The sequence below is a fragment of the Juglans microcarpa x Juglans regia genome, chromosome 2D (assembly GCF_004785595.1).
Source record: "Juglans microcarpa x Juglans regia isolate MS1-56 chromosome 2D, Jm3101_v1.0, whole genome shotgun sequence".
Classification (NCBI taxonomy): Eukaryota; Viridiplantae; Streptophyta; class Magnoliopsida; order Fagales; family Juglandaceae; genus Juglans; species Juglans microcarpa x Juglans regia.
In genome coordinates, this window is record NC_054596.1 from 38162887 (window position 1) to 38292979 (window position 130093).

The 130093-nt window shown below is 36.3% G+C and overlaps 10 protein-coding genes across 17 annotated transcripts; 5 read left to right on the forward strand and 5 right to left on the reverse strand.

Annotated features, from left to right (window-relative positions):
- The first annotated feature begins 1487 nt into the window (after positions 1 to 1487).
- Positions 1488 to 4922, forward strand: LOC121250198 (probable inactive receptor kinase At2g26730). Its single transcript, XM_041149218.1, has 2 exons — positions 1488 to 3145; positions 3941 to 4922. The coding sequence occupies exons 1-2, from the start codon at positions 1777 to 1779 to the stop codon at positions 4603 to 4605; spliced, it is 2034 nt and encodes a 677-aa protein (XP_041005152.1). The 5' UTR covers positions 1488 to 1776; the 3' UTR covers positions 4606 to 4922.
- Positions 4923 to 20024: 15102 nt separating this feature from the next.
- On the forward strand, positions 20025 to 22366 carry LOC121250199 (trimethyltridecatetraene synthase-like). The gene is made up of 2 exons (XM_041149219.1): positions 20025 to 21012; positions 21383 to 22366. Exons 1-2 carry the CDS (start codon positions 20089 to 20091, stop codon positions 22004 to 22006), a joined length of 1548 nt encoding a protein of 515 aa, XP_041005153.1. The 5' UTR covers positions 20025 to 20088; the 3' UTR covers positions 22007 to 22366.
- Positions 22367 to 39355: 16989 nt separating this feature from the next.
- LOC121250842 (pentatricopeptide repeat-containing protein At5g55740, chloroplastic) lies at positions 39356 to 42370 on the reverse strand. The gene has a single exon (XM_041150072.1). The coding sequence runs from the start codon at positions 42321 to 42323 to the stop codon at positions 39768 to 39770; it is 2556 nt and encodes an 851-aa protein (XP_041006006.1). The 5' UTR covers positions 42324 to 42370; the 3' UTR covers positions 39356 to 39767.
- A 410-nt stretch (positions 42371 to 42780) lies between these two features.
- Positions 42781 to 43974, reverse strand: LOC121249495 (uncharacterized mitochondrial protein AtMg00810-like). The gene has a single exon (XM_041148199.1). The coding sequence runs from the start codon at positions 43972 to 43974 to the stop codon at positions 42781 to 42783; it is 1194 nt and encodes a 397-aa protein (XP_041004133.1).
- An 18599-nt stretch (positions 43975 to 62573) lies between these two features.
- LOC121250770 (myb family transcription factor EFM-like) lies at positions 62574 to 65352 on the forward strand. 4 transcript variants are annotated; one of them, XM_041149981.1, is made up of 4 exons: positions 62574 to 63026; positions 63523 to 64164; positions 64392 to 64465; positions 64659 to 65154. In XM_041149981.1, exons 1-4 carry the CDS (start codon positions 62837 to 62839, stop codon positions 65010 to 65012), a joined length of 1260 nt encoding a protein of 419 aa, XP_041005915.1. In that variant the 5' UTR covers positions 62574 to 62836; the 3' UTR covers positions 65013 to 65154. The 4 variants fall into 4 exon arrangements, with proteins under 4 accessions (XP_041005915.1, XP_041005913.1, XP_041005912.1 ...); XM_041149979.1 differs by having other exon boundaries at positions 62576 to 63026; positions 64389 to 64465; XM_041149978.1 differs by having other exon boundaries at positions 62578 to 63026; positions 64651 to 65352.
- Positions 65353 to 66588: 1236 nt separating this feature from the next.
- LOC121250506 (zinc finger CCCH domain-containing protein 25) lies at positions 66589 to 72084 on the reverse strand. Its single transcript, XM_041149637.1, has 9 exons — positions 71874 to 72084; positions 70796 to 70894; positions 70214 to 70668; positions 68526 to 68592; positions 68383 to 68436; positions 68025 to 68093; positions 67827 to 67892; positions 67670 to 67738; positions 66589 to 67042 (listed from the first exon to the last, which is right to left on the reverse strand). The coding sequence occupies exons 1-9, from the start codon at positions 71982 to 71984 to the stop codon at positions 66974 to 66976; spliced, it is 1059 nt and encodes a 352-aa protein (XP_041005571.1). The 5' UTR covers positions 71985 to 72084; the 3' UTR covers positions 66589 to 66973.
- Positions 72085 to 76123: 4039 nt separating this feature from the next.
- Positions 76124 to 76737, reverse strand: LOC121249496 (TMV resistance protein N-like). Its single transcript, XM_041148201.1, has 2 exons — positions 76692 to 76737; positions 76124 to 76608 (listed from the first exon to the last, which is right to left on the reverse strand). Exons 1-2 carry the CDS (start codon positions 76735 to 76737, stop codon positions 76124 to 76126), a joined length of 531 nt encoding a protein of 176 aa, XP_041004135.1.
- Positions 76738 to 79286: 2549 nt separating this feature from the next.
- LOC121249101 lies at positions 79287 to 88023 on the forward strand. Its single transcript, XM_041147772.1, has 4 exons — positions 79287 to 79442; positions 85859 to 85999; positions 87237 to 87595; positions 87739 to 88023. Exons 3-4 carry the CDS (start codon positions 87255 to 87257, stop codon positions 87806 to 87808), a joined length of 411 nt encoding a protein of 136 aa, XP_041003706.1. The 5' UTR covers positions 79287 to 79442; positions 85859 to 85999; positions 87237 to 87254; the 3' UTR covers positions 87809 to 88023.
- A 5433-nt stretch (positions 88024 to 93456) lies between these two features.
- Positions 93457 to 106543, forward strand: LOC121249099 (protein argonaute PNH1-like). 5 transcript variants are annotated; one of them, XM_041147769.1, is made up of 25 exons: positions 93457 to 93906; positions 94409 to 94496; positions 95067 to 95151; positions 97232 to 97905; positions 98001 to 98209; positions 98297 to 98443; positions 98548 to 98681; positions 98829 to 98938; positions 100039 to 100145; positions 100221 to 100359; positions 101042 to 101158; positions 101406 to 101513; positions 101608 to 101679; positions 101750 to 101872; positions 102316 to 102475; positions 102906 to 103027; positions 103143 to 103280; positions 103358 to 103500; positions 104773 to 104835; positions 104987 to 105050; positions 105127 to 105262; positions 105509 to 105582; positions 105699 to 105793; positions 105872 to 105903; positions 106194 to 106543. In XM_041147769.1, exons 4-25 carry the CDS (start codon positions 97546 to 97548, stop codon positions 106361 to 106363), a joined length of 2823 nt encoding a protein of 940 aa, XP_041003703.1. In that variant the 5' UTR covers positions 93457 to 93906; positions 94409 to 94496; positions 95067 to 95151; positions 97232 to 97545; the 3' UTR covers positions 106364 to 106543. The 5 variants fall into 5 exon arrangements, with proteins under 5 accessions (XP_041003703.1, XP_041003704.1, XP_041003700.1 ...); XM_041147770.1 differs by having other exon boundaries at positions 97520 to 97905; XM_041147766.1 differs by lacking the exon at positions 94409 to 94496.
- A 4856-nt stretch (positions 106544 to 111399) lies between these two features.
- LOC121249102 (DELLA protein SLN1-like) lies at positions 111400 to 113426 on the reverse strand. The gene has a single exon (XM_041147773.1). It carries the CDS (start codon positions 113172 to 113174, stop codon positions 111492 to 111494), a length of 1683 nt encoding a protein of 560 aa, XP_041003707.1. The 5' UTR covers positions 113175 to 113426; the 3' UTR covers positions 111400 to 111491.
- Positions 113427 to 130093: the final 16667 nt, after the last annotated feature.

Here is a 130093-nt window from a genome sequence, read left to right on the forward strand (position 1 = left end):
GTCTGAATTTACTCAAATTTCCAAATTTCGAACTGGACTGAAAAAAAAAAATCAGTTGCACATCGTATTCACCTACTCAAAGACATTCGCTTATACCTTTATAATATACATCCCAAAGATAACCAAGAACCGCATTTTGGCTTTCGACCCTTCTTTTCATTTGCCGTCACAAATTCATCTTTATAAACGTTACCATGCGCTTATATGAAGCATGCATGGAGGCACTAAAGAATTATATTTACTAATTCTGCACAAATTATTTTTCAAATTGTACAGAGACGGATTCATGTTGTGTGGAGTCGATTTTTATATGGTTTTCTAAATAAGAGATTTGAATTCTTTAATTTGAGTTAGTTAAAGCGCCTCCTTCCTTCTTTTTCTCTCATAAAAAATAAAGATTATAGATCTGATTTTCGTCGAACGGGAGGAAGTTTTGACTTCTTCCTCCTTCTCTCTCTCCTTCTCCCATTTCTCCATTCACCAATCTTGTCTATCAAGAATCTTTTACTTAGTTTTATTTTACTTTTTTCAAAAAATAAAAAAAAAATCTAGAACTTTTCGGCAACTTTCATGAGACAAGTCGGGTACAAGCAAATTCATAGCTCAAAAATATTTCCAAGAAAAGTAATGGTTTTGCAAAAATCATTGTGCGTGGTTCTCACGCACCACCCCTTATGGCAGCTCTTCTCGACACATATGCCAGATCACCAAACTTGCCACCACCAGACCTTTCGAATCTGAGCTTTATGGTTGAAAAGAAATAAGTGTATTGCCTTCACGAGCTGTCACAAATTTTAAAGTCTACTGGAGTTGGTTTATACTGTAATCCGTTCTTTTTTCATCTATTTTATTGTTTTCTTTTTTGGTTTTCATATTGTTAATTAAAATAAAAAAGATTACGTCTCTTAGACGTTTATTTATAGAAGTTGAGTCTTCTCTTTCTATGAAAGTTGATATTGAGTTTTTGTTGAGGTAGAGAATGTTGTCTTTTGGACGTTTATTTGTAGAGAGTTTCAACAATAGTGAGAATTAGACCTGTCACAAAAATATGATGTTATGTTTGATATCAGGACATCCCGAAATATATTCGATTATAGATATAATTTTCTCTGATGAGTGAATGATGATAGTTTTTCTCTAAAAAAAAATTGAATTAGTTAATTTCAAGTTAGATTCAGATGAAATTCAAAAATTATAATTACTTTTGATTGTATAATGTTCAGTTCAGATTGTATTAAACCTAATTGAATTGTATGCGATTCAGATCATATTTTGAAATGTTTAATCAGAATGTTTAATTACAGTGCATTAATTTTGTGTTAAAAATTCGTATCTAATTAGTCAATCTTATAGAAAAAGAAAAATCGATGCATCTACAGCGACGGATGACACGAGCTAAAGTGGCGCGTTGAGAGCGTCGACCATGCGCTGGTTAAGAATTTACGGCAACAATAAATAAATAAATAAAGAAAAATAGAAGAACGTTTCCATGACTTTCAGCCAGCCAGCAGGCACTCCTGCTGCTTCTGTTTCCTTCCTCTCTCTCCTATCAGCTTTATTTTTCGCCTTTTCCCTTTGTGCCTCGTGATTCCTAATACTCTCTCTCTCTGGTTATTTTTTTTATCTCGCTCTTTTTAATCCACGAATTTCTCCTACACTGTAGTCTCTCAATCACTCTCCACTCTCTCTCTCCCTCTCTCGGATGGCTTTTCGTCGGAAAACAGCTTTTGGGTTTGCCCAAAACCGCCATTACCGACCACCATTCGGCACCGACGTATGAAAGTGAAACAGAAACAAGAGCTAAATCCATTGTTTTTATTCTTTGTTGTTTGGCTCAAGAATTACCCAATGGCTGCTGTTTTTGAGTTTGGGTCTCTGGTATTTTGGTTCATGTCGCTTCTACTCATGTTCAGTGGAAGAGTCAACTCGGAGCCGACCCAGGACAAACAAGCCCTCCTTGCTTTCCTCAACCAGACCCCACACAAGAACCGCGTGCAATGGAACTCGTCCGGGTCAGCGTGCGACTGGGTCGGAGTTGAGTGTGACGCGAACCGTTCCTATGTATACCATCTCCGGCTTCCTGGTGTCGGTCTTGTGGGCCCGATTCCGCCGAACACACTTGGTAGGCTGAGTGGGCTTCGAATCCTGAGTCTTCGCTCAAACCGCCTCTCCGGTGAGATCCCCTCCGATTTCTCTAATCTAACACTCCTCCGCAGCCTTTACCTCCAAAACAACGAGCTCTCCGGCCAGTTCCCACCCAGCTTGACCCGCTTATCTCGATTGACTCGTCTCGATCTCTCATTCAACAACTTCACGGGTCCAATCCCGTCCTCGATCAACAAACTCACCCACTTGACTGGTCTTCTTTTGGAAAACAACAGTTTCTCGAGTACATTGCCGAGCATTACAGCGAATTTGGATACATTTAACGTCTCTAACAACCGCCTCAACGGTTCGATCCCGGAAACGTTAGAGAAATTCCCTGAATCAGCATTTACCGGAAACTTGGATCTCTGTGGGGGACCACTACGGCCATGCAGCTCATTCTTTCCATCCCCAGCTCCGTCTCCATCGGAAAACCCAAGCCAGAACCCTGTCCGTAAAAAGTCCAAGAAGCTCTCCACAGCCGCAATAGTGTTAATCGTACTTGGTTCAGTGGTGATAGCCTTCCTTCTACTGATATTCCTCTTGTTCTGTCTCAAGAAACGAAAGCGTCGGCAGACAGATAAGTCGCCAAAGCCGCCAGTTACGACGCGTTCAGTGGTGGCAGAGGCAGGGACATCGTCGTCGAAGGACGACATCACGGGTGGGTCTACCGAGGCGGAGAGGAACAAGTTGGTGTTCTTTGAAGGTGGGGTTTATAGCTTTGACTTGGAGGACCTGCTGAGGGCGTCGGCCGAAGTTTTGGGGAAAGGAAGCGTGGGGACCTCGTACAAGGCGGTGTTGGAGGAAGGAACTACGGTGGTGGTGAAGAGGCTCAAAGATGTGGCGGTCACGAAGAGAGAGTTCGAGATGCAAATGGAGGTGCTAGGGAAGATCAAGCATGAGAATGTGCTTCCTCTCAGAGCGTTTTACTATTCCAAGGACGAGAAATTGCTTGTCTATGATTTCATGACTGCCGGGAGCTTGTCTGCGCTTCTCCACGGTATGATTTCAACAACTTTTCCTGATACAAAAATTTCTTTTTGGGCCAATTTGTCGTATGAATCAAAGTTTTAAGATTTTTTGCAGTAACGGTAATGGAAATTTTAGTACTATATTCTTGTTATTTTTCAAATGCAAATGCATGCCCAGAAGAAAGGGATTTTTCGTTTGAATAAAACTATTATGTTGTATTAAGTTAGTGAAACAGAACCAACATTCATCTGTCTTTGGTCGAATCTTGACCGTAGTGAAGGTCGAGCTGTTAGTCATGGAGAGTATGTTTATTTATTGAATTAACTAATAAAATTATAGACAACACAAGTCACTTCTCTGCAGCATTTTGCCCATTATAGAAATGAGAGAGGTTTCTGAGTCTAGGCAGCATCTGCAGATGCCCTGATCGATTCCTGCTACAGTGCAAACATTCCAAGTGTAATTGCTACGTTTCTGCCACCACAACATGCCAACACAACACGCCCTCATGATTTTCCATGGAGTCTCCGACATCATTTCTGCAACTTTGTGCTTTTTCCTAGTTCTGTGGTGAACTTTTGCTTCTTTTCAAAGCACTTTTAAAAGCTCAATCCATGAACAAAAAATCCATTAATTAGTATAACCAACCCCATTCTGGGTTTCTCCTGAGTTGTAATGAACAAAATTCCAACAATTTGGTCATCTTCTTATCAGCACCCTACAGTTTATTGAGAAATAGTGGTGTATTTTTATTTTATTTTTTTAGCAAAAGTGACATCATGGACGACCAAGTGACCTGATCTTCCGGTGATCTTTCTTGCAGGGAGTAGAGGGTCGGGCCGTACGCCACTGGACTGGGACAACAGAATGAAAATAGCATTGGGCACCGCAAGAGGTCTTGCCCACCTACACGTGTCGGGAAAGGTTGTCCACGGCAACGTTAAGTCCTCCAACATCCTCCTCCGACCGGACCAAGACGCGGCCATCTCGGACTTTGGACTCAACCCACTTTTCGGCACCTCGACCCCGCCCAACCGCATCACCGGTTATCGTGCGCCAGAGGTGGTGGAAACCCGAAAGGTGACCTTCAAATCCGACGTGTACAGTTTCGGGGTGCTACTGTTGGAGCTGTTGACGGGTAAAGCACCGAACCAGGCGTCGTTGGGGGAGGAGGGAATCGATCTTCCCCGGTGGGTGCAGTCGGTGGTCCGGGAAGAATGGACGGCGGAGGTGTTCGACGTTGAACTAATGAGGTACCACAACATCGAAGAGGAGATGGTGCAGTTGCTGCAAATAGCAATGGCGTGCGTTTCGACGGTACCGGATCAGAGACCGGCGATGCAAGAGGTGGTACGAATGATGGAGGATATGAATCGGGGAGAGACGGATGATGGGCTACGACAGTCGTCGGATGATCCGTCAAAAGGATCGGACGGTCATACGCCACCACCGGAGTCAAGGACCCCACCAAGAGTGGTCACACCTTAGGAATTCTTGGAAAGAGAGTAAAAGCAACAAGAGACAACGTGGGTGGGTCTCATTAAAAGAATGTGCACAGTGATTGGAGCGTTTGGGTGGTTCTATATGTGTTTTTTATTTTTTTTGGAGTTTTTATTTTTATTTTTTTAAAATATTTTAATTTGAATGATTTTTACAGGTGGGGGAGAAGTTTGGGGGATGGTTTCCATGTACTCTGATTTGATGGAATTAGTTGGGTTTTTCTTTTGTCAATTTTAATATTTTATTTTGTTGGTATTCAAGTCAGGTGCGAGTGCAGCCAAATGGGAAATGAAGAAAAAATCCTTTAAAAAATCCAATTGTCGGGTCGGATATGCCTAAACGTCAATCGATTAAAGTTGCATTAAAGAGATATTAAAGTGAGTTGAGTTGAGATGATAAAATATTATTAAAATATTATTTTTTAATATTATTATTATTTAAAATTTAAAAAAATTAAATTATTTATTATATTTTATATTAAAATTTAAAATAATAATATTTTATTTAAATTTTTAATTTTATTTCACTTCATCTTATCTCAAAAAATAAATAGATCCTAAATTATGTGGCCAATGTTATAGTAGGTCGTTTTCGCTGACAAATGACAACGTCTGACTCAGATGCATACATATCGACGCCTCCCTCCCCGTGCAAGTCTAACTAAACTATGTCAAGAGTGCTGCAGTTTTTTATTAAAAATTAATAATAAATTATAAATTATTAAATAATTTTTTATTAATTTATATATAATTAATAAATATAAAATAATTTTATTATGTACATATATTATGCATATTTACTTACAATTTAGGTATCAAATAATTTTATACATTATTAATGATTAATGATTTATTATTAATTGATAGTATATATTATTTTATATTTTATATGATTAATGATAATAAATTAGATAAAAATTATATTTTATAATAAATTTTTGTTAGATTTAACGTGGTAGATGAAAGAGGATTAAGAAATTCTAAAAATTTAAGAATTCACTTTGATACAATTATTAGTTTCAAAAATACGTTATGAATTAAATGAAAGTTGGAAATGATAAAGGATAATTAATCCTAATTTGTAATATTCAAATTTTCTTTTTAAGCTTGGTGTGTGGTGTAAATTTTTTTAATAAAATTATTCATAGAATAATACTAGTATGCTCTCTCATTTTATCTTTTTATTTTGACCATTCATGTATTTAATTTTTTTTACTTATTAAGTTACTATTAGTGTATTGATATATTTTTTTATTTTTTAAAAATATTTAAAGATGTTTAAAAAAATGTGAAAAAAATGAAAAAAAAAAAAAAAAGAAATTATGTAGACGGCATGTCCAGCGATCACTGCAGGGCAGCCTAGCATCACTCGCAGAGGATATGAGTCATATGACTGATTGTGGTGGTGGGACCACGTGAGCCACGTGGTGTAAAATAAACCCAAGGCATGAAATGATGGGAATTACCCAGCACTAGTAGAGGGAGGTGGACACGCTGGCCAGCCCTTCCTATCTGATACTGTTTTTGAGTCTTTGACCAGCGACGGTGTTGTCGGCCGTTTGATCCACTGAGGACCCTGCCCTTGTCTTTGATTATTCATTATACAATCCAAACTGCGGATTACTATAAAAGCTCGTGAAGCATCGAAATTTATGCCAAAAAATATTTTTTTTGGGACATCTCTTCAAACATTCTTTTTTGTTTTTTTTGTTAGCATTTATTTGGTAAGAGTCAACGGTTTTTTTTAGATGAATATTGGGCTTGAATTAAAGCTTTCTCAGAAGCACTTTTACATGACTTGTCACAAGCTTATGTGTGAACTATTAATATATTAAAAATTATAAAATTATAAATATATATATAACACTACTCAAAAAAAAAATATACATTGAATGTGAAAAAAAAAATATTTGCAGATGGATCCCTAAATAGTGTACTTAAGAGTGCGTTTGGATGTTAAAATGAGTTGATAAAATATTATTAGAATATTATTTATTATTATTATTATTATTTTGAGATTTGAAAAAATTGAATTATTTGTTATATTTTATGTTGAAATTTGAAAAAATTGAAATGATGAGTTGAGATAAGTTATACATCCAAACGAAGCCAATGTGCAACTACCAATTTTGTTGAGGTAAAAACTAAGGGCTGGTTTGTTTACAAATCATTTCATCTCATATAATCATTATAATTTTTTTAAATTTTCACACAAAATATAATAAATAATTCAAAATTTTCAAATCTCAAAATAAAAATAATGTTAAAAATTTATATTATGATAATATTTTATTCAACTTTCAATAAAATATCTCATCTCTTTTTATGTGAATTGTGTAACCAAACTAGGCCTAAATTATTACATTGGTTTTCAAAATTATCTTTCAGATTATTTCGTTCTTTATTTAAATCCTTGTATACTTCTGTTGTGGGTAAAAAAAAAAAATAAAGATTACAAAATGAAATAAAATATTTCTAAGAGAAATGGGTTACACAGATAATTATAAAATAAAAATAAATATAAATGCTTATGTGCCTTGACAGAATACATTGAATTTAACGATATAATAGATTGGACAAATCTAATTAAACTACAACAGTTTATACTTTTCATTTTTAAATTTTGTTTTCAGGTCTAACATTCTTCTATTTTTAAATTTGATTAATGATATCTGAGTTGTATAAGTGATGTACACTTATTTTAAAATAAAGGAAGATTTATTATTAAAAAATTATTATTATTTATTTAAATTAATATTTAATGCTGAATTTATAATGAAAAAAAATATTTGAATAAAAAAGCTTTGAAGAAAAGAAATTATTTATTCTCTGATCTCTATCTACTCCTTGTGTTAGAGACGGGACCCAAAAGGTTCGATTCGAAAGTAAAAATGGGGCCGCACCTCCGCTAACATTTTGCACCCTATTTAATCATTGCGTCATGAGACGCCACGTGGAGATAACTTGACTCTTAAATGACGGAGTTGCCCCCACTTACATGTAAATGTATATCGAGTTTTTTTGTTTTTGGCTGCACCGAAAGTGGAATTTCAAGCAAATAGCGATGCTTCTGGTCAGACAAAAAAATTGACTGCTTTTGTCATTTTATCAAGCTAAGTACAGTCGTCGGTGCAAGTTTCGCCCAATTATTAAGTAAAGAGTGTGATTTTTTATTAAAAAATTAATTTTTTATATAAATTTTATATTTATTTACTTTTTTTTTTAAAAGAATTATGTAATATTTAGGTTATATATTATTTTTTCTATTTTATGTTATTTCCTTTTATTCTTTCTCCTCTCGGCTTTGGCTGTTTGCATTTGGGGGCAAAATATGCCCATTTCTTATCCCGGTTTTAACTTTTTTGCCATAATATTTACGATAAATACTTGCTTTATAAACAAATTTTATAATGTAAATTTATAAATTAGTATGAAAATTATAAAGTTTATTTTATTATAAAATAAATTTAAACTTGTCACAATAAGTCGCCCTCATTTATAAATCTTTTTTAAGAAAATTTGTATATTTTTCTAAGGTTTGAAATGATTGAATCGTCTCCCAAAAGAAAAAAAGAGAGTAAGGCAAAAAACGACGACTTGGTTATTCCATATTATTGAAAAATAAAAGACAACGACAATTGCTAACAATATGTGGCCTGATAGCACAAAATTCACATTTTCAAAATAGAGACCTTGGAATCGATCCACTCCCACAAAATATAAAAAAAAAGACGACGACAATTAAGTTATCAGAATTGCAACTTAAGTTTTGGATTGAAAAATCAAATACCCAAATTATGAATTTCACATCAAGTATATATAATTTCTTGTGTTAGATGTGGCCCAACCTTGTCAAGAAAAAAAGAAAGTGATAGACTATTCAATGTGGGTGGTGCGTGTGAAGTATCCCATCAATACTCATCTACCTATATATAGGACCACATCCAGGCTGACCCATAACTTTAATTTTGCACCTTGGTTTAACCACTTTTTATCTTTTCTTTTTCTCTTTGGGTCGAGACTTTCAACTCTCCACATCTTGTGTGTGCGCGCGCGCACGCGAATTAATTTTGAGGTTTTTTTTTTTTTAAGACTTGACAGAGTGTGCATGAGAAACTGAGAGATGTTAATGATTAATTATAAAGCTTGATCATAGAGGGAAGGTTGTCCAGAAAGGATTGAGATGACCCTACAGAATTAATGAATATGTGGAGTGTGCCATTCACATCCAGCCTTTGGATGCGAGAGGGAGACAAGAGAAATAGAGTTATCATGAACTTGTTTGACACCACTGGAAAGCTAGAGTATAGAAAATGATTAGTCACACTGGAAAGAGCCAAGCAGCTGCTTGGATATATATTGCAAACAAGAAAATGTGAGAGCATCATGCACTTTTAATTTCCTCCTTTTGCTGGCAGATCACTTAAATATATTTGCTGCCCATGCAAGATCGAGGTATAGGGGATTCTGTTGCTTACAAGTCAGCCTATACATGTACTATTTATTGTAGAACTTGTTAACTTAATAAAACTCTCTCTCTCTCGCTCTCTCTCTCTCTCTCTCTCTCCTGCATATCCATATCAAAGTTGGTTCAACTGCACAGATTTATTTGTCATTAGACTTCAATAATCAAGTCCGTCCAATGAGTTCATGGCTTCAACAAGATGCCTGCCTTGTGAGTTGTGTCCAAAGAGTGATATTTAAGCAAAAATCTGGTGCAATAACGTCCTTCCCTTAAATTCGTCACAGCTTGCTCATCTGCCATGCATAGAGAAAAAAAAAAAGCATCAAATAGAGCCAAATAAGAAGTGACCTGATGATGTATCATTTGCCAACAGATGGAGTAGCTTTCTTGCCTTCTAAGTTCATACAAACTTGACATGAATATATAAACTTATTATATACATGGTTGGAACAACATTACAAACGTTAATCATCTTCAGATTTGAATTTATTAAAGCTCATGAAGAGGTCTGGTGGCTGTTTGTTGGATCAATCATGCATATATGACAGCTAAAACCTTTGCAAGTTACCACGTCAAGTCTTTAAATAGATCGATTAGATGTGTGGTATTGTTAAGGCCATGGTGCTAAGTACGGCCGACAGCATTTGCTGTTGGGCATACGTGTAATTTTTTTTCAAACATTTTTTTAACATTCTTAATTATTAAGAAAAAAATATACAATTTTATTAATAGTCGCTTTCTTAACAATTAAATTATATTTAAAGTTATATATAAATTATAAATGAATTGTTTGCCTGTCACCGTTTTTATTACGTTTGCTAAGATTTGGTTTTGATTTTTTATTGGGTTTGTTAGGAGTTGGTTAGGATGGAATGAGAGAGAGAGAGATCTAGCAGGAGTTTTGTTTAATAAAAAGAGGGAGATGAACCGAGCCAACTACATGCTTAATATATGCAAGTAACTAAAGTAGCTTGTCTCACTCGAGTGGGGAAGAGCTGAACTAGTAAGGTAGTAGAAAAATTTCGGAAGAGCGGTGAAATACCCAGAACATTATTTTGCTGGAGCGGTGTTGATACTTGGAGACGAAAGCTAGTGGAGTAAACGGGATTAACCATCAATACTCGGACAATGCATAGAACCCAATAAGATAAGAATAAATATAGATAGCAGTTACTGTTAGGAGTAATCATTTTATATACATGATGTGATATCATCTAGATTATATTTTTTCAAATTTAAAAAAAAAAATAAAGAATTAAAAATAATCATATAGTGAGTATAAAATATACACTACTTCAATAACTTCTCTCTAATATTACTCATAGGATAAAGATCAAATGTCAGAGTAAATAAAGGATTACGAGTTAGAATGACCATACTTTACGGCCCGATAACTGGGTTTTTGTAGCCTAGTGTACCTGGTTATGGGTTCCGGATTTAAACCCAGGACCTGGTTTAATTTTTTAATTTTTTTTTAAAAAGAAGACACAAAACGATGTGGTTTGAAGTTTACATTAACCTTTCCTCGTTTCATTGTTTTTAATATTAGTCCCACCAAAAGTTCACTCCTTTGCTTCCACTGCCCACACACTCGGTTTCTGTCTCTCTCTGGTGTTGGAAGTTATAACTTATAACCTCGATTTGGATTCTAGACAACGTGCTGAATTTTCATACGGGTCATGGCAAGTTGGATGAGTTCGGGTCTGTGGAAATGGATCCTCCACTGAAAAACAAATCTTCGTTCTTGGCGGCCAACCTGTCTGCTTACAGCTTGGCTGAATAGGTACGGATCTGGTAGGTGGGGGACTGGGGCTCCGGATTGGTAACTTGGGTCAGACCCCTCTAGGGTTCCACAAGAGCTCCGCGAATCGTGACGGTTCGGCCGAGGAATCTATGGTGATTGAGCAGAGCCGCGGTGGCAGTGGTAATAGGAAGAAGACGAAAGAAGTGAGCTCGGAGGACGAGTCGTCGATGATGGTTTCTTCTGGTATTGCCAACGACTTGGTCGATCTCTCGCTTTTACTTGTTTGCTTTGATTTTCTTTACCTCAATTCTCTGTTTGGCTGTCGGGAAAATAAGAAAAGTAAAGGAAAGAAAAGCAGAAAAATTGATAAGATTCTGACTCAAATGTTTTTTGTTGTTCTCTTTTTTGTTTGGATAGATGAAAAGCTTGAATGGTCGGTTCAAGCTAATTTGAGTGGGTGTCTTTTCCTGGATCTTTACCATCCAAATTAGCAGGCAAGAATAAAGAAGATCAATGAGAGGATGATCTGGGTACAACCCGGTTTAAAAAACCCGGATTATTTCGGATACCGATCCAGATTTGACACCCGGATCCGTGGGTATACCCCAAATACAATCCAGATGAAAAGTCTTTTTAGCGACAAAAGTTACAATTTTAGTAGTAATACATTACATACTTTAAATAGAAAAATTCTTATCTTCACTTTTTCACACACATCTCCGCTTTCTCCCTTCTGCATCGAGAGCAAAGCTTCTTTAGTAAATGGTTTTCTTTTGATTGTTTTAGCAAATGATCAACAAGAGAAGGGATTAGTTAGCTTCTTGTTTATGATATTAATTAGCTAGAGCATGGGATGGAATAGAAACCAAAAAGCTGTGATATTATATATATATATATGTATGTATGTATGTATGATCTTGAGTCACAACAATCTTTCTAGCTAAGGGTATGCTAATTCAAGATTCTCTGAGTTTGAAATTTGGTATTCATACTCTTTAAGATTTTTTGAATCAGAAGAAATCCTCCTTAAATTATGGTAGAAACACTCGCTGGAAATTCTTTATTGAAATTATTCGAGATTTTGTTTCCTATTACAATTACAAAAATATAAAAATTGCCATGAGTTGCTGCACCATTAGCCTGAGATAGTAGATCAATCCGTAAAATCGCCTTCTGTACTTTTATTGTTTTTTTTTTTTTTTCACCCCCTCAAAAGAGTGGGGAGGGGTGGCAAGTATAGCTTTTCCGTCTGGGTGTGACCATAAGAGCCCTCACTTGCTGTAGCATGTTCGGTTTGAGTCATAGCTACTAACCCCCAGTGGAGCAGCCTGTCACCGCAACCCCACCAAGGTACCAGCATGCAAAGGCCCTCAAGACTTTGCTTCACAAGTTTTACTAGGGCAAGTCATTTCGAACCTGTGACCCCGGGAAAGGGAGGGAAGAACGATCCCCTAGCCTTTGCCAACTGGGCTATCACCTTGGTGGTAGGCCTGTGCAAGAAGCCCGATGGGCCGATCAACCCGCGTGACCCGATTGGACCCAATCCGATAAATTTGGGTTGACATAAAAATTCCGTTTTGACACCATCGGACTTGATGAATGTCGGGCCGTCATTTGGAACCCAGCTATTAAAACTCATTTTTAAGCTTCTCTTTCACTTCTACATCAAACCCTAGCCCCTGCCTCCTTCTTCTCCTTGCTGTTTATGCTCCGTTCCCCTTCCGTATGACTTGGTTTTGGATCTACGGAGCAAGCTAAAGACCGATGGTACAAGAGCGAGATGGCGTAGATGAGGATGGCGGTGATCATCGGCATGCGATTCCTTCCAAATGTGGCGGGACTCGAAGCGGGTGGAGGAGAGGAAGGCAATGACCTCGAGGTGGTAGACGCGGGATTTGATGGGCTGGATGTAGAGGGAGAGGGAGAAAAGGAGGAAATAGAGGGGGAGGGTGGAGAGGGCAAAGATGGAAAGGAAAAGTTGTTTGTTTTGAAGGAAAATCTTGAGGGAAATGAGGAGGGTGGAGAGGGAGGAGAGAAACACCGGGGGCTGAGGTTCTGGAAGAGAACATCGTCCCTTTCCAACATAGTTTCTGTTTCATCGGCCCTCGTATGCGAGTCACAGGTTGACTAGATCATGCTCATTCCGAGTTTTTGATGGGTTGGAGCTCTGTTCTTGGACTTTGACTCTGCTTTGGACATCTTTGACTCTGTTCTTGGATTTATTGATGTTAATATGCCATACATTTGAGATATGCAGGAAGCTGTTGTCATACTACCGCATGTTGCCTTTGCCAAAAGACCAAATCCTGGATTTTCAGAATTCATCCGTTGAGGCCATCACTGCTCCAGACTTTTTAAAGCTTAAAGAAATGATCTATGATGAAGAATGGTATGCCCTTTCTCTTCTTCTGGTTCTAATTGCTTGCTTGATGTAAGCACAAACTGAATTCTATGCTAACAAAAATATTTTAAACAAGTTGGTTGAGATTTATTCTTCTCTTCATAAATCATAATGCCACAAGCTGAATTTTTGATTGAGTTTGCAAAACCAAATGCAAGGAGTTTGTTATTCATCCCCATAATCTTGTTGATCTATATAACATACGTTTTTCTGACTTAACCAGTATTGTATCTCAGATTGTGGCTCAAAGTTTGTATCATAACTTTGTTTTTCATTGCAGGGCAAAGGATGAAAATGCTCTGGAACTAGATTTTGCAGCACTTGACTTCACTATTTTTCACTTAACCCTGTCTTCTTCTATTGGAAATGGGCTCAATTTTGTTGCAAAGTTCACGACTTCAAAGCTTAGCGGAAGAGTGGAGAATGCACAACCTCTTGTGGACTATTGGAAATGGACTCAATTTTGTTGCTAAGTTCTCGTATTTTATCGGTCTCACTTTTATGGGTTCTCAATGCTACCGATTTTTTTTTTTATTATTATTATTATTATTATTATTATTATATAACAAAGGGGTTCGACTCGACCTGAATGTTCCGGTTCAGTTCGGTTCGAGTTGGTGCATTTCTGGTGATCGGACGGGTCGGGTCAGATTGAAACCCGACTTGTTCTGGTCGGGTTGCAGGCCTACTTGGTGAGTTGGTGGTATGCACTTCTATTATTCACTATTAAATAATAACAATTAAAACATAAATTACTTTCCTTTCTAACTTTCTTCATCTTTGTTTGAATAATGCTAGGGACCGAAAATTGTGCCCCCAATATACAGATAGGTGCAATGACTTTTTTTTTTTTTTTTTTTCCTTTACACAAATGCTTTGGAAAAATGAAAAAACTAATACCTGTCGGTACATTTGGGGGCATCATTTTCGGTCCTCCTAGCAGCACCCTTTTTGTTTTCATGTCAATTGCGATTACTGTAAAAAAAAAAAAAAAAAAAAAAAAATGGAGAAAAAATTTGGGGCTACAAAGCAAAAAAAGTGAATTTCTCGATCTCCCTATATTCATGTGCTATCCCACCAATTAAAAATGTAATGTACTCTCCCTTATGGTGAAAAGTTGGTGGTTACATTATTGAGACTTTGAGAGCTTTATTAATTTTGGTTGGTGCAAAATAAATGTCTAGTTAGGTATTATTTATTTAATTATGTCTCGTTTGATATGCTTTTTTACTTAAATAATATTTAATATTTTCAACTGTTCTTCATGATGATTTCATCAAAGTGCTTGTCATGACCTAGTGTTGTAGGATAGGGTAACGATCCACGCGACATGAATGTTGAAATTCTTTTTCTTTTTATTGATTTTGTGCAAATTTCGTGTAATCCATCTGTGTACAAAATATTTTCTTTACTATATATATATTTTTACTCTTTTTGTGTAAATACTGTACTGTAATCATCCTGTCGTTTATGATTTCATTATTCTATTTTATGCTCTACACTCTCATTTTTGTTAATTCTGGTTTGGATGAGAATTACGATCTTGAGGCATCATTTTTTTTTTTTTTTTTTGAGAGAAATACAGGCCAGAGCATTTTATTGACATGGTAGGAAATACAAAGTTTGTCTTCCATTACAGAGCTCGTAATAAAGGGTGGAGCTTCTTCTATCCAGTGATAATCCAAACTTGGCAAGTTTGTCAGCCACTTGATTGCCTTCTCTATAAGTGAAAGAGATACACCATTCTGGTCTTCCTTGTAGGACCTCTTTGATGTCTTCAATGAGATGACCACCAAGTCCAGCAATCTTACCAAAATGATGTGTTGATTATTTTTTGTGATCTGATTGATTGATTGCTTGATTGATCGATTGCTTAGTTAAATATTTCAATAAAATCAAAAAATACCAATTCACCACTCTCTAAGTGTATTTGGGATTTGAACTACTGATTTTTCAGACGAAGTAAAAGACGGACGAGAGAAGAGAAGAATAAGAAGAAAAAGAAAAGTAATGAAGATGAGAAGAAGCGGTTGTGAGTGGGAGGAGAAGAATAATCGTCTGGTTTATAGCCTTTGATAATGGTCTGGGCATCACCTTCAAAATTGACATTTCTGAAGCCCAATTCACCACTAAGTTCTAAAGCTCTCACAGAGATAAACACTTGATCAGCCACAATAGGATGGGAACTGAAGCTTTTTGATGTGCTAATGATACCCCCCCCCCCCCCCCCCCCCCCCGCCCCCCCCCCCCCCCCCCCCCTCCCCCCGCCGCCCCCCCCCCCCCCCCCCCCCCCCCCCCCCCCCCCCCCCCCCCCCCCCCCCCCCCTTTTGCTTTGACAGTGTTCATTTATGATTTTTCCATCTTCTTGTAGCTCTAGAGTCATCCCTTGTTAACGCGGCTGGGAAGTTACTGCCTGCTGGTATTCTTCTAGATCTATTCTTGCAGGCCACCACAATTGGACTAGAAAAAGGGTCATTGAAGATATAGTCATTTCTTCTCAGCCATATCCTCCCGCTGCATTGTTCTGATCATTTGTGGGAAGATGCATAAAGTTCTTTTTTGTGCTAGGCCATATATGTACTTAGGCATCCTATTTAGGGTAAGATATATATGGGCTAAATATAACCTGCCTCTTATCTAAATTAAAATAAATTAATTTTTTAGTTGAAATTGAAACTTACATTTATATTGATAACTAGAGATTAGGGGTAGCAACCTACATGGGCGAGCAACCACCCCTCCTGCATCTCGCCCCCGCTTGGGTGGAGAGTTAGCTTTTCCCCCCCACACCTTGTTCCTTCCCCCATATACTCCTTGGCCTCGTTCGTTCAACGGACAAACGGAACTTGCCCGTAGAGCCAACGTTAATCTAGATCTATGCATGGAGCCATGTGTGAAAACTGGCAAATCTGTGGCTTGACTGTTCCTCTATTCTCAAACTCGAACGAAAATCGAATCAACTAACCAACGAAAATCCAACAAACCAACCAACAAAAATTGAACTAAACTTAGCCAATCTTGCGGCCATGGGTCTTTGATGAAGAAGAAGAGGAAGAACAAGAAGAAGGAGATATAGAAGAAGAAGACAAAGAAGGCAAAGAAGACGAATATCTAACTCAATTATCTACAAATTCATGTTTTACAAGGATCTTCAAATTATTATGTTTACGAGGTCAAAAGTTGGACATATATTTCTCTCGATATTTGCTTGACAGTTTGCTAGGGTGGAAATACCGAGAATCACTTTTTCATCAGGGTTTGGATGCTCGAAGTTGTTTGCTCAAACCCTAATTATATATAGAACTATATTCACACTCCTAGGGTGTAGAGAGATGCTAGAGCTGCCATATTAATTGCATTCTAGAGAGAACTTTAAGGAGATTTATTGAGTAATCAATATTGATTCTCCCTTGATAAACAGTCATCCATCAGATTGTGCTCGTGTTCAAGTACTGCTGAGTTTGTTGGTGTGGATGTATTATCTGGTTGGAAAGATTTCCGGAGCTGCCGTTGATGCAGAGATCGAGTTGGTGCTTGTGGTGAAATTATAGAAATGCCAGTTGTCTGAAGCTGCTAGGAAGAAAAGATTGAGTGGGACACTCGTGGTGTTGCAAACTAAAATTATTTACTTTAGTGGTCTTGTAAGTGTTTCTAAATTGGTTATAACAAACTTAAATTCTATAATGGATTTTAGGTGGTGACTTACACTCGTAGTAGTTTTAGATTTTGAAGACGTTTTTCAAATGAGTTTTCATTTTGTTACCAAAATGATGTGTTGATTATTTTTTGTGATCTGATTGATTGATTGCTTGATTGATCGATTGCTTAGTTAAATATTTCAATAAAATCAAAAAATACCAATTCACCACTCTCTAAGTGTATTTGGGATTTGAACTACTGATTTTTCAGACGAAGTAAAAGACGATGACGAAGAAGAAGAAGAAGATATAAAGAAGAAAAAGAAAAGTAGATGAAGATGAGAAGAAAAAGCGGTTGTGAGTGGGAGGAGAAGAATAATCGGGAGGAGAAGAAGAAGAAGCGGAAGGAGAGGATTCAAGAGTGGCTGAAGAAGAGGAGAGGAGAAGATGAACTGTGAATCAATTAGAATTTTTTCTTTTTGTATTTATAGGTGGGGCGGACGAATATCCTACCTGGATCCCATCCTGTTCTTTTTTTAAGAAAACTACCTGCCTTGCTCTTCCAGTACCATGCGGGTTGGGCGGGACACACAAACGAGCCCCTATCACCTCATCCTACTAGCGATCGATTTAAATAATATGATATATATCGACTTAACCTTTTAAAATAAGTCTTGATAATTATTGGTGATTAACAAAAGCCTTTAGGATCTGATATATATTATATTGTTAGTTAGGTATTGCCTATGCAATTAAGCTCATCTTTCATGTTTGAATTATCTCTAAATAACTTAATCCTTCTACATGTCCATTGTAATCATGTTAATTGCATCAAACAAATACTCCAATAAAGATTTACCTTTTGGATGCCAAAAGCCTGATGACATATGACCTTGTTCTCTAAATAGAAAACTAGGGTTTAAACCCCCCCACCCCTTGTATAAAAGAAGAGATTTACATTTTGGATAATTTTCGGATATAAAACTTGCACTCAGATCTAATATCTAGAATCTAAAAAAGGCATTGATATAAAATAAGAGCTTTTTCCACATGCTAGATCACCCTTTCCAAACAATACAACCAATAAAATAACTATTCGATTGTACGTTGGAAAATTACGACAGCTTTCCTAATTTACACTATGCATGTGTATATATATAAGCATTTGATGGAATTTTCTCGTTAAATTATCCAATATATTTGCTGAAGATTTCTTATTAGAACTTGTGCATTCTCAAGATTAGAAGAGACATTTGTCCGGACACCCCAAGCCAATAATAAAAACAAAAACAAAAATGTGGAGTCGGATGTTTTTGGAATGTTTCGTTGGATTCCTCTACTCGTAGTGCCTTTTGCTATTCTTGTGCTAAATTATTTTATTTTTTTTACTTTAACATGCTAGTGCCCTTTTGTTATTCTTCTTCTCAACTCATTATTCTTTTGACTTTAACAACATGGTAGTGCTACTAGTCGTTTTGCTATTTTTCCATTTCTCGACTTGTAGTACTGGAAGTTTATTGTATTGTATTGTAGCAATATTCTCTGGTATTGAAATCTTCAGCACACCGGGGGTGGAATTTATCACGAAATGACACTGCATTGATCATGAAACTTCTTTTATTGATAACCATCTCTTATGATGAAAGAATACATTTTACAGACGGGAGATAGGATTAGTACATATCTCTTTCACGTTTAGAGACTTCAGTACTAACGCTCTCGATCCCATTATTCCTAGTGGAAAATTGATATATGATCTGCACATGATTCATTCCTAGCTGGTTTTTCAAAACTAAATCATGTGGGGATATAATTTCTGAAATGAAAATGAAATTACGATCCATGCATCCAACAATACTAGAAGAAAAATAAATATTTATGATTATTTTTTTATAATAAAAAAAATTATTTACGATGAAAACAGATTTATTTTAACTGAAAATAATTATTTCGTTAAAAATAATTAGTTACAAATAAATATTTTTTTTATTGTGTAATATACATCGGTAAATAGGGCTTTATCATGAACGTTTATAGCAAGTGATTTTACTGTTTTTAATTATTGAATGAATGCAAGCTGTGCCCCAATATAATTATTGATTTTACTGTTTTGAACTTTAATGCAAGTGGTGATAAATAAAGAAGCAGGTGGTTCCACTTTTCAAAAAAATCTCCTCTTATAGTAAAATAAATTTCCCATCATATCTTTCTTTTTACGATCGAGGAGTACTGCATGTGATGTGATATTCAACTAATTAATTTTTTAAGTGCCTAAATTTCTATTTCATATAAAAGCACCTTCACTTTAATGTTTTTTAATATAAGATCAATCCTTTTACTGTATGGGATTTGGTAAATATATATGTAAATATATAATTCAATTCACTGCCACATGCATTATGCATGTATAAATGTTGTAATTAAAAAAATTTACAGGCCTAATTCATTTCATAAAATCAATTCTATAAAAGAGAATTGTTTATTCTTTATAAATACTACAAGAGATGATTGATTATTCTTTATGAACATGCCTAAGACCTTGTCTACAGACAATATAAGATTATTCATCAACACTCTTTCTGACGTGCAGGCTAATATTTTTCTTGGTCCTTGTCATGGAGTAAGTAGTGTTGGCCTCTATTCATTTTGTGGCAGACTCTGATACCATGGAGAAATTTACGGGCCTAACTGATCTCATAAAACCGATTTTACAAGAGATAATTTTTCATTTTTTATAAACATGTCCAAGATCTTGTCCACAGACAATATGAGATTATTCCTCAATAATAATTACATGCATCATTCCTTTAAAACTATATATCTATATGCGGCCATATCATATAGGTAAATAATGTTTTAATTTCTAAGCCCATGTGAACCTACGACAGGTTTGGAGGTGGGATGAGACACAAAATTTTCATTTCATCTCATATAATCATTACACCTTTTTTAAATCCTTATACAAAATATAATAAATAATTTAAAATTTTTAAATCCCAACACAATAATAATATTAAAACATAATATTTTAAAATTTCAGACAAAACACAAAATTCTCATCTCACCCTCCAATCAAATCATATAATATAATCATTTGAATGATTTATCTCTAGGCGAACAGGAGATCATCATTGTTAAATTAAACTAGATAAACCTGCATCCACTACCACTCGAACGCTCACAAGTACTACTGCAACATGCCAATAAACCCTAGCTAGCTAGCAATGGAGGTCACTACTTGGGTTGCTGTTTTGGCCATAGCAATAATATTGCTAGCTGCTCTACTCCTTTCTTTCTCAAAAAATCCCTCCTTTCGATCCCACAAGTTATTAAAACCTCCACCAGGTCCCAAGCCATGGCCTATTATAGGCAATCTAAACCTTATTGGTCCACTCCCTCACCAATCCCTTCACAGGTTATCACAACAATATGGACCAATCATGCAGCTCAAGTTTGGTTCCTTCCCGGTTGTGGTTGCCTCATCTCCCACAATGGCAAAGGAGTTTCTGAAAACACATGATCACACCTTTGCCTCTAGACCCCAATCTGCTGCTGGGAAGTACACCACTTACAACCATACCGATCTCACATGGGCACCTTATGGACCATACTTGCGACAAGGGCGGAAGATATTTCAATCTGAGCTATTTAGCTCAAAACGGCTGGACTCCTTTGAGTACATACGTGTTGAAGAAAGGTGTGCTCTTGTTTCACGCCTATGCACATTTTCTGGGAAGCCAATCAAGGTGATAGAGCATCTCTCGCACCTCACGCTAAGTGTCATTAGTAGGATTACATTGGGTAAGAAGTATTTCAAAGAATCCGAATCCGGAACTTCGACAGGGTCGACGACGCTCGAAGAATTCCAAGAGATGTTGGATGAGTTGCTTTTGCTTAATGGGGTTTTAAACATTGGAGACTGGATACCATGGCTTGATTTTTTGGACTTGCAGGGATATGTGAAACGAATGAAGGCTGTGATGGAAAAACTTGATCTAGTTTATGACCATGTTCTTGATGAACACAAGGCAAGGATGGGAGGAAAAGGCTTTGTGCCAAAGGACATGGTAGATTTATTGTTGCAGATGGCTGATAATCCTAGCATTGATGTTAAGCTCAGTTGTGACAACGTCAAGAGGCTCATACAGGTAGACCTTAGACTCTTTCTTTCTTTTAATGTTGAGTAATGCTATTCATTATCATTTTCATATATATTTCATGATTGGAGAACTATTTATTTTTTCTTTTATCTATCAATTATGTCGTGCAACATTTGAGGGATAATAGAAACATGATCATGCGTACCATTAATACTTATTAATGTTATTCCTTGCTTGGCTAAAATTTTGGTGAAATCCCTTAACAAAGTGAACAAAAATGTTGTACTAGCTAGCGTATCAGAGCATCATTGCATTTACAAGTGTATTCTTATTTTCACTATGAAGTCTGCAGAACTGTTGGTCTCCTTGGTTTCAAATTAGATTGATGAAAAATCTTGATTCTGATCATTAATATCAGGATCTCATAGCAGGAGGCACGGATACCTCTGCCAGCATAGTGGAATGGGCAATGTCTGAACTGTTGAAGCAACCACACCTTATCAAAATAGCTAATGAAGAGCTGGATAGAATCATTGGGAAACAAAAATGGGTAGAAGAGAAAGATATCCCACAACTTCCCTTTATTGATGCCATTATGAAAGAAACCATGAGGAAACACCCAGCTGCTGTATTGCTTGCACCACACTTAGCTCAAGAAGACTGTAAAGTTGCTGGTTACGATATTCGTAAAGGAACTAGGATCTTCATAAACGTATGGAGTATGGGAAGAGACTCTTCAGTTTGGGATGCACCTAGAGAGTTCCGCCCAGAGAGATTCTTGGGAAAGGCTATTGATGTTAAGGGACATGACTTTGAGCTATTGCCATTTGGATCGGGGAGGAGGAGGTGCCCTGGGTATAGCTTGGGACTAAAGATGATCAGCTCTACTTTGGCTAACATGCTGCATGGATTTGAATGGACATTACCAGACAATATGAAGCCAGAAGATCTGAGCATGGAAGAGGTTTATGGTTTGATAACACACAGAAAATTCCCACTTGTTGCAGTCGTGAAACCTCGACTCGAAGCTCATCTTTATTAGTTGTCACTTTAGGTTTTATCATGACTTATCCACCTTAAATGGCTTTGATCTGTTGTGTATTGTTCTGTAATAGCTTCCCTTCCTACATGGAGAGTGAGCTGGTAATCTTAAATTGATTCAAAGTGTCATCGTTTTCTACACATACAAACAGGGGTGGGCAAAATCTCCGCCCTCTCCGACCCCGTTTAAGCTCTATGACACTCTGTGATTGGAGGTTTTCGGAAATCGGCCGAGTCGGTCAGAATAACTCCGAATCTCCCTAGCCAAGAGATTCTGTTTTATGTCTTGCAAGAATAATGTAATGAAAAGATGTTTTGGTTGTTTGCGTTTATATGCATAAGCTAGGCTGATAAATGATAATATTGGGTATATATTTTCTACAAACATTATAAATCTATCTGTCTACCTATAATTGTGCTAATAAGAATTACATAGAAAAGTGATCTGAATGCAGCATGCATTCTGAATTTTGCATTTTGCCAACATGGCCAACATGCAATCGGTATATGTTGGAGAAAAGTGTTCAAATATTTTTTTTTTTTCATGCTACCTCATATGACAAGTTTCTACATCAATATCGTATTTGATGTTAGAGCATTGACATTAGTTTCATCAAATTTATCTCTAAAATTTAATAAAAAGTATATATTTTCTATAAATTCAAAACATCTCTAGTCATAATCACACATTGGATTAACCATTAGTTAAAATAATAATATAATATTATTTCTTAATAACAATATTTTTAATTTTTTTTTTCATATTTTGTAATTACACTAACTATATATTAATTAATAATTTAATCTGATACTTAAATTATTGTTTTACAACTTAAATATACTGTGACTCAAAATTAGAAAACAATAATTTAAGTAAATAAAATAATGGTTATGAAGATGAACAGAAAGTCTTTAAATATGGAGATGAACTTAAATATATTGTTACTCAAAGTTGGAGATTTATGTGTATATTAAATCTAATGTAGTGATTTGAAAGACAAACCTTTCAAATTTTGATGAAAATAAGTGTTTGAAGGGGTTGATGCCAGTGCTCTTAATAAACAAAACTTTAAAATAAAATTGTTCTTATTCCAATCGTATCGGAGCTCGAGATCAGTGATGTATGTGTGTAGTTATGTTTATTATGACAAATGGGGGTTTTAAGAGCACTAATTAGAAATAGGAGATAGAAGAATAAATTTGGGTAATCCTTCGAAATATCAAGATTTAAGTGGTTTGGTTTGGAAAAAAAAAAAAAAAAAAAAAAAGAGCTACATCCACTAGTAAAAATGATCAGAAAGTAATTCACAAATCACAAGGATAGAATACAATAGATCAGTGGAAACAAATTAATCAAAATTAATCATGTTAAATCAATTAAACTTATACATGCTCTGATGCCATATTAATTAAATCATCAATTATCTTAAAAATTTAATTATTTAAAACAGATAAAGTTAATTATTTAATTATATTCTTAACAATATATTTTTCATGTATCAAACAAAAGAAATTAAAAACTAAGTAAATAACATTATTGCCCTCAGCAGTTTTTTTCTATAAATAATGCTACAAATCACACTTTAAATATTCGTACTTTCATCATTATGGACCCATTTTTTTTTTCTTTTTAAAGAAAAACTCGATAGAGAATGTTAGTTCATCACAATAGAGTAGCAGGGGAGTGAGAGTCTGGTCGTAGAATTTTCCTTTTTCCATGATTACCTTGATGTCAATAAGCATCGGTTTCATCAAAACTGAGTTCTCATCAAAATTTGATGATTTGTGAGTTAAAATGTTGGTATTAAATTCGGTATACTATCAAAACTTAAGTTTTGAGTAACCGTATTTTTATTTTCAACCCTATATTTGAAAATATATTATTTATTTTCTATTTTTATTATTTTATGACAAAATATATTTCTTACATTTCTTATATATAATTCGTGCAATATAATTCTTTTATTTTCTTTTGAGTGCCCTTTTTACTAACACTAGCATGGTGTCTGTTGATGCATTTTCTAGTCTTAACAATATGAATAACTCTCTAGTTAGTATCAATAATTTAAGTATCAAATTAAATTATTAATATACGTATGGTTAGTGTAATTGTAAAATATTAAAAATAAATAAAAAAATATTCTTATTAAAAAAATAATATTATATTATTATTTTACTGAATTTAATGGCCAATCTAGTGTGGAGTTATGGATAGGAATGTTTTGGATTTATGAAAAATATGTATTTTTCATCAAATTTTTAAGATGGCTTTTGAAGGTTTTGAATAACAATTAGTGTTTAGAAATAAATGAAATGTCTTGGTAGCAACCACTGGAACTTTGACTCTATTTCCCACGACTATGGAACTTTCATTTGGGCTTAAAGTCTGAATTGTAAGGAAGCCTTGCATTGAATTAGAAATATAAATAATGGAACCTGAGTCAATCCATCAAATATTAGAAGGAATTTCAGTAAGATTTGATTCGAAACATATGTAAGCTAAAAGCTTACCTTTCTTTTCAAGCCATGCCCTAAGGTTGTGGCAATCTCTCTAAACATGCCAAAACTTTTTGCAGAAACGATTCTTGATACTGCTTTGTCCCCTCTCATGAGCCTCTAGACCGTGAGGAGGTCCAGTGACCTTGGGTGGTCCTGCCCTTTTGCCCTTCTTAGGCTTCTTCCACTTCTTATTGGCTTATTGACTTATAAGGTGAACTGAATTATGTTCTTGTTGCTTGAACCTTACCTCTTTTCGAACAAGCATATTGGTCAATTCATTTACATTGCACTTAACCTTAATAGTGTTGTAATGAATTTGAAATTGTCCATATTGAGGAGGCAGGGAATTCAAAATAAATTGTACAAGAAAGAACTCATTCACATTCATCCCAAGAGCCTTAATTTAGCAGCTAGATTTGACATTTCAAGGATGTGTTCATGCATCCCACGTGTACTGTCAAACTTCATGGTGGTGAGTTTAGCCATCAATGTCCAAGCAAGAGACTTGGTCAGCTGAACGAAGATGTTCTTCCACAATTTTAAAGAATTCCTTAGCAGTGTCACATTCAGGAAGTGTTGACTTAATGTTGTTCGCTATACTCATTCGCATGAACATAATGCTTGATCTGTTTAAAGTCTTTCGTTCTGCACTAATTTCCTCAATAATAGTAGGCGGTTTCTCAGTCTGGAGTGCCAAATCAAGATCCAGTACACTTAGGTGAAACTTGACTTGTTCAGACCAATCTAAGAAATTTGTTCCATTAAGGATCGGAATTGATGATGCATGTAAATGAAACGAAATAGGAACTGAAATGGCAATTAAATATATGCGCATAACATTAATGCTTTGAGTTTAGAAAAAATAATAAACAAAAAATAAGTAGTACTGCTGCAACACATCTTTGAAAAAAAATTACTGCATACAAAAATATATTTTTTTAAACTATTATGGTGATTCCCTTTCACCTGTTAGAAATAATTAATAGTGTATCCATAATCTGACAAGTCCGTTACCTTTGGGTATCCATTTCCCAAAACAAATTAAGGATACACATTAATTATTTTATCTTAGTTTATTAATCACTTGAAAAGTAGTGCGCCTTTGGGCCAAGCCAAAATATTATCATGATTAATATATATATATATATATATATGTATATATATATATATATTTAAGAAAATCTTACAAAGTCATTTTCTTAATACTTGGGATATGAGTATTAAGATCCAAAACATACAACTTGAAACCTATGACTTTCTAGTTAGGTCATTTTGGTGATCACCAAATTATTTCATAAAATAGATCTCAAGTTGAAATAATCACTTTGCAAAACAATCAATGATGAGTTACAACATGTAATTATTTACACAGTTTCATGTATGTGACAATTTCATATTCAAATAAATTATAGATCTACAATTATAATATACCAATACAATCAATGTCATGAAACATATATTCCTAGATTTTGTAAGTAACACATGTTTCATGCACTACAATTCTATACGTGTAGAACAAATTATAGGCAATATTATAAATCAAATATAAAGAATAGGCATCACGTTGAAAAAAATATATGCACCAAAAAAGAATGTGATTTGATCAATAAATGCCTTTGGCATCCTTAGAGTCGAAAACAAAATAGAAGTAGTATGTATATAGGAGAATCTCATGGATAAGATAAAAAACAACATATATGGATCAATCAATAAAATCAAGATCCCTCACATCTGGGAAGATAGTCATCGTGTTACGTGTGCCGATTTAGGGTTGAGGTCTGAAAGTCAAAACAAAGAAAAAGTTGGTATTTATATGATGGGGAGAAGGGCTACGTTGATTAGGTATTATTTTAAGTTGGTCAGGGTAGAATGGTCTTTAGTAAATATTGTTATTGTTTTATTTGTTTGTTTTATTAAAGTGGGTGGGCTGGCTAGTAGAGGCAGACCGAGTCTTAAGTGTCTTTCGGGTAGTGGGCCATTCAAGCCACTAGTAGAACGTGTTGCAGTTAAAGGTCGTGGGCCATGTTAGGCTATTAGGAGATCGTGTCTAGTAACTGTTTATTTACCTACTTTATGTGATATTTATGTTCGTACATTCTCAGTAATGAAATTCAATCAAAAGTTTATTCATCTAAGGAGTATTGGAGGGATTGGTGCCTCAAACTGTCATTTTCATTACACTTAACAGTGGTTTCAGAGCGCGTTCCTGCGACATGGCTGGGGGACCCATCATGCTCAGTTGGTAGAGGTTGTGTCGGCATTGAAAGGGGGTGTCAATAAGCACCAACACATTCTATTGATTAATGACTCCCATCAATCTCATGGTCCTTGGAGCTACAAAGCTTGCCATGGTATGTAGTGAGATGCCTAGCAGTTCTCCAACCTCTCTGTCACCCTCCTTAGCTTCTTCAAGTTGTATTACAGCTAGGGTTCCTTCAACATCACTTTTCCCTTCTTCTTCTCCTCCCATTCCCTCTAATAGGAAGGTTTTGGCTCTGTTACATCTATCGTCTTGGTGGAATTTATCATCACAATAATAACACAAGCTTTTTTCCCTCATTCCTTGTATATGTGCAAGGGTAATTCTCCTAATTGATAAGGTTGGCTTCTTGTTTGGGTTAAATGGTTTGTAGTTGGGATTGGTGTTCATGGTTTATAGTTTGGTTGGTAGTGTAGGTAATCTCAAGATGGGTTTGGGTGCATGCAGTTTTGCAGTTTGAGTTAACGTAGGTCGGTTGAGTGTTTGACCCCTGGGTTGGTAACCCGAGCTTCTCCTCCACACCTCCTCCTGCAATTTTGCCAACCCAAAGGCAATTGAGAGGGTTGTTGGTTTAAACATAGTAACACTAATTCTAAGGTCCTCCCTTAGCCCACATAAGAAGGTGTTAATACGAAACTCCTATGTAAGTCCATTAATTATGTTTGATAAAACCTCAAATTGGGACTGATACTTTTCCATTGTATTAGTTTATTAGAGCTTGGCAAAGGCTTCAACTAGGTCTTCATAAGCTGGAGGGCCAAACCTGGTTTTTAAGTCCATGATAAACTTTTCCCAAGAGTGGACTGGGCTAGAGTCCATAAGCCAACAGTTCCATGAGAGAGAATCTGTAGTTTTTTTTATCTTCTGGGATATTACAATAAAAGAAAAATTGTTGGGCTTTTAAAATCCATGTAATAGGTTTCGAACTATCAAATCTAGGAAAATCCAGTCTAAGGGTCCTAGCCTGAATTCCCCCATGGTCCTCAAACAAAGGATTTTCATTAAACTTAAAGGCATTACCTGATGAGCTTTCTCCCATGTTTTGATTTCTAGTTGCCACTATCAACTGATCGTAGCTTGCTGCCAGATTTTTGAGTTGTTGCAACACCACCTCCAACATTTGCTTCTGTCTCTCTTGCTCTTTCCTCAAGTGCTCTGACTGTTTATTTACCTGCTTTATGTTGTATTTATGTTTGTACATTCTCATTAATGAAATTCAATCAGAAGTTTATCCATCTAGTTGGAGGGATTGGCATCTCGAACTGCCATTTTCATTACATTACATATTTTCATTACACTTAACAGTGGTCTCAGAGCAGCGTTCTTGCGACATGGCTGAGGGGACCCATCATGCTTAGTTGGTCGAAGCGGTGTCAGCATTGAAAGGAGAGTCAGTGCACTTAAGGGAAGAGCAGGAGAGATAGAAGCAGATGTTGGAGGTGGTGTTGCAGCAGCTCAAAAATCTGGCAGCAAGCTGGTACACCAAAGGCTTTCAGTGAACTATTGAAGCTATCGAGAGAGTACCAAATGCTGACGGTGACAAAGGTTACCAACTTTCGGTGATGCGGGGCCAACGAGTTCAGTCGAACAGCGTAATGAGTCTAAGGTTACAGAAGCGTTCGGCAACTTTGATGGGTATAGGATTGCAAGCAAATAGAGCAGAGGGCTGGAGAAGCGTCTACGGGTAAAGCACCATATCCATATAACTGCTTGCCACCTACGCTCCACCACCCATTCCAAGTTTAGGAAACTCAGTAATAGTATCCCGATCAAATAGCTGACGAAGGGGATGAGCGAAACAGGGAGTCTACTGGACGGGGTTCAATTAGTGGATATTCTTGGAATAGCTAGAGAAAGTAAATATGATATTTGCGTTGGTTTTCCAACGAAACTAAGCACTTTTTTGTCTTTATCATTCGGAAAGCTCAACCCCACACTTTGACTTCAATGCTGGGAACAACCTTTGCACTCCGATGCGATCGGTTGGCAGTGACAGCTAGAAATCAAAACATGGGAGAAAGCTCGTCAGGTAATGCCTGTAAGTTCAATGGAAATCCTTTGTTTGAGGGCCATGGGGGAATTCAGGTTAGGACCCTTAGACTGGATTTTTCTAGATTTGATGGTTCGAAACCTACTATATAGATTTTAAAAGCCCAACAATTTTTCCCTTATTGTAATACCCAAGAAGATAAAAACTATAGATTGTTTTCTTCCATATGGAAGGAAAAGTTTTCTCATGGTACTGTTGGTTTATGGACTCTAGCCCAACCCACTATTGGGATAAGTTTGTTGTGGTCTTAAAAATTAGGTTTGGGGCTTCGACTTATGAAGACCCATTTGGAGCCTTTACCAAGCTCTAAAAAACTAGCACAGTGGAAGACTATCAGTCCCAATTTGAGGTTTTATGAAACAGAATTAATGGACTTACGGAGGAGTTTCGTATTAGCATATTCTTAAGTGGGCTAAGGAAGGATCTTAGAATTAGTGTTACTATGTTTAAACCAACAACCTTTTCAGGTGCCTTTGGGTTGGCAAAATTCCAGGAGGCGATGTGGCGGAGAAGCTCGGGTTACCAACTCAGGGGTCAAATCCAACCAACCTACGTTAACTCAAACTCCAAAACTACCTGCATCCAAACCCATCTTGAGATTACCTACACCACCAACCAAACTAGAAACCATGAGCACCAATCCCAACTACAAACCATTTAACCCAAACAGGAAGCCAACCTTACCAATTAGGAGAATTACCCCTGCACAGATGCAAGGAAGGAGGGAAAAAGACATGTGCTATTATTGTGATGATAAATTCTACCCAGGCCATAGATGTAACAGACTTAAAATCTTACCATTAGAGGGAATGAGAGAAGCAAAAGAAGGGGAAAATGATGTTGAAAGAATCCTAACTGTAATACAACCTGAAAAAGCTAAAGAGGGTGAGAGAGAGGTTGGAGAACTGTTGTGCGTCTCAGTACATTCCATGACAGGCTCTTTAGCTCCAAGGACCATGAGATTGATGGGAGTCATTAATCAACAGAAGGTGTTGGTGGTTATTGACATTGGGAGTACTCACAATTTTATCGATCCCAATATTAGAAGGGAAGCAAAACTAGTAGCAGAGGAGAGCCAACCGTTAGTTAAAGTGGCTAATGGAACTAGTCTACCTTACCTGGGTTTATGTAGGGCTATTTCACTACAGTTACCAAACCTGCATATTACTCTTAATCTCTATTTACTTACTTTAAAGGCCATGAAGTTGTCTTGAGGATTGATTGGTTGAGAAGTATCGGGTCTATTGTATGGGATTTTACTGATATGACCATGAAATGCAATTGTGGAGGTGCTAAAGTTACTCTGCAGGGAATACAGTTACCAGTTAAGTTCTTGGAAGAAGAAGAATAACACATCCAGTTGTTGAAAAATGGTGCTGCTAAGGGGATCTGGTTGTAGTAGATAAAGGAAGTTCCCAAGGGTTCAAAAACAGTTGTTCCCTCTGAAGTACAACAACTTATTGAGGAATTTGGGAAGGTTTTTGATTAGCTAAAGAGGTTGTCTCCACCTTGCAGTTTTGATCATAAAATACAGCTACAATAGGACTTTAAACCCCTTTGAATTAGGCCTTATAGGTACCCTTATTATCAAAAAGAGGAGATCTAACATTTAGTGGAAGAAATGTTAACCAGTGGAATTATTAGAAGCAGTCAAAGCCCATATTTATCCCCAGTATTACTTGTGAAGAAGGCGGATGAGAGTTGGTGTATGTGTGTAGATTACCGTGCTCTTAATAAGGATACGGTAAAAGATAAGTGCCCTTCCCCAACATTGATGAATTATTACATGAGCTTTATAGTGCAGTCATTTTCTCTAAATTGGACCTAAGGTTGGGGTATCATCAAATTAGGATGAATACGAAAGATATTCCAAAGACGATTTTTTGAACTCACGAGGGTCACTATGAGTTCTCGATAATGCCATTCGGCCTCACCAATGCTCTATTGATGAATGAAGTTTTCAGGCCTTATTTACAAAAGTTTGTTTTGGTTATTTTTTATGATATTTTGATTTCTAGCAAGACACTGCAAGAGCATGTACACCACTTATGCATTGTGTTGGAGATCCTACAAGCTCACCAGTTTTATATAAAGGCCTTAAAATGCACTTTTGGCAGTTGGGAAGTGGAATATTTGGGACACCTAATTTCCTAAGAAGTTGTGAGGGCAGATCCACATAAATTAGCAGAAATGCAGCAGTGGCCAGTTCCAAAAATTCTTAAAGCTTTACGTGGTTTTTTTAGGACTTACATGTTAGTACAAGAAGTTTGTGCAGGGTTATAGGATTGATAGCAGCCCCTTTCACATCTTTGCTTAAGAAGAATGCCTTCCTATGAACAGATAAGGCCTTGCAGGCCTTTAATCAGCTTAAAGGCGATGATTAGTTCCCCTGTGCTATGGTTACCAGATTTTACCAAGGGTTTTATTGTGGAATGTGATGCATCAGGAGATGGGTTAGAACTGATCACCAAGCCTTGAAATATTTATTGGAGCAACGGGTAGGGACACTAGCCTAATAAAAGTGGGTTTCTAAACTTATAGGCTACAACTTCACAATTGAATACAAAAGTGGCAAATCTAATACAGTAGTAGATGCATTATCTTGATTACCCTCCATTGAAAATACCCCCCTTCCACCACAACGAACACCCAACTGACACCATCACAATGAAACTCAATCCACCAATCAGACTAACCAACCAACTATGATAATACAAGCAATTAGTATGATGCAAGTAACATAGGTGGAGTAGTTGAATAAGTCTTACCCCAAGATTCCCTGTTGCAGAAGCTACTTAGCCACTACCATCAGGAGACCTTGGACCCATCTCTTGGACCCATCTTAGTACCAAGTTTGCAATGAGCTGCTTTTTTATAAAGGTAGACTCCATCTAGTAACATTGGTGTTATTCTAGTAGCAAATCTTGTAATAGTTTCAGAGTAGTCCATTAGGGGGCCACGGGAGTACACAAGACGTATGCAAGAGTAAAAATGGAGTTTACTGGCCTGGCTTGTGTGAAGATGTTTGAGCCTTCATTAGGGAGTGTAATACATGCCAAAGGAACAAGGCTAAAACCCTTCACCCGAGGGGATTGCTTCAACCTCTTCCTATACCAGAAAATAATTGGGTAGACATAAGCATAGACTTTATAGAGGGGCTGCCACCCTCAGGAGAGCGCACTATGATAATGGTATGGTAGGAACCCATGTGTTATGGCCCATGGCCCATGGCCCATGCCATGGGCTAGCCTAGCCCACCCATGGGCTCATGCATGCCATGGGTCAACTTGGCCCATGCCATCTATGTTATTTTTTATTATTTATTTTTATTTAATTATTTATTTTCCAAGGGACTTCCAAGTTGTAATCCTTATAAATAGGACTCTTAGTCTTTACATTTACATCTTTTGACAAATTTTCTAGTGGGTAGACTATTTTGTTCTTGAGATCACCATTTGGTGCTAAGGCACTTGGGCTCTTTGGGGTGCAATACGTGAATCCCTTAAGAGAGGATCACACCTTACAATTCGTGAATAGATGTGACTCAATCTATCTAGTTCTTGCAACTTGGTGCAATTCATGAATCCAAGTTGTTGGTCTCTTTGTTATTTTCAAGTTCATCAATAAAGAGATTTATTTCATCTATGTGTAATTCGTGAATCATAGTTGAATTGGCTATCTTTTGTTCACTTTGTTCTTAATTATTTATCACTTGTTCATCGTGTTCTTCATTTGTTCTTGGTGTTCATCCATTTCCATTGCTCATTTGATCCATTCCATACCATATACTCGACCACCATATTGTTTGTCATCCTTTCCATAAGTTTGTCACTTTCCAAAATTGGTTTGACTCATCAAACTATGCCTTAGCCTAAACACATAACCCTTACCAAGTCCCACTCAATTTTGGCAACTCCTTGCCATATTAGGAGTGACCTAGCCGCCCACTACACTTGCCATACTAGTGTTCTTATAATTTAGGAACCCTAGTTGACTCAATCAAATCCTTATAGCCGCCCATTCCACTTTCTAAATCCAACCACACCAAAGTCGCTCATCCATCAAACCGTAACCCTATACAACTCTTACCATATTCAAATTCAAAATTCAAAATTCGAATTCAAATTCAAATTTAAATTCAAATTCAAATCCCTTAATTTAAGGAATTGCAAATCCTCTTCAATTCCTTAAATCACTTTTCCTACATTCTCTCTAAGTCAACTATTGACTTGTCATCTTAATTCAAATTCAAATTCCCATCTTCACTCAAAGATTCCTTCCATCTTACAAACTTCCCATATCTACTTCTAAACCAGCCAAACCCTAGCCTTACTCTTCCATCTCATTCCCAAACCATCATTCTAAACTCCAACCCCAAGCCAATTCTTTCAAATCTCGAAACCCACCATAGTCACCTCACAAAACCCTAGCTACACTTCACCTTACCAACACTAATCACCATCCAAGTGGCCCAAACATCAAGGGCAACTCCCAAGCCATCCCCATTGCATCAAACAACCCTAATCAACTCTTAGAACACTCACACTCCATCAACTTGGCGCCACTCTCCAAGAACAAACCCTAACCTTATCTCTTTCATTCAACTCTAGCCTCCATCATCTTGGCACCTAACTCAAGAACAAGTCTAGCCACCCATATTGATTTGCCTTAGCCTAAACACTTAGCCTACCCAAGTGCATCATCTTCATCATTCCATTACTCAAACAATATTCCTTTGGTGAAAGCCAAGCAAGATAGCAAGATCATTCGGTCATCATCTTCACCAAGGCAAGCTAGTGGACTTTAGTGTTAGGGACAAGAACGAGGTCCCTAACATAATGGTAGTGGTTGACAGATTGAGCAAGTATGCTCATTTCATGCCACGTTCTCATCCTTACACAACACTGACAGTAGCAAGGGTGTTCATGGGTAATGTATTTCGATTGCATGGGATGCCATAAACTATAGTCAGTGACAAGGATCAAATTTTCTCAAGCCAATTTTGGACAGAATTATTCAGGATTTGTGGCACAGATCTCCTATTGAGTTTGGCCTACCATCCATAAATGGATGGACAAACCGAGGTACTAACAAAAATCTATAATGCTACTTACCTTGTTTTTCCAATGACAGGCCCAAGGATTGGACCAAATGGTTACCTCAGACAAAGTATGTTTATAACACTTCAAGCACAGTTCAACCCAAATCTCACCTTTCAAGATTGTGTATGGACAATCTTCACCAAAACTCTTACCATATGAACCATGTTCTACCCATGTGCAAGCAGTAGATGAGGAGTTGTGGAGTTTCATCGAAACCTACAAGAAGCACAATCAAGGATGAAAAAGCATGCAGATAAGAAGAGGACAAATCGAGAATACCAAGAGGGTGATTGGGTTTACTTACATTTGAGGCCTTATCATCAGATGTCCATTGCCATGAGGAGGAATCTCAAGCTCTTGCCTCGATACTACGGGCCCTTCCAAATTTTCCATTGCGTAGGTAAGTTGGCATATCGGCTAGATCTTCCCAATGAGTGACAGATCTATCCAACGTTCCACGTATCATGCCTCAAACCCAAGCTGGGAGCTCAAGCTCAGTCCAGTCTACAACTACCTCAAGTAACGACCGAAGGGGCGTTAACTCCAGAACCAGAAGCCATTCTTCAACGACGTCTAGTGAGGAAGGGGTCTCAAGCAGGAGTTGAAGTTCTGATCTAATGGAAGGGAGCAACAATTGAAGACGCAACATGGGAGGATCTTAAGGCTGTGAAATGGCAATTCCCTAATCTTGTGGGCAAGATCTTCTGAAGGAGGAGAGTGTGTTACGTGTGCCGATTTAGGGTTGAGGTTTGAAAGTCAAAATAGAGAAAAAATTATTTATATGAAAGGGAGAAGAACTACATTGGTTAGGTCTTATTTTAAGTTGGTCAGGGTAGAATGGTCTTTAGTAAATATTGTTATTGTCTTATTTGTTTGTTTTGTTAAAGTGGTTGGACTGGCTAGTAGAGGCAGACCAAGTCTTAAGTGTCTTTGGGGTAGTGGGCCATTCAGGCCAATAGTATAACATGCTGGAGTTAAAGGTCGTGGGGCTTGTTAGGCCATTAGGAGATCCTGTCGAGTAACTGTTTATTTACCTACTTTATGTTGTATTTATGTTCGTACATTCTCAATAATGAAATTCAATCAGAAGTTTATCTATCTAAGGAGTATTGGAGGGATTGGCGCCTTGAACTACCATTTTCATTACATTACATATATTTTCATTACACTTAACACACCAAATGGATAAGTACGTGATAATGTAAATAAATAAAAAATTAGATTTCATTTTGTGGGAAACTTCAAGAGATCTAGCGGAAGAGAAAAAGTCAAATAATAAATCTTATCAAACATAACTGATCAGTTTGGAGTAGGAATCGAGCATGTGATGATATGCAAGCTGTTATGGACTTAATTAAAGATTGTTGCACTCAATTGAACAGTTGGAATAAGCATACGTTTGGCAATGTTCAAAAGCAGTTACATAAAGCAAAGGTTGAGTTGGAAAGGGTTGTTGAAATTGATCTAGTGGGAGAATTGGTAGATGATCAGAATAAGGCCCGAGAGGAGGTGCAAAAGTGGTTGGAAAGAGATGAGGTTATGTAGCGACAGAGATTTAAGGCATTGTGGCTAAAAGAAGGTGACCAAAATTCGAGATACTTTCACACGAAGGCCTCTCAGAGATGAAGGAAAAACAATTTGATTAAAGTTAAAGATGATCAGAGGGTATGGCAGTTTGGTGAGCAGAGTGATAAGGTTATCCTTAATTATTTTGAGGAGATTTTTACAAGCTCGAATCCTAGAGGTTCTACAAAATTTCTTCACTCACTTGCTGGAAAAGTTACTTGTTCAATGAATGATGCTCTCAATCAAGTTTACACAGAACCACAAGTGTTTGCGGCCTTGTCTCAAATGCATCCCTGTAAAGCTCCTGGTCCAGATGGAATGTCTCCCATATTTTTCCAAAAGTATTGGCATGTGGTGGGCAGTACAATCAAATGAGTTGTGTTAAAGGCACACAATTCTAGTGAGTTTCCTTCATCTCTTAATCACACTCATATAACTCTTATTCCTAAGAAGAAATCCCTCTCTATTGTTGTTGACTATAGTCCTATTAGTTTGTGCAATGTGGCCTATAAGTTGATAGCTAAGGTGATTTCTAATAGGCTGAAAATATTGTTGCCTTCTATTATTAGTGAGAGTCAAAGTGCTTTTGTTCCGGGTCGATTAATCACTGATAATGTCCTTATTGCTTATGAAATGATTCATTTTTTAAAGCATAAAAAAAAAGATAAGAAAAGTTATATGTCCATTAAGTTGGATATGAGTAAAGCCTACGATCGGGTTGAATGGAGTTTTCTTTTAACTGTGATGGAGGTAATGGGATTTTAGCAGGGTTTTATTGACTTGATTATGTTTTATGTGAAATCTATTACTTTTTCTGTATTGGTTAATGGAGATCCTAAAGGGTCTATTTTACCCTCGAGGGGTTTGAGACAAGGGGACCCCTTGCCCCCTTATATTTTTCTTCTCTATACGGAGAGTCTTATTGCTTTATTGAAAGATGCTAGATTAAGAAAGGACGTTTCTGGTATTAAGATCTATAGAGGGGCTCCAAACATTAATCATTTGCTTTTTGCCGACGATAGTGTTATTTTTTGCAAAGCAGAGGTGGAGGAGAATAGGAGGTTGCAATCTGTTTTGAGTTTAGATGAGAGTGTTTCGGATAAGAAAATTAATAAAGATAAAACATCAATGGTGTTTAGTGGGAATGTGGGCAGGGAGATGAGAGATGAAATCCAACTTTTGTAGAGTAATAGTGAGGTGCAACAATATGAGAAATACCCTGGATTACCACCAATTGTGTGTAGATAAAAGACGAGAGCTTTTCAATCCATTAAACAAAAGGTTTGGCTAAAAGTTCAAAGTTGGAAGGAGAAGCTATTATCACAAGGAGGGAATGATGTGCTTTTGAAAGCTATAGCTTTATCAACTCCGACATATTTTATGAGTTGCTTTCTTTTGCCTAATAGTTTATGTTATGAATTGGAGGGGTTAATGTCAAAGTTTTGGTGGGGTCAGAAAAGTGAAGAAAAAATGATCCATTGGGTAAGTTGGAGAAGTATGTGTGAGAGTAAGTCAAAAGGGGGTACAGGCTTTAAGGATTTAAGATCTTTCAACCTTGCTCTCCTTGCGAAGCAAGGTTGGAGATTGTTACAAGACAAAGATTCTCTACTGTATAAATTGTTAAAAGCAAGGTATTCTCTAACTCATATTTTTTTTTATGCTCATTTGGGCAATTGTCCATCTTACACTTGGAGGGAGATATGGGAGGCTAAGAAATGGTTGAGAGAAGGGTGTCGATGGAGGATAGGGGATGGTAAAATTGCTCGTCTGTGGATTGAAAAGTGGATTCCAAGTTATAAATCAGTAGAGTAGGAAGTTGGTTAGTCAGATATGCGCATGGATGATTTAGTAGCCTCTATTATTGATAACTCTACACAATGGTGGGATTTAGACAAAATCGTATCTCTCTTCAATCCAAATGTAGTGGCTAATATTCTGAAAGTGGTGATCCATCATGGTATTATTGTTGATAGGTGGATATGGGATTGGGAAAGGAGTGGACAATTTACAGTTAAAAGTTGTTATCGACTAATAATGCAACTCAAGTCCAGTGCCATAGCTAAATGATCAAATACCAATACTCAGCATAAAATGTGGAAGACTTTATGGAGAATGCCTATCCTTAATAAGATCAGAGCTTTTGCATGGCGTGCTTGTAAGGACGTCTTGCCTACAAAGAATAATCTATTGAAGAAGCATGTTATCTCTGAGGGGAACTATTCTTTCTGTATGAATTCAACTGAGGACTTATATCATGCAATGATTGGATGTGATCAGGTTAGAGAGATTTGGCATTAAGTTTTTCTAGCTTGGAGCAGCCATGTTCATGAATCTTTCTTTGCACTAGTAATGCAGGTTGTTGGTACAAAAGAGGTGGACAGATTAGGCCTCTTTTTCAATTGGGGGTTATGGTATAAGAGGAATAAAAAGGAATTTGAGCATCAGACTTTGAGTATAAAGCATGTCACAGAACATGTTTTATGCCTTATGAAGAACTTTAAAGAAGTTAGAGGGAAGACTCAGATTTAGATGAGAGATCAATTTAGTTGGAAACCTCCTCCTGAAAATGTGTTGAAGCTGAATACCGATGGGGCTTTGTTTGGGGATCTTCATAAAACTGGTAGTGGAGTGCTTCTCAGTGATGCTACTGGGAATGTGATTATGGCTGCTAGTAAGGCTGAAAATGATGTTGAGAACCCAGAAATTGTTGAACTCCTAGCTATTTTTCGAGGACTGCAATTCTGTTCAAGTATGGGTATATCAGGTATTATTGTAGAAAGTGATTGTTTGATGTTGGTGGAATCCCTTCAACAGAATAACATGGATGATTCAATTATGACAGTGCTATATGCAGAGGTTTCACGCCTTACGACTTGCTTTCTAACATGTTCTTTTACTCATGTTTGTTGAGAGAGGAATAGGGACTGCTCATATGTTAGCTAGGCATGATGGGGTGTTGATAATATTGAAATGTGGTGGGATGTTATTCCAGATTTTCTTTCTCAAATCATTTGGTTTAATAATTATCTATAATCGTTTATCTCATATGAATGAAATTTTTGTTTCCTATAAAAAATAAAAAGAAAAAAACTGATCAAATCCAATTGAAATCTTGCACAAATATTTGATTCCAACAAACAGATAATGAAAAATCATGAAAGCCTTGACAATGTTCTGATACTACATGTAAATTGAATAGACGTAAAACTAAAAGAGATTTCAACTTAATATTTTATGAATCTCAAGATCTTGATCATCATGATTTTCACAAAAATAAAGAACATACTACAATCCATGGTAATTTCTTCAATTAAAAATAGTAAACTACTTTTCCATCGCTTATCAACCAATATTCTATAAATTTGGATTAGACGGCCGCATGTTATTAGGAGTCTAAAAGTCGTACACGTGTCATGTGGAACATTGAATATCTAACAAAGCTCACTCAAAACAACATCAAGGGGCTAACTCAAGTATATCTTAACCATTTATTTTATATTATATTTTAACCATCTTAGTCTTCCAAGTTGCTTGACTTAACTACATCTTAACTAATAACAGCTTTGTTTTAGAAAAAAACAATCATTAATATCAGGATTTCATAGTAGGAGGCATAGATACTTTCTGACTAGAATGGAATGCATGGGCAATGTCCGAACTACCTCATCAAAATGGCCAACGAAGAAAGGGTAATTGCGAAGCCTCGACTACTGTAACAAGTGGGAATTAGCAACAACTAGAAAATCCGCATTGTGACAATTAACAAACAAAACCAATTTCCGGCATCGCTTTGTAACTTTTTTGTGGGTTTAAATTAGAAGCAGAAAAATTCCATATACATGAAGATACTTGATCTTGCGCGCCCACAGTGGGTAACAAAATTAGCGCGTCAATTGTTTGATGCATTCCCTGGTGCAGGTAACAAAAATAACCAAAGCAAGCAGAGTTGCATGCTGAACAGAACTGTTGTGTCAGACGTTAAATTCATACTGTGCGTGTTTACAAATATTTACAGACGATCTTCTGATGCAAAGCTGTGCTTCTATGAACAGATAACAAGTTCATTCAGAGCTTGCACCCAACAGTTTGTGAACGATTTGGTGATTTTGGATAAGAACTAGTCCTTTCCCAGACAGGTGAATAAGGTTCTTTCCGTCCTCGAACTTTTTGATCAACTTCAACAACATTGGTAGGGTATTATTGGCTTGTTGTAAACAGTTATCTGTCCTATTTTTGTGCCTGTCTTGAGAACTTTCCAAATCATTTCACTTGTGAACTATTGTGCTCAAGAGAATAGAATTTCGGAATCACCAAACATAAGTTCATATCCTGCAAAGCGCATCTCCGTTCCCAACAGAGCCAGTGTTGTATAAATATCACCAATTTTGGGGTGTGATTTATCACCTGCAACAAACACGTGAAGTTCTCCTCCTATTTGAACCCAACTGCATCCAGGAACCTTCCTGAGGCCCTTTTTTTTCATTAAATCCCTCACGTATGATACCTCATCCCACCTTCCCGAAGCTGCATGTGCATTTGAAAGTGCCACATAGTTTCCAGGATTATCTGGCTCCAACTTCAATAAATGCTTGGACAAATAATCCCCAAGTTCAATCTCAGGGAAATCTCTACAAGCAGCAATTAGTGATCCTAATATATGTGCATCAGGCTTGCATGGCATTGTGAGAATAAGCCTGATAGCTTCATCAAAGTCACCGCAGCGAGAAAGAAGATTAATCACACAACTATAATGCTCCATAGTTGGCTTCATATGGAGTTTAGAGACCATATGATTGAAAAGTTCTAGACCTTCATTCACCAGCTTGGCATGGCAGCAAGCTGATAAGAGACCAGTGAGGGTTATGTTATCTGGTTCTATACCTTCCACCTCTAATTGTTTAAATAGTTCTAGAGCTTCGAGAGCTTGACCATGTAATGCATAAGCACAGATCATCGCATTATAGAGAGGTAACGTTTTGTTTAAAATCATATCGAACACCCACTTTGCTTGATCTATGATCCCGCACTTAGCATACATGTCCACTAAAGATGTTGCAATATGTACAGAGAGCAAAATGTCATGCCTTGTTGCATAGCCATGAATAGCTCTTCCATAATGTAATGCTGCCACATCGCTGCAAGCCAAGAGAGCAGAGACAATGCTTACTGAATTGGGCTTAATACCTGCTTCTTGCATCTGCGCAAAAACAGAAATCGCATCATTGGCACAAGCATTGTGAGCCAGACCAGAGATAAGAGTAGTCCAAGTGATCAGGTTAGGCTGAATATCAGAGGAACGCATTTGCAAGAACATGTCTTCAGCCTCATTGACCAGGCCATTTCTAAGGAAACCCAAAATCATAGAATTCCATGATATGACGTTTGGTATCACACTCTCCAGCTGCATCTGATAAAACAGTTTCAAAGCCTCACAACTCTCGCCTATCTCTGCATTCGCAGCCAACATCGTGTTCCACAGTACGATATCTTTGTTGATTGTGGAATTGAAAACTTGTCTAGCATAATCAATTCTCTCGCATTTGGCATACATATCTACAATGCTACTCGCAACAACCACATCAGATTCTAGATTGTTTCTAATACAATAACAATGTCCCTCCTTTCCAAGGTTTATATCACTGGTATCTGCTGAAGCAGACAATAAGGACGCAAGAGTCACCGAGTCAAACCTCAGGTTATCTAACATCATAAGCTGGCACATACTAAGTGCCTTGTCAACCTGACCAAATTGTAGATAACCCGATATGAGCAAATTCCATGTCACCACATCTTTCTCGGGAATCCGACCAAAAACAAGCTCTGCATCCTGAATCAAACCAACCTTGGAATAGAAGTTTATAATAGAACTCCCTAGTATCTTATCCAACCCTAATCCGCCTACTACTGCAATCGCGTGCCCTTGCTTACCCTCTTGAAGAGCACCCATATTAGCTGACGCTGAAAGAAAGCTAGACACAGTTACTCGAGTAGGTTCAATACCTTCCACTCTCATATTATAGAACATGTCGATCGCTGCCTCACTAATTCCATTTTGGACATAGCTCACAATCATCGTATTCCAAGCAACAACATTCCTGTCAAGTATAGCATCGAACACCTTCCTTGCATCCTCCAAAACCCCACATTTCCCATACATATCAACCAGACTACTTGCCACAAATACACACCCACCAAAACCCATCTTCACCACATACCCATGAACCCCTTTCCCAAACCCAATCCATCGCAGAGCCCCGCAAGCCTTCAACGCATTTGGAGCTACAAAATTATCAGGCAGAACCCCACTTTCTTGCATCTCAAGAAAACCCAATAAAGCTTCCTCACTATAACCCATCCTACAATGCAACCCAATAATAGCAGCCCAAGAAAACGCGTTCTGCACCCGTAGCCTGCGAAACAAACGGTTCCCAACCTCCGAAACATCGCATTTGGAATAGAAGATCACCAGCTTGGTTTCCATATACTCATCTCTGGAAAAGAAATCACCGTTCTTCACAATCCGAGCATGAATTTGCTGACCTGTGAACAGAGCTCTCTCATTCAGACACCCCTGAAGGAGCTCACCATAAATCTCAGGGCCAACTTGGAGATTCTTGAGCTCCATTGCGGAGAGGAGTTTCACAGCTTGCCGGAGTTGGCCTTCTTTGCACAGAGAGGATATGCGGAGGAAGTAAGATTCGTACCAAATTTCATGATTTTTTGCATCTTCTTGAAGCTTTGTGTGACGGGTTGGTGTGAATTTCTGAGATTTTTTGGCTCTGGATGGTTTGAAAGAAGGGAACTTCGGGCTTGGAGTGGTGGTAACAGCAAGGAACGCCATGCTTGAAGAAGCACAAGCGAGGTGCGGATATCGTTGGCGATCATTGTCGCCACACAAAGCGGGAAGGGTATTTTCGTCGGGGAGCCAGAACCTACAAAATTGTATGTATTTTGGACACTCAGCTTGTGGTTGGGCCTTGATTTTTGCGGGCCTTTGTAGTTCACTTACTCAACAGTGGACCTTTGTTGTAAGGAAGTAAAATAGTGGTAATTTGAGCAAGGAAAAGATGAAGAGCAGATCAATGGAAGAAAAGTTTCGTCTCCATTTTCTGTCAAAATTTGTTGCTTTATAAGTCTGTGCTCTCGAGCATATATACAGAGAACCCTTTCAACAAACTAACAACCTAAAAGGCTCACACTATGCCAGCTAATTAATATGTACAAAAAGAATAAAAGAATTATAAAAGCATACGACAATAAAATGAAAAAAGACTGAATGTATGAAACGACTTGCAGTTTTAATCTTGGTCTATATCTGTTAACACCCCCCCGCAAAATGGAGAATAGTAATTTACTATTCCCATCTTGGACAAGTGTGCTTGAAGAAGATAAGATGGTAAAGCTTTGGTGAATGTATCGGCCAGCTGTGCTTGAGATGAAACATGAGCTGTAGTTAGACTTCCTTCTTGAATTTTATCACGTATCAAATGACAATCAAGTTCGATATGCTTGGTTCTCTCATGGAATACCGGATTTCCAGCAATGTGAAGAGCTGCCTGGTTGTCACAGTAGAGAATGGCAGCTTGTGGATGAGAAACACCAAAATCATGGAGAAGATATCGAAGCCAAGTGAGTTCGGAAGAGGTGGCAGCCATGGAGCGATATTCAGCTTCAGCTGATGATCTTGAGACAACCGTTTGCTTCTTAGTTTTCCAGGAAATAAGCGATTGTCCTAAGAAAACACAATATCTTGTTGTAGATCGACGGGAATCCGGGCAAGAAGCCCAATCCGAGTCACAATAAGCTGTAAGTTGAAGCTGAGAAGAGGATGGGAGCAAAAGGCCTTGAGCAGGTGCAGTTTTAATGTATCTTAAAATACGGTAAGCTGCTGCCAGGTGTGAGGAAGAAGGCTGATCCATGAATTGACTTAATAATTGAACAACAAAACAAATGTTGGGACGGGTTATTGTGAGGTACAACAATCTACCAATTAACCTTCGAAAGATACTAGGATCAAGAAGTGGAGTGCCTTCAGACTTGCTGATTTTGAAATGTTGATCCATAGGCAGTTTAAGGGGCTTGCATCCAAGCATACCAGAATCTGCCAAAATGTCTAAGGCATATTTCCTTTGACAAATATGTATGCCCTTTGAAGATCTAGCAATTTCTAACCCCAAGAAATAATGAAGACAACCAAGGTCTTTAATCTTGAATTTGTTATTCAAAAAAGTTCTTAGAGAAGCAATGGAATCATTGGAATTGCTAGCAACCAGAAAATCATCAACATAAATCAGCAAAGCAATAAAACTGTCCCCTTCATGCTTAGTAAACAAGCTGTAGTCAGACTTTGACTGAATAAAACCAAAGGCAATGAGGGATGAAGTGAGTTTAGAGTTCCATTGCCGTGAGGCTTGCTTGAGACCATAAAGGCTTTTAAGTAATTTGCAAACCTGATTTGGTTTACCTTTAGTGTATCCCGAGGGTTTCTTCATGTAAATTTCTTCATGTAAGTTACCATTAAGGAAGGCATTATTTACATCAAATTGATGCAAATACCATCCTTTGATGGCAGCAACACTAAGAAGGCATCTAACAGTTACAAGCTTTGCAATGGGTGAGAAAGTTTCAGTGTAATCTATGCCTTCTTGTTGAGTGTAGCCTTTAGCTACAAGTCTAGTTTTAAGTCTTTCTACAGTACCATCAGACTTGAATGTATGAAACGACTTGCAGTTTTAGTCTTGGTCTATATCTGTTAACATTTGTAGCCCATTTGTCCGATTTATATGATGCCTTGATTTGTTCGTATTCATTGGATTTTGTACTCGTTCATGAAACAGAAACCGAGTAAAAATGATTTTTTGCCATGCAGTCCTATGTAATCAAAGGATATATAAGTTTAGGAAAATGCTAGTAGAACCCTCAAACTTATCGCTTAATTTTACCGTTCATGTATTTTAATTTTTTTTCTTAATGGTTAAGGAAATGACTCTTAATAAAATTGTGTATTTTTTTTATTTTTTTTAATGATTAAGAATGTTAAAAAAAATTTTAAAAAAATAAAAAATAAAAAAATTTATAACTAACGGCACACCAAACGATAAATACTGGGCCGCCTCTTAGCAAGATCTATAAAAGTTTAAATCCAGATTTTGAGCTTGCACAAGTCGAAGCAAATCCACGGGCCAGCCTGAGTTTAGACAACAGGCCAATTTTAAATACTCGGCCCAACAAAGTGTATGTCTTTTGCCCGGCCTTTTAGCACATAAATAATAGCGTATTGTCCAAAAAGAAAGAGAAAAAAAAAAACAGCATGTGAACCAAACATATAGATTCGTTTTTTACAACATTATATAATATCGTTACGATAGTCTTATATGTGGTAAGAGTGCAAAACGACATAACGTTTCAAATGTCCCAACCTTCATAACAAAGCAAAAATAAAATGATCAAGATCAACATTAATTTAATTATTGTTAGGTATATTTATATGTGGATAATGATTTGTACAAGTCTTGTGTAATCATTTTGTAAAAAAGAGAACCGCACTATAAAAAAAGAGAAAAAAATTACTTCTTCTAAATGGATTTAATTTTTTATAAAAAACTTACGCAAGACTTGCATGCTTTAGATTTGTACTTAATATTACTCGTTATATATATACTTCATATATTCATATCCTATTTTTATCTCACTATCTAAAATGCGACATATTTATCATTATTAGATGATAATGAATTATTCAATAAAGAATCATCTAATAGTACTGATAAATGTGTTACATCTTACATAATAGGATGATAGTGGGAATCGTAGTGTGATGTAGAATTGTTTACTATATATATATATATATATATATATATATATATATATATATATATATATTGATGGAACGATACGTATACAAATTGCACATATTCAAACTTGTCATGATCACACGTTTATGTGGGGATCGAATTTGAATAATCTTGATAGTAGTTTCATGGTCGTGTACTTTCTGTTGACACTTATGGCAACAACGACAACAGCTAGGTCAACAAAAATACAATTTCTTTCAACAATTCCTGTCTTCATTATCACTCAAATTAATGTAACTTTTTTATTTTAGAGTTCATCTTTTGCTAAGAGGCCGACCAAAGCGATTCTGATTCCATTCTCCACTCTTGTGCAATTCATGATGATCAGATGCTATATTATATAATGATCTATTCTTTTCTTATCCATGGTCAACCTAGATAGCTATTTTCTGATCAATTCAAACAGTTAAGGATCTAAGTTATAAATTAATGTGTGGCGCATATAATATTTCTTTTTATTTCACATTTTCCCCTGGATTATCCCAACAAAAATCACACGTTTTTTATTAACTGCAAATTATAGATCATCAGGTCGTTTAATTTTATCTTAATTCCTTCTGAAATTTTTAGAAAAAAGACAGATAAAATCATTTTTTTTTTCTAAATTAAAACCCTAGGTGGGGTATAGAAAGGTACTGGACTTAAATTTGATGGGAAAAAAAAAACATGGTTAAAATATTTGAAGATAATATATATATATATATATAGGAAGTTAATTGATACTTTTATTTTCAGGACAAAGCATATTATTATTATTATTATTATTAAGATAAGCATACAAATAAATTCAAAGCCCTAAAGCTAGCAATCATCAATTAATAATTAAGTTCTTGATGCCCAATTGAAGAATCTATATCTTTATAAAATGAGTTAGCATGCAGCTGCATGCATCATTGGGGATCGAATTTTATAAATAAATAAGGCAGATCGAGAACAATCAATTTCTTATGATCAAGACTAGCTAATTGGAGTTTAATTTGATGGACAAGCTAGGATTCTTATGCACGTACAATCCATATATGCAGCCCATAAATGTAGCTATCAATATTATTAGCTTTAAGAAAATTAAATTAAAGCTTTTTATAAGAATATATCACATTATAATATAGTAGTGCATGCAACGCAAAGCTAGCTAGCTAGCTGGTCATTCTTCTAAATCTTTCTTCTTTTATTCTCTTTAAACTGAGCTGAACAGCTAGAACTTTGAAATTCGATTTTTTTTTTGGTTAATCAATTCATTGGTAGATAATTGGATTCAGAAGCATCGAATCTTACATTTCTTTCCCATGCATGTTTGTAACTTTATTGGTTATTCTCTAAGTATCTAATAAAGCCTTTCTCAGAGAACATGACTACTATATATATATGAACTGCTAGCTGTACGTTTATCTATCTATATATATACATATATACTGTTTTCACATAGAACATTATATTCTGTGATCAGTTGTCTTAATCTCATTGCATGCATATATGACTAAGTTAGTAAATTACCCATATTCCACCATTTATGGATTATATGAAAAGAAAATGGATAGTATATATCATGCAAATGGCATATTAATTTTTCAATATTCCATATCCGGCCAGGTGAGTGGAGGCCAGCAATGTAATCTTGTTTTGGCAGGCGGGTTGGATTCAAATCCTCTCTGTTTTGGATTGTGGGCGGAGCAATTATATAAGAGTAATATTAGGTATAAGTCTTAAATAGATAAGTTTCGCATAGTCTTTTTGTAAAAAAGTGAATCACACTAAAAAAGACTAGATTTTTTTTTTAGCTTTTTTAAGGTAGAATCTATATTTTTACAAAGGAATTATTCGAGACTTATCTATTTGAGATTTGCACAAATCATTGCTCATTATACAATGGGCTTTCTATAATATTTTGTATGTCGTACTAATTTAGGATTGCTAAATGGAAGGATCGTATCATCAATGTCCACGAGAGTGTATTATCTCACGAACGTTGGCATTTTTATTTTTTTTTTTATTTTTTTTTGTGGCCACATGCAACATGATATTTTTAGATCACTTCAAAAGGACAAAGAATATGCTGAATAGGTTAGGTTTAGATAGTAAGTTGAAATGAAATTTAAAAGTTAAATAAAATATTATTAAAATATTATTTTTTAATATTATTATTATTTTAAAATTTAAAAAAGTTTAATTGTTTATTATATTTTATATAAAAATTTCTAAAAATTGTAATGATGAGATAAGATAAGATGGATTAAGAGTATTTCTCAATCCAAACTGATTGTAAAAATCCATGTCAAAATATATATGAAGACTCCCCAATGTACTATTCTCTATTCCAAGCTCTACCGCGCGTTTAGTTATTATTTTATAAATGAGTCTTGCTAGATACAAGCGGTTTGGTGCACCAAATCGCATACCAACAATTATATGATTTTCTTTATTAAAAAGAAAAATTAAAAAAAAAAAGAAAAATTTTAAGAGAAGAAAAGGTTCTATGTGTTATGAAAATTATTTCCGTTTTCAATTCACACTATTTTATTAAATAGATAACTTATATGTCAGCATAAGTGCACAATTTAGTGCACGAACTTACTTAAAAGAAAACTTTTCTTTTAAAAATAGGATAGCCTTTTTCATGTATGCATGAAAAAAGGACGGGATGAATTTAGTTAGGTCTTCGAGCGGGAATTATATGTGTAAAAGAATTTGTAGTGGGCTTTGATCTTCATATATAATAAAGTAGGGTGCAGTCTTGTAAAAGTATTCGATAGGCTTCTTTTGGATGGACACTTTTGGCCCATCTGAAAACCATGGAATTTACCTCAAAAAGCTGCTGCTAAATATCAACATGGCTAATAATATAATAGAACAAGTGTAATTTCTCAGTCCTAGCCCATTAATATTCCGACCGCCACTAAAAAAATCCCACAAACAAATAAAATTATAAATTTTCTAGGATTAAATATGGTCTGCATGGGATTACAACAACAACAACAACAACAACGAGTCTCGCGTCTAGATTCAATTTGAACAAATTGGACCCAAATATTATACTAGTAGTATTCTTATAATAAATGACCATGTATGTCCTCTAGAGCCATGTCCAGTACTAAATATTCATTGGATACAGTGGCGGACCTATTAGGGGGGATGGCCCCTCCAAAGTTTGAAAAAAAAATAATATATATTAATTTTTTTTATTTAATAGGATTATATTAATCTCATATTGTGTTGGTTCTCTCTCTAAAAAATTATCTCGGCCTATTCTACAAAATTATTTTGATCTTATAGATTATTTTGATTCAGAAATAAAATAAAAAATATTTTATTATAGTTTTAGCTTTGCTCGGCCCCCCTACAACAAATTCCTGGTTCCGCCACTGATTGGATATCTTGTATATATGTTGTTACCAAGGAAACTAGCTTTGCGTAGGTTTAAGGTATATAAGTTACGTGCAACATTTTTTTTTTTAAGTGAGACCTACTTGGAAAAATAGTTTTATGATGAATCATATTTTTTTTTTCATAGGGTGCACAAGTTTTCATGCCAAAAGCTCTATCTAACATTAATGATAAGTAAACTAATATATGAGTGATAAACAATTCAATATTCCAAGTGTATTTATGCAGCTTTGGCATAGTTTAAATGTTGATTTGTTGTACATCATGCATACGGGATTCCTCTCAAATCTAAAAAAAAAAAGAAGGTATTAATACATTTTTTTCATTCTAATTATCTTTTATAATAACAAAATTAAAAGTGACTTTATATATATATATATATATATCAAGCACTCAATGATATTAACTTAAATATATATATATATATATATATATATATATATATATATATATCACTAGTAAAGTGTAACAAAACATAGGGTGAAGACTGGCCTGCATTTCTTGTAAAATAAATGTTTGGTCTTACATAAATTTTATATAAAAAAGCTTACAAACTAATAAGATTTAATGACTTAATATGATCTATAATATTGTAAAAAAAATTCTTAGTGTAAAGTAGATATGATATGTTACATTAAGTCATATCAATTTTAAATCTTTTTACGTAAAATTTCTATATGAATCTACCATATATTTCTCTTTTTAAAGATATTCTCGTTAAAAGCTTGGTTTGGATAGTGAGAATACTTGAGAAATGTTGAGAATGTTTGTAAATAATAGTAAAAAAGTAATGAAAAAGTAATAATAAAATATTAAAAAGTAGGTGAAAAGTAATGAATACTAGAAAAGTAGGTAAAAAGTAATAATAAAGTAAAGAATAATAGTGAGAGTACCTCAAGTACTCTCACTTGCCAAACATACCCTTAATTGTTTTGGTTGGAACAAAAAAAAAAAAAAATTCAGAGAGAGAGAGAAGAGAGAGAGAGAGAACAGGGTGGCACTCCTGTAAGACTATGAGGTCGGTCTCTCGATCTGTGCGCATAGTCCAGACCCCAGAACCGTGAGATTCACTTATCACCATGATCATGCAAGCAGTTGGCGTAGGGTTACTAGAGAGCACCCATAAGGCCAGCTCAGGTTAGCAAAGTGCAGCGCTTGGATCTATTTTACGAATTTCAAGAAGATAATCAGCATGCAAGAGGGAACGCACCTACCTCGGTTTCGGCTCCTCACAATACAGAGAGATATGGTGGTGGTGGGGGGAATATTCCTCCATTTTTTAAGCCAGACAAAAGGGATATTCAGAAGGACGATAGGGAGAATATTAGGACGCGTGTCACCACGAGAATCTCTAATCTTCCATTTGATCCTTGGCTTTTTCTTTCTTCTTTTTCTTAACTTCTTCTTCCTCCACCAAAACATGCATACAAATTTACGAAAGATGAGAGAGGGAGAGAGAGAGAGGAGAGAATCTGAAGTACTGCACAAAAAAGGTGTGGGTTGGAGGCTTGTAGGAGAAGACTGGATTTAAGAAAGCGACCAACCATCATTATTAATATTGTTCTCTCTCTCTCTCTGCTCAGGGAATTCGATGCAGTCTCTTGAAGACTTTGCCTTTAACTTTCACGCAAAAGGTATTTCGTACTGCCAAATTTAAGAGATTTCATCAACCGGATGCATATGGGTCGGTCCAATATATATAATCTGCTTGGCCGGGTCATCCACCATGAATTTCCATCAATATTCAAAATCATGCAGTAGTACTGCTGCTCCTACCTCTAGCTAGCTAGCATATATAACTTGAATATTTGCCCTAATTAATAAGGTGGTTCTGGCTAGCTGGTGCGTACGTGCATGTTTGCTGCATGCATGCATGCATGTGTACACCAATTAATTTGGATGCATATATTAATTTTTATATATATATATATATATATACATGCTTAATTATAAGATATATATAATCTCATTGGGACAGTACCTCAACTGTAAGCCAAGTCTCGATCGAATGTGATTGTTCAAAGAGTTTGAGAATTTCATTCAGAACAAAATAATGATCTCTTGCGGTCCGATAATTATTCGGTGCATGCCTGTAATTGCCTAATTGGACGTATGATACCTTAAGTCAAATTTTCTCTTTTAAAAAAAAAAGTTAATGATCAATATTATATATATGCTTGTATATATATATATATATATATATATATATATATATATATGCTTGTGTGTGTGTGTATATATATAGACTATACAAATTAGCTAAATTTATTAAAGTTATAAAACACCTTGCAAGGCTAATAAATAATGAATAATGATATGCTTACTACGGCCTCCTCATTTACCACTACTTGATCCCTTTATTTTTTTTAATTCTTTTTATTATTTTTACTTAATGGTAAGAAAGTGACTAGCTATTGGTGAAGTTGTGTATATATATATATATATACATATATATATATATATATATTTTTTTTTTCTTAATGATTAAGGATGTTAAAAAAATACTTAAAAGAAAATAATAAAAAAAATGAAAGTTTCAAATATACTATAGAATAGTACATAACTGGGTGGTATGAGATAGTAAGGCTATCATTATCCATAAATAATAATAATCTTCTTCGAATTAAATAATTTATGAATTATTTCAATTGAACAAATTAAATACCTCATGTTTTTTACACAATACGATGATCTATTTCATTTGAAATTGAGAAGATCATGATCATTGTCCTCAATTAATATGCAACATCATTAATTTGATCAAACAATAACTTTATATATATAATCACATACTTGAACCACCAATTGTACCCCAGCTCATGTGTGTGTGTATTTTGTGAAGTACATGCATCATTATCTTGAACGCCATGCTTTCACCATCGACTACTATATAAACGTGTTAATCTTGACAATGAGCTAATTAATTAAGTTCATGTTAAATCAAGCTCTTTATTCCATGTTTGTCCTCGATCCGGCCGTATATATTATATATATAAATATATATATATATATATATCTTTATCTAATTTGTTCTTAATTTGAAACTGAAATCAATGTCTTCGATTTTTAAATCCCAATGCCGTAATCCTACGTCGTATCTTTTATGCATGCAAATAAACTTTTCTAATTAGTTAGTAATCAAAACTATGGAACTCGATCGATGTGATCAGCTGATGATGATCTTTAGCTGACGATATTTTTGCTGAATAAAAAGCACAAGTAAGAATAATCAAGATTATTAATTTTGATTCATTTTTAAAAATAAGCTTCTTAAATTTCCCCCATAATTAAATCGTTTGATATCATGATTTATATTTTTAATTACTATGCATATATATAATATAGCTAGGCCAGAATATTAATTCCGCTCAGTTTTTTTTAAAACCTTCCGATCGACTGATCAGTGATCATCCCTATATAGATAATGGACTGTGCTACACCTACAGATCAGGATTCTCACAAATCCTCACCGAAAGGCAATTTTTTTTTTGCTTTTTTTCAATATTTTTTAAACACTTTAAATATTTTAAAAATTACAAAAACATCACAAATTCATTTAAAAACACTTCCTTAATTATTACTAAATAAAAAATAAAAAAGTAAAAATAAAATGCAATTCGGTAGAAACTCTATGTGGGAATAGCATTTTCTTATAGATAATAGAATAATTACATGCTAAAAACATGGAACAATTGCCAAATCCTATCTAGCTGGCTATTATCAAGCTAGCTATATTCTTCCATATTATATACAACTTTGCACGCAAACATCCAATTTTTAAAAGACCTTTGCTACTATTCATCCCACACACCACAAGTCTCATTTGTTTTGATAGATGAGAAAAGATGAAATGAGATGAGATGACTTGAGACGAAATTTGAAAGCTGAATAAAATATTATTAGAATATATATTTTTAATATTATTTTTGTTTGAAATTTGAAAAAATTAAATTTTTTATTTTATTTTATGTGAGAATTGAAAATGTTGTAATGATTTGATGAGATGAAATAAGTTGGGAAGAGTTGTAAAAGCAAACATTGTTTTTATTTGATTTTTATCAAAGTCGAGCATACATCAAGCTAGTTGTTCACGTTATCTTTATGACCATCCTCTCGTGGATATGATAATATGTGTGTGTGTGTGTGTGTTGGTATATAAAAAATAGCACATTAGGCCAAAAGGAGAAAAATAATCATTCCCGGCCTGCTCTAACAATTCAGGCCTCGATTGGTGTGGTTTGGAGCCCCCAATAGTGGTCCGGTACGACTTTGTAATGTTGGTATGTACATCTATGACAATGAAAGAAAAATAACTATAGAGAAAGTAAAGAGAGATGAACACACATTTATATGGTACGACATATTGCATACGTCCACGGGGCATTTTGGGAGGAAAAATCCACTATAACATGCATGTTTACAGTCTTTTATAGCCTCTCATTACTCACTATACAATGAAGATCTTGAATATATTTGCTGGAGAAGAAACCCTTGCTGGAGCTCCTATTTGAGAGGTTGAAGAAGTCGAAGTCCCAAAGTCGTCTGGCTGTTTAGTTTTTATCTGACCCCTTTCTTGCATGCGTCTCGGTAGTAGTGAGGGATGTCTGATTTGCATGTCTGACCACCTCTCTCTTTCCCAATTTGGCGGGAGATGTGCCCCACCTTTCTCGTTTGTTGATTCGTTGTTGAAGATAACTCAAGAGAGACAGTTGTGGCACAAGTGTAAACACTTAGTATTTGCTGAAAGAGATGTCATCTCAAGAGTAATGTTGGGCAGCCAAAAGACTAGATTCGTACTTCACCGTAAGGTAGGTCGGGCCGCCCTAAGGCTAGACTCACCTACTGACCCTTGACCTGAAGGTAAGTAAGAGATGTTTGATAGTGCTAAATTGTCTTGCTGGAGTGTGGCGAAAGTCTGAGGAGGTTGTTGTGGCACGAGTGTAACACTCGACGTTTGCTGGGAAAAGGTTGTGCCAGTGTTACTGCCTAGGGCAGAGTCAAGGAACTCGTCTTGTTGCATAAAGATCGGCAAATCAAGGGTCTTGTGTCTGAGAGGCCGTCTGGGCAAGTTCTGGGACTGGTGCCCGACCTAAACTTCGAGGCAAATTAAGGGACTTAGCTTGTAGCACAAAGATTAGCAAGTCAAGGGACTTGTGTTCGAGAGGCCATCTGGGCAAGTCCTAGGACTAGTGCTCAGCCTGACTTCGTGGCAAATCAAAAGACTTGATTTGTAGTGCGAAAGTCGGCAAGTCAAGAGACTTGTGTCTGAGGGGCCATCTGGGCAAGTCTTGGGGACTGGTGCCCAGCTTGACTTCGTGGCGAATCAAGGGACTCGACTTGTAGCGTGAAGGTCGAAAAATAAAGGGATTTGGGTCCGAGTGGCCATTTGGGCAAGTCTAGGTACTAGTGTTGACCTAAACTTTGTGGCAAGTCTAGGGACTTGGCTTGGCAACATGAATGTCGACAAGTCATGAGACTTGTGTTTGACTGGTTGTAGGGGCAAGCCTTGGGACTCTAGCCCAATCAATGCATCGTGGTGAGGTAGCACGAAGGTCGGCAAGTCAAGAGACTTGTGTTCGATTAGTTGTGTGGGCGAGCCATGGTGCTCTAGCCCGACCAATGCATAGTGGCAAGTCAAAAGACCCAGCTTGGATGGCGCGAGGGTTGGCAAGTCAAGGGACTTGTGTTTGACTGTTGAGTTGTGGAGAGTCAAGGGACTCGACTTGACTGCACGAAGGTCGACAAGTCAAGGAACTTGTGTCTGACTGGTCGTGTGGGCGAGCCCTTGGGCTCTAGCCAGACCAATAAATCGTGGCGAGTCAAAGAACTCGGCATGCCTGGCGCGAGGGTCAAAAGGTCAAGGGACTTGTATCCAACCATTGTGTCGTGGCAAGTCACGAGACTCGGCTTTGCTAGCGCGAGGGTCGACAAGTCGAGGGACTAGTGTCCAACCATTATGTCGTGGTGAATCAAGAGACTCGGCTTTGCTAGCGCAACTGCATCTGACCGTTATGTCGCGGCGAGTCAAGAGACTCGGCTTGGTCGATGGAGACGCTTGTTCGTGCTAAAAAACGTCAACTTGGTCAGCATAAATGACTCAAATCACAAAGTGAGGTGGCAAACCTAAATTACTCTACTAGAGCACGGCGAAGGTTGGAGATGTGTCGGTGAGGCCTATGAGTTGTCATGTTTCGGCGATGAAGAGAATTCAGGTACTTTCGATGCCAGGAAATTCATTCTGAGAGTTTTGGTTGCTATAGTCAATTATTGCTTGACTAAAATCGGCCGAGCAGACTTGGGCAAGCAAGTTGGTGGAGCATGCAGAGTGAGTAAGTTGGTAGAGCACGTGGCATGGGTCATGCAACGTGCGTTGGAGGTAAGGTTGTTCTGTGTTCTCCATCGCGTGTATCGTGGGCGAGTCAAACATTGGGTTGTTCCTTATTCTCCATCACATGTACAATGCATGGCTCATGCATGGTGCATGTTCCACATGCGTAGCACACACTTAAACATTGGTTGTTAGCTATCGGAACGTGACCGTGTATGCGAGTGAGGTGACCGTGCCTGCCATGCATGTGGCTTAGGAGCTCTTGGAAGCAAGGGTTATGCATGTGGTGGTTGAGCATGCGACGCCCGAGGAAAGTGGTTCCCTCTCTGTTACATGCTCATGTGTATGCCAGTAATGTGGTCAAGATATACAAGACTGAGGAGCGGGGGTTGCCCGAGGGCATGGCCAGTAACTTTCAATTCAGACCGAGGTAAATATGTTTGAGAATGGCACTAAAGGAGCAACTGGGCAAGCAACTGGACGCCAGGAAAGACACTGGACGAGTAATTTTGACTGAGCAACTGGACGTTTGGAAAGTCACTGGAAGAGCAACTTTGACTGAGATGAGTGATTGAGTGCATGGCACGATGGTGTCCAAGCAACTTGCTCTACCCGACCAATTGCTCTAAGATGGTGCTCATGCCGAGTAGTAACTTTGGCCTAGGGGTTGTTATGAGATGGTGAAACTGTGATGCAGAAGGGCGAGGCAACTGCGGGCAAGATGCAGATGGGTGTCCGCCATTGTGTGGACGAGGAGTTTGTGATCGGGCAGTTTGTTCAACGACCAGTTGCTCGCTTGCCTTTGCATGTGGCCAAGATGAGTCTATTTGAGTAGCTTTGACAGTTTCAGGAGACTGGGTTCGTGGTGTTCACACGTGGTGGTGGAACTTGTGTGGCAAAGGAGGTGAGGTCGAAAAACTTCGTATTCGAGTAAGTGAGGTCATGACGCATGAGTCCGAGGAGAGGGCCGTGATGCAACTGGTTCGAGAAACTTGGTTGAGGAGCTCAATGGCCGAGGAGGGTCGTGATAGTGCTGACCGAGATGTTTCTATTTGTGCTGTTTGTGGTCGGGCAACCTGTGGGGTGGCTGAGGTGAGGGGTGGCAGAGCATAATGGTGACCAAGCAGCTCCAAGCCCAAGCCGAGACACCTCTATCTGTGATACTGGTGGTCGAGATGCATGGCCAAGCAATTATGACCGAGATGCATCCTTTAGCATTAACTTACGGCCGAGGAAAGCACGACTGAGTAGCAGAAGACAGAGGGCCGCATTTTGGTAATAGAAAATGCCGATGGTGGCGACACCATGCCCATTGGTCGTGCTAAGTGATGCTTGTCTCAAGTGCACGGCGGGAGGGTTGCTCTCTTGAGCGACCGAGGGGCTTGCTGGGTTGTGGGGGTGTATGGGGCGACGTTCACCTATTGCTCAGCATGCACAACCTTTACTGACGGGGACGACCAGGGCCACAACAGACAATGACGGCTGCCTTTTTGGATGCCAACCATTCCCTCCGACGGACTCATGAAGTGAGCCTGAGATGTCAATGGGGACGTGCACTCACTGGGCTACGTGCACATGGCCACCATGGGCAGGGGCTACTTAGGCCGCGTCAGAGAGAATTGGCAGCCCACCTAGTGGAAGTTGAAGTCCCTGATGTGCCACGACTGCGCCTGGCCAAGTGGTTTTTACCACATGCGTGTCCATGCACATGGTTCGCATGAGGGGGCGGTCCGGGACCACCATGGAGGAGACAGACAACTTCGGCAATCCATATGGTGGCTGTCGATGCCGCCCTTCGGTTGTGCCACAGCAGGGCCATGGCATTACTGGGTGCACGGCGCGCACCTGTCATGTTGCCATGCATTGTATTGTGCATGCCATGCATGGCCGAGAAGTGCACGACACTTAAGTGCACAGTGCCATGCCTGGCATGTGTAGTGCCTAGGTATTATGCGTAATGTCAGATATTTTGAACATGCATGTGCGTGCGTCGAGTGTGTTTAAGTGCACAGTGGTCGCCCATGCCCCCTCTCTTTGCACAATCCACTCAAAGTACACTTACAGCTCAAGCGGTTGAGTAACTTGTGTTCCCGGCCTCGCACGCTAGGTTCGTAAAAAGAAAGCACTTTGAGTGTGCAGTGCACTTAATCACTTGGGCGATGAGAGGTATACTCACCCAATTTTTTTGTAATGGCGCAATTCATAAAAAAAAAAATAATGGAGAAGCCAAGAATACTTATCTGAAGAAGAATTTTATCTGCTCATTCGGAGATTATTTGGCGCACGAAAAATCTTCATTCTCCCACTTTTGGTATAGAAAGTAAATCAGATTCCACAGACGGTGCCAACTGTTAATGTATAAAAAAATAATACAACAAGTCAAAAGGGGAGAAAGAGTCATTCCCGACCCTCTATGACGATTTGGGCCTCGATCGGTGTGGTTTGGAGCCCCTCGGCAGTGAGCCAGTGCGACTATACAATGTAGGTGCGTACATCCATGGCGGTGAAAGAAAAATAAGTGCAGAGAAAGTAAATAGAGATGAATACACATATTTACGTGGTTCGGCATATTGCCTACGTCTATTGAGTGTTTGAAAAGGAAAAATCCACTATAACAAGTTTGTTTATCATATCTCATAGCCTTTCATTTCTCACTGTACAATGAAAACCTTGAATATATTTGCTAGAGAAGACCCCCTATTTGGAGCTCCCCTTTGAGAGGTTGAAGAAGAAGTCGAAGTCCCCAAGTCATCTGTCAACTTGCTTTTTATCTGACCCTCTTCTCGCGTGTGCCTCGATATTGGTGAGGGACGTCCGCTTTGCGTGTCTAACCACCTCTCTCTTTCCCATTTTCTCCTGACATTGCCCCCATTTACCTCCTGACACTGTCCCCTTACCTCCTGGCACACTCTTACCTTCCTGCTTTTCCTTTTGTCTCCTAGTAATATCTTGGTTGGCTAGGCCAAGTCTTAGGCCTGAATATTTTGTCCATTATAGTATGTATGTATGTATATTATATATATATATATATCTCAAACAGACATATATAAATGCATAAGAGTTTTTTTTCTTACCTCCTCAATGACCGATTTACATTTGTTTCCCCTCTTTAGAGTTAGGTTTGGATAGTGAGTTGAGATGAGATGAGATGAGAGTTAAAAGTTAAATAAAATGTTGTTAGAATATTATTTTTAATATTATTATTATTTTGAGATTTGAAAAAATTGAATTATTTATTATATTTTGTATAAAATTTTGAAAAAATTGTAATAATTAGATGAGATGAATTAATTAGATGAGTTGGGGGTATTTGTTAATGGAAAACGATAGGGTTACTATCTTCTTACTACCTATTTACTACTCTTTTTGTATTTGATTTTTTTAATTTTTTATTTTACTTAATAGTTAATGAAGTGAATATTAGTAAAATTATATATTTTTTTTTAATTTTTTCTTAATGATTAAGGATGTTAAAAAATACTTAAAAGAAAATGATAAAAAAAATATACTATAAATAATAAATAAAGAATAGTAACCCTATCACTATCCTTTGTTAATCCAAAGTGGGTCTCAAGTTCAGCTAGCTCCAAATTCAGATTTATACAAATAATTAATTACTAGCTAGCTACCTTCAGGCATGTATTTGTATTCTTCTTTTTAGTTTATTCTTAATAAAAAAATTCCTAGCTTGTCAGAGCTAAAACCCTAGCTAAGAACAACTGATCATCTAGCGGTCCGGTACTTCGTTAGTATTAAGTTTGAATTGCTATGATATGTACCAAATACATGAGAATCACTAGCCTTTTTATGATTCTTAATAAATATTCCCGGAAGAAATTATCAGTTTTTGATACCTACATATATGTATGAATCATGTGGCAGTGTTGATTTTAAGCTAAGATATCAAACTCTCCACGAGATTCATAGCTAAATTACTTATTCAACAACAAAGGAATTCTACTTTATTTGTTATTTAATGGTGCGTGTAACTAATTAATGTATCTATATATAAGAAAAGCTCCCAGCCAGATGGATTTAAAAGTCATTTTCACATCAGCCAATGAAATCGCGGCACGTAGACATCTCATACACATTTCTCCTGCACCCGGCAACACCAGACCATTCTCTCCCTCTCCCTTCCTGCACCGAAACTTGCAGGGTTTCTTTCCACAGTGACTTGTCAAGTTCAACCATTTTGGGTCTGAGATCCAATGGAGCCGCCTCCAAGCCCTTATTATGGCTCGTGCATCAGCCTTCACTTCTATGGAAGCCCGAAGTTTAAGATTCTCAAGGTGCTTTCATGAATGAATGCTGCTTGTTACTTAATTTTATCTTTTGCTATGTGTGCTCCTCCTTGGTTGGGTCCAACTGGGATTTCGTTGAAAGCACCTGTAGGTTTGGTGCAGGAAGGAAGAGGGAGAGAATGGAAAGGAGAGAGGGAGAGAAAGGAAATAGATGCCTACGTGTTTGAGAAGGAGAGAGGAAAAGAATGGTCTGGTGTTGCCAGGCGCAAGAGAAATGTGTATGAGATGCCTATGTGTCACGATTCCATTGGCTGGTGCGAATATGGCTTTTAAATCCATCCGGTTGGGAGCTTTTCTCATATATATTTATATATATATATATATATTCATGTATTTTGGAAAGGAAAATGCTACTTTGACCAATGTTTTGAATACCGTACCGGACGCCGTACCGGTCAAGGTACTAGAACGAAATATTTCGATACCAGTACCGTTTCGGGATATCGTTTTGGGATAGTCGATATATAAATAAATTATATATATATAAATTATATTCCAAAATAATAGTCTATATATAAATAAATTATATATAAATACATATATATATATATAAATTATAAATAGTCTAATCTGAATTGGAGGTTAAAAAATATGCTTGTAGTTTGAAAAAACGAAAAAAAAAAAACACAGGCTGAAATCTAGGACGGTACAGGCCGAAATTTCGGCCGATACCGGCCAGACGGCCGGTACGAAAAATTTCGGCCGTACCGGCCAATACGATACGAAATTTAAAACACTGACTTTGACACCTCATTTTGACACTTCCTATATTTTATTTTATTTTTTAATTTTTTTCTTAATAGTTAAGGAAGTAACTATTAGTGCATTGATTTTTTTTATATTTTTTAAAAATGTTTAAAAGTGATAACAAATGTGAATAAAAAAATTAGAAAAAAATAAGAAGATAAATTTTTGCTAGACGACATGCCAACGGTCAATGGGAGATGGCAACCTACCCCTACTCTTTTAGAAATATGTATGGATATTGAGCGAGTTTTCGTTTGTTTTTACAGATAAGATGAGATTGGATGAGTTGAAACAAAAGTTTAAAGTTGAATAAAATATTGTTAGAATATATATTTTTTAATATTATTTTTGTTTTGAGATTTGAAAATTTTGAATTGTTTATTTTATTTTGTATAGAAATTTAAAAAAGTTGTAATGATTAAATGAAATGAGATGAAATAAATTAAGAAGTTTTCTGAAAATAAACGAGACAGTACCAGCCTTCGTGTCATTAATCATGCTAAAAACAAACACATGAATATAGATAAGATCTAGTACCATGCGCGTACTCATAAAAGTTTGTCTTTCATAATTTAGAGAAAAACCCAAACAGTCTTTTTGTGGTGTGGTGGAGGCAAAATCATGCATATAACCTATATAAATAATATTTAAAACAAGAGCAATTATATACATATATATATATATGTATATATACTACAAGAAAAACGAACATTTGTAATGAATTATTTGCGATGAGAATAATTTTTTGTGACGAAAACAGACTCATTTTAATTCGAAATAATCATTTTCACAAGAAATAACTGGTCACAAATAAACAACTTTCTTATAGTGATATAATTATATATATATGTCAATTAGGTGGGCACCTGATCTGATGATCTCCCTAGCAGGCCAGCTCTTCGAATTTTAAAATTCCTATACTACTCTGACCCGGATCCGAATTGTTTATAAGGAGGTTCAGAAAGCCATCAAAATTCCTCAAGATTTATAAAGAATCTTCTTACCTTCCCACCCACTTCATTAAAGTTAGTAGCAGAAGAAGATTCCCCCCCCTCCCTCTCAGGCTCCAGCTTTGAGCTTTATCATTCTTTTGGGGGATGGTTTTTTTTCCTCCCTTTGAACTTTGTGGGTTGTGTTCCCTTAATTTAGAGTCGTAGAATTGGAACTTAAGATATTCCCTCCTTAGGGCTAAATATTAATATTCTTTATGATGAATGTCTCATTTTTTAGATTAGATATTCCCTCTTCTCTCTATGCACTCAATTTTAGAGCAATTATGCTACTTTTGAACCCTAAAAAGAAAGTTGCATAGTGGATTGATACTAAGCCCCATTTGAATATGTCCTCCTGCCCTCTCTCTAGCTCACCGCCCGCCCTTCTCCTCATGAATTCCATGGTTAAAGATTATATTATTGACAGTATATGCTCCTTTCCAAGTCTTTCTTTGTAAGTTAATCATATATATTAGAATCATTTAACTCATTTTATAAGGAAGATTATAGAATACCTTGATAAGGACACCCACAAGTACCACTTTGACCGTACACGTGTCCAAAATGATCTACAACCTCCTGTCGATGTTGTAGAGGTTTTTCTAGGTTAAGTTTTTTGTGGGATAAATAAAAAGAACTGCTACAAAGGCAAACAAATTACATAAAAATAAACTCACAAACTAACGTAGTTTTATGAGATCTATTAGATTTATTTTACAATAAAAGTAACTTTAAATCTGATATACTATATTAAGTCAGGTCAGTTTATTAATTTATTTTTGTGTAATCCCTTTCTGGCTGAAGTATTTTCCATGAGTAAATCATGACCATAGAATCCATGCACAACTTTTGACCACTTTCTATTGTATATGGGGTTGCCATAGTTTCTATTCCTCAATACCCAAAAGCTAACGTGCATCTTTTTATATTATTGTTCTCATGTATTGTGCGTATAGGTAATTATAATTGGAAGCCATTTGATTTATGGCGCCTGTATATCACCAGCAGCTGAACTCATGTGCATTGAGAGGAACCAAAATTGCAACTAGACCTTGCAAACAATATTATTGGTGTTGGATTGAACCCTCAATTTCAAAGATTTGAGTAAAAAATAAATATAGGCTCGCAGATAGAAAAAAAGGGAAAAAGATGAAGATAAAAATAAATAAAAAAACAAAACAAAAGGGGAGGGAGGGAGGGAGGGAGAGAGAGAGAGAGAGAGAGAGAGAATAGTAACAAGAGGAATCATCTTTATGCTGGTGATTTTAAATTCGTACAAAGGTTCTAAAACCAGGTCCTAAGCACATGAACCTCTAGTCTCAGACTCCCTTGATTCCCCTTCTGATCTCAGAGAGCATCTCTCTCATTTTTTTTAGCTTTTCTTTTTAACCTTTGTTCTTTGCAAGAAGTTACCAATATCCCTCTGCTTTATCCCCTGCTTTTTCTTTTCCTCTCTCTCTCTCTCTCACGCACACACACAAAACCCTGCTTTATTCCATTTGAACTCGCCCCTAAAAAGAGGACAATCCTCCTTCGATCCTCCTTGTGTTCACAAACATCGCCCACCTCCCCCTCTCTCTCTCTCTCTCTCTCTCTCTGTGAAACCCAGAAAGGAAGAAGCCAAACACCAACTTTTGTTCTTGTTTGTTCCCACATACTCTCTTCCTATCTGTGCATGAATATTACTACTACAGTTTTGGTCGAGCAGCGGCAGTACTCTTTCTGTTTTACGTAACTTTCGTAAATTAATGGCGTCGCCTTCGGAACTAAGCCTGGACTGCAAGCCCCACAGCTACTCTATGCTACTCAAATCTTTCGGAGACCAAATTGACCAGACACAGAAGATCGAAGACTTCCTTTCTCGTCTCGAGGAAGAACGTCTCAAGATCGATGCTTTCAAGCGCGAGCTTCCCCTTTGCATGCAACTTCTCACCAATGGTAGCATATATATTTCAGCTTTCTTCTTCGTGCACATTGGCAAGCTTAAAATAGCGTATTCAAGATCTTATATATAGATGTGGAACCATACAACTTAAGAATCAAACTGACTAGAAAAAATGATTTTACTAAATACGATGTAATAACGTTGGATATTCACGTTCTCCACCGTGATGTCTTCATTAGCGCGCTTCCAACGTCCTTTTTTCTTTATCGATCTTTGTTTCATTTTAAGAGAGTCCAAAGTAGCCTGTCCTTAAACACATTTTGTAAAGATTTAAAGCAAGCATACGATTTCTAACCTCAAATAAATAAAAAAGACCAGGCACAAGAACAAGACAAACAACAAAGAAGAATGAAAATAATAATAATAACATCAAATATATGGAACTTTAGTTATACTGAAATGTTGAAAATTGAATATTTACTGCATGTTGCTTATACGTATGCCATTTTTTAATTTTCTAATTTCTTAACTTGGTTTTATTTTTTTCAGCTGTGGAGGCTCATAGACAGCAGCTACAGGCCTACAGAGGGAACCAAGGTCCGAGGCCAGTTCTTGAAGAATTTATACCCCTCAAACAATCAACATCTGAAAGCTCAGAGAAATCATCGAACAATTCTGATAAGGCAAACTGGATGACATCTGCTCAATTATGGAGCCAAGCAAGTGACGGAACCAAATCTCAATCCGCAATTAATATATCCCCGAAAGAACCCGATATCGGCTTCAGTGTTAGTCCAAAACTAGCTTTCGATGGTAAACAGAGAAATGGAGGAGCATTCCATCCTTTCTCGAAAGAAAGGAACTCGTGCCCGAGTCCCACTTTGCGTGATCTTCCTGATTTGGCTCTTGCCTCTGCTGACCAGAAAGAGTTGGAGGATAAAAAGTGTTTGGAGACAGAAAACGGGATTTCTTGTCCTAGGAGAGATCAGAATATTATAGGTAAGGGTAGTAATGGAGGGGTGGTGGTTGAGCAAGGGAAAGGACCTGGTGGCAATTCATCAGATGGGCAAACAACCGCAACAACCACTGCTCCTAACACTTCTCAGAGTCATAGGAAAGCAAGGAGGTGTTGGTCGCCAGATTTACATCGGAGATTCGTGAATGCTCTTCAGATGCTTGGTGGTTCTCAAGGTAACATGGTCATATATATGATATCGTGAATTTAAGGTATTGAAGTATGATTTTAAGATATTAATTATAATAAGATATCATGATTTACCCGATATGATATATCTAAATCATGATCATAATCAAACAATCATTGTCATCATGATCAATATCTGAACCATTTTCATTATTTAGTATTGTCATATATAACAAAATCTTTGACCAATATTTTTTGGGTCATGAAACAGTAGCCACCCCAAAACAAATCAGGGAGCTGATGAAGGTTGACGGTTTGACCAATGATGAAGTTAAAAGCCACCTGCAGGTCTCTCTCTCTCTCTCTCTCTCATGCATAGAAATGCAGGGCAGGCATGAAAGAGCCAAATTTGTACTATTTTAACCTACCCTGACAACGTACCACACTGCATATTAATGCATATTCTGTACAATGGTGTTGTACAGATCAACTGATATATGATATTCATTTCTCCTTTCTCCTTTTGTTCCTAGAAATACAGGCTTCACACAAGACGACCCAGTCCAAGCCCACAAGCATCCGGAGCCCCCGCTCCCCAGCTAGTAGTCCTAGGTGGCATATGGGTCCCACCAGAGTATGCCACGGCCGCAGCAGCTCATACGGGAGCCTCAGCTCTCTATGGAACCCATCCTGGCTCGCATGCACCCTCACACTACTGTGGCCCAGCAGTTCCACAAGAATTCTATGCTGCACCGCCACCGCCACATCCGCCTCACCACCAGTTGCACCACCACGCTCTCCACCACCAAGTCCACGTCTACAAGGCCACGCCACAGACGAACAGCTCGCCAGAATCCGACATCAGAGGGACTGGGGACCGGTCGGAGAGCATTGAAGACGGAAAGTCAGAGAGCAGCAGCTGGAATAAGGGTGAGAGTGGTGAGAATGGAGGGGAGAGAAAAGGGTTCGCTGCAATGAGAGAAGATGGTGAGGAAAGCAATGGAAGTGGGATCATTCTCAAGTTCTAAGGCTTATGGTAGAAAGCTTTAGGGTTAGGCTAGCTTTAGGGTAACTCTTGCATGTTTCTATCCCATGTTTATTGTATTGTTGCATGTTAAAAAGATAAGAAAATTCTAAGTGGGAGGGTAAAAAAGGCATAAAGAAAAAGTGAGTGTTTGTTTTGTTATCCTGGTACGTTTTGATATCTTAATTGGAAAATATTGAAGATTGGATTATATGGGCTTTGGCGTTTTCTGGAATTTCTGCCTTTTTCCACAGATCGATTTGCCTTAAGTTTTACAGAAAATGACGGTTGTGACTACACCCAACCTTGCCTATCAGATCTGGTTCCCGAGCATATCAAAACAATAATAATTCTATTTAAAGTTCGTTACATCACATATCGTTCATGCACAGAATTTGATGTAAAAAATAAATTTAAAAATTTAAATCAAATCAGATCAAATCATATATATATATATATATATATAATATAAAGGCCTTTAAATAACGCTACTCATGCTTCCTTATGCGCTCAGAAATACATGGCCATAAGTTACGACTTTGTTATGAAGGATAACAATCCAATCATGGGTTGCTTGGATTTAGATACCCAATACTTCTTGATCGAACTCTAAGATCTAGATGAACTTTAAGGTCTAGAGTGAGAAAAATAAATACATAAAATGAACATAACAACACGATTTATTATTACCCGAATTGTAATGTGACCGACTCTGTTTCTTCTAATTTAGATCTTAGAATTCGGTCAAAAACTCTAAAAAAATCTCTATCTGAGTTGCTTTCCTCTCGACTCAATTTCGGGTCCATATGCATAAAATTAAAAGCTGGCTTCTAGTTTCTTCGTTAAAGAAAAATGAATATATGTATATATATTCCATATCAGAAAAACTTTTTGCAATTTGTAAAGTAAATATTATTCCAGCAAATTGTGCAGATTTATCTAGGATGGTGGGACCTGCCCGAGATCAAGGGGGTCACCCGGGCCCTCTTCCTCTTTCAATTTCCTGCCCGAAATCTGAGTTGCAGAGTTATCGTGCTCTAAGGTTATACGTAAAACATGCAATGAAATAAGACTAAAAACTCGGATTACAGGGGAAGAGTCACCGAAAGCATTTGCCTGATTTCTTTCCACCCTGTGCCTCTCTCAGCTTTCTAAAAAAACACATAACCAAAGCTTTCATAGCTGCCTTTTCTTTTTATAGTTTAATTTAGACAGCATATTAATTTTGACCATTGCATGTTTAAAGCGTATATGGGGGGGGCTGGGCATCCACACCAGTTACAGATCTCAAGGTTTTACTTTAAAGACCTAAAGTGAATATACTCCATTATTCAAAAGAAACATGAGAGAAGTTCGCATTCTTCAGTACTTCAGGTAGCTAACAATAATCTGGCAGTGTTGGCACGGCTTTTGGCCACCCTGTCACAGTCAATTGGTCACTCAGTGATAAAAGGAAACAAAAGAACTCAGCTTTCCCATTAAAATGCAGACAATGTAAAAGAACACAATGTTTGAAAACAAAAAATAGAAAGCTTGATAACAAGGTTAAGTGATAATATGAACATCGTTAAATTGTAAAAAAGCTACCAAAAGGCAAACCTCATACCGCCATCACCAAAAGCATCACTGACTCTAGCACCCGTAATAAAAGGAATCACACTCAAGAGCTAGAACTTTAACATTACATAATGCATTGCCATTTGTTAGGATCCCATCCCTCAAGTCAACATCATCGCCTACATCAGTTTCAAACATTGGTGTATCAACAAGAGTCTGCAGGTGAAAGTTTGAGTTAATACTATGTGCGCCACCATAAATCTTCCATCATGACATTATGTATTGCCATCCCTCAAGCCAACATCATCAGCATCAGTTTCCAGCTTTGCTGTATCAACAAGAGCCTGCAGGTGAAAGTTTGAGTTAACCATGTGCCACCATATATTCTCCATTATGACTTCATGGTTCTAAATGAACATGCTTTTCTTTTTCAATGGCAGATAACAAGGTAGGGGGTTAGGAGGTGAAGATGGCACTCAAGCTCAATTGGAGACTTGAACCTCTGTTTAGACAAATGCCACTACACTCACCCTACCTTACCAGGTCAAAAACAACTACAGAAGGGCAAGCCTTTTCACTAATTATTATCAATGACCGTATTAATGTATGATCTACTATAACCCACTACCACTAATGAAAGTTGTAATTTACAAAATTGTCAATAATTCTCTGCCTATACTGCAAATATTAATTTTATTATATAAACTTCTTATAAAAAATGTTTATATGCCTAGATCATGCTAGTTCCACATGTAATTGCACATTCAATACATGTCATGCCATGATGGCATAGCAGACATGTCAGAGCCTATAAATGACAAGAGAGTTAAAAAAGAATTTATATCTAGTGTATTAACAAGATTGCAGTCGACATGCAAAACCACAAACATTTGACTCCAGATTATGTATCATACCCGATGGCATAAAAATAAACAGTGTTATTTGCATGGCCACATACACACAAGACAAACCTGGAGTTCTTGTTCAGAGCTTTTAAGTCGTTCAGAGTAGTCTTTCACGAGCCGAAAACATTTATACATCTGAAGACCATTCACGCAAAGTAACCATTAATTCCAAGCAATATCTAGAGAAGTTTCCTAATAGCCAATTGATAATCAAGGTGATTACCTTGGTTAACTGCATCTGATTGTATGAAGTGTGTTTCTTTGAAGCAATCAACTCATCCTCCAATTTCTGCATTTATTTATAGAGTTTCCAGTGAGAACATATGAAGGGACATTAAAGAACTTGTAGTGATAAGAGGGGAAAAATGGAACAGCACATGAGCTAAATAATGAGTGCTGTGTAATTCAAACAAAAAGTCACCTTAGATTCTATCTGTAAATCCATAATAAGTTTTTGTTTCTCTTCTACCCTCTCCTCCATCTGCAAAATCTGACAAACACAAAGAATCTTAGTTTCTTTTGCCACCAACAATAGTAGGATAAAAAGAAACTGAAAAAATAGCAGTATGAAGATAATAAATTGAAAGTTGCTAGACAAACTTGTGCAGGCCTTTAGCCCCAATTGGATGGGGATAGGCACAGCATGTACGTGTCCTTATGTGCAAAGCATGCTTTAAAATTCTTGGTGCACATTTCATAAACCAATTGGATGACAATGTCGGTGACATGATCATTTGATAGAGATATATTGGTATGAATCTAGATAAATAATAACTAACCTCCTTTCTGAGTTCATCAATCCTATGAGTTAATCTCTCGAATTCTTCTTTTTCCTGATAATGCCATCAAGAAAAATGTAAGTAAAAAGTTTATCCACGCCTTATTGACATTAACAAGAAAACCTACAAAATGATGAGCTCACCTGATCATCATAATCATCAATCGACTCAGGTGAAATTTCCCTACCATGACTCCCATTAACATCAAAACTGCAGGAGAGAGCTGGGTTAGGGGAAAGAGGAGACTATACTGATGTGAATATACTTCCAATGCATAAAACTTCAGAATTTTATCATTAATGTCAGAGATTTAGAATCCATTCAACAGATGAATGATACAATAAAGTTAATAGCCATGTAACGTTCATAAGCATGTGATATTAAACGCCAAAAGTTTTCTTATATAAGTAATATACAACTTCCAAAAGTATTCAAGTTTACCATCTAAACATGAAGATACAAACTTTTCTACAATGGAAAATTAAATACAGCCTTCATTATGAATGAGTTCCTAGGATTAAATTAATACTCTTTATCAGGATGCAACAACGTAGTGATCCTGAAAGAATCGGTAAAACCTATTCTTTTGATAGACTTTTTTTTTTTTTTTATTGTGGGCCCTGAAGTTAACGGCCAGGTAAACCTCCAGTGGCCGCCCTAAGGGGACTCGAACTGGTGACTATTGGGGAGCAAACCCAAGACTAGACCAGCTAAGCTATCCTCAGGGTTGAATCGGTAAAACCCATTCATCACTGTTTCAAATCCAAGTTGCAATGCAACCACAGAGGAACAGTGCACACAAAATTTAATAGTACGTGCCTATCAAAGCCATCTAGCTATACCAGCTTTACAATTCCCATTTTTGAGTTTTTAAACCAAACCAATTGGGAAAAAGGGGGCATCAAAAAAATCTTTGAGCCTTAATGATTCCCCCCAAATCATGTTCTGGTCAGCAAAAGAAAAATTCTAACTGACTAGTACCATTCTCAGAGTCGAGCAAATACTTGAGGGTACCAAGTTTCCACTTACACATTTTCTTTAGAGATTCTTTCAGGGTGAAACAGAAGTCCAAGGTGAGATTCGCACAAAGCCCAATCTCTCTTTCTGTATGGGGAAAGGATCACTTCAGAAGATGCATACAACCAGTTGCCTTTTCTTTTCTTTTCTTCTCTTGATAAGTAATTGTAAATAACAGCTTTGGGCTATGCCTATTGTTCCTTCAATTAATTTTTTTTTTTTCTTATAAAAAAGTTGTAAATTAAAGATACCGCTGTTCATTCATAAGAAGAATTACATTTGTTTCACCCACAACACTATCACTGTTTTTACTTTGCTTCCCAAATTTCCAAAAGTTTCAATTTGCCACCAAACTACTGAAAATTTTCAATTTGTACAATCAGCTAAAACCTGATCATCAAAATTGTGTCATGTTATATAGCCAATTTCTAGTTCATTTTAACAGCTAGGTCTTAACCGGGGGTATGAATTGAAAAGTATATGTTGTTTACGGTGCAATTGGCAGTTTAGGGTACAAAGTCAAAACTGGAAGTATTTTATAGGCGAAATTAAGGGAGAAAAAGTGTGATTTCCCCAAAAAGAAATTCATAAATAAATTATATTTTATTGATAATATCAGAGTGTTAGCAATGTACAAAGGGAAAAGTGTAATTTCCTCGAAAATAAAAATATGCTTGGATATACTAATAAAAAAAATACTGACTTTCACGAATAAGAAACAAGTACAGATAAATAATGTAAATTTAAGTCAGTACAGATAAAAGTACTGACTTTCAGGAATGATAGTCAACAATCAAAGTAAAAAGGATTTTACCCATTCTGTCTATTTGAATGTTGATCTTTATCATTGTCGACACTTTTATCACGCTCATTGGTCCTGTCCCACTCCCTTTCCAGATCCAAATCACGGTCTCTTTCCCAATCCTCGTCATGGTTCCTGCCGTGCTCTTGCCCATTGTCCACCATATCTCCATCTTCATCTCTATCTCTAGTAAGGAAAGGATCCCTTACTCCATCATGAATACGTGCATGGTCATATCCTCTTTCCCTCTCTCGAACATGATCACGAGATCGATCACGCTCTCTAGACCAATCATTGTTTCGATCCCGATACCGATTCCTCTCCCGATCATAACCTCTTTCTTGATCTCTACCTCTATCCCAGTCAGTGCCCCTCTCAACTTTACGTTGAAAGTTTTCTCTATCAAAGTTCGATCTTCCACCCCGACTCCGCACTCCATTTACTTTAATAACTCGCCCATCAATAGTCTAATTTAAAGCTTCATAATGTCAAAGATCTAAAAAGCTCAAACCAACAATGAAAACAAGACTTTGCTCTTTATCATGATTGAAAATAATTCATTTAAAGTAAAGACGAACCCTTAATATCACATACCCTGCCATTCATGTCATTGATGGCATCAACTGCTGATCGAGGATTTGTAAAAGTAACAAAGCCATAGCATTTTCCTCGAGTACTATGGTCATTAATAATCTGTAGGGAAGATCGGTACAAAGTATATGGTAATTTATTCTTTGCAATCAAATAATGCGTATCAAAGTGCAAACAAAGTAATCTACATACAAGATTATTCTTAATTGCTAGCAACAGGATTAAAACAGATGGCCTGCGTGCAAAGTACAAGATTTGCAATGAATTAGCAGAGAGATCATTCAACATCCCCACATACAAGATTCAGATGGAAGCAATCTGTAGCATATTCAGCTGTCTCTGACCCCAACACATACTAACCTGGTATTAGACTTAACCACATTAATTTGCATAGCGCATATCCAAAGATGTAAAAGTATTTCCAACTTCTTGTGCAGATTCAAAACAAGGGAATCAAAATATCATCGCCAAGTATAATCATAAGGCTTACATGTCTCAGTGCAACTTATTTACTCATAGAGGTACTTTGAAAGCTTGCCATGAAGCCACAGAGAGACTTGCATTTCGATTCACTTAGTTCAGTACGAAAGAATTAGTTAATTGGGGAATCTTGTTTTCACTAAAATCTTGTTCCAGGAATTATTACTGTGAAGAGAACTAGTTCAGCATCTTTAATTAGTTAGCTAGGGAATCTTGTTTTCATGTAAAATCTTTCTACGGAAATTATTAACAGAAAATATCCCAAGAAGAAGTAAGAAAAACAAAGCTTGGGAAGACTTGCACAACATAGCACAATCGCTATTCCCACCCAAAACATCGGCCCGAATAAATATACCAACTTTTTGACCGCCAATGTTACTTCTCTCCCAGCAAGCAAAATAACACAGAGCACAGTATTAACCATGAAAGAGAAGCGACAAAGCCATCAATTAAGCATACAGATAAACACTAACATAAACCCTAAATACCAATTAAAAACGTAGCGACAATCAGAAGAGGAAATAAGACTCATGTTCGTGCAAATGCTTGAGAGAGAGAGATGGAGAGAGAGAGAGAAAGAGAGAGAAGGGGGCATGTCGACCTTAACGGCGACGACGGAACCGTACAAATCGAAGACTCTGCGAATGCTCTCCTCGGTAGCGTCGTACGGAAGCCCGCCCACGTATATCGAGCTTTCGTCGTCGATCGTCATGTCTATGGCCTAGGCAAATTCCAAGCTAAGATTGAAGGGGAATGTGAAACTTTCGGACCTAGGTTCTACTCTCATGCCTGTGCCTGATTGATTGATTGTATGCGATAATATCTTATCTTTCTTTAAGTAATAATAATACGATTTTGTTTTTTAATTTTGCAACGAAATCACAAACTAAGCGTACGTTTGGTTACTGAATACATCTCAACTCATCATTATAATTTTTTTAAAGTTTAACATAAAATATAATAAATAATTTAACTTTTTAAAATTTCAAAATAATAATAATATTAAAAAATAATATTCTAATAATATTTTATCATCTCAACTCAACTCAACTCAACTCACTTCAACATCTAAACGCAACTTAAGACACACTCAACCGAATATAATTTATGTTAAATTTAAAACATAAATAAATAATAATAATACTTTTTTAATGAAATAAGTTATTATAAAGAAAAATTATATTTACAGTCTTAAAATGTGTATACTCTGCACACTCCATTTAAAAAAAATAAGTAAATCTAACATACACATGATGAAATCATTTTTTTTATAGTGAATCATATTTTTTTATCAAAGAGAGTGCGCGAAACTTGTATATTTTAAAATGTATCTAGTTTTATTCTATTATAAAATAGATTGTAAAATAATTGAAGGAATATTATTGTTCTTCAAACTATCACATTTTTTCAAATTTGTATCCATACTCAAGCTCTCTAATCAAATTTGACAAAACTCTAGGCATGTGAATATTACTAAAATTTTACTAAGTGAAAACTCTAAAGTATCGTTTGTTTTCGTAGATGAGATGATATGAGATTAGTTAAGATAAAAGTTGAAAGTTGAATAAAATATTATTGGAATATATTTTTTTAATATTATTTTTGTTTTAAAATTTGAAAATGTTTGAATTGTTTATTTTATTTTATGTGAAAATTTAAAAAATTTATAATGATTACATGAGATAAGATGGGATGAAAAATTTTATAAAAATAAACGAGAAAATATATTGTTAAAATCTCATGCACCTAAAATCTCTCAAATTCAAATGGGCAAATGGACAAAATGTGCAAGTTGAAAAAAGCGATGGTTTATAGTGAAAGTTTGAGAAATATTGATAATTTTAAAGATTAGGGGAGTGATACAGCCGTAAACAGTGCGGTAAATAGTAAAAGATTTGTATTCTCAATGCAAATTCATTAAAAAACAGTCTGTGCAATCTGTGTGTATTTCATTGCTCTAGATCTAAAATGTAATTTCTCCATTTTTTTTTCCCAATGTAATTTTATTTTACCGTTAATATTCTCAATATATCCCATTTGTACTATCAAACTTCCAAAGAAACACAATACGTGGAGCCTATTTTCTAATCTGATCATATAGGTAAATACTAATCTCATATAGGTGATACTAGATAGGGAAAGATGTGTCAAATTCTCGAAGTAAGCCCCAAATTATGAAGAACCTTCAATCACAATCTAACCATCAAGATTCTGTCAAATGTCTTGTTTTGTATAGTCTCAGGCTTTGTTTGTTTTCTAAAATCATCACATCTCATTTAATCGTTATAATTTTATCAAATTTCAAACAAGATATAAAAAATAATTTAACTTTTTCAAATTCAAAAAAAAATTATATTAAAATTTATATTTTAATAATATTTTATTCAATTTTCATCTTATCTCATCTCATTTGTATAACCAAATGAGGCCTAATAGTCAAATAATAATCAAGGGTACAACTTTCAAAAGAAAAAATTGTAGTTTGCGAGTAGAAATTGATGGTTTTAGTATTAATCGGTTCAAAAATAATTTGCTACCTCCTTAATCATATTACAATATTTGGGATGACATTCTTCATTTCAAAAGTGATTTCCATTTTGATATATTTCATTTATATGTAGAAGGCAATGCCTTAGCATATAGCATTGCTTCATTAGGTAAATTGGGCAATATGGTAAATTTTTCATCTCTTTATGAATTACCTAAACTCATAATTGGTATCTTTTCTTTGGATCATGCGGGAATCTCTTTACTCCTCTTTGTATAAGGTATTCATCCGTCATAAGAGAAGTATAATCAATAAAATTGAGATACTATCCTTTAAAAGAAAAAAAAAATAATTGTGAAATGAAAATTAAAAAACTAGTAGTTTGAAGGTGAAGTTTGTTTCTTATCCAAGAACAACTTGTTTAGATGATCTGATGAGAGGGGAGAGGGCCTTTCCCAATGTAAAGGCAAAAATTATGGTTTTCAAACTAGCACCCCCAACCCTTCTCATCTCTTGAGCAAGTATATTAAAAGAAAGTAAAAATCTATTCATTATTTATTTTCTTATCATTCTCACATAATTCCATAATATGACATTGATGTGTTGATGTCATATTTTACGGCTTGGGCAACACCACGCAACTGGGCTCGATCCGGTTCTTGTTGACATGGAGAATGGGGGGCTCGGAGGCTGTGATAGCTCCGATGCTTAAGTTAGTGACTGGGAAATAATGAAAGAGAGAAATATTCAGTCAAGGCGAATAAGAACTGAAGTATTCAAGAGTGATAACCCCTTCCTCGGCTGTGGGAGGGGATATTTATACCTGACTGTAAGGTTGAGCAAAAATCCGAAAATTTGATTCTGCCACCTACTTCGCACCGACTCTGCTTTGACTTTTACTCATCGGAGTTGGAGTTGGAGTGGAAGTCGAAGTTCTTCTAACCAAAAAAGTCGGAGCCGAAGGTGGTGATATACCAATTCTGACTCCGATTGTCCGACTCTGATTTCGACTCCGACTCCGATATTGTACATATTTTATAAAAATAATTATATTTTTTTATATATTAATCATATATATTTTATATAACCATAACTTTATAAAGTTAACTAAATTTAATAATATACTAGTATGAGCAAATTATTATAAAATAATATGTTTATACTATAATATAAATAGACTAAATTTACTAATAATAGTTTAGTATACGTAAACACCATACTATTAACTATTACTATCATGCAACACCAATATATAATAAGAACTAATGTATAAACATTAATATATAATAACATGTAATACTAATATATAATAACTAAAGTACAATAGCATGTACTAGTAATGTATAATAACATGTAATACTAATGTATAAACATTAACATATAATAACATGTATAATAACAATAATTTGTACATTGATTTATTTTTTCAATTTTGGTTATGTTTTAATAAAATTAAAATTGAAAAAATATTTTTTTAAAAAAATTGAAATCTGGAAGCCTAAATCCGATTAGTGAAAACCCAAGATTGTCAAATTAAAATTTCAAATGTGCTAAAAAAAAAAAGTTCAATAAAAAAACACAAATCCGACTCCGCTTCGACAAGTCAGAGTCAAAGTCGGATCGGAGATTATGTGACTTAGAGTCGGAGTCGAAGGTAGGGCACTCCAATTCCGACATTGTCAGTGCTCAACCTTACCTGGCCGGGTTGGTCCCTGAGGTGGAGGTAATGGATGTGCAGCTCCGTACGAGGTAATAAATAGTCTCTAATCATCTAATATCACATCATAAGATGATGAGAATTGAGATGATGAGTATAATTATTCTAAAGGAAAATGCTAAGTTACCCATTGAGCTTGCCCCTCTCATGGTGAATAATTCATTTTTTTAACCATCCAATTACAGTAATATAGATTATTATTTAGTAAGAATTTATTCATCCTCCAATTGCAGTATTCTGCAAATGATAATCTTGATTACGCAAGTAATCAATGGGCGCCATGATAACGCAAGTAATTTTAATTTTAAATCTACAAACAATTTCTGCATCCCTTCGCCTTTGGGACTCATTACCACGCGGCGCTTCTCATTTACAATATAATGAAGAAAATGAATTGTACGGTGCTGATTCTCAGTTAAATATCTCATTAACTTCCGCAACATATACCAATTTTCCTGCATAACTTTAGGAGAAATATTGGATCGTGACAGTTATGAAACCTTTAAAACTCCATAAATTAAATCATGCTTTTTAGCTAAGAGAAATAAGGGAACTTGCAATTACTTTGTATCACGTACAATAACAGTAATGAAAGCCGATTTTGCAGTTAAGACGAAGAAAAGGACTAAAAGAGGGTTAGTAATTGTTACCCATTCTGTAAATGGCGTCCGGAGAGATTAGCCACTTCTCTCAATGCATTTCTCCATGTTTGCACATTCTCTAAGTTCTTCTCAAAACGTATCTCATGTTTGGCAAAGGCATCTGCAAAAGTGCCCGTCTGATTTCGCACATCACTAGGATCCACATGGTAGAAAATGGGCAAAACTCTCATCTCCCTCTCTTTCATGCATTCAATAATTTTTGCAAGTTCTTGTAAGCACCATGTGGAAGATGCATAATTTCTTGACAACACGATGACTGCCATGCTCGACCTCTCAATTGCAAGCAAAAGTTCCGGGGAAATGGGTTTTCCAATCCCAATTTTTTCATCATCCTTAAAGGTGCTAATCCCTTTATCAACCAAAGCCTGATATAGATGATCGGTAAAAGTATTGCGGGTGTCTTCACCTCTAAAACTGAGGAATACATCGTGCTCCTCAGGTTCAGAATCTTCAGATTCAGATTCAAAATCTTCAGATTCAGAAGAAGAAGAGGGAATGCATCAAAGCAGCTTTTCAGTGTAAGACATTCTTAGAACAATTGGAAGCTAAAGCCTGCACTCTGCAGGTAGAGTTCAGATTCCAAGGCATACAATGACATGAAGCCCCGAGTAATAAATAAAAGAAGCAAGAAGACTATCCAACAACGCGTAAAGCGTCAAAACGCTGAACTCTAGGTAAAAATAAGATGATGTAGAAGATGAAGCATTCGAAAAAAGTCAACTGCGTGAGTTCATCAATTAGTGGCAAACGATTTTAATGGAGACTCTTCTCAAAACATGGTTCTGTATCCGATCCAAAACATAGTACGTTAAAGTTTTAACTCATTTATGTAAGCCTTGTTATATCAAAATGATACCTATCGTTCGTTAAACTCATGGATTAGTTAAGAAAAAAAGGTTAATCATTAACTAGCATGAAAAAGCATAAATGATAATGGGTTTTACAACAAGTGGCGCACATCGACATGTAAATAACATAACTCGTAATTGTTTTTTATTGAGAGTTGTCGTAAAAATAAATTTATAAACTGATGTAATTAGTTATGATACATTAGATCTAGTTTACACTAAAAAAAATTTCACAATCTGATGTATCAAACAGGTTACATCAATTTGTGTCTTTATTTTTGTGAGATCTTTTTATAAACCAAATATTCCCATCTATTTATGTGACTTTATGCTTCGAAAGGTAATGATACTCTTCATTTTAGATTTATCATCCGTAATCATTCATGCTAATGGGACACAGTGGTTTCATATATCTATAACTTATAACTATTTTTTTTTATACATTTAGAGAGAGAATCGAACCCATGATCTCCATTTTAGAGATGTGTATCTTGTGCCATCGGGCCACATGCCCTACGCCCCAACTTATAACTACTTAATTGTGCTAAATGAATATGTATAAGTGAAAACAATAATATTTATCTCTTGTAAAACATGGAGCAGTTTTAGGAGGAATCAATGGGCTTTCGTTTTGTGGCCTAGGCTCAGTCTTTAGCCTGTACCTGGAAGTATGGGCTTCTGTGCAATGTTGCCTTTTATTGCGGCCTGTATACAGTATGTAACTTATGTATTATAAAATTAGGAAAATGATAGATATATAAATGTTTGTACAATTATTTATATAATTATATTTTAAATGAGGAATATTTTTGTAATAAAAATAATATTAATTTACATAAATATCTTCATTTTAAAATATAATTATAAAAATAATTGTACATGTATCATTATTAGACAATGTGAAGGAATGGAGAAAGGTGTTTTGCATTATACTGATACGTACAATTACATTTTTTTCTAATTATTTTTTAAATATTTTTAAACATTTTTATAAAAACCTCACTAAAAATCACTTCCTAACAAAAAAAAAAAAAAAGTATCCATCACTTTGGGACACCATTCTCGGTCCCCAAGCATTTTCTATCATTATTATTTCTTGCGTCAATCTTCTTGTTGACTTTTCTCAGTGTTCTGAGGAATTGAATTGACGTACATGAACAGAACAGTCGACTATCATCGTGTCAAGGGAAATATGATTGAGATGAATGGGTACGTGCATCATGACTCGATCGTAGATCATGATGCTACCTCTTGAACAATTTAATTATTAATTTCCTTGATGATCTTTTGCTCATGTCTTAATATAATTCTTTCTTTTCTTACTTGCTTTTATTAGGGTAATCATCCTGATGAAACACGCAGCCAAAAAAATTAAGTCAATATTAGGGAAATTGGAATATCATAATTATAAAGAACTAAAAAGTGTTCTCGAGAGCATGAACCGCAGCCTCTTGCAACCTAATGGAAAGAATAATATTGCTCATGGAGACGGCTTGGGTACTCTTGAACCAATTAAGTACTAGAGTTGGACCCGTTGGATGAAGGATATGTGTGACTGTGACGTCTCTCGTGTTTTATTCTATATAGAATACGCGTCCTTCATCTAACGAGTCCTTCTTGACTCAGATATCCAATTTATATATAATATATGTATATATTTTAGTAATTATCCTTAAATGTATGATTGTGTACTTGTCGCGCTTCTTTCACCCTAGATATACACTTCTAAATTTGTACAATTTAATTACCCTTCATTGCTAGCTGCATGCAATTGTAATACTTCTTTTTTTTTTTTTCTTTTGCATGGTTGTATATATATGGTACTTCTTCAATATTGGTTTGCTCTGATCAATAATCAGCCCACTTGTGATGGATCCAGTCCATATCTTTAATGAGTCCGGCCTGGCCATAAATTATAAATATCAAGTTGTGAAATTACACCTGGTGCCCCCATTGACCTCGTGAAGATACCCAGAACAAGTCCTCCATTTTCTTCCCACCACGTTCTGAGATTCATCGAGGAAATTGCAGAGGGGACTCAGTCGCTTCTACCTATATATATAAGAAAAAGGACAAGGATTAACAAGCATTCCGAGGTTGTTCCATCTTCGGCCTCTTTCTCTCCATAGCAGAAGATCGATCGAGATGATCATCATGTATCAGCTATCGTACGTGTTTGCAAGTTCTTGCCTAAGGTTTGCTGCTAGCTTCTCATGCATGTAATATTTATTTTTGGCTTTAAATCCCTTTATTCATTTGGAAATAAACTATTTTTCTTTTTTGGATGATCACGGGTTTGTTTTGCATGGGATGAAGGTGGATGAATTAATATTGGTGTCGACGATGCTGATAAAGGGCAATAATTGTCGGAGACTGATCACAGTTGCAAACAAAAAATTGACCATGATGTCCAAACAACATTGGTCCAGTGTCGAATCCATGCATGCAAAACAAGGTTAGGTGTTGTAATTCTGACTTGCTTGTAGATCCAAGATCAGAATCTTAGATGCCAAGATTTGTCACACAGATTTGATTAATGTTTGTAAACAGAATGCAGTAAACAAGTAATGCAGCAAACCAGTAATGCAGTAAACAAGTAACACAAGAATTACGTGGTTCGATCCTAGTGATCTACATCCACGGCAGCAACAGTCAAGATCTTTATTGATGATCAAAATACAATCTTGAGATTACAAGAACACTCTCTCATTTACACCTCACAAGTTCTTGGAGCCTTTTTCACAGATTGTTCTCTCTATTTCTCTCTTGTATTTCTCAGCACACGGAAAACTTAAAACTCAAGTACAAACTGAAGCCTCTATTTATAGCATAAAGTAGTAACAAAGAAATAAGTTTCTGCTTCCTATAAACAGGCCAGTACTCAAGTCTTCCCTCATGTGCAGTCATGTGCACATGTGCTTTCCTTTTAAAATGATTGACACCTATCATAACAATTCTCCACCTTGGAAATCATTTAGAACTTCCAAGCTGCCTTTTCCCTCTTTGACTGTTGCTGCAGGTCCCCTCTAAGTGGCTTGGCAATTTTCCATATTGATCAAGTTCAGACAATGTTTGAACTTGACTGTTGGCAAGGACTTAGTCATCATGTCAGATGGATTTTCTTCTGTTGGGATCTTTTCTACCTCAATCTCTCCAGCTGAAATGATGTCCCTCACAAAGTGTAGCCTAATGTCTATATGTTTTGATCTTTCATGGTATACTTGATTTTTGGCAAGGTGAATTGTGCTCTGGTTATCACAGTGAACTGTGATATTCCCCTCATACATGCCTAATTCATGAGATATACCCTTCAACCATATAGCTTCCTTTATTGCTTCAGTCATTGCAATATACTCTGCCTCAGTTGTTGACAAGGCAACTACTGGCTGAAGATTTGCCTTCCAGCTGATGGCACCTCCAAAGGCAGTGAACACAAAACCAGTCAAGGACTTTCTTGTGTCAATATTACCTGCGTAATCTGAATCAACAAAACCTTCTAGCTCACTTCCTCTTTTCACATTTTCACCAAATTTCAGTCCCAGACTTCTTGAACCAGAAAGGTATTGAAATACCCATTTGATAGCATGCCAGTGTGGTTTTCCTGGATTGCTCATAAACCTACTGACTAAGCTGACAGCATAGGTCAGATCTGGTCTAGAGCAAATCATGGCATACATGATGCTTCCTACCATGCTAGCATATGGTATTTTCTGCATAAATTCCTTATCTTCTTCAGTTTCTGGAGCTTGAGTGACTGAAAGTTTTGAGTGCTGCCCTATTGGGGTACTAACTGTTTTTAGCTGATCCATACCAAATCTAGTTAAAATTTTGGAAATATATGCCTTTTGAGATAGGTAGAGAAGCCTTTTACTTCTTTCCCTTACTATCTCCATTCCCAAAATTATTTTAGCAGGGCCTAGTTCTTTCATTTCAAATTCTGATTTTAGTATGCATTTTACTAAATCTATCTGAATTTTATCCTTACAAGCAATTAACATATCATCTACATAAAGCAGTAGATAAATTGGAGTTTCTTCAATTTGCTTGTAATATACACAGCTATCATAATTGCTTCTATTGAAACCAATATTAATCATATGGGAGTCAAACCTTTTATACCATTGTCTAGGAGACTGTTTAAGTCCATACAATGATTTTTTTAGTAAACACACTTGACTCTTAGTGGTTTCAGTTGTGAAGCCTTCGGGTGGTTGCATGTATATGACTTCTTCAAGTTCTCCATGCAAGAAAGCTGTCTTCACATCTAGTTGTTCTAAATGCATGTCTTGATGAGCAACAAAAGAAAGTAACAGTCTTATTGAACTGTGTTTAACCACAGGAGAAAAAATCTCATTATAATCCACACCCTCTCTCTGTGTAAACCCCTTTGCTACCAACCTAGCCTTGTACCTAGGTAGCTCAACCCCTGGTATGCCTTCTTTCCTTTTAAAGATCCATTTGGATCCAATAAGTTTCTGTTTTTCTGGTTTTGGAACCATTTCCCATGTTTGATTTTTGTTTAAAGAATCCATTTCTTCTTGCATTGCAAGCTTCCATTTTTCAGCCTCTTTACTAGCCATGGCCTCTTTAAAAGACCTTGGTTCTAACTCAATTATATCATCAGCAACAGTTAATGCAAAAGCTGTAAGTTCAGCTTGCCCATACCTTTGAGGTGGTCTTATAACTCTTCTTTCTCTGTCTCTTGTCAGATTGTAAGAGTTCTCCCCACCTTGAGTTTTATGCTCTGTGCTTATACTCTCAGCTTTTATTTTATTATCTTGATGACATGGAGATTCTATTGAGTTCTCCACCTCAAGTTGTATATGAGTATTGGTAGGTTGCTGTCCTAAATTTTCTGGTTCAGTTTTATGTCTAGCCATTTGCCCCTCGTTGAAGGTCACATCTCTACTAATGATACATTTCTGTATCCCAGGTTCATCTATCCATAGCTTATAGCCTTTAATACCATCTGGGTATCCCACAAAAATGCACTTAAGTGCTCTAGGTTCTAACTTGTCAGTTTTAGTATGTGCATAGGCTACACATCCAAAAACTCTTAGATGGTCATACCTAGATGGTTTTCCAGACCACATCTCTTGTGGAGTTTTAAAGTTTAAAGCTGAGGAGGGACATCTATTTATCAAGTGAACTGCTGTGGTGGCAGCCTCAGCCCAAAATGATTTTGGTAATCTTGAGGTTGACAACATACACCTCACTTTCTCCAAAATGGTTCGGTTCATTCTTTCAGCCAAACCATTTTGTTGAGGTGTTTCCCTCACAGTTTTATGCCTAGCTATGCCCTCCCTTTTACAGAAATTATTAAAATCATTGGATAGATATTCTAGGCCATTATCTGTCCTTAACCTTTTAATTTTCCTGCCAACCTGATTTTCAACTAGAGTTTTCCATTCTTTGAACTTGGCAAAAGTATCACTTTTATTTTTCAGAACATATAACCATACCTTCCTTGAGTAATCATCAATAATGGATAAGAAATACCTTGCCCCACCATGTGAGTTGACCCTTGCTGGCCCCCAGAGATCTGAGTGAATGTAATCCAAGGTTTGCTTGGTTTGGTGTACTGCTGGTTTGAAACTAACTCTTGTTGCCTTTCCAAAAATACAATCCTCACAGAAAGGTAGTTCTCCCAACCTTTCTTCCTCGGGTAGGCCTTGTTTTTGTAGTTCTTGAAGACCCCTTTGACTAATGTGTCCCAGTCTCAAGTGCCATAGTCTAACCTTGTCTTCTTTTCTGTTTTGCACAGGTGAGGCCTCACCAATGACAGTCTTGCCTATCAGCATGTACAACCCATTTCTTATAATTCCCTTCATTACAATCAAAGCACCCTTGGAAACTCTCAGTGTTCCAGATTTTGACTTGAAAATATAGCCAGATTTGTCAAGCATTCCCAGAGAAATCAGATTCCTCTTCAGTTCAGGTATGTATCTTACTTCTTGTAGTAATCTTTCCATACCATCAAACATTTTTAGCCTAACAGTCCCAATTCCCAGAATCTTACATGTTTTATTGTTACCAAGAATTACATGTCCTTCATTCAATTCTGTGAATGTTTCAAACCATGATCTAGAGGGGCACATGTGGAATGAACATCCTGAGTCTAGGATCCATTCCTTTCCTGAGTCAACTTCTGAAACATTCAAGACCTCTGCACTATCATACCCATCCAATACCACTGCTGCATTTCCATCTTCCTTAGACTTATTTCCCACATTTTGTTGTCTTTCAGGGCAATCCCTCTTGAAGTGTCCTTCTTTATGGCATGTGAAGCATTTTAATTTCTTCCCTTTTGATTGTGATCTTTCCTTTGATCTTCCCTTTTTATTCTTCCATTTATGGTTTTGCTTTTCTGGTCTGCCCCTAACTATCAAACTTTCTCCAGTTTCAGTTTTGATCTCTGCCTCTTTGTGTAGTTCCCTCGAGTGCAATACAGATTGAACCTCTTCTAAAGACAAACTCTCTCTACCATACATCATGGTTTCTTTAAGGTTTGCATAAGAAGAATCTAAAGAACTTAAAAGTAGAATAGCTTGATCCTCATCCTCAATTTTTATGTCTATGTTTGCAAGATCCAATATGATTTTGTTAAACTCATTAAGATGTTCTTCCATAGACTTACCTGGAGTCATTTTGAAAGTATAGAGCTTGGTCTTCTTGTGGAGTCGATTTGCCAAAGATGTAGTCATGTATAAGCTTTCTAGTTTTAGCCAAACACCTGCTGCTGTGTCTTCTTTGGCAACTTCCCTCAAGACTTTGTCACCAAGGGACAAGATGATGGTGCTGTGAGCCTTCTGCAAGAGTTGCAGTTTCTCTTTTTCAGATAAAGAACTTAAGTTCTTTTCACCAAGAAGTGCATCTTGGAGGCCCTGTTGAACCAGCAGTGCTTTCATCTTTATTCTCCACAGACCAAAATCATTCTTTCCATTAAACTTTTCTACATCGAACTTGGCAGTCCCCATTGGAACCTGGGCTCTTGATACCACTTGTTGTAATTCTGACTTGCTTGTAGATCCAAGATCAGAATCTTAGATGCCAAGATTTGTCACACAGATTTGATTAATGTTTGTAAACAGAATGCAGTAAACAAGTAATGCAGCAAACCAGTAATGCAGTAAACAAGTAACACAAGAATTACGTGGTTCGATCCTAGTGATCTACATCCACGGCAGCAACAGTCAAGATCTTTATTGATGATCAAAATACAATCTTGAGATTACAAGAACACTCTCTCATTTACACCTCACAAGTTCTTGGAGCCTTTTTCACAGATTGTTCTCTCTATTTCTCTCTTGTATTTCTCAGCACACGGAAAACTTAAAACTCAAGTACAAACTGAAGCCTCTATTTATAGCATAAAGTAGTAACAAAGAAATAAGTTTCTGCTTCCTATAAACAGGCCAGTACTCAAGTCTTCCCTCATGTGCAGTCATGTGCACATGTGCTTTCCTTTTAAAATGATTGACACCTATCATAACATTAGGCCTAATTAATTTTCATAATATTAATTATATATTAATTATACATGGCTCTGCACTCATCATATTAGAAAAATCCTTTGCGCTCTAGTCTTGATTTGAGATGGCATCGAACATTTTGGCATTACACCCAACATCCATGTTTCTCTTCCTTTTGTCTATACTCTTTTATGGGCCAGGGCCTGACTTCATAAAATTTTCTTTCATTTGGGCCAGGGGTGTAAATCAATCCGGTCCAGTCCAGAAAATGACGGACCAGACCGAATATCTATAGGGATTAGACTGAACCAGTAGCTATTGATTTGGTATAGTCAAGTCAGTCCGGTCCAATTATTTTATTATTTTGTTTGATTTTTTTTTTTGCAAATAAATTAATAAAAAATTATTTAAATTACTAAAATTCAAATTAAGTAAATTATTAATGTAGATTATTTAACTATCTCATTACAAAAAATATTTAACTATAATTATATTTATTATGTTGATAGTTACTACTTACTAATTTAGACTTTACTCTTTAGTATGTATAATTATTGATGATGCCATACATTTTATATATAGTTATTGAATATCAAATAATTTGATTATTCATGTTTGCTTACAACTTAGGTATTTTAAAAAAAATTACCTAATTACTTTAATTAAGAGTAAATAGTAGAGTATGTATAAATGTATAATGTATTAACTATTTACATATAATGACATAAATTATTACATGATTTATGATTTATTATTAATTGATAATATATATTATTTTATATTTTATATAGTCAATGATAATAAATTAGATGAAAATTAAATCATTAACTTATATAATTACTATATAAAATTAACATATTAAATTATTAAAAATATTTTAAATATATATATAGTTCAGTCCAATTCAAAATTTATAGACTCTAGGATCGGACCGAATATTTTCAGTCCACAATTTGTGGAACCGAAACCGAGCAGTAGAGTTTTCGGTTCATTCTGGTGATCCGGACCAAAAATTTCATTCGGGTTGATTTTTCCGGTCCAGCTATACACCCCTAATTTGGGCTAATCAACTTCACCACATGTTTACGGCAAGGAAAAATGTTTATTCCATTAGAATAATTGTAAAAATAAAAAATTATAAATTAATATGGCTTGATTTATTTCATAGTAAAATTATTTTACGATTATATTAATATTATTATGTTTGTAATTGTTTTTATAATTTTTATATTTTTTCCAGTTAGCATTTCTCGATTAGCGTCAAGAAAGAAATGAATATTTGCTTCACAAAGAAAACTAGTAGATATGTTTTATGGCATAAAAACACCCTCGCCCAAAAAATATGGGAAAAAGAAAACCAAAAAAAGAAAAGGTTGCGTGCATGTATTTTTCTCATTAGTTACGGCCGTATATTAACGGAGAAGGAAACTTGAAGAGGAAGCTTGAACATGAAAGCTTAAAGAGGAAGCAAAGTTGGATCTAGCATTCGAATACTGATCGGAAACTGATCATACTCACTCCGGTGAACTGCTCCGGCAGAGTAAGCTCTCATCTCTCTCGTAAATATATCTTTACTTTGCGCTGGCCTTCTGATTTTCTTGCCTCATAAGCTCATGAAGAATTCTAATTCCATGTCATGTTTTTAGGATGCTATTTCATTGGTTTCCTGTATGTTTTTGCTACAGCTTTTAGTTGTTTTTATGTTGGTCATGATCGATCACAAAGTACTTTAGCTAATTCTATCCCAACTATTAATACATCTAAGATTTGGGAATAAAAATCATCCATGTAGATTGTAACGTACTCAAACCTTAATTCAAAGATTTATATCATTTTTTTTGGGTTGATTGAAAGATTAAACATTATATATTATCAGAAACATATATATTTCAAGTGTACCTTCAATCTGTTAAGATATAAAATAATAAAATCTATATTTTTCTATCAGTTTAAACATTTAGGATAAGTAATGATTTCACATAACATCATAAGGATTTCACAACCCTTAAATTCAGATTTATCATTGAATATTGGTAATACCAGAGTCATATATATACGTACCGCATTGATCATCGATATTGTGAAAATTGACTGAATCATGCCTGCCTCTTGGTAATATTTCAGAGGTAAGAAACTAATTGCTAGATGAATCTTCATCTTTTGTTTCTGATTTCAGTTTTCGCATTCATGTAATAGCCCCCTTTTCTGCATTAATGATAGTAGACCACCATGTTCTTGTTTCTTTGCTGTTCTTCTGCATTAGGGTACTGCTTAATTTATTTGTTTTTCCACAAAGTTGTGATGATCACTAATTTGTTTAACATATATAACTCGATCGTTTTAGGTCAGTTTAGAAGATAAATCTCTACAAAATAAGTAAGAACGTCAATCAACATTTTTCCAGCTCCCGGTGAGTAAAAATGAGTTATATCGGATTATTTGTCCGGTTTCATGCACGAACCTTCTTGACTATCAGTTCAAAGCCTGTCGTACTATGATGCATACATATGATTATATACAAGAGAGACGTTGATCTACTACATACAAGAACTGATCTTCTGTTATTTTTTTCCCCACTTTAAGTTCTATGTGGGACAAGCTGCTAGCTAGGCTTAATTGAATTCAACGTTAATATATGTTACCAATCATATTACTCATGATCACTCTTGTTGAACCCTCGGAATAAGTGACATCAATAAAATCATCATATATATTGTACGAAGTTTGTTTTACTTGTAAAAAACATGGCTAATTTCTCTTAGCTAATGATCTCGCAGTTACTTTTTGGCAATCCAATGGTGGTCAGACTTTGGTCAAGGAACACAATGATTAAAAACATGTCTGATGTCACAATGAAAGTGGATGTGATGGTGCATCCTGGCAACTTTCCATCAGAGGCGAGTCCAAGTGAAATCCCAGCTGGTGAGCACAGGTATATCTGCTATGCGGATATTGGCATTGAATACAATCCGGACCGTGACTTTGAAGTGCTCGCTTACTTTGAGGGTGCCCAGGAAAAGGATAAGAAAAGCATATCGCCATCCGAGATAAGGGATAACGCGAGAATTGAATTGAACTACCTGAGCGGAACTGTCACTGCCCTTCCTATTAAGGGAAAGATGATTGCAATGAACGGGTACGTACGTACATTAATCCTAGCTAGACCACAGTACGTACGTAGTTCTTTTGTTGCATGTGTTAATCAATATACTAATTTTCTTTTTCTTTCTTTCCACTGTGTTTACATATATATATACATGCTTTACTATGTTTCGACAGAGCTGTTATCGTCATGAAAAGCACAGCTAGAAAGATGATCAAGACATTGTGGAAATCGGAAGATCATTGATGACAGAAAGTGGTGTTTGATTTTGTCCCGTTTAAATAGTGAGATGAGATAAGATAAGTTGAGATGATTTGTAAATAATAATGAGAAAAGATGGGATATATAAAGTTTTATCTCACATCTGTATTTAAACGGCCCGGGTTGCATTATGTATACTTTCTTCTTTTATTTTACTTAGTTGGTATGTTGAACATGATCATGATCAGGATTTTTCTTTAGAATAATAAGTGGAAGGAGTTTTCATCCTTTACTCTCGCCAATATTGCCATGATCTGCTAGCTAGCTGCTTGATCTCTTATACCTAATATATATCCAAAGGTCTGCCTTATAATGTCCACAATATTTTGTCCACATGCATAGAATATTGCAGTTTCTTTGAATTAGTAATATTTTTTATTCGACCAAGGAAAAAGAATATGTTAAAGACAAATATAAATTATTATTATTAGATTTTATATAAGTGGTGATTTCACATCATCAAGTTGACAGATAGAAGTATATTAGACCCTATTTTGATAGTAAAAATATTTCATTTTATCTTATTATTATAATTTTTTTAAAATTTTCACGTAAAATATAATAAAAAATTCAATTTTTTTAAATTTTAAAATAATAATAATATTAAAAAATAATATTTTATACAATTTTTAATTTTCAACTTTAATTTCAATTCGTTAACTCAACTCCGAACGCACCCTTTGCTTAATTGTCACCACCGATCGAATTCATGAACGATTGACGACTAAGTACAAGTGAGATATCACATCCATCAGTACTACTCACCAAATAAAGATCTTGGTAATTTTATTATAATAATTGACAGCAAAAATTAGAATGTCAAAAAGGTGAAGGGGCTAAAAGGTTGTAAATTAATTAATGATCATGAGTGAATTGTTTTACTGCATAAAAGTAGTCTGGATACAGACTACTATTCCCTTCAAAGTTTCAACATGATCATGCATGCAGATCGTCAAGAGATATTAGATTTCAAACAGTATTATATATATGAAAAATTATTCTCATCAATTATTATTTATTATAATATATCTCACACCTTATAAAAACACCTTTATACTCTATAAAAACAAAAAAAAAAAAAAAACCAAACATGAAAACCGTAAGTGTGAGATTGTGAGAGTGAATAATAACTAATGTATAGTATTTCTATATATATATATATGAAAAATACTTGTATACCGATGATATATATATGTTCCGATAGTGGGTCTCATTATTTTTTTTATTTAATAATTAAAAAAATATTTTTTTAATAATGTTGTATTTTTTAAAAAATATTTAAGAATATAAAAAAAATATATGAAAAATAAAATAAAATAAAAAAGCTTAATAATGACCAGCTTGTCGGGACAAATTCTTGATAGAATTTGTCGGATCGTGTGGCACCGTCCTAGATATAGGCGATGTAACCCGATTATAATGCATAAAAACAGTTCTCTATTACTCTAAAAAATTACTATTAATGATCATTTTGGACATACTACATGACTTCCAGAAACGATAAAAAAAAGATGGAATATTTCAAAACCGCGTAGGCAGATAATATATACACAGCAGTCTGCAGCAGTAGTCCTCTACAACTTGCATGAGGGAAACATGATATATATATATATATATATATATATATATATGAAATAATGTTGGGAATTTATATGATCTGATCATAGCCCGGGGATCGATCAGTGTCCGACAAGCAAAATGTTTTTTTGTCCCTTTCTAATATTTTGGATCACTTTAATAATTTGTCGCTCTTTTCCGTCAATGCTGATGATGATGATTTCCCACGTACGTACGTCCTTATATAATTTCCCAAGTATTCACGCTTGGCAATGACTCCTAGCTCGCTGAATTTGTATAGCTTTAAAGGTCTAATTAATTAATGCACATTTTTAATTAAATATTTACACTTTATATAAATCCAAAAGAGAAGAAAAAAATTTAATTTAAGTTACATCTTAAGTAATCTATGCTTTTACAGTAGTTTTAATATTGGTTATATATATATATATATATATATATATATACACACACATACTCTATTATAATAAGTGGCTATCTAACTGTAAATAACAAATTTTGTTATTTTTCCGTTAACTTTTCTTATTTTTTCGTTAAGTCCTATTTTACCAAAAGACTCTTAAAATCCTTGATCATTTGATGTGTAGCTTCTTTATAAATTTAATAAATGATCATGTTTTACCAAAAGGTCCTTAAGACCCTTGACCATTTGACGTGTAGTTCCCTTATAGAATTTAATTATAAATGTTTTATCAAAAGGCCCTTAAGACTCTTGACCATTTGACGTCTCTTTTTCATATCCTTTTTGTTCTGACAGTTTACTCATTTTCTTTTCTTTTTATTTCAATTTTTTTAAATAAGAAATTAATAATATTTTTTTATTATATAGAGAGTAAATAGATAATCCAATATGGATGCAGACCAATGCTCATACTTTGCTAAAGTTTAAATTTTTTTTAATCTTTATTTTTTATCTTTCTTTAAGAAAAAATGATGTCACTACAAGAAATTTTAGTTTTAGGAACCAAATTATTTAGGGACAATTATTGGAACAAAAAATGGATAACTTTATAAAAAGGTTTGCACGACTAAAAATCCGTTTGAACCAGATATTTTGTGACGAATTAAATCATCTCAAAACGTCAAAACCGTTCGAATGATCAAAAATATGTTCAAATTTGGAATTAATGTTTGTTCGAATGGTTTATAATTTGTTCGAATGGTAATCTTGGCGGAGAAGTAATTTATTTTGGAGGAGAAAGTTCAAATCCATTCAAACGAGAAAGATTTAGTGGAAAAATTTGGCAGGAAGGTTGCAAGCTAGTTCGAACGCAACATTTATGCATTCGAACGGAATATTTGGTGGGAAATTAAGTTAAAATTGGCGGGACTTTTTTAAAATCTTGTTCAAATGAAACATAAAATATTTACGAATTCATAAATTAATTTTGTGTAATCAATGTAAAAATATTTTAGTGATTTAATTTATGTTAAATAAATATTACTTATAGTGTTATTTTTTATATTATTGTGAATGGTAAGTAAAATGAAAAAAAAAAACATAATTAACAATAAATAAGTTAGCAAACGCTAAAAATAAAAACCATGCTTTTTTTTTTTTTTACTATACATTAATTGCATCTCAAAAATATAATGTATGACTATTTGAATATTTAAATTAATTAGACAAAATACAAATAGTCAAGATTGTCCATAAAAAAAAAAAGCACATTTAATACAAATAAAAGATATACACTACTGGGCCAGATTGTGTAGCACCACTTCGACTTCAACAATGCGTGCCTCAATATCAGTCGCTCGAGACATAAGCTTCAACTTAGTTTCTGCAAGGGTGACCTGGATTGCATCAATGATCTCTTATATTTGTGCGCGCATCTCTGCACTGTGAGATGCACCCTATGTAGATGCCTCACCAGATACGCCCTGTGCACCTCCTTGAGTGTCGACCTCCTCTATAGTAGGAGCACGAATACGAAATCTAGAGTGTCCGGTGCTACGAGACTAGGTCTTCGAGTTGATCAAGCCAATTGGCTCCTGAACACGCTCAAACTCATTTGGCCTAACTCCTTTCGCTACAAGCAATCATGTGAGCATGACTCCTAATGAAAATATATTTTTTATAAATTTTTTTTGATAAGTATAAGTATTATATATATCAAAAGGAGTAACAAAGTACACTGAATAAAATAAAACTCTACATATCGTAATATAGGTGACCTTTAATCGAATCCTAGCAAATATGAATGTCACTAGGTCGATAGGCACCCCACGAGCGACCCGTAACAAAAATTGTGTCCAGTTCATGCTCACCTCAGTCTTGTGTAGTCAAGGATCGATGTTGGCTATTATAATGTTCATTATCCTTGAAAAAACTAGATAAGTCCACATGTTTGATGTTCTTGCTCCCATCATAGGAAGGAGCATCTGAACCCACAACCAACTGACGAACCTCATGATCAACGAGGCCATCGATCTTATCAGGCATCACGGTATCCTCCTCCTCTGCAATCTCCCCATCGCCTGCAAGTGTAGACTTTCTAGGCACCACGTTAGGATATGCAGTGGGTAGTCGAGGGATACCTAGAAAATCAGCAACTGCATCAACTGAATATCGTATTAAGAAGCCTCGGACGGAGAAAGTGTATGCGTCATCCTCCTGGCCAGCACAATCAAGTTCTCTATAGAATTCAAATTCAATATTGATGTAGGAAACTATATTGTCCGTCCTTTCGTCCTTCTGATTAATGATCGATGTCCAACCATGATCGAGAAAAACAAATGCGAGAGAATGTCTCTCCCGTAGAAGATCCCTAAAATCATCTATCTTCACCTGTCTCTCCAACAAAATAGTCCTCTCTCAAACTTTTTCGATAGATGATTGCCCTGATGCAACCCGCTTCTTTTCCCAAAACGCAATTGGAATGACGCTAAATTTATGGTATAAAATTAATGACAATGATTACAAAATGCCATAATTATAATTAGATCAAGGTAATTATATCTATAAAAAAAAATTAAAATAAAAATGTACCGTTCAAATACTTAACAACACGTTCCAATGATGTTATAGTGCGTTTGACCGGTAATAAATATACGTTCAAACGCTCATAGATTTCCATTCGAACCATCTAATTGTGGTTCGAACGATAACCAATTCTATGTTGTTCGCAAGTCAACGACACATTCGAATTGAGATTTCTAGTTCAAAATCGACAATGGCTGAGTTGACTCAGCCATTACCAAAACCGTAAATAATCGGTTTAGAATAGTCTTTTTTCCTCCCACAACAATAATGAGAGGCTGGGATGACCATAGAGTCATCTCGTCTTCCATTTCCAACCAACTACAAGATTGAAATTGGGTTTTTTTTTAAACCTCATTTTTAACCCATTTAAAACATGTTTTAGGAGAAATTAATTGGTAAAATCGGTTGGGAGAGGACATACCTATTGCAGGTTGGAAAGTGGTGGTGGACGGTGGCTTCGTTGGCAACGTTTGGCAGCTCGTGGCACTGGAGCAAAGGAGTGGGAGAAAGGGTTTTGCATTCTAATGGCGCTGAGTCTAGACACGATGCCAAGTATTTATTTTTTCCTGTTCGAACGGCTAGTAATGACGTTTGAACTCATTCTAAAAATATTTTATCCGTTCAAACGCTTACGAATACCGTTTCAACGTGAAAAAAATATTGCGTTGATTATTATTATATTTGTTATATAATATAGTATATATAATTATGGAAAATTCTATAAACCACACTTTCATCCCACTAAGTATGATGTGACGTATTTATCATCATTAAATAATCATTTATTACATTTTTTTATCATCTAATAGTGATAAACGTCACATCATATTTAGTGGGATGAAAGTGAGATGATAGTATGATGTATAAAATTTTCTATAATACTTATACACCACACTCTATACTTATACTACTTATATATAATACTTATACTACTTATATAATACTTATACTTAATTATTATATACTTATATTTATACTAATACTTAGATGAAACACGGCTGTATATAGAAAAAGGTACGTTGTGTATATATTTGAGACTCTTGGCCATGCATTCGTTGACAGCCCAGCCGGGTGAAGTTCAAACTTGATAAGATGATCTTGTTAAAATCACAGCCGTCAACAAATTGCCATTTACTCTGTATTGAGTCTCGGAGGAAGTGCCCGCCTCCACCCACCTGGTTTTTAAAGAGCTAGTAGACATCCAAACTCCAGCTCAGGCTTTACACATTATCTCTCCTTCTCTCTTGCCGGAATGAACTCCTCTTCTGAACCACACGACTTCCCGGCCACATTTTTTCCAAGAACCTGACACAAACCTTCTTTCGCCACTCAATTATATATACAACTAGTTCTTTATGTATATATATTGACAGATCTTCCTCCAAGAAAGAGAGAGAGAGGAAAAAAAACCTGGTCGCCCTGAAAGCTTCGCTGAGAACGACAGAGACTACAGCATCACGGCCATCCATCACAGGCTCACAGCTGCTCTCCCTCCCTCTCTCTCTTTCTCTCTCTCTGAGTATGGAATCTCGTACCTTTATTGATTTCTTTAATCTATAATTTCCACTTCTCTCTTTTTATGAAAACAAAAGCTATCTTATTTTTTCAAATGCACGCCTTTAATCTGCATGCCAACTCTAGCACTCCTCGTTTAAAGTACCTTTCTGAAAGTCTAGCTTTGAGCATGTTTCTGGATAGCTGCAAGGAAATCGATATATACATATATTTGCAATTAATCGAAAGTCCACAAGTTTTTTCATGTACGCTAGCAGCTAATTCCTTTATACATTTTATGTTTGTTAAAATTAAGCTTTATAGATGATGTATATAGAACATATCTTTAACAAAACTCATCACTTTATATTAAACAAGAAATGGGTACTGATTATTTAATATTAGAAGGTTGCAGTTCCCAAAAATACCCGAGTTCCAATATGCTTTATACTCAATACAGCTGGTTGCATCCTGATATACTAGAACTAGTGTGGTCTTCCTCCGCTTCATGTTTTTGTTCATTGTAGCTTCGCACCAAGGATTTCCAAGCCCATTCTTTTGAGATACTTTGCTCTCGAAATAATCTCATGCATCAGATGAAGTACTAGTTTCCAGGTCCGTTAAATTTGTAGGTTCGTATGCATTATTTCTTGGCGTTTTCTTTACTTCCCAAAGCTACCCTAATGATCTCTTGTTTATACCCTTAGAACGTGCTTTCTGTTTCTCAAAAGCTGGGGTACTCTTGGCGTTGCGCTGTTTTCTTTCCGTTAATTTGGAACCAATATACGATGTTTGAATCTTTCTGGGCCGGGGGAATTAATTAGAAGGTCTCTAAAAAACTCAACATCAGCAGTTGTCTTTTAAGTACCAACAGATCTTCCAGATCTTCTTCATAAATCTCGTACACTATATTTTTGGTATTTTAGACCTTTGTCAGGTAAAATATACGCACAAAACCACCCTAATCAGTAGCAAGTCAAATCTCTAAGACTTGTCACGCTAATGCCATACCGTTTTAGCTTCATATCCTCCAGTTTCTGACTCTTTCAGCCGCGATGCAGTCTAAAGATTTGACCTGTTCAGCACTCAGTAGCCGCAGTAGTTCTTAATATCTTATGCACATCTGGTAGCCTTCTTTTTCTTTCTTTTCATATAATATATACATATTTCCGCTGTTGTGTGCAGAGTCGGAAGTCGGTGAGGCGGAGTTCCAGTCTCTTGGAGGCAGATAGGGACATTAAAATTGCAATAAGATGGCGTAAAGCAAAAGGTCTGTGCATAACTCTAGTCGGCGTTTCTCAGACATTTTTTTTTGTGCATTAAATTCTCTCTCTTTCCCTCATGATTGCCATGGTTGTCGGTTCTCGGGGTTTAAATGTTTGGCGTTTGGTTTTCAACCTTAGATCTTTTGCCGATCAGAGGATCATAATGAATTATTGGTGCTTGTCATTACATGTGACTGATAGTAACATGGAGACAGAATCGTGCGAGTCGCGTGGAATGAGGATATATTGGTATGACATGGGATATATAATCCTATATAAGAATTACGATCCATGGGTATATATATATTAATTATAATAAGATGAGGGTTAGTTCATATTTTTATAAATAATTATTATAAAATTTAAATATTATTTTAGAGTGGTAGTTTCACTGGACTTTCCAGTACGTACTTTCCATCATTTTAGATCAAATTCCCCTCACCAAAACTAACATTGTGGATGTCGTTGTTCACGATAGACCGAAAACTTCTAACTATTTGAGACGAAGGAAAACTACAAAACATCCTTATTATCATTCACTACAAAGTGTTTTTACGGCTGGCAGTGCTTTGCGATTCCTTCCCAGTTTCCTTCTTGTCTACTACTCACTGGAACTTTGATCTGGATAGCTAGCTGCATGCCTGATTTGGACAGAAATGTACGAACTGGGTAATGCAGAAAATTTGTATTATATATATGGGTCCATTGACACCTTCACCTATGTTTGTTTTGCATTGCAATATATGTATGTATCGTACGTAAAAGAAAAAGAAAATCCCAATACAACCAAAAATCCAAGCAGTTGCAACAAAGAGAGAGAAATTAACAACATACGTCTACATACATACATACATATATACATACATATATATATATATATATATATATAGATATGGGCTGACTGATCCAGACCGACTTGAGCGACAACTTTTTTGTAGAACTGTATATATTCTTTTTGAGCGACAACTTTTCGTTTATTGATCAGTCACTTAACAAAACATATTCAATGTAATTTATAAGTTAAATGCATTCTACACGATTAGGTTTAGAACTTATATTCTTCAATTTGCACGCTATGGAAACCGATCGAGCAGTACTAATTGCTGCAATAATCACGGTCATGATTAGCATCTCTTCCAAAACCTTGATGCCATCCTGGCACCGACGAAAGCCCATCTTGTCCAAACTAGAGTGCTTTTATCGTAGGTTAAAAAGGTTGAGATTAGTCTGATTATTTAGTTTCAAAAAAAGAAAAATGAAACCATTTTTCTCTTCCACTTCTTTTCGAGCTGGGTTGGAACTTTCACGCGGGCCTAGGAACACCGAATAGGACAAGTCATGTGATTATTCTTCATGTCTCGTAATAATCCCATGGGTATGATTGTTAATATCTTCATACTAATCTTCTAAGCCATAAGTTTTCCCTGACAAAAAGGATACCAGAATTTCACCCTTTGGTACAGAGACTGATCTCTTTATCCTCTAGAGCGAGTTCATGGATCATGCCAGGTGAAAAGGAGAACAAGGAAAACAACTACACAGAGTGAAAATGCATGCTAGCTGCAGGGTCATTTAACACTGGTCTGTTAATTGGGTCCTTCAAGGCTCTGATTTCCTTATTTCTAGTCTATTTGTCTTGGTACTTTCTCTGTACCGTCACTGTAGCTTGGCTTTGGGACGAGTTAAAGCTCCCTTGTGTCCGCTGAAAAGGAATTTATATGTCATTTACAACTTGTCCTGCAAATAACTTGGAGTGATCCAACTATTCCCGTACGCGGGACCACTTTCTCAATTGGTTTAGTTGATCATCTGATTAACCAACAATGTAAACATACACACAAACACTGTTAGCTCTGAAAATAGAGTTCATTCCACCTGCCTTCCCCTTTATAGAAGACATTCTTTTTTCTTCTTCTATATATATAATTTGTTTTTGTTGGACCATTTGAATCTTTGTGGCGTGGACTCTTTTGCATGTTTGCACGTCTCTTTAGGCCATCTTTTATCAGAGAATATACAGCTCTGGGCAAGAAAACACTGCCGAGATATGATGCTAATCCTGTTCTTTTTTTGCTGCTTTTCAAGCTTGTTGCAGCCGTTACAAAGCTTCTTGTCTTTCATGCTCGTGCATTTTCTTTGCCTTTTCTTTTTATAACAACCCCAAAGGCTCCTAGTTCCTCAATGAAAAGGGAAATTGGTTACGCCTTAACTCTTGGAGTTTTCATTTTGTCAAATCCCTTCACTTTTTGGTGTAGCCCCCCTCCCCCCCTTTTCTCTCCCTTTTTTCTCCCGCGGAAAATATAGTGCTGCAGCCTGCAAGTGCTTTAAGAATCCGGCTTCCTTGATCATTTTAGTACACGTTGTTCATTGAAGGTTCTCTTTGTCGAAAGGAGTGGTCCATGCAAATGAAAGACCCTCTGGAGAACACTGTGATATCGGAGAACACTCTGATATTCAGGAAACCACTACAGAACTCTATGAATCAGAAGACATCAACCCAGATGGTGCACAAAAATGAAGATTTCTTGGAACATAAAAAGAAGATCATGGCAAGGAGGAAGGGAAGGAGAAGAGGTAGATTACCGAAAGTCGAGAGGTTCCAAGAATCACAGCTTGATTTAGATGTGGGGTCCCTTGCTTCATGCAAAAACCTTATGTTACACCGCAGGCCTGGATTTGGCCAGCTGGGAACAAAGTGTTTAGTTAAAGCCAATCACTTCCTTGCAGAGATACCAGGGTCAGATATATGTCAATATACTGTAAGTTTTGCTTAAATTGAAGAGCTGAAATATTGAAAATGACCTCCAGATTTTGTGTTGCATATTGTCACTCCTTTTATATTTGCGGGATGCAGGTTAAAATAAAGCCTGAGATTACTTCTTCGAAATTGAACAGAGCCATCATGACACAGTTGGTGAAACTTTATAGAGAGACTGACTTAGGGATGAGGCTTCCTGTTTATGATGGAGGAAGAAATCTTTACACGGCCGGATTGCTACCTTTTGCCTCAAAAGACTTTACCATAGTATTGAACGATGATTACAAGGGGACAGGCAATGGAAGGTTACTTATTATTGCTCTTAACTGAATGATTTTCTGCTTGAATAATATTAAATTGAAGATTTGATCAAGTTTAGCTAATCATATCAGGGAACAACAGTTTAAGGTGACAGTCAGTTTTGTAGCACTAGCCAGTATGCACCAATTGCGTGAGCTTCTTGCAGGGAAATCAGTTGATACCCCTCAAGAGGCGCTTACCATTATTGATATTGTCTTGCGGCAACTGCCAGGCCAAAGGTGCATGCATTTCTGTTGTTCTATTTCTTTGGATTTGTCGATTTTGTTTTTCTATTAATGCTAGCGGATTTCTACTTGTTAGACTTATTCGTGGGTGAGTTCAGGTATATATCAGTTGGAAGGTTTCTATATTCTCCTGATATTAAGAAACCGCAGCAGCTTGGTGGTGGCTTAGAATCATGGAGAGGTTTCTACCAGAGTATTAGACCTACTCAGATGGGACTATCCCTGAATATTGGTGAGAGTTCTTCGATTGTTATTCTATTTTTCAAAATGCTTTTATACATGGAATTTTCCCCACAAAAAAAAAAAGAAAAAAAACAAAACAAAACAAAACAAAAGAATAGCATTCTGTAATCTTTTCCGTTTGCTGCTTGTCAATCAGACATGTCATCTGCTGCATTCATTGAGCCACTCCCAGTCATTGATTTTGTTGCTCAGATTTTGGATAAAGATGTGTTTTCAAGGCCCTTTTCAGATGCAGATCGTGTAAAGGTATTGACCTCTCTGGTGTGGAAATCAAGTTCTGATCCCAATTTCATACCTTATTGTACATGTCTAGCCAACTAAAAAGACAATGTAATTGTTTGGTGATGTGCTTCGCGCTTTATCATCAATCTAAACAACCAATCAATCATGGTCTTAGAACTTTCAAATGCCATATCAAAGCAAGAGTAAGTGCTGCATCCCGATATTCAGCCACTAATTCTATCCTATGATCATTACCCACGGAGCTATCCCTAGCACTTAAAATTGAACATTTTTGTGAGATCAGTACCAGCTTAGTGACTATACACACTTATCATTATAAGGTATCTGCTAAACTAACACCTTTTATAATTTGTCTTTTAGGGTAATTTTTATGATCCTGAGGGTTAAAGGTTTAACTAAATTAGTATCCAACAGCTTTTAGATCAATGGTTAGGTCTTTAACAATTGATAGACCACATCATGGGTTCAAGTCATGGAAGGGGTGACCTATAGGCTGAATTAAAATGTCTTGGTACTTTGTATGGGCATAATGTTAAGTCATTGAATACTGATAGATGAGTGAAACTGCCCAAAGGGAAAGGGCTACTACTGGATCAGTGTCAATAGAGTGAGCCGCCGTGGACGTCGGATTCTGAAACGTGATGGAATGTTATGATCTTGAGGGTTAAAAGTTTAACTAAATTAATATCCAACAGTCCTAAAGCTTTTGAATCAACAGTGGGGTCTTTAACAATAATCCTTATATTATTCTGGGTTTTCAAGTTTGAGTGATGATAAATCTCGAACTAGTCCTTCCTGGTCATTGTGTCATGTTGATTTTACATTTGAATGATTTGGAAAACATGGCTCCAAATGTACTACAGAGCACAGTAAAATTGACATGTTGGGGTTTTGATCTGTAGAGCACAGAAACAATGACATCTTTTTTGTTTGTGTCAATCATAAAGCACATCTAGTCATGATTTTAGATACAGTATTTTTGCAAAAAGAGAGAAAATAAGAAACAGAAACTATATGTAAATATAATTTGAAAAGGTTACTTAATCAATACTTACATATTTAAAAAAGGGTAAAAGGGTTACTTTGGAATCATTGATGTGCAGGTCAAGAAAGCCCTTAGAGGGGTCAAAGTTGAAGTTACACACAGAGGAAATGTTAGAAGGAAATATCGAATTTCAGGGTTGTCATCACAGCCTACACGGGAGCTAATGTAATTATTTTGTGTTATTTGTTGTAATAGCATTCCATTGTACATGAACACTTACTGTATTTTTTTGGAAATCAGTTTCCCAGTAGATGAGCAAAGGAACATGAAATCTGTTGTTGAGTACTTTCAAGAGATGTATGGATATGTCATTCGGTATCCCCACCTACCTTGTCTTCATGTGGGAAACCAGAAGAAGGTGAAGTACTTGCCAATGGAGGTAGGCTCTGCTCAATATTTCTAACATTTTTTTAAATATAACAGCCTATTTTTTTGAGTTAATTACTAAAATAATTATTGGTTTTACTTTTGAACAGATTGATCCCTGTATTTTGACTTTAGAACTCTTGCTCCATGTGATATGCCACATGTAAAAAGAAACTAAAATGGTGGAAACTTGAAAATATTATAATCAAACCAGAACAAATTAAAAATCCAAAACATAAAAAATAAAACTCCCAAGGATAAAAACATTACTATAACATAAAAGTTAACAACACCGCAACCATGTAGGTCACCTCCATGGGTGGCCAAATCGAGAGGGCCACCAAGCGGTGGTCAATTTGGCCGCCCAATGCGCCACCTTGCGATATTTGTGCTGGTCAAATTATCGTGTTTGTTTTTTCAAAAGAAAAATTTAGTTCTTGCTTATCTAATTTTTTGTATTTGTATTTTTTTTTTTTCATTTTTTAATTGTTTGGCTCTTAAATGATTTTATTTTTCAAACAATCATCGATACCATCAGAAGGCTTACAGAGAGACTTAATTGATCAAAATTGGAAGTATAGAACAAAAAAAATAAACATAAGATATGGGATCAATCTATCTTAAAGACAAACCAATTAAAATATTTTAGTATTTAGAGGTTTTATTTAATCCATTTCTTATGAATCTTTTAATAGGCATGCAAGATAGTTAGCGGGCAGAGATACACGAAAGGTCTGAATGAGAAACAGATTACTTCTCTGCTAAAAGTTTCATGCCAAAGACCCCAGGAACAAGAAATGGACATCTTACAGGTTACATCTCCAATTCTTTGGATTTCTGGGAACTTTTAAAAAAAAAAATCTGCTAGAATGGTACGAATTCAAAATTCTAGTTTTTTGTTGGTATGATGTTCCGCTTTTCTACTCATAAATTCATAATGCATTTAAGGTGAAAGAAAATATCGGCTTTTGCAAGTAATGATGAGAGCATCAATGGTATGGTTGTCGTAGGGTTTGAATTTTTATGCCAAATTCTGACACTTCTCTGTTGTCTTTCCAGACAGTTCACCAAAATGAGTATGATCAGGATCCCTATGCAAAGGAGTTTGGCATCATTATAGACAGCAAGCTTGCATCTGTTGAGGCTCGGGTTCTTCCAGCTCCATGGGTAATGCTCAAAGGGACTTTACTACTTCATATGACATTCAACCTCGTTCTGCCAATAACTTGTTCATTGTGTCCTTTTTCTGTTCTTAATATAGCTCAAGTATAATGATAGTGGAAAGGAAACAGAATACTTGCCTCAAGTTGGTCAATGGAATATGATGAACAAGGTTAGTTATTGTCTACTTGGAGAAACTTAGAAAATTTAACAGCAAACTGATAGAAGTTTTGTTTATTCAGAAAGTCGTAAATGGAAGCACCATCAGATATTGGGCTTGTATCAACTTCTCACGAACTGTCCAAGAGAGCACTGCTCGTGGTTTTTGTCAACAGTTGGTTCGAATGTGCAAAATCTCTGGCATGGTATACTTTTCCTATACAGTAATACTTGACAGTGGTAGCACTTTAATTAGAAATGAATGATTTTTCTTTGGAAAAAAAGGGCATTGTGCTTCTTTGCGTGAAGCCTGGTTCTGTTTGTGGCGGTTTTTTTACCCGTTTTGGCTCTTGAACCAACCCGACCAGCTGATTAGGGTTTGTTATAAATTGTATTATTCTCTTGTATGGCTGCCGCACTGCACCTTTGATTATCATCTGAAATAAAATCATCTGCAAATCCGTGGACGTAGGCATGTTGCCGAATCACGTAAATGTTGTATCATTTGTGATTGATTCTGTTTTTATTTTTCTCTATATCTTATCATTCCTAACAGACCACAATTCTATTCCAATGATTGTAATGTTGCTCAAAACGTTCCAAATCATGTCTTGTATTTATAATCTGTTGTTTTAACATTTGATCTCAGGAATTTAACATGGACCCTGTCATTCCTATATATTCAGCCAGACCAGATCAGGTAAAGAAGGCCTTGAAATACGTTTATTGTGCCGCTACAAGCAAGCTTGAAGGAAAAGAGTTGGAGTTGCTTATCGCCATTCTTCCGGACAACAATGGTTCTTTGTATGGTATGCAGTTAGCTTTTGCTACTAGAGATTTGTGGGTATCACATTACGTAACCTGGGACCTTCCAAGTTTATGGTTACTGCAAACATTATGTTATGAGATGTCTTGCATCATTAGGCTTTTCATGTTAAGTGAAGTCTAATAAGTCTGTTTCATTTCTCATGCTTGGGAATTTATTGCAACCACAAGGATTTTATGTTGTGAGAATGTACTCGGGAGAATGGGTTATAATGTACAATCATAAAAAATCTATTTAATTTCTCATGCTTAGGAATTTAAACTATGTCTGGTAACATGTAAACCTTTTTTTTTACAAGGCCTTCAACTTCTAAGTTTTCATGAAACTCAAGTTTTTCCAAAGTTATCGTGCGTGACTCTGTATGACTTTATATGTGTTCCACTCTGGCTGAAGGGTGCATCCTCTGTTTATAGGTGAACTGAAACGAATCTGCGAAACAGAGCTAGGGTTGATTTCGCAGTGCTGCCTTACAAAACATGTCTTCAAGAGTAGCAGACAGTACCTGGCAAATCTCTCTCTTAAAATCAATGTCAAGGTCTGTCATAATTGATCATGGTTCAACAGAGCTTATTGCATAGTCAATATGTCTTTTAATTTGACTCTCTGAAACCCAGATTAAGTGATTTATTTTTTTCATTTGAACTTTTTAGATGGGAGGAAGGAATACAGTGCTTCTAGATGCTTTACATTGGAGGATTCCTTTAGTTAGCGACATTCCAACAATCATTTTTGGAGCTGATGTTACTCATCCAGAAAATGGAGAAGATTCTTATCCATCTATAGCTGCCGTAATCATTTTACACCTCTATTACTTGAAAGGTTATGGTTGTCTCCAAATTTGAGCATGATGACTATTGTCATACAGGTTGTGGCCTCCCAAGATTGGCCAGAAGTTACAAAGTATGCAGGTTTGGTATGTGCACAGCCTCATCGAGAAGAACTTATTCAAGACCTATTCAAAACCTGGAAAGATCCTCAACTTGGTACGGTTACTGGAGGCATGATCAGGTAAACTGTTAAGAACTCTTTAGCACTGCACTAGACTCAGGTGGTCATATGTTATGTGTACATCATTCTTAGTGTTCTATAGTTATCAAACTACATTTTTCCTTAAGAGACTACCCAAGACCCAAACCTGTCCCCTCCATTGTCCATCTCAATCTCAAGGAGATCACTAAATTTCCTACAATACAGAGGAGGCAGGCGATCCCTTCTACGAGACAGAATTGTAAAAGATGGAACAGCAGGAGAATTCTAGAGCTCTTTGACTTGGCCGTTGAAAAAATTGATTTTTCAGCTATGATGATTGTCAAATTGAAAAACAACACACTTTGCAATACTGTTAAGGGAATGACAAGCTCTCTTTTTTGGTAAACAAGAAAATGTCAGGTTGACCGCATTGTTAGCTACTTTTGAATCTTCTTATTGCTAGTACTTCTTCATTTTTCACATTTTGTCTTGTACTTCTTTGCAACACATCTGGTGAAAAGTGTTTGGATAACTAAACAATATTAGAGAAAATGTAAAGAAAATGGTCAGATTCAAAGTTGACCTAGCCTCCAATAGAAGAGAGGTTGAGAGCAAAATAGAAAACAATTGTATTCAGATTCTGGATGCCATTACTAGTCCCTCATTCTACTACAGATACTACTTTAACAACCAACGGGCCAAACCCCAGCACCTAAAACAACAATTATAACAAAAGGCCGAAAAGCTAAATAGACGACAAGTAAATGAGCCATGGCCCTACTTCAACAAAAATCATACAAATAAAAGAGATAATTACTTTGGCCCATAGGCTAAGCCCAACTACTAAACTCCTATAATCCAACCCAAGCCCACTAGGAATTTGGCCCCTATTGTCACAGTCACAGACGTGTGACATTCTTCATTGGTGCATGAGGTTACTTGATGATGTATATATGGTGTCCTATCTTCAAATTGCGCCATAGTTATCAACAACCGTGTTTGTTTCCTTTACACACCCACCGGGTCATCAACTTTGAAACAAGATACAATGAACCAAGTAATCTAAATGTATTCTCACTACTTATTTGGAGACAATGACATATTCTAAACAAGCATGAGTTAAATATCTAGTCTAAATGCATCCCAAGTGAAACACAGAGACTATTCATCTTCAATCATAGCCATCTAAGCCACCACTTAGCACTACATCATAAGAGCTGACTCGCGTAAAATAACATTTTTCCATTTGTTGTTGTATTTACTGATCAGAAATCATGCGTTTTAAAAGTTCGATATTCCATGCTACTGCAGAGAGCTTCTACTTTCTTTTAAGAATGCTACTGGACAGAAACCATTGAGGATCATATTTTACAGGTGCTCTGATCTAATTATCTATTTAGAGTTCCCCTTAAACTTGTACCTTATTTAGGTGTTAGAAAAAGAGTTGTTCCTAAAAAAAACGAACTGTTGAACTGGCAGTTGGATCCAAGAAATATCTAAGGTTTTGCTTTTGTAAAATGTGTAGGGATGGTATCAGCGAGGGACAGTTCTACCAAGTCTTACTATATGAACTTGATGCCATTCGTAAGGTTAATGAAGATCCGTTATCCTTGTTTTCGTTAATTATGCTCTTCCTGTGCTTACATTCTGACCATGCATGTCTAGGCTTGTGCATCATTAGAACCTGGTTACCAACCTCCGGTAACATTTATTGTGGTTCAAAAGCGGCACCACACTAGACTTCTTGCAAGTAATCACAACGATAGAAGCAGCACCGACATGAGTGGAAATATCTTACCCGGTAATATATTCTCTGTTTCTGGTAACTGCTAGGATTTGTGCTAGTGATTTGATTGAATGAAAATAACTATCCAACATGGAGGAGCTAGCCTACTCTTTAAGTTTTGCCCTTGAAAAGTATGCATAACTAAGTGATCCCATGCCAGCCAGATTCTGCAGACGAGTTTGCTAGCTCTTTCCTGAGGTCATGCAGCTGTCATTCCTTACTCATAAACGGAGTTTTTATTGGTTTGAATTTCATATGTAGGTACTGTGGTGGATTCAAAAATCTGCCATCCAACTGAGTTCGACTTTTATTTATGTAGTCATGCTGGAATCCAGGTACTGTATCTGAACATACCACCGAATAAAACAACTTTTGATAATTAGCCCTTATGGTAGATAACGGTTGCCCAGAACGTCAAACTTATGTTTATACTGGAAATGGCATTTTACAGGGAACTAGTCGACCTGCTCATTATCATGTTCTCTGGGATGAGAACAATTTTACTGCAGATGAAATCCAATCTCTGACCAACAACCTGTGCTATACGTAAGAAATTCGATTCCCTTGTTGCTTGATCCACAGCATAAGCCTAGTGAATTCACAAGTTTATTAATTTGGTTGCAGGTATGCTCGATGCACTCGATCTGTTTCTATAGGTAAATATCTTACTCATTTTTTTGTTTTTTTGCAAATATGCATGCTTTATTATGGCACACTGCATTGGCACCTACTCTGCAATTGATGGGCATAATTACTTTGATTACACAATTATAGTGAAAGTAATCCATAAAAAAAGTCTTGAAACAAACCAAACAGAAATATTTCTTTGGTTAGATTTTCCTATTGGGCATGAATCTTGTTTGGCTGATGTCTATCACAACTCAAAAGGTAATAATGCACACATTCACAACCATACTCAGTTACATATCATTTCTTCTGGATTCAGTGCCTCCTGCATATTATGCACATCTGGCAGCCTACAGAGCTCGATTCTACATGGAACCTGAGGTGCATGATCATTCTAAAACACGTTCCCCACAGAAAACAAATGGGTCATTTGTCCGTCCCCTGCCAGCTTTGAAAGACAAGGTGAAGAATGTGATGTTTTACTGCTAGTTGGAGAGACTAGAAAGGTCAATCACCGGAAAACAAACATAAAGAAATTGAATTAAAGGGAAATGCTTGTACATGAATTATTATGTGCTTTGTCTCTGTGTTTATATAAAATTATATATTCTAGAGAAAATGTTGTGCCCTGAAAATTTTGACAATGCATCCAACAAGGCATTTAGCTTACTGAAATCAGCATTGCGTGCATTCGCACGAGTCTCTGTGAATGCAAGCTTATTTGTGGATCTCATAATAGGTGTTGTTTGAATTCGAAGATGAGTTGAGATAGATTGTAAATAGTATGAAGATGGATTGTGAATAGTATTGAAATTTATAAATTAAAATTGATGAATAATAATAAATAATAGTGAGATGAATTAAAATTAATTGAGATGAATTACAAATACAAACCGGACAGTGATGTGTTTGCAGCCCAGTTGTAATTATTAGCTTAATTCAAATAATTACTTTATTTTTTGCACCTATGATAAAATATTATTATTTTGTGTGGAAAACTGGCTCCAGTCATCTACAGCAAAAGGTCTCAATCTTCAACCGTCCAATTGTCAATAAAGTAGGTACCTCGTAGATTGACTAACAGCTTTAGAAAGTTAGAATTGAACCCCCATAAATTTGGCACTCTTTTTTTTTTTTTTTTTAGACATGATAAATTTGGCACTCTTTGACCATATGCTTTCGAAAATTTAGAAATTTTTTTAATATGTTGAATAAAAAGTGAACACTCTTAATTTTCTCTTATTCCTTACCCATCCATCATTCTAAAAAATCATTGGTCATTTAAGATTGCGTTTGGATAGAAAGATATTTTCAAATATTCTGTGAATAGCAGTGAAAAAATAATAATAAAATATTAAATAATAGTAAAAAATAATAATAAAATAATGAATAGTAATAAAGTATTTTGAAAATATCCGAAATATTCTTAGGCCTTAGTATGAAGGAAAAAAAAAAATAGTGTGTGTATTTAATTGTAGTATTGAAAAACATCAAAATGAGATTGTAAATTTCATATATTTGAAAATTTACAAAAAATAAAAAATAAAAAATGAAAGTGTGTTGGTGACGAAGAACAATTCAATTTGAACATGCTCACCCAAAAAGCTCAAAGTCAAATTATTCACTAATGAGTACACCATTATTAATTTTTATTTTTCTAGTCATGTAAGTATGCCCTACACCTTTTTCTCGTTAGGATGGGATGCTCATGATTGGCATCTTAGAAAAACTAACCACCACAACTTTTTTTGAAAATCATAAAAGGAAAAATTATTGATTACTTCTAATATTCTATTCCTTATATGAGTTGTAATTAAAATTGCTTAGATAATCATCATTATCAATTTTAATTGACATGCATTTTGTATACTAATAGGAACACTGGATATCAGGATTTTGTAACAACCCCTTTTCTCTTGTGAAAAGTGAGTTTTATGATTCAAAATGTCACTTTCAATCGTTGCTTAAAACGTTAGTACTTATCATTTATCAATGACCTTAATATATATATATATATATGTAGAGATTAGATCATTAACATTATTATTAAAAATACTGTTTACATGGCATAATTTAATTTAAAAAATAAATTTTATAATTTAAATATTAAAAACGTAAATGTATGCTTTACACCAGTTTAAAAATAAAATAATTTTATAAAACCCCAATTAATTAAATCAACGACTTTAGCGGCAACATCTATATTCCACTACTATGATCGCAAGGATTAAAAAGAGTTGAAGACAGTTCATTCATTCACAAAATTAAAATTGGTGATTTAGACCTCGTGGACCGTCTCGTAGAACAAACGTTGGACCCACACGTTGATTGTTCAAATCACGTGTCTTTTTCACAGCTTAGAAAAACGAATTTTCGTAATTAAAAAACAAAATAATAATAATAAATTAAAGAAAAGGGAAGAGAGGTCTTTCTCACGTAGGATTGACCCAGCAGAGATGGAGATGGAGATGGAAAAAATAAATAATAAAAATGAAAATATAAAAGGTGACATCGCTGTCGACACGTGGGCGATAAACGAAACGGGAAATTGCCGGGTCACAAGATGATTATTAAAAGCTTAGCTTGCATAGGTGGTCCCCAGTGTATTGTTGGGCGGGCCCACAACACACAAGTTGGTCCGGATGTCCAGAAACGGGATCACGTGCAACAGTCAGGGCGAAAGTGTCGTGGGCCACAGTTTCGGAAGGGGTTTTTTCCTCTCATTTTCCCGTTCCGCGTTTTGGTTCGGTAGTGCCCCACAGCCATAGGTCTTCGTTTTCATGGCCTACACTACTATCCAAGTAGCCATGTGAGATATATTCCTTCTTCCTTTTCTTTTCTTTTTTTTTTTTTTCCTTCTAATTTGAAGATATTTCTCGATTTCTATATGAATTATTTAATTAACTTTTTAAAACTTTCCAATTACTAGAAATTTTGTTCTAAATATTATATTTTTTTTTTCATTTTTTAGTTACATCTATTATGCATTTTAAGTGAACAATATTAAAATATATTATATCAATAAAAGAAGAATTTGGTATAATACGTTAGATCATAAAATCTAATTTATGTTTCATTTCGTAAATTTCCTTCACGTAAGATTTTTTGAGATTCAGTAATTTTTTGGTGAAAAATATGGCAGAAAATAATAAAATTTAAGACAATAAGAGAAGATTGACACATTTATAAAGAGGGACCTCAACGATCTAGAAAAAAAAGAAATTGATCTGTGATTTGGGGCCGGGGGGGGGGGGGGGGGGGGGGGGGTTGGTGGTGGTAGTGGTGTGGCGTGGCGTGGAGTGAGACCCACAAAGAGAAGAGAGAAGAAAGGGATGTGAGGTGACAGGCAGAGTTGGGAGGATGGAGTCGACAGGTTTCTCATGTGACCCAACTGACTCTGCCTCTTATGCTGATTACTACGTTGGTGGTTGTGGTCTTGGAGTGGAGTCCCCTTTGGTTCAAGTTGGGCACGACCCACATCCTCACATCACATGTCCATCCACATCAACCACACCCAAATGCCTCTCTTCACTTCCTATTCCCTCCAATATGCCACAAATTAATACCCCAAAAAAAAAAATAGTATAAAGTTTGGTATTATGATTATGTAAACCAAATATCTCTTTAAATTCAAACTCTTCTCCGTAAGAGGGTTTATTTGTAGATGTATTTGATGTAGGCCCAAAAGACGGGCAAAAAATATTCACAGAGAGATGCTCCATTTGACTAGGTCCATGGGTCAAATATATCAAGTATATACAAAAATTATTTTAATTTTAAGACGAGTTTTTTAAATCCAATAAAAAAAATATGAGATTTTTTTTTTTCATTTTATAACTCATTTTTAAATCAAAGCTCCTACACTCAATCAAAGTACCGAAAATTGAGATAAAGTTATTGCTCGACGTCGTTAAGATCCTGTTTGGATAGAGAAAGTGTTTTATCTCATTTCATCATTATAATTTTCTCAAATTACCACACAAAATATAATAAACAATTCAACTTTTTCAAATCACATAAGAATAATAATAGTAAAAAATAATATTTAACGATATTTTATTAAACTTTTATCTCATCTTAACTCACTATCCAAACAACACGAAAGCACCTAAATCAAATGACTGAAAGTTCGATCATGAGATGGGAAAATCAAAATCCAAATTAACCACGAGACCATTCCTTGATGTTTGTATTTAAAATAGAATGGCGGGATAATACTTCAACGTTATGTTATGCTGAAGAAGTTATATATGTAATGAGCCAAAGTAATTCTAAAGATCAAATGTCGTCAAACATAAATAAATGTTCTTAGCTTGGACTCAATTTAAGACCTCCAAGGGTACTGTGCACCGCATGCTCTGGTTTACCCGCAGAGAAAAAATTTATATACGAGCCTATTTATCGACACAATTAGCACACGGCTGATATAGAAGTAGTCTTATCTACATGCTAACATAAAAAAAAAAAATATATATATATATATATTAGTGCGAATTAACTAATTTATTTATAAATATTATAATAGAGGTCACATCAACAAGTGGCTTGAAAATTATAAAAAAAAAACTGAAATAAAAATAAAAAGAGATAAAAATGAAATAAAACCCCAGCTTAGCTATAAATTTGGTTGTTGGAGTATCATGATACACCAAAGAGGCATGCAGTAAGCAGGTAGGTGGGGGCCGGTCTCCATCCCAGCAAATGCGAGGGCTAAAATAATTGATCGATGCATGTTTGGTCACATGCAGCAGTCTAAGCTGGAATAGAACAAGGTTAGATGGAACCTTTAAAAAGAAAATCTTCCTTGTTTGGAAATTAATGATTTCAGGTTCCTTGCTGGCCCCTAACCTTAGAGCTATTAATCTCTCTGTTTCTGGTACCTACTATGCTTGCTACAACAATATCGATCATGAAAGAAAGGGCAACAAGTTCATGACATGAGCTTCTCGATCCAAACCACTTCCTGCATGCATGGCATTGACTGCTTAAGCATGTTTTTGTCTATGCTTGCAGATACGTACATGATTTTTTTTTCTTTGAGGGGGCATTAGTCGAGAGCTAGGGGTTTTGACACTCCAACGATGGACATGCCACCCAATAATCCTTAAGGACCGACCATAGGTGTTGCTATGCATTCGGCAAGAAAGTCATTGGCATATATATATGCATGGTATATATGGTTCATTTCTAGAACGTGAATCTTATTATTTCACTCTACTAATTGCGTCTGCCAATGCCATGCACCAGTGTTTTGCTTTGACTTTAAAATCCGGCCATGACCCCATTCTTCTCACCAAATCTTTCTTCGATTCACCTTTAATTATCAAACCTATTCTAATTATCATGAATGTGTATGGAACTAATTTTATCATTTTTAATTACACAAACGATATTGCATTATATTTAACATTTTTTACTTAAATTATGACTGACAATATATCAAACTACTGAGAAGATCACTCAAAATAATATAGGGGAATGTATGAAAGTTGATGTAAAAATTAGGAAAAAAAAAAAAAGAGTAATTAAATTAAATAGCTAGGCATGGCAGTAAATTAAAGAAAAATTAAGGGCACGAAAATTGTAGGGCTAGTGATCAAAACGGGAGAAACTGAACTCAACTCAACTGAACGGAACGGAATTCACAATTTTTCAGCGAGTTTATAGGAGGATTACTGTGAGGATTTACGAAAATCCCAGGTGCAGCAGCAGGTGAGTTTGCATCTGGAAGTGCAAGGGGCGCTTCCCATGCCGAAGCCGCGATGAGAGGCCGGCTATGCCACCCGAGCGTCAAGCACCCTTCTTTTTCCTCCACGCAATACCCCTCTGCCGAGAACAGTGTCAGCAGCATGCTCGCTTGCTTAAACGCATTGGATCCCAGATGTAATGGCCTGAAACCCGCTTGTCCTAGCCTACCCCGCCACTTCGCCAACGGTTCGTGCCTCTCCACCCTAGCCGAGCCCTCGCAGCACACCACGTTGCATATCTCCCTCTGTATGTATATCTCCGCCAGTGCTTTCTCCGGCTGTAGCGTGCAGGCTTCGAGTGAATCGAACATGGTCGAGTAGTAGTATAGTGCATCTGTGAACCGGTCCAAGAACCCGGGCTGATTGTGATTCGCTTCTTGCTCGATCACTGTCATGATCTTCGGGTTCAGGTTCCGGATCCATCCAAGAACCATTTCTATCGGTGAATTCCGTGACGGCTCCGATCCGAGAAGACGGTGGAGCTGCATGATTGAGTTTACGGCCACGGCTTCTTTCGGGTTGACTTGGAGCATCCACGGCTTCACGTCCTCGAGCCGCGAAGCCGCTACGCCCCGGAAAGCGAACCGGACGTTGACGGACCTGGCTAACTCGGAGAGCCGCAACCCTACTTCTCGGAGCGAGTCACGCCCGTCAGGCGAAGGTGGGCCAATGCCGGTCAATCGGAGTAAAGGAGGCCCACCGGGTCGGAGCGCCAGAGCTTGTATCAGAGCCGGCCACTGAAGGCCGTGCATCAGGTTGAAGTCAACGACGTGCACGCAATCGTGACCGTCGAAAGCTTCTAGAATGGCTTGATTCGCCGTGAAGTGTGCGAATTTAAGGTATGGACATGCTTCGTAAAAGTGATGGTACAAAACCTCGTTCTCGTAAGCCGGGTCCAGGGCAACGCCGCCACCAAACCCGACACACTGCGGCGTGAATATCCGGCGGCTCAGGGCATCGATGAAGTAGCCGGCTACTTTCCCTATGCCGCAGCTGGTATTTACACGTGTGAGCAAGCTCTGCATATCTTCGATCAGCGAACCGGCAAATGCAAGGTCGCCACGTTGCACGGATTCCGCACACGTCAGCAACACGTGGACTAGCCTTATCCCGGAATCTTCTTCCATCGCGGTCATGACAGGGAACTGATTATTCAGCTGCTGATGCTGAGGCGCGTCGTGATCCGTCCAAGCATCTTCGGCTAAAACCGTCTGATTGAGACCTGGGCCCACCATGAGCTCGGGAAGCTCCGGAAGATCGGAAGGCAGAGACGCCGTCTGGTTGAGCTCGGAAAGGAGGGAGTCGACCCAGGAGGCGATATCGGAGGGGTTGTAGTGAACAGCGTCGGAAGCGAGCTGGGAAACCTCGGCAGGAGAGTTGACCATGGCCGCGTCGAGGCGTTCGAGGCGCTGGGCGACGTGGCGAAGGTCGGAAGAGCGGACCCTATAACCTGCGCCGGCAAGGAGGCCATCGATCTCGGAGGGTTTGGTGGTGGAGGACACGGAGCTACCGGCGCTGCTAGCAGCGGACGTACCGGAGCTATACAGAGACATAGTCGAGAGACTTGAAGGTAACTTTGGGTTTTGATCAGATACCAGGCGCGATTTTGTGGGTTTGGTCGATCATTCCGAATCTAGAGAGAATTTGAAAGAGAAGAAAGAGTGCGCGCGTGAGTGGGTGTATGATTTTAAGAGTGATGGAGTCACAGAATCAGTGATATCGGTGAAAAGTGATAGGGGAAAGAGAGAGGCAAAAGGAGGATTTTTGATTCAGAGAGAGAGAGAGAGAGAGAGAGAGAGAGAGTGACATGTAAATATGTATAACCCATGAACTGTACCTATCCATTAATTAATTAAATTTTGGGTATTCGCATCGGTAACCTCGTATATATTTTTTTTCTTTTTTCTTTTTTGTTGTATTATTTGGTGCATCTTTTTTATTTTTATATTTATTTATTTTCTGAATAATTATTAAGCTAAGCTCAACTTGTGCTTTATTATATATCTATATATATACTTGAGATGCAGAATATTTTATTGCAGATGAAAGCAAAAGGTTTGGCGATTATAACGATGAACGAGATTTCTCCTAACTGGTTTTTAAATTCAAAACAATAAAATAAAATATTTGGATAAATATAGAAACTTTATTTAATTTTATAATAATAATGAAAGGGACCTAAAGTTAAATCAGCTGACTTTATAGTAGAATGGACGGTGTTTACCACATTTAAAAAGTACTCTCATTAAATTAGTTAAAGGTAAAATATATTTTTTATAAATATAAAATAAATTTAATTTTTAGTTATTTTATTCACATAAGTCTCCATATTGGAATAATTATTTTTTCATTATATGATAATAAAATAATAAAAAATAAATTTAGCTTTGGCTATTTATATTACTAACTACCTCTTAACTCATCTCAACTCATCATTACAACCTTTTCAAATTCTAACACAAAATATAATAAACAATTTAACTTTTTCAAATTCTAAGATAATAATAATATTAAAAAATAATATTCTAACAATATTTTATCATCTCAACTCAACTCAACTCAACTCACTTCAACATCTAAACGCAACCTAAATCTCTACATTATATTATCTATTTATTCATAAGTAATTAATAATTTCAAAAATATTTTATTTTTTTAATTATGAAATTATTTATTTTATCATATTTTACTATTTATAATATTATATATTAATTAGTAATCATATTCTAATTAAATTATGAGTTAAAAATAGAAATTAGAGAGACATTGATGAAGACCTCAAGAGAGAGAAATAAATGATAAAAAATAGATTTAATGAATAAACAGTATCTTTTAAATTTAAAAATTACTGTAGCTATTTAAAATATAACTATTCTAATATGATATATTTTATGTTTTAATAATTAAATTCTCATTAAATTTAACTTTTAACTAATCTAATAAAAATGTTTTAATATAACATAGATGTTCACCTACAACTTAATGAGAGAGAGAGATGGAGGTCCTCTCTATAGTCTACATGCATGCACACGTGTTGTCTGGATACGATGTCGAAGTCTCATTAAACGTCTTGACGTAACACATGTATTTGAGGTCTGGACACAACATCTGAGTAACTGTTTAGGGTCACTAGCCACATGTACTCACAATTTAAACTATAATAGTTTGAGGAAACAAACTCAATAATAATCTTAAATTTTATTATTGACTTATATGAAATCGTTCAAAATAGATTAAGAATATAATATAAATAATAAAATCTACCTCTTTATATTCGTTTAAGTTTTTAAAATAATTTATGATTTTACGTGGTATCAAAATAGAGATTCTGAGTTCGAATATTGACTATACACTCTATCCATTTAATTAAATATTCCACATGTAGAATATACTCATTAATAAAAAGATTTACTCACACGTGAGAGGGAGTGTTAAGAACATAATACAAATAAAAAAATCTATTTCTTTCTATTAGTTTAAACTTTTGAAACAATTAGTAATTTTACAAAATATGTCATATCAGTATTAAATATAATCAAGAATGATAAAATACAAAATGAACAACAACGTTACTCAATAAATCTTGTAACATTTATCGATAGATCAAACATATTATAACCCTAGCTCTTTCTTTAATGGACTATATATCCATGTATATGGAGGTAGACTCATGCATGTTGTGCATATATAATGAATGCATGTTGTTCTAGGTCCCATAGACATTCTATATTAGTATGATGCTTATGGCAGACTTTTGCAGACTGATTGGGGAATCGACCAAAACAATTCTCCTAATTAAAATTTTGAATCGACCTGAAAATGACCATTTGACAGCATTGAAAGCCCCAATTAATTGATTAATGAAAATAAACAAATCAGAATATTCTATATTTATTAGGAGGCTAATACTCATGAAAGTTATTGTATTTATAAGGATAAGAGAATATTACTTGATGCGCGCTCTAAGTGCTCGATTATTCGGCAAACCCTTCAAGTTGGATAGAATACGGCCACCTTTATTTATTTATTTATATACAAATTAATATATTAATTGACATCCATTAACGTGGTAGTACTTTCACTTTATCAAAAATATTAAAATTTCAGAATTTACATGGCTACCCTTCCTTCCTTTGAGACTTTATAAAAACAATGTAATATGTATATCGATTAACATTTAAACTTACAAATAATAAAATTTATGATCAGTTTAAACTTTTGAAGTAAGTGGTAATTTTACATATATAGATCAAAGTAGAAGTCTTAAGTTCAAATCATGACTCTACATTCTATTCCATCTAATTAAATATTTTAAACTTAAACTTTTGAAATAAATAATGATTTCATAATATATATATATATATATGTATAATATTTAAAAGTTATATGTATGATCGAGCAGTTCCCAAGAAATCGAATCAGAAAGATTTTGAATATTTTTGTGAAGCGATGCATATTGGGTCCACGGGCATGCATGCTGCAAAGTACTCAGTGCTATTAATTCAGAATGAATTCAGCGACGTATCGGCCTCCACATGATGATCATAATGCTCCTTTTGAGTACATTTATATAATATTTTACCATATGCATGCACGTTGTTAGGTACTGCCTTAAATTAACAGTGTTTCCGTTAATAGTATACTGTCACTGTAATGGCCAACATCCATCGGGAATACATATATATATATACGTGTGTCAAACCCCACATCATGATCAACAGGTGTCGCTGTTGCTGAAGCATTGACATACATAACATCATCACACACACACATATTTATATTTATATATTTGTCATCAATTGGAAGTAACGTACAGCATATTAATAAATAATTTCATATATAAAATAATTGGGAGATAAGACAAGCTGAGTTTATATATTTTTAGTTTGGTATCTGCACTGCAACTTGGTTATTTAAAAAGATCATATGGGCATCAAGTATCCGCACATATTTAGAAGGAAGAAACTTTGGATCAAATTCACGCAGTACTTTTTTTTTTTTTTTGGCCGGCGAAAGAGGTTTTGAATTCCAAATCTCCATTTCGGAAGTTGGAGTTATATCAATCAGACCACATATCTTTAACTTCACGGAGTACTTTAAACTTAAATAAAAGTCCTGTACTGTTAGAATGAAAACTCACACGGGAACAAATATATCAGTTTGGGAAATAAATCTCATAATATATACCTCAATTTAATAGTCCAAATTAGAGTGAATTCTAAGACAAGGGTCTCTTTTCTAATTAATTCCCCATGCATGCCAGTCTATCTTTATGTCCCCCGAGAAAACAAAAATATATGTTATATAAGCACACTTATCTAAAGTAACATATTAATTAGCTCATGATAAGTCCGTTTGGAGAATGCACTCTCTAAAATGTTGACATCATGATATGATTTTATTAATTCTTGTAAATCACATCATATTATGTCATCAGTGTAAATTTCCATGGCTTAAACACGAAGAAATCATAAAAGTTTTTAAACTAAAAAAACTAGCAATTATTGAGAGAGAGAGAGATCATTATTGAGAGTTTGATGCATGATAAAAGTAGAGTGCACAAGAGGCTCTTCACTATATATAATATCAATAAAGATCTAGGACAGTTGAAAAAACGAACTTTTTCTTTATTACGACCATAATATCCGTGTAAAAAGCCTTTTTTCAGATAGGTGGGTGGAAGAGTACTGGAAGTGGTCCATCGGATCATGTCAAACCAGCTGGGACCAAGAATGCAGAAAAGCGCAGAAAGCTCAAATTAAGATCATTGGAGATGAAAGATAGTTCATATATTGGAGTTGGAAGATGAAAATAATTTTGCAGGATAAGTTGTTCAGCGCGCAATAAAAGTGAATAGAATCAGGGCCGTGTAGAGAAATTAATGAATACTGATCTGCATGAGTGCATGCATGAGAATTATTGGATTTCTGATCTGAAATAGGAAGAGAGAGAGAGGTCAGGTGGTCCAGAAGATAACATGGAATTTGGGACCATTTGCATGCAAATTGCAAAGCCCAAAAAGCACGAATTTATGTGTAAAGAAGTGTTACGATCGAGGACCCAGTTGTGGGTTGGAGAATAGAATGTGGCCACGTATACAGGGTGGGAATCAACGTCCAATTGAAATGAATTTTCTGCTATTTGCTTTTGAGAAGGGGAAGAGAGGGGAGGGGACTGGGGAATTGGGACCAGAGCATTTACCTTGAGAACATGTTTTGTTTGGGACACAGACCACCACTTTGCGTCCATTCCGTTCTTTTAGCTGACACTAACACGTTATTGCACGTGTAAGGCTGTAATTATACTACTCCTTTTCTTTTTCTTTTTTCCTTGCTGGGAACTGGGAAGGACAAGATTGCAAATTCTCAAAAAGTGGGTTCATTCAAATTGGTTAATTCATATTGCTCAAGATCATGGTGGAAATCTACTTCAAACGAATAAAATTTGAAAAACAGTCCTGTCCAGTACTAGTACTGTGTAAGGTTCCAGCGTCCCAACATCGTTGAGATCAGAACCAAATATAGAAATAACCAAGCAAAGTCAGGTGCTTTAGATATTTTAGCTACATATTTCCATGCCTCTCAACTACCAAGCTGGATGGCATTGGGTGAATTGAGAATGGATGCAAGCTGGCCAGTTAATTTGGCTTGGATTAGGGATATGCATGCATGCGTTTACTGTTATCTGTATAATGATAGGCTACTGATTAAAAATGTAAAAGAAAATATGTTATTGCACACACAATTGTCATATACATTTGCTGTAATATATACAGAGTCATCAACTAAATTAGTGGAAATAATACAAGGAAATCGAGTATAAAAGGAAACACAATGGACGTTGGTAGACAGCTAGCTTCTAGAATTGATACACAGCTTAATACAAGGCTAAATTTCAAGCTATTCAGATGCACTCAATTCTTTTAGTGAGCTATCACCAACTGTGGAGAGATTCTTGGCAGGTTTATCGGGTCCCTTAGTTGGAGCACTGATATGCCCCATCAAGCTCAACGGAGCAGCAGTGACCTTGAGCTTGTTTCGTAAGTTCATAAATTTAGGTGCAACTAGTGGCTTTGTGAGGATATCTGCTGGTTGGTTTTTACCGGAAATAAATTGGACCTTAAGATGACCTTGATTGACACGTTCTCGAACAAAATGAAAATCAATGGCCACATGCTTCGTACGAGCATAGAAAACAAGATTGATGGAGAGATATGTGGCACCAATATTGTCGCACCATAAAATCGGTGGTTGGTTCATATGAATTCCAAGATCATTGAGAAGTCCCTGAAGCCAAATGAGTTTAGCAATGCAGTTAGCAAGAGCACGATATTCAACTTCCGTGCTTGAGTGAGGAACAGTGCGTTGTTTGCGGGAACTCCATGAAATAAGATTGGATCCATAATAAATGAGATAGCCGCTCGTGGACCGACGATCATCTGGACAGGCCGCCCAATCCGCATAGAGTAGGCTTGAAGCATGTTGGAAGAGCTCTCTGTGAGGAGTAGGACATGATGGGAGGTAGCTTGAAGATAGTGTAAAATCCTCTTTACAGCTATCCAATGATTAACAGTGGATCTTTGCATATATTGACAGACATTATTAACAGCAAATGAGAGATTCGGCCTTGTAAGTAAGACATATTGAAGAGCACCTATAGTCAGATCATGAAATGGATCGTTGTCAAATAGTTGAAGGGAATGCACTGAAGACATTAGAGTAGAAACAGACTTTGCATTCTGCATGTTGGTCTTCATAAATAAGTCTTGGATATATTTATGCTGTGAAATAAAAAGACCATTTGGTTGGAAATGTGCTTCTACTCCTAAAAAGAAATGAAGATGTCCTAAGTCTTTAACTGGAAGTCCAAGTCGTAAGTTGTCAAGCAGAGTATGGATAGCATTCATGGAGGACCCAGTAACAAGTATATCATCTACATACACGAGAACGTAGAGTTCCAGTGAGTGTTGGCGATATGTGAAGAGAGAACTGTTAGCTTTGAAAGCCAAAAATCCAAGTTGAAGAAGATGGCTACTGAGCTTGAAATACCATGAGCATGGAGCTTATTTGAGGCCATAGATGGACTTATGAAGCTTGCACATGTGATGTGGATATTGAGGGTGAATAAAACCTTACGGCTGGGCCATGAAAACTGCTTCAGATAAATTACCATGTAGAAAAGCATTGGAGACATGGGCCAACGACGAGCGACGACAATGGAAAGAATCAGCCATATAGGTTGTGATTTAACAACTAGACTAAACGTCTCACCGTAGTCGAGTCCTGGTTGCTGGTGAGATCTTTTAGCTACTAAACGGGGCCTTGTGACGCTGAATAGTGCCATCTGCATTGTACTTCAGGCAATAGACCCATTTATTGCCTATGACATTCATGGAGAAAGTAGCAGGAATAAGGGACCAGGTGTGGTTTTGGAGAAGTGCATCAAACTCTTCGTTCATGGCCCATTGCCATGCTGGGTCTTTGTTGGCCGTAGTGAAACACGTTGGTTCCACAAGAGCTGGAGTAGATATCACTGTAAGAGCTCAGCTAGAATAAGGGATAGTGTGATCAGTGTATTGTTTGGGACACCGAATGTTATTTTGGAGCCTTGTGCGCATCAGATGGAGAGAGGGAGCAATTGTGGGAGCCGAAGAAACAAGTGGTGTTGATGGATCAGTTACAGGCAGTGAGTTCGGAGAAGCTATGTTGTTGAGTGGAGAAGATGAAGATACAGGAACATCACATGTAGCAATCGGTGGAGTAGTGGAGCCCACAACTGGTATCTGCACATTCAAAGGAAGAAATGCCAATGGACTTGTTATGTTAATGGGCTTGATAGATGAAGAAATGGGGTCATGCTGAAGTGGTTTAAAATTGAAGTGGGCCTTATCGAATATGACATTTATTGCTATGTAAATATGGCTTGTAGGTTGATGAAGCACTTGTAGCCTTTGTGAGATGGGCTATATCCCAAAAAAACACAACTTGGACTTGTAATCCATTTTATGGGAATTGTAAGGCCTTAAGTTTGGCCAACAAACAGACCCAAAAGTTTTGAAAAATGAATAACCGGGCTTGACTTTGAACAAACACTCAAAATGAGATTTATTCCCAATAATCGCAGAGTGAAGTTGGTTAATGAGAAAACAAGCAGTTTGAAAAGCATGAGACCAAAATTGTTTTGGCATGGAGGCATGAGCCATAAGAGAAAGTCCAATTTCAACGATATGATAGTGTTTGCGTTCGACGGACCCGTTTTGTTCATGTGTGAGGACAAATTAAACGATGAAAAATTCATTGACGTTTGAAGAATTGATTAAGGCGACGAAATTCTCCACCCCAATCAGTTTGAATAGATTTGATTTTCCTTCCAAATTGGTGCTCAACAAATTTTTGAAAATTATAACATATTAATTCAACATCTGATTTGCGAGCTAAAGGAAATAACCAGGAAGATTTACTATAATCATCACGAAAGATAACATAATATCGATACCCTTCAATAGATGAAATTGGAGAAGGGCCTCATACATCAGAAAATATGAAATCTAAAGGATGATGAGATCGAGAATGAGATAAATAAAAGGAGAGTTTATGGTTTTTGGCCTGTTGAAATGAGTCACAAATAGGCAGAAGCTTATTGTCATGTACAGAAAGATTATTAGAAGCAAGAATACTGTGAACCAAGCGTATGGAAGGGTGGCCAAAACAGCATTGCCAAGTATCAATTATAACCCTTTCGCCGACACAAGCAGATTTGATGGTGGGGGGAATGAGGAAGATGGTAGAGTTCGCCTTTAGTTGGTCTGCGGAGGAGGATTTTTCTCGAAGTGAGATCCTTCACACAAAAGAAATGAGGGTGAATTCAAAACACACATTGTTATCTTTGGTGAATTGACTAACAAAAAGTAAATTCTTTTCTATAGAGAGAACATGCAAGAGATTTTTTAAGAGAAGGGATTTGGAAGGTGTGGAAATTTGTGAGGCACCAATGTGTTGAATTGGCAAACCTGCCCCATTTTCGACACGTATGTGATTTGTACCCATATAATCTTCAGCCTGCAGAGTCAAATTATTAAGATCAACCATGAGGTGGTGCGTTGCAGCAATGTTTGGATACCAACTGGGATCAGATTGTGATGGAATAATGGCTATATTTGCTTGATAAAAGTTGGTCTGGTCAGCTTGATAAAAGGTGTCAAACTGATGGTAACACTTTAGAGCAGTGTGACCATGTCTGTGGCACACTTGGCAAATTGGTTTTGAGCCATTTAAAAGGGAGTTGTGGCCACCACGACCTTTTCCACAAAATCGGTTTTTTCGATGCTGATAATTCTGATAGAGAGTGAGGATTATTTGTGTTAGAAACTGTGTCAGCAGATGCATTTGCAAGCTCCACAAATTTATGTTGATGTTCCCGTCGCGACTCATATGTAAGAAGGTGACTATATACTTTTTGAAGAGACATGGGGTCAAACCTTGTAGTAAGAGAAGTGATGAGAGGGTCATATTCAAACCCAAGATCAGCTAGTATATAGCTAATTAATTCATTGTCTGATAGAGGTTGATCGACAGCAACTAGTGTGTCACCATAATATTTTATTTTTTGATAGAACTCTGGAATAGTGTTGTTGCCTTTTTTGCATGAAGCAAGATTGAGGTGTATGGTAGTGACTCGGGCTTGAGATTGAAGAGAAAACATTTCTTCAAGATCTTGCCACACAACATGTGAATTACCAAAGCCAACAACATGGGTTAGAACATCACCAGACAATGAGGATATGATGACAGATAATAATAATTGATCTTGTTGTTCCCAGTCATGGTAGTCTGAGTTTGGAGACAATATAGGAGCACTGGAGTCAATGCTTGTAGTAGAAATCATAGGTGGTGGGGGTGCAAAGGAACCATCCATGAAATGAAATAGATTATGAGCTTTGAGATATGGGACCAGTTGGGCATGCCACAGAAGATAATTCTCTCTATTAAGCTTGATCGTAATGAGATATATAAGGTGATTGAAATAAACAAGGGAAGAGGTGGAGGACATGGTGCTTTTGGTTTGAGAAGTTGCTAAGGAAGCCATGGAAAAAAAAATGCGTGAGTCAGAATGGCCCGTCTCTTGATACCATAAAAATGTAAAAGAACATATTTTATTGCACACACAATTTTCATATACATTTGCTGTAATATATACAGAGTCATCAACTAAATTAGTGGAAATAATACAAGGAAACTGAGAATAAAAGGAAACACAGTGGACGTTGGTAGACAACTAGCTTCTGGAATTGATACAAAGCTTGATATAAGGCTGAATTGCAACTTATTTAGATGCACTCAATTTTTTAATGAGCTATCACCAACTGTGGAGAGATTCTTGGCAAGTTTATCGGGTCCCTTAGCTGGAGCTTTGATATTGATCGATTTGTTTTTTGTAAAGACTTTTACAGGATTGTCTATGGGTTAGGATACAATGCGAAAACAAAATCTTATTCATTTCATTTGAAATGATAAAAATATCTCATGATTTGCATTGAATTAATACTATCCATTTAATTTAAAATGGAGAGGATATTTTGAGCACCACATTTTATCTACACAAAACTTGTTTAGTGGTCTGAAGACAAATAAGGACAAGGCCATCAACCATAGTTGAAATTTTCATGTTGCACTCAGCCATTGTGACCCAAGACCTTCAAAACTTGAAACCAAAAGCAGCCACTAAGAAGGGTTGGGCAATGGGGGCTCGTTTGCGCATCTTCTACCTATAGGAGGAAGACTGACGTCAAATAGAATAAAGAATATTCTGCAGGCTAGTTTCAACAAATAATTCACAGAAAAGGAAGATAAAAGAATCGTCCAAAACACAAAGAAAATAACTCTAATGCTCAATTCACAATGATCAAAATTCAAGAATGTCGAAATCAACACACAAAATGAGCTATAATAGCTGTAAATCGACAATATCAGAACTTTACCAAAAATAGCAAAATCTCAATAATCACACCAAAGATAAATATGTAATTAAAGAAGTAATCTGGCAAAAATCTGGGCCAAATTGAATTCAGAATTACTTCCTATACGATAATAAAATATTACCATAAAATGTAAAAAATAATTAAAAATGAAGATTCAGAAGGGAAAATAATATATTTTGGTCTCAAAATTGATGCACACCAAGTGTATCTGGGTGACCACGATGTGCGCGTCGAAAAGAGTTTTTTGAATTGGGGTCATATGCGCGATTCTGATACTCGTAACCAAAGTTATGGCAAAAATACCGAAATGTGCCCAAAACTACCCCAATCAAGGAAAGATTACGATTTCCTGCCATCTTTGCGCTAATCTTCCACCTCAAGGTATTTCAGCGCCATCAACGTGTAATTTGACAACTCAACATCATCTGATTCGGATTCTCTTGCATCAAATACAAATGACTTTTTGTAGGACGAATGTTGGGCTAGGTGGTGGAAAGAGCTACTAGCTATCCGATAATATTATAGGAGTTCCAACTAAATTGATGGGATATATTAAGTAGTCTAATTTTAATTAATGGGGATATGGTTGTGGTTTTAAAGGAAAGTGATAGTTAAGGGTAAGTAATTAATTGTGTACATGATGTAAAAGTCAAATTCATCTTATACAAGTATATACGTATGTGAGCAGTGGTTGAAATGGACGACGCAGCCAGTCTTAGACTTTTAGTTGAGGACATGCTATAGTTCGTACATGTGTGCATTACAAGTTGAAGAAAATACATAAATATATTGTTCATACAATTCCTCAATCTGGAAACATCCTCCCAGCTTATAGTACAGTTTAGATAGGGAATACCTTCAATCAATTATGCTCAAAAATTTTGAAAAGAAAAATCTTGATCGACCAACGAGTTATGGAAGAATACTAGAATATTAAGTAGCTATGCAACTTGGGTTGCTACAACTCAATATATATGAAACTTTAGGTTAAAATAATCATGGAAAAATAAGTTTTGTAATGAAACAAGAAGATTGAATCGATTGAACTATTGTGATAATTAGGCGAACTCGCCCCACGAGGTACTTTTGTTTTACCAAGAAGTGTCAACTCGATTATTATATTGAAACATGTTGTTGTTGTGTGTGTTCTTGCATTGCGGGTGCTTGGTTTCAACTCAAAAGGCGTTTGACAAAATGGTTAAAGCGTATGTGCAATGCGATCGACCCGATGAAGCTGTTAGGCTTATTGAGAAAATGAAATCCTAGAGAGTGAAAGCTAATGGATAACTCTCGCTAATGTTTTGGCTACATGTGGGAACCTGCAAGGTTGGTGTACAAGTAAATCTGACAATATGCCCAAGAAGAGTTTTGTTTGTTGGAACACATAATAATCAATGGACATGTTGAGGCTAGTAAGACTAAATGCAATTACATTTGTTGAGGTTTTGGGAGCCGGAAGTCATGTTGAAGGAATTTCATATTTGCTCTCGATGTCTTAAGATTTTTGTCATTCAACCTGGCATTGGACACAATGGATTGTTCTATGACTGACATATTAGGTCGAGCAGATTGCATCACTGAAGCAGAGGAGTTAAGATAGAACCTGTCAATGGCAACACATCATTTTGTTTTTCAAAAGGTTGCTGGGTGGCTGCAGAATCTATAATAACTTCAAGGCTGTAGAAATAGCAGCCCAGGTTGTTGTTTGATGGAAGTTCATGAGGATGTGGTTTCTGATAATTTGTAAAGGGTAAACCATCACATCCGCAATTCTGAAAGATGTATGAAATGTTAAAGAGGACATGATAAATAGATTAAAGAAAGCTAGGTATGTTCGAAAATATAAAGAAAATAAGAAAATCAAGGCAGAAAATAAATTTTGGACTCCAAGGCTTATCGTAACAACGATTTATTTATAACGTATTTTGTCTCATTTCATTGTGTTATAGAGTATTAATAAATTGTTCTCAAGATATAATGAAACCCTCTAATTCGTTGTTCTAAAATAGCACATTTTACAGAACAACTAAAAACAATATTGTTTTAGAATTACGAGATAAAGAAATTTTTTTAGAAGGAAAAGTTATTGTTTATTCATTTTCTTTGGAAAACTAAACAAATAAATTATACAGCGATCCTAAGTTAGTGTTGACCATTATAACGTAATAACCAGAAATCCTTCATAATGGTCATCAAATAACCCTCTTATTATTGCTCGTAATTTGCATCATAATGTCGGGTAACTAGAAAACGGCTAGTTTTCTGTTATATATCAGATATAGGTAAGACTTCATATTTTCAAAATAAATGTAGAGTTCCTTGCGATGATGCATACGTGCGCCTCATAGCTCCCCTTGCCCTTGTGTTAGGGACCCCGGTCTTATCCCTAAACACTAAATACTACGAGCTCACCTTGGTGAGGTTGTTGAACTAGTGACCTTCCCAACTTGCTTGACCTTCAACTTCAATGGCAAAGGAATGATGGTGATGATAACGGTGAGGATGATGGAATTTGGTAGTCCAAGTATTTAGTGGAGGCAAAACAATATGGAATAGCTAAAGGACTTGTCCTTGAGTGTGGCGCCAAGATGATGGAGGCTAGGGTTGATGGAGTGTAGTGAGGTTAGGGTTTCGGGTAAGAGCAATTAGGGTTGTCGAGATCTTTGGGGGGATTGGCTAGGTTGGACAGTTTGGAGTGGATAAGGAAAGATTCCTAGATAGTTGGAATCACTCTAGGAAGGAAAGGAAATTTCGGGTATGGCCTTTTATGGAAAGTTGTTGGTTGACTTGAGGCAAAATAAGAAAGGGGAATATTTAAGGAATTGATAATGAACAGTTCCTTAAATCAAGGGATATGAAATGGATGGAGTCAAAATTACCTAAAAGGTAAGAGTTGCCTTATAGGAAACTAGAAGACTTCGGCTATGGCAAAATGGAATATGGAAAGAATTGTAGTAGCCGAATATGGTAACTATATTTCAACTAGGGCTTGATGGATGGAAGAATGAATTTATGGAAGGTATGTCAAACACTATGGTGGTCGAAAATATGGTGTATGAAAGGATTGAATGAGCAATGGAATGGATGAACACAAAGGACAAATTATGAATACTCAAAAACTTGAATGAACACAAAAATAACACAATCAACTTTGATTCACGAATGGCACAAAGATGAAAAGAAACCTCATATATTGATAAATGAATTACATTTATTCACGAATTGCAAAGTATAATTCTCTCTTAAGGGATTCACGAATTGTACCCCAAAGAGTCCAAGTGCTAAGCACCGAAATAATGATCTCAAGAACAATAGCCGTCCACAACGGAAAATTGTCAAAAGATGTAAATGAAATGACTAAGGGTCCTATTTATAAAGGTTACAAAGTAGAAACCCCCAAAAGGTCTCTTGAAAAATAATTAAATAATAAAGCAATAACATAGTAGCATGGGCCAAGTTGGCCCGTGGCATGCATGGCCCATGGGTGGGCTAGGATAGTGCATGGTCTTCAGTTGGGTTGGTCTGGTCCATGGCTGGCTGGTGGTCATGGCATGAAGCCATGAAAGGGCCTGCTGGTGGGCATGGCATGGTGCCATGCAAGGCTTACTGATGGTCTTGGCAGTTAGACATGCGTGTGTGCTGCATAGCCCAGGTAGGTGGCCTGGGCGTTGGCTCTGCATGGCACAAGTTGGAGCCGTGCGTTAGATGGCATGCCTATGAAGGCATGCCACTAACCTGGCTAGAGTGCGGCATGGGGCGCATGCAGGGGTGTGCGCGCGCATGGGCTTGCGCGTGGGTGCGCTTAGGGCTGCATGCATGGGAGTGCGGCGCAGGGGCATGCGCTGGGCTGTGCACAACCACTAACCTCGTTGAGCCTGGCCTGCATACTGGGCACCCTGTGAGTGTCAACACGCGGGCCAAGGCATGCATGCATGCTAGGCGCCCCGTGCATGTCACGGCATGAGCCAAGACATGTGTGTAGGCTTGTTGTGGGGCTGTCCTTGGCTGTCAAGGGCAGTGTCAAGGCATTGCTTAGGGCCACTTTCTTAGGGGTTTTGACATTCCCCCTCCCTTCAAGCACATCCTTGCCCTCGAGGATCAAATGAGGAAATCTTACCCTTATGTCATCATAGTCTTCCCACGTTGCTTATTCTCTTCGCACCCCTCCCCATCAGATTAGAACTTGCCACACTTTTCTTCTTTTTCTTCCTCTTGGTACCACTCTATAATCAAGTACCTCCCTTGGTTGTAGAAGCATTTGGCCTTCTTCATCAAACTTTGGTAATTCCTTCATAATAAGCTTTGGATCACCAACTCTTTTCTTTAATAGGGTCACAAGGAAAACCGGATGTAGGTTGGAGGTTGGGGGTAGTTCCAACCTATAAGCTACCTCACCCAATTTTCCTAACACCTTAAAAGGCCCATAATACCTTTTAGATAGCTTCAAACAAAGCTTTTTCCTTAAGGTCATTTGGCCAAAAGGTTTAAGCTTCAAGTAGACATAATCTCCCACATCAAAGGCTTCTACACGTCTTCCTAATCATAATACTTCTTCATTCTTTCTTGAACTCTCTCTTCACCGTTGTTAAAATTTCATCCCTAGTGAGCAACTCACTCTCAACTTCATCACTCTTGGCCGTGCCTTTCTCATAGTTCACCAAGATGGGTAGTAATCTTCCACAAACAACTTCAAAAGGGCTTATTTGGATGAAAGCATGAAAAGTGGTATTGTACCAATACTTAGCCCATGGCAAATAGTCTCCCCATCTTCTTTGCTCCTCATGGAAAAAGCATCTCAAGTATTGTTCAAGGGTTCTATTCACAATTTCCGTTTGCTCATCGGTTTGAGGATGATAGGATGAGCTAACCTTCAACTTACTTCCTTGCAACTCAAATAGTTCCTTCGAAAAAGTACTCATAAACACTATCACAATCGGTCACTATACTTTTTGGAAAACCATGGAATGTCACAACATTATTCACAAAAGCTTTGCCCACACTCTTGGCCATGTATGGATGTCTAAGAGGAATGAAGTGAGCATACCTATTTAGGCGGTCCACCACCACCAAGATAACCTCATATCCTCCACTAATGGGTAAACCTTCCACAAAATCCATAATTAAGTCCTACCAAATCAAGTTTGGAATGGGTAATGGTTGTAAGAGCCTGGATGGAGGTCTTGTGTCGTACTTTATCTTTTGGCATGTGTCACACTTGGCCATTAGTGTCTTCACGGCTTTTTTAATGCCTTCCCAATAGAAAAAGTGCTTCACCATTATGTAGGTCCTCAACCAACCCGAATGGACACATTCCTTGCTATTATGAAAGTGGTCAAGGATATCCTTCCTCAAATTATGAACATTCGGCACATAGATATGATCTTTATAGTAAATCAAACCATCTTTCACTTTGAAACCAACAACACCATCACCTTGGGTTTCTAAAAGTTCCATAATCTCTATGACTCTCACATCAATCTTGGTAGCTTCCCAGATTTTATCTCAAAGCCTCCATTCGGCCCCACTCAAGGCCAACATGGAAGATTCATCTTCCTCATGCACTAGTCACAAAATTGAGTTTCCCTCACGCCTACTCAAGGCATCTGCCACTTTATTTTCCTTACCTGGTTGGTAAATGATGTCATATTCAAAGCCAAGGAACTTCACTAAGAACTTTTGTTGCTCAAGAGTCACTATCTTTTGTTGGAGTAAATGCCTCAATGCTTGTTGGTCGGTCACAATAAGTAAGGCCGCCACATCTTAACCACATGCACAACCGCAAGCATTTCCCTAGCATAAATACTCCATGCTTTCTTCATAAGTCCAAGTGCCTTAGAAATAAAGGCTAAAGACCTCTTGTCTTGAACCAAAACAACTCCAATACCCTCACCACTTGCATCCGTATACATTTCAAATGGTCTTTCAAAGTTAGGCAATGCTAACATGGGTGTATGAGTCATGCCTCTCTTCAATTCATCAAAGGCCTTTCTTGCCTCTTGGGTCCACACAAAGTTGTCCTTCAACAAGGATGTAAGTGGCTTAACAATAAATCCATAATTCTTTACAAACCGCCTATAGTAGCCGGTTAATTCCATGAACTCTCTCAAGGCCAAAACATCACTAGGCAATGGCCAATTAACCATGGCCTCAATCTTCCTTTGATTCACCTTCACCCCCTCTCCTGAGATGAAGTGAGCAAGATACTCAAGTTCTTTCTCCATAAAGGTACATTTGGAAGCCTTTATGTAGAAGTGGTGTTCTTCCTAAATCTTCATCACAATTCTCAAGTCTCTTGTGCCCTTCAATAGTCTTGGAGTAAACCAAGATATCATTAAAAAATACCAATACAAATTTCCTCAAAAGTGGCTTGAAAATTGTGTTCATTGCAGCTTGAAAAGTTGATGGAGCATTACACAACCCAAACGGCATAACAAGATACTCAAAGTGCCCGAAATGTGTTCTAAAGGCCGTCTTGTGTATGTATTCACTCTTCAT

Excerpts from the sequence above, each read along its gene's own strand:
- LOC121250198 (XM_041149218.1), top strand. The coding sequence starts at position 1,777 with ATGAAAGTGAAACAGAAACAAGAGCTAAATCCATTGTTTTTATTCTTT. Across the intron at positions 3,146-3,940 it reads CTTGTCTGCGCTTCTCCACG|GGAGTAGAGGGTCGGGCCGT; the intron begins GTATGATTTCAA and ends TCTTTCTTGCAG.
- LOC121250199 (XM_041149219.1), top strand. The coding sequence starts at position 20,089 with ATGGAGGTCACTACTTGGGTTGCTGTTTTGGCCATAGCAATAATATTG. Across the intron at positions 21,013-21,382 it reads ACGTCAAGAGGCTCATACAG|GATCTCATAGCAGGAGGCAC; the intron begins GTAGACCTTAGA and ends CATTAATATCAG.
- LOC121250842 (XM_041150072.1), bottom strand. The coding sequence starts at position 42,323 with ATGGCGTTCCTTGCTGTTACCACCACTCCAAGCCCGAAGTTCCCTTCT.
- LOC121249495 (XM_041148199.1), bottom strand. The coding sequence starts at position 43,974 with ATGAAGAAACCCTCGGGATACACTAAAGGTAAACCAAATCAGGTTTGC.
- LOC121250770 (XM_041149977.1), top strand. The coding sequence starts at position 62,837 with ATGGCGTCGCCTTCGGAACTAAGCCTGGACTGCAAGCCCCACAGCTAC. Across the intron at positions 63,027-63,522 it reads CATGCAACTTCTCACCAATG|CTGTGGAGGCTCATAGACAG; the intron begins GTAGCATATATA and ends TATTTTTTTCAG. Across the intron at positions 64,466-64,650 it reads AAGTTAAAAGCCACCTGCAG|AAATACAGGCTTCACACAAG; the intron begins GTCTCTCTCTCT and ends TTTTGTTCCTAG.
- LOC121250506 (XM_041149637.1), bottom strand. The coding sequence starts at position 71,984 with ATGACGATCGACGACGAAAGCTCGATATACGTGGGCGGGCTTCCGTAC. Across the intron at positions 70,895-71,873 it reads GTTCCGTCGTCGCCGTTAAG|ATTATTAATGACCATAGTAC; the intron begins GTCGACATGCCC and ends TCTTCCCTACAG. Across the intron at positions 67,893-68,024 it reads ATTTACAGATAGAATCTAAG|AAATTGGAGGATGAGTTGAT; the intron begins GTGACTTTTTGT and ends AAATAAATGCAG.
- LOC121249496 (XM_041148201.1), bottom strand. The coding sequence starts at position 76,737 with ATGTCATTGTATGCCTTGGAATCTGAACTCTACCTGCAGAGTGCAG. Across the intron at positions 76,609-76,691 it reads ACTCTACCTGCAGAGTGCAG|ATTTTGAATCTGAATCTGAA; the intron begins GCTTTAGCTTCC and ends CTGAATCTGAAG.
- LOC121249101 (XM_041147772.1), top strand. The coding sequence starts at position 87,255 with ATGGTGGTCAGACTTTGGTCAAGGAACACAATGATTAAAAACATGTCT. Across the intron at positions 87,596-87,738 it reads AAGATGATTGCAATGAACGG|AGCTGTTATCGTCATGAAAA; the intron begins GTACGTACGTAC and ends ATGTTTCGACAG.
- LOC121249099 (XM_041147769.1), top strand. The coding sequence starts at position 97,546 with ATGCAAATGAAAGACCCTCTGGAGAACACTGTGATATCGGAGAACACT. Across the intron at positions 100,146-100,220 it reads CAGCCTACACGGGAGCTAAT|TTTCCCAGTAGATGAGCAAA; the intron begins GTAATTATTTTG and ends TTTGGAAATCAG. Across the intron at positions 103,501-104,772 it reads GTTACTGGAGGCATGATCAG|AGAGCTTCTACTTTCTTTTA; the intron begins GTAAACTGTTAA and ends ATGCTACTGCAG.
- LOC121249102 (XM_041147773.1), bottom strand. The coding sequence starts at position 113,174 with ATGTCTCTGTATAGCTCCGGTACGTCCGCTGCTAGCAGCGCCGGTAGC.